At 38.5% G+C, this 106143-nt stretch overlaps 1 protein-coding gene across 1 annotated transcript; it reads right to left on the bottom strand.

Annotated features, from left to right (window-relative positions):
* Positions 1-13808: 13808 nt before the first annotated feature.
* EFEMP1 (EGF containing fibulin extracellular matrix protein 1) lies at positions 13809-68292 on the bottom strand. The gene is made up of 11 exons (XM_070932230.1): positions 68192-68292; positions 56607-56694; positions 55335-55383; positions 53612-53857; positions 30737-30859; positions 27825-27944; positions 20958-21077; positions 19958-20077; positions 18811-18934; positions 18526-18721; positions 13809-16416 (listed from the first exon to the last, which is right to left on the bottom strand). Exons 2-11 carry the CDS (start codon positions 56685-56687, stop codon positions 16258-16260), a joined length of 1338 nt encoding a protein of 445 aa, XP_070788331.1. The 5' UTR covers positions 56688-56694; positions 68192-68292; the 3' UTR covers positions 13809-16257.
* Positions 68293-106143: the final 37851 nt, after the last annotated feature.

The raw sequence follows: 106143 nt of genomic DNA, 5'->3' as shown, positions 1-106143 counted from the left end.
TTATATGATATAAGGTATTTTTTGAAATTGTACCAATTTCAAAGATTCCCCCCCTCCCAAATAGTTTAAGAAACCTAATAAATACCTCTGAGGTCTTTACTCTAGTTTACACACTGTATAAATTTATATCAACTGTTGGAATATATAAAGCTTCCAGAAATATACAAAGATATTTTTTGAAAATTTTAAACTAAAAGTATTTCAACAATTCAGAGATGTCAACTTGCACAAAGTCTTCATATGCAGAATTCTTTTGTTACATAGCTATTGTCTGACTAGGCTTGGCAAATAATTTTTAAAAGTTTTGTTGTGTTTTGTCTTTACAGACAAGATTGAGATTTCCTTTTAGAGCCTGATATATTTAACAAACACAGTAAGGCTGTTCCAGTGGTGAAATCCAAAAATTTCCCCTACCGGTTCTGTGGGCATGGCTTGGTGGGCGTGGCTTGGTGGTCATGTGACCAGGTGGGTGTGGCCAACTTGACGTCACTCACGTCACTCACTGTTAGAGCCAGGAGATGTCATGGATTGAGTAAAATGTGATGAAACTCACTTAACAACGCTCTTGCTTAGCAACCAAAATTTTGGGCTCAATTGTGGTCATAAGTCAAGGACTATATCTGCCTTCCTCTGCATGGCAGCCTTGTCCTAATAAACTCCTTCTCCTTTCTGGCAATTTTCCTCTCTGTTAGAGGGACCAAAATAATCCAGACCATGTAAGGTTTCCTGCTGCAGTAGGGAGTTGGACTAGATGACCTCTGAGATCCCTTCCAGCCCTAGATTGTTGTGCTGTTTCAAAGCGTCTTCTGAAGCCACGTCTAGTGCCAGGGTTTGTGGTGCTTTCTTACTTTTTCTCTCTCCCTCTCCCTCTCTCTCTCTCCCTCCCTCTCTCTCTCCTCCTTCCTTCCTCCCTCCCTTCCTTTCTCCTCTTTCTTCTTTCTTTCTTTCTTTCTTTCTTTCTTTCTTTCTTTCTTTCTTTCTTTCTTTCTTTCTTTCTTTCTTTCTTTCTTTTTTCTTTCTCTCTCTCTCTCTCTCCCTTCCTTCCTTTCTCCTCTTTCTTCTTTCTTTCTTTCTTTCTTTCTTTCTTTCTTTCTTTCTTTCTTTCTTTCTTTCTTTCTTTCTTCTTTCTCTCTCTCTCTCTCTCCCTTCCTTCCTCTTTTTCTTTCTTTCTTTCTTGTCTCTCTCTCTTTCTCCCTCTTTCTTTTTCTTTCTTTTCTTCTCTCTCTTTCTTTCTCTCTCTCTCTCCCTTCCTTCCTCTTTCTTTCTTTCTCTCTCTTTCTCTCTTTCTCTCTTTCTCTCTTTCTCATTTTTTTCTCTCTCTCTCTCTCTCTCTCTCTTCCTTCCTCTTTTTCTTTCTTTCTTTCTTGTCTCTCTCTCTCCCTCTTTCTTTCTTTCTTTTCTTCTCTCTCTTTCTTTCTCTCTCTCTCTCCCTTCCTTCCTTCCTTTCTTTTTCTCTCTTTCTCTTTCTCATTCTTTTTCTCCTCTCTCTTTCTCTCTTTCTCTCTTTCTCTCTCTTTCTCTCTCTTTCTCTCTCTCTCTCACTCACACACACACATACACACACACAAACACACACACACACTCACAGATACAGACACAAACACTTGGTCTGAGCAGTGGCAGCAACGGGAGAAGGAAGAAAGTGCTCCCGGAGGGCCAGTAGCCTGGCCCAGAAGTGGCGCGTCCCCCGTCATGGGCTGGATGCGGGCAGCAGGACCCAAGGTGGAGGGAAAGGCAAGTGGATGGCAGTCGCCAAAGGCCCTGCAGAAGCCAAACACATCAGGCCCAAAAGGTGAGCGAGCCTCGCCATGTCCCTCCGAGGTGGCTCCTTTAAACCTGCCATTATATCCAAGCTTCAGATTCTCAGGAGATATCGTTAATATTATATAAACCTCTCTTCTGCTGAGTGCATGGGCATTTGAAAGCTACTGCATTAATTAGCCACAAAATACAACACCAAGCAAAAACAGGGCAAAGTGATAAACAATACAGAATAAAGACATATACAATAACTGAATGAGGCCTTGTATCCCTTTGAAACTGGAATACGAAGCTAAATTGCTCAAGTAAAAAGAGCAATAATTTACAATGATAAGCTAAACAAACACATGCATCGTCTCTGCCTAACCCTTTTGTTTCATTAGACCAGGAACAGAGATGTGGGAAAGAGGTTTGCTTTTTGGTTCCAATATAAACCAATCCAAACCCGCCACTTGAACTATGTGCCAAAATATAAATGCCATTTGTTAGACCCGCAGAGAGTTCATAAATCTTACCTGCCAGGCAAAAATGTTTGCCCTCCACTCTGCAGGGTGGGACTGAAAGATGATAGGAAACTGTTCTCCTTTTCAAAATTTAACTATTGGGCATGTCAATAGGAACTACTAAAAAGCAAACACAACAGGCCACAAACAAAGGTAGAACACATCAAGCCTGTACTTTTCTTAGGGCAGATTCATACCATGGGTATGGTTTTAAGAGAAGGGAGGGATATAGTTTGAATGACAGATTACCAAAAGAGAAGGCATGAAATTTCTTCTCATGCATGTATAAATCTTACGAACGTCTCCAGAAGATACAGAAAAAGAGGGATGAAAGCAGAGGTGGGTTTCAGCAGGTTCTGACCAGTTCTGGAGAGCCAGTAGCGGAAATTTTGAGTAGTTCGGCGAACCGGTAGTAAACATTCTGACTGGCCCTGCCCCTATCTATTCTCTGCCTCCAGAGTCCCAGCTGATCAGGAGGAAATGGGGATTTTGCAGTAACCTTCCCCTGGATTGGGGAGGGAATAGAGATTTTACAGTATCCTTCCCCTGCCATGCCCACCAAGCCATGTCCACCAAGCCATGTCATGGCCACTAAGCCACCCCCACAGAACCGGTAGTAAAATTTTTTGAATCCCACCACTTGATGAAAGAATGTTATCAAGTTAAACATGATATTGAAATAATGAACAAATAGCTATTTTACTTCTTTCTGTATTAATAGAAAATAGGTTTATCCCACTGAATCAGTACCTAATAGATGGAGTCCAGTCCGTGTGACATGTGGTGAGGAATGCTAGGGTTTGTAAATCTGCAGTGTGGAACTCCAAAACTTTTGTCCATAAATGCCTTAAATTGATTAGTTGAGATTCAAACCATGCTAAAGAACAAAAGTTCCTCAAACATCTTGAAAATCCACCACAGAAATTTCCCTGTACAATTTATATGTAGTATAATAGCTCTGCCTTAATTACCCTTGTAGTTGTAAAGAGTTTAGTAGTTGTAAACTCTGCAGGGAATTACTTTGGTAAGATTTCAAGATTCTATTACCCTATAAGTAATTGAGAAATTCACATGATTGTTGCTTTCTCAGCTTGCCAGCTTCAGAGGGTTTGATAGAAATGTAAAATTATTTAACAGTATCAGGATGCCTGTATTATCCTAAAATCAGCTGTACAGAGTTCTCTGTGTGAGGAAAAGAGCAGCATGGCTAAAAGTTGCCCCTTCGAAAGAGACATTGCTGAAATTCTCAATTGGCATGACTGCTGCCAGGCAGAACCAGCCTTCTACCTTCCCCAAACTGAAGCTTTGTTTATTCCCTGACCCCTCCACATGATGTGAGAGTTATTACTATCTTGGCTTTGCCAGGAAACCCAAAGAAGGAGCTAGCATTTACCAGCTAGCAGAGAGGAATGGATTGACCAGCCACAGGCCCACTTATCTGCATCCATGCCAACTTTCCTTTTAGCCAGTTAGTCTTATTCAGCTCTTTGATGGGCATAACAACATCTACATCTGGCTAGTGTAGCAGTACCTTGGTCACAATCTCTGCCTGGAACCTGGCTGGGGAGCTCAACTTTTGCCAAGGAATTCACCGACCACACTGGTCACTGCACTATCTATGTGCCCTCTCCTCTGGTTATTAGAAACTTGTCTGTGAGATTTTGCTTTGAGCCTCAGAAGGAACTCGGCATCTGGCCTCCACAAAGATATCTGTCTTTGTATTTCCTGATTGGCATTTCCCAGGACCAGATCTTAGCTGTGCTTCCTGTCAACACAGGTTTACAATTTTTTTTTTACAAAGAACGTTAGATCTTTTTTAATAATAGTTTTTGCAGTCTCTTGAAAACACCCTAATCTTTTTCTGCCCAGAATGGTGATATTAACTGGTTCAAAGGAACCAATTCTGTTTGGTGGATGCTGCTAATTATGTCACAATTAAATCTATTAAGGGAGTGAGGGATAGTTTGCTGCTTCCGCTTGGTAGCATTTGTTTGTCGTTTTTACTACTTTTATTATTCCTGAGGGTTTGCAATGAGTGTTACTACTGTTCCCCTTAGCAATTAATTTTGTTGGGTCCACTTCACGCAGCTGCAGTTCCTGTAGCTATTAGATTGGCCATGGTTATTTAGACTGCCCTTGGTGGGAAGGAAAAATTTTGTATCCTTCATTCTGACTTTTCTAGCATGAAGTGCATTGGGGATGACTTGTTTTCCTACCACTTGTCAATTAGGTAACTTGCGAGGTGGCTAAACTGCTAAGTTCCAGTGCTATCCAGAACTACTGAATCTCTAAACTCAGCTTCCTCGTTGCCGATTCCTATTTGGTCACTGCAACAATTATGCTGTCCTTACTGATTGTGGGCAACATTAAGAAAAGAGAAAAGATGCTGCTGGCTAATCAAGAGGAAGATCACTTTTCAGCTGGTTTACCTCTAAGCCCAAAGGGTGGAGAAACCAGAAGCAAAGAGAAATCAATGTTAAGCTGCTCTGTGCCATTAGAAGAGCCCTAAACTGTTAAAAAGAGCCAGCCTTTTTAATGGTTAAGGCATCAGGCTAGAAACCAAGAGACCATGAATTCTAATCCTAGTTTTGGGCACAAAACCAGCTGGATGACTTTGGGCCAGTCACTCTCTTTCAGTCTAGGAAGAAGCCAAGGACAAACACCTCTAAAAACCTTGCCAAGAAAATTGCAGGGACTTGTCCAAGCAGTTGCCAAGAGTCAACACTGACTCAAAGGTAACAATCACAACCACAAACAGCTGTTCATATTATCAAGTCACTGCTCATAGATAACTTTGTTTGGGCTTAGAAGGTAAGCAAAGTGGATTCTGGTTAGGCTTTTGATTGGGTACTTCCAGGGAACACTGGGGTTAGAGTAGAATGCAGAAACACATCTAAAGAAGCAGCAATAAACCACTTCTATCCTGTTGCCAAGAAAACTGTATGGTCTCCATGTAGCTTTTACATATTTAGTCTAATGCAAAAGATACTTTACTTTTAGGCTGTTAAGTATCATATGCATCCATTGATTCCTGGACAGAGTGATCCACAAAGGATCCATTCTGTAAACCTAGAAATTTGTCACTGATCTTGCTGGATTTTTTTCCCAAATGGTTCATAAGCCTTCAAGCTTCAGAAAAATTCTGCTTAGATGAATATGTCTTCAGATTATGCCTGAAATCTTGTTTCTTTTATAATACCTAATAACATCATTCCAAATTAGTCACAGTATTAGCCAAAATCCTTGAGTATTACATGCTACTGAACTAACTTGGCATCTGAACTTGGCTGTTCTGGGTTGGATGGGATCATTATTTGTAAAATGATAAATTAGGAACCTTAAAAAACCCACAAAAGAATGGAAGTATTGATTGACCTAAACTCTCCTTATGTGTATTTTTGTGTTTGCATGCTTGTTTCCAAGGTCACAGAAAATCTTTTTACAATGAAACCTAGTTTTATCACACAAATGGAGAGCCTCTTACAACGAATACCTGTTGCATACGGAAGTGTGTTATCCTATCAGTTCACATAATTTGTATCATGTCATTATGCACATTGTGCAGATAATGTAATTTGCATCAATTCATGTCATTTGTGTAATGATAACATGAAAATATAATTTGTATCAATTTATATCATTTGGGTGATGAAATAATTATAGCAATGGCATAAATCAAAGAAGTTTGGTTTATCTCATGTGAAGTCTGTTGTAGTACAGGCTGCTAAATAGACATTATTGTGTTACAGGCTGATAGATTAAGCCTGTTTATTTTCTAGAAATGTAGTTGATATATGCAAACTATATCCAGACTACATACTCAGATATGCCTAATTCTTTCAAATCAAATGTTCATAAGATTCCCAAAAAAGGGTCTTCTATCAATGTGAGTTGCCTGGTTAGAGATTGGATTTGTTTCTATATCTGTCAGCTAGGCTATATTTGGACAACGGATTACCAGCCTTACAGAAAACTGATGTATCATTCTTCCTGTCCTTTGGGCTAGAAGGAGAAGCTAGGAAAATTCTTGTCAATTTTATTCTAATTCCTAAAGATCTCAAATCAATAAGTATTGCAAGGGAATTCTGGCAGCAATTGGCTATAGAACCTGGAAGTATATGCAAAATGGTGTTGCTTCACTGTATTTATAGTGAACAACCGTGACCATAGGGGCATTTGTCCAGGTTCGCCTGGTGCGCCAGTTGCGCCCCTAACTGGACCGAGATGCCCTACGCACAGTTACTCATGCGCTAGTCACCTCCCGGATTGACTACTGCAATGCTCTCTACTTGGGGCTGCCCTTGAAGACCACTTGGAGGCTTCAGCTGATATAGAATGCGGCCGCGCAGGTTGTGATGGGAGGGTCCCGATACTCCCATGTTACACCTCTCCTGCGCGATTTGCCGGTTGCCGGTTGCCGGTTGCCCTCCAGGTTGCTGGTTGCCGGTTGCCCTCTGGGTGAAATTCAAGGTGCTGGTGATTACCTATAAAGCCCTTCATGGCTTAGGCCCAGGATATCTGTCGGACCATCTGCAACCAGCAACAGCTCCCCATCGCCCGGTGCGTTCTCACAGGGAGGGCCTACTCAGGGTGCCATCAGCTAGACAATGACGGCTGGCGACCCCCAGAAGTAGAGCTTTCCAGTTGGCCCCTGACCTTCGCACTTTCCGCGAATTAAAAACATGGCTGTTCAAACTGCCCAGCCTGGGCCAATGGGGTTTGGATTATTTTAATGTGATAGGGCGGCATACAAATCAAATAAATAAATAATAATAATAATAATAATTTATATGGGTTAACAGGGAATAGCATCTACAGGTGAGCCTCATTTAACAACCACTTATTCAATGACCATTCAAACATATGGTGGCTTTTATAAGTTTGGATGGGTTTTGGAGAACCCCATAAAGTAATTGATTCAGACCTCTGACAACCTGTCTCTCCTTTCCTCATACATTGCTACAGGAGAAAGAAGTGGATGCCGGAGATGCGTATCTCACATCCATTTTGTTGTACTTCCCCATTGCTTTAATCACACTGGAATTTGGCATACAGGCTCAAAATCTTGATCTCTGAGGAGATGTAGCCCTTGATAGAAAAACGTTGTCCTACAGAGCAGTGGCCTTACATGTCCATTCTTACATAGGAATCCATGAAGGAGAAGGGAGCACATATTGAAATGCGTGTCACAACATAATTTCCACCTCTTATGTTCCTGTGTGTAACACTAACACAGTTATGAAAGATTGGTGCAATGTACATTTCATCATTTGGTTGGCTGAAGATGCCGATGCTTTGCATCTAATGTCATAAACAGTGATGGTGTTCTGAACAGGCAATGGAGATTCTTAGCTGATCTCTTGGAAGGTATAGGTCATCTCCCAGCCAATAAGCTGCTATGAGGCCATTCTGTACCTCTTCAAAGTCCAGGGTTGTCTTCTCCAAGACATCTGTGTATTTTCATCAGGCATTCCTTGTTTGTGAACACACAAGGGAGTTTCCTGGTTTACCTCTACAACTGCCTTGCTGACAGAACTATGTGAACATGGTTCAAAAGAAAACTTTATGGATGGTTATAAAAAAAAATCCAGAGGGAAAAACAATAAATAGATCTCTGGCTCTATAACAGACTTTTCTAAATTCCATGAAATGTAGTGCTTGGTTGAAGATTGCACTGGATAATTTAGGGCTTCCCCCTTTTAAGCATTCCAGAGCAAAGACTGAATTCTTCTTTCCCATTAAAGTTTCATGTTTCTATTTTTGAGTTTCATGACTTGGGGAAGAATAAAACAGTCGGGCCTCTCAGTAAAGTCCTCAACATGTTTCTTCATGTTTACCCACTCTGTCCCTTTGCCAGATCTTTATGGTTGTTTGTGGGGTTTTTTTTAGCTCTCAAAACACAAAATAGCCTCATTAAATATTAGGATTAAAAGATAAGGACTCTAAGATATAAAGCTCAGTTCTTGATTGGACAGGAATGAAATGGCTGGTTGCAGTCTTTCATAGGAATCATTTGAAGTCAAAAAATTTTTCTAAAAAACATCCCTATTGAATTTTGGAAGGATTATAGATGCACACATACACATGCACACAGAGTCACAATTATCTGGGGCCAGGAAGTCATGCCCAGATGTTCACTTGACAAGCCTGAACTCTGTTTCACTAATCAAGTTGGTACTGGCTTTGCAATGAATTTGGGAAGTTTCTGCAAGATGCAATTAAAACATGTAAGTATCTGCCTCGGATGTTTTGAATTCCCTAAGCGACTTCTAAAATGGTGTGCATTCAGCTAATACAGGGCCCATGGTGCTGGACAGCATTTCGTTGGCTGTTTAGTAATAATAGTAATATATCCAAATATATTCCAATTAAATACCCTAACCAAGATGCAACAAGCCACTGAAAAAGCAGTTAATATTCAGAAATGTGGAAGACTTGTTCAGTAAGTGCAACACTTATTTCTGAATTTGTTTGCCTTTTACTGATACTTTACTTTCTCCATTAATAAAAGTCAGAATATGTCAGATTAGTCTACCTAGTTGATTTTCATTCAGACACAAATCAAGACCACTTCCCCCTTTCCTATGTCCTTTGTTTTTAACAATATCCCTTAATATATTTGGAAAACATTTAAAGTGTGTCTGTATGTGTGGGTGTGTTTTGTAATTTAGTACAGTAATTCCTTAGGGTTCCCCAGAAGCTCCTAAGTAAATGGCTATGTTTGCACATTTGTTTTCTGGGCTCACATTTATCCATTTTTTCCATTCAATCAGCCCACCGTACGTAACTGTATTTCTTATTCTGACACAGAGTACTTCCACATACTTGCTGGCTTCACCCCCTCCACAATCTCAAAAACATTTTTGCACTGCTATGTGACTAATCTCATTGTTGATATCTTCACAGTACTCAATGGACTTTTTATTTTAACCTGACCTAACCTTATATTTTAAAAGCAAAAATCCCTATACCCTTAAGTGGAAGATTTTCTAAGTAACACAATTGCCTCCTTTGGGTGACAGAATGCAATCCACCAACAATTTGGCAGTGCAAGTAGCCGTCATTTAGCGACTGCTTTGTTTAATCATCATTTGCATTTACAGCAGTGATGAAAAAGCAACTTTACCACCAATCCTCACATTTACAGTCTTTGCAGGTCAGTAAAGGAAAGGAAATCTGAAGGGAGATTATAAACACAGACCCATTTTCATTTAGCAGTTACTTTGTTTAATGACTGAGTTCAGTGGTGAAATCCAAATTTTTTTACTAAAAATAATAGTGGGTGTGGTGTGACTTGGTGGGCGTGGCTTGGTGGGTGTGGCAGACGAAGATTACTGCAAAATCTCCAGTCCCTCCCCACTCAGGGGCCAGCCAAAGGTGGTATTTGTTGGTTCTCTGAACTACTCAAAATTTCTGCTACCGGTTCTCCAGAACCTGTCAGAACCTGTTGGATTTCACCCCTGACTGAGTTGCTGCCCTCAGTTGTGGTTATTAAATAAGGATTATCTATATAGTGCACAGAAAGACCAGCAATGTTGAACTGCTGTTTTACAATATAGATTTACTGCAGTGGCATACCAAGGCAGGGCAGTGGGTGTGCTGTACTCCAGGTACAGACAATAATGAGCTACATTGTCCGAATCCTATCCAGAACATGGTGGTCATGGATGAGAAATTGGATCACTGCTGCCGGCACATCAAACAGCTGCTAGGAGAAATGCAACTGAGATGGAGAAAGGCAGGCTGGCAGTAGTGTGATTGGACCAGCCTGCATTCTGTTACTGTTCCTACAGCTGTTGTTTAGCCCCCCCCCCATCAGCTTCAGGGCCCAAATATGCTAGGAATGCCATTGCCACATGGAAAATATGAATTACCTGCCAATTGTCTTCCAGAAGGAAATTAAAAATGAAACATAATCTGAGAAATGCTGGCATTTCACTAAACAAACTGATAAATCTATTTGCATGGGCAAGGTCCTGGATGTGTGTATGGAGCATGCAACTATTATATTAAGATTCCATTCTTCAAGTGGAATTGGTGACCAATGTACTCTACTATTTTGCTATAGAAGATACCAGGATTGGTGCTGCTGGGACACAAGAGTAGTAAAAAGACTTTGACAAGATCTTTCAATCTAGACTATTGGACAAGGGGTGTTCATAGGCTGTACCCAGAAGTCCTGCATTCAGATGCTTTTTACATGTATTGAGATCACACTTCTCAACGTTCTCAGTATTACTGGTTGAAAATTATGATAGTTGAGAGTAAGGGGACAGAAAGGGCTGGGAAAAGTCCTCTATTGTATCCTGTTCAGCTTGTGTCCACTAGTAATGATTGGGACAAGAGTGATGGTGGGTGGAAATATATTACCCAAATTATTAACTGTGCAATGCTCAGAATACTATTCTGAACTGTGGACAATTTGAACTCGTATTTTATTAAAAGGGTCTGTCTTTTTTAACATATACATAAAGTATATACAAGATAAACAGCTCCATTTAACATCTGTTTTTGCCTAACTATAAAAAGCATTTGACTTTTTACCCTCTCTCCTTTCACTAGCAGCCATAATTTGTTCTGTGGGCCAGATGAAATGAGATTTTCCTCCCCCTCCACAGCAACCAGATGCTGTGTGCTTTAATTTTGTATCAGGCAGGTGTTACCCCACCTGGGAAATGTGGAGATTTGCCATCTAGCAGAGTTTATGGTTTTTGATGGAAATGCGAGGGCGTTAAATGTTATTTGATGAAGAGTTGCCTTTATCCCTAGTGGGCCCCCATACGCATAGCATATGATCAGTGAAGCAGCTGTTCTGTGTTTGAGTTGAAGAGCTATAAAGTTAGAAACGTGGTTGGCCTTTTCAAAACATAAGCAACTGCCTGCTACTATGGTGATGGATTTCAACAGTAAACTCCTGTTTTTAAAGATGTCCAAACATAATAATCCCACTGGACTCATGTTCAGGTGGTCCTGAAGAGTGAATGAACTTGGTTACTATGCCCACAGCAGACTTGTTTACTCAAGAGTTTTATTTTTACTGACACGATCCAGGTTTCTGGGAAGATGCTGTACTTTAGGGACAATTTTATGTTATTTCAAAACAGTTGCAAGCACAGAGCAGATTTCAAGTCAATTGCACATACTCCTTAAATCACTTAAAGGAGTAAGTAGCACAGAGCCACATTTTATCTGCTACTTGAAGATGCATATTCTTTCCATTCCAACCTAGAATATGAGCCACAAGGACATCCTCATGTGAGGAGCCTGTGCTAATCTAAAACCAGCTCTGTAACTGATCCCATGATATTGGTGGAACTGATTTATTTTGCAAATGATCTTCAAACTGCCTTTGAAAGATGGGTTTTGGGTATGGTGGAAGCCCAAAAGGCTCACCCAGATTTTTAAGTGACAACTCCCCCCAAGCAACCATAATGCAAGGGACAAGAATTTTTTGGAGCTGTAATCTAAAAAACCTAGAGGGCACCAAGTTGCATAATCACAAAACAATAAGGGCACTCAAAGTAATTTGTAATCTAAACATGAATATTGCTTAAAGCAATATTAAAACATATTAAAATGTGATTACCATTGTGCAGTTCGGTACTTTCAGAGCCCTGTTGTTTCATATATCGATTGTTATTCCTCCTTTCCTATATGTTGCAGAGATGGAGTAATTTACCGGTAGGATTACAGCTGCAGTTTATCAGAGGAGCAGGTGAGGGATAAGAATAGAGAAGAAATAGAACCAAAGGTAGAAAGACCACTTCCCCCCAGCATTTGTAGAAAGCCTTCACCTTTTGGGCTACAGCACAAATCTGGAATTCTGTAGTTCTGGGTGGGCATCTTCACAAAGTGACTGCCAAAGGGAATTGGGTTTAAAAGCTCCAATTTACCAGAGTGTTGGTTGTCACAATCACTAGCCATACCACCACCGCCCCCCTGCTTTTCTTTGGTGTTGCTTTTTGTCTATGTTCTAGGTGTTATTTCTAAACAAACACTATACTCCCAACATTTTTATTTTCTAAGAAAGTTCAAGGCACCATTTGGGGCTAAGGACCATTCCTGAAATAAAACTGTGGCTGTTTTGGAATGCCACATTGAAAATACCAGAGTTACAACCTAAGGGAACTGAGAATTGCAGCTAAGTCTCATAGAAAATTGGGGAGGTGGGATGTGGACAAGCAAAAATGGGTGTAACCTACTTTTCTAAATTAAAATAAATCTTAATCAAAACACCAAAAGGCATCCAAACATCTGCTGAAATAAAGGCTGCACATCCATTACCAAATGTTCATCCCTTGTGTATCAGTTGCCATATTACACAATCATATACCTTCAATGCTTTCCTCCTCCATCCTTCCATCTCTGCAACTATCTTCAGATCAGTCCCAGGTCCTCTCCCTCATGTCAGGCTGACCCTCAAATGCCCACTTTCTTTGCTGGATGCTATTGGTTTTCTGCAGCTGTCCCCCAGCCTAGTGTTCCTCCTTTCCTTAGCAACCTCCGATTCTCCCCTCAGAAGCGTCTGGTGTTCATTTGGTTTCCATGCTGCCATTCCCTTGCTTCTCCCTTCACTAGGACCTGCTGTTTGGATCCATTGATTTCTTATTCCCCCCTTTTCCCCACTTCAGCCTGCTTTTCTCCCTCATGTTATGTAATTGCATAATAATGATGTACAGACCATCTTTATTTTATTTTTTTTGAGGTTCATTAAAGTGATGGACATCATGCTTCCTATTGCTGAATTAGAGCAACAATCTGAACTGATTCAGAGCATAGGTTAGTGGAAACAATATTTTATTAGAGAGTATTAACGATTCTTTTAATTAAAATGTTTAGGTAGATATACTTCAATAGATAGTTTTCTAACCATGCTCCTTATAACTTTTTTTTCACTTTACATGAGAATATGAATTCTGTTACTAAATTAAAGTTAGACAATAGCCGGCATGAACTTGTGCATCCCTGTAAAATTAATGACATACACCAGCCACTGATCTGGTTTCTTTGAGCTGTCCTTTAGCTTAAAATAACTTGCAAGACAAAATGAATCCACTAAAAGATATGTTCTTTTATTTATTTATTTTTTAGAAAAATGTACATCAAAGAGTTCTTTGTTATGATTTTTAGATAAGAAGCAAGAGAAGTCTTTACATAATACAAAAGAATGCTTTTAACTCGAGGTCCTATTACACTTTTCTTTTGCTAAACACCATACATTTAGAATCACAATTCTGAGTTATAAAACAGATATATCAGTTGACTAAGTTTAATGTCATATTGTAGAAAGCTTTATCAAAAGAAGCTAACTCTTGGACCTCAAATTTAAAAATAGAAAAACCAGAGCCAAACATGATTTAAAAAAAGAAATAATACAAAAACAGCTGTTTTTTAGATTGGAAGATCTTAGTATACAAACATGTATCTACTTCTCCCCATCCTTTTGTTGGAGACTTGAACGGTTGCCCCTGTACAAACAATAATACTTATACAAAATGATTTCTCCAAATGATTTTTTTATTGTTTTGTTTGAGAGGCTTACTAATGTTTGGCAAATACTTCTCCTTATGTCCTATTTTTCTTGGAAAAGTTAAAATATCAACGAGTGGTATGTTTAAGTAGAAAAGATTTGCCTAGTATCTTTTGTTCAGGAAACACCAAGTGCAAACTATTTCCTTTTTATCATACCTATTAATCTTTATGTTTTTTAAAAAAACTCCACTATGAGAACAAATAACTCTCTAAAAAAATTCTTTGTTTTCTTTAATCTTAAGGCACTTTAAAAGAACAACAGCAAGGGATTTATCTAATATACATTACTCAAATGTCCTTAATATGCAGGTTAATATTCAGAGGAGAGTCTATATATTCCACTATAGGGCCCTGAAGGAATACAGTACTTCAAGAATCCCCCTCTAGAAGCACTTTACTTTCCCCTATTGGCATGATTTGCTGCATTTCCCTTATGTTAGGAAAATATGTGATTCTTTCACATATGAAGCAGGAATTTGTCCGTGAAACCCAATATGTATTTTGACTGTCACTGGCAGGGTTCCTTTCCTAGTTTTGCTACATGAGAGAATTGAAAGGTATAGGATCTAGAATCTTGAGCATCGGATGGCTATACTGTATGTGTATATCCATTTATACGTATGTACTACTGACACTGGTAGTTAATTCAGTAGCCATTTAGTAACTACATATAATAGATTTGGAAGAGACATTGGAGGTCTTCTAGTCCAACCCCCTGCTCAAGACCTTATATCATTTCAAATAAATGGTTGTCCAGTCTCTTTTTGAAAGCCTTCAGTGATGGAGCACCTACAATATTGCCTTATCTGAAGGCAAGCTATTCCACCAGTGAATTGTTCTCACTGCTAAGAAATTTCTCCTTAGTTCTAATTCTTGCTTCTCTCCTTGGTTAGTTCCCAACCATTGTTTCTTGTCTTACCTTTTGGTGCTTTGGAAAATAGTTTGACCCCCTTCATCTTTGTAGGAGCCCCTCAAATATTGGAATAGTGCTATCATGTCCCTCCAGTCCTTCTTTTTATTAGACTAGACATACCCAATTTCTCTAACCTTTCTTCGTACATTTTAGCCCGCTAATCATTTTTGTTGCTGTTCTCTGTACTCTTTTTTGTATTGTGGTGACAACTGGATGCAGTATTCCAAATGTGCTCTTACTAAGGCAGTACTAGAACTTCACGTGATCTTGATTCTATCCATTACTGCAATTTAGGATTGCATTGGCTTTTTTGGCTGCCGCTACACCACATTGGCTCATATTTAAGTGGTTGTCCACTAGGAGTCCAAGAGCTCTCTTGCAGTTACTGGCATTAAGCCCAAATTTTCAGCTAGTCTATACCTATACAGTTGGTTTTTCTTACCTAAGTGTAAAACCTTACTTTTATCTATGTTGAATTTCATTTTGTTGGATAGGGCCCAGTATTCAAGTCTGTCAAAATCTTTTTGGATCTTGAGCTTATCTTCTGGGGTCTTGGCTATTCCTGTCAGCCTAGTGTTCTCTGCAAATTTGATGAGTTCCCCTTCAATTTCCTTGTCTAGATCATTTATGAAGATATTGAAGAGTACTGGACCTAAAATCTTGGGGTACCCCACTGTTTACTTGGGGTATCCCAGTGTTTACTTCCCTCCATGTGGATGTAGTTCCTATCAAGGTCCTATTGAGTTTACTGTCAATGTGGCCCTTTTTGGTCTGGGCCACTTCGTGAAGAACACGTGAAACCCTTTTTCTTAACAGCTTTTCATCCACTTAAAGAGAAAAATACAGATGTGGATTGATTTTCCTCTGTTGAAATAAATGGAGCTATTGCAAGCAAAGGATTGGCATACTGGTTTACGATACCCACTATTTCACTGGATAAAAGTGGTACTATAGTAGTATTGGGTTAAATACTTGCACATATGCCCTGAATATCACAACTGAAAACAAGGTCAGTTACCAAGTTACTTTGAAAATGTATGAAAGCTTTTTTTTGAAATTACATAAACTATATTTATTGTCTAACCCCACAACTCAGCTATGATTGCTGAATGTATGAACGAGTATGTATGTTTCAGAAGTAAGATGTTTCTATGAATTTGGAACTTCTGCTTGCTTAGACTCCCACACAGGTATACAGCTTATTCATGTTCTGATTACAACTTCTAGTAATCACAGCGAAGCAGGAGCTGAGTAAGAATGTAATTTGGCTCATTCACTCCATGCATTTTTTTCAGAAAAGAGCTGCTATGCTATAGGATGGCAATGAGTACAAGTTATTGTAAGTATGATAGAGGTGCAGTTTCTCAACAGGTGACAACATCCAGGTTATATTGTGTAATAGCATGATTACAACTACTGATTTCCTTAATAAAGTTTTTTCTTTTAAAAAACACAATGTAAAATCTATAAATAAAATCATAAGTGCTTCATTCAAAAGAAAGCTTCTTTGGTTGCTCTGGGTGCTTGCAAATTACTTAATTTCAGTGACTAAAAAGAATAAGGTCCCACAATAAGTGTTAACCTCAGTACTGAACTTGACCGATAGTTCATGTTGTTGACTGTCAACAGCTCCAGGTCGATGATATGTTCTCGTGGACCTGTTAATGGCTTGACCAACACAAGCATTGCACTTACTGAGCTTGTTTGCTGGAAGAAAGAAGGAAAAAAATGTTCATGTACAGCCAATGCACCCATAAATAATTTCCCAGGATACGTGCTTATGTGAAAATGATTTAGAAAATATATTTCAGACCTCACACAAGTGTGAGTGCAACTTTTTCTCTCCTATTAATTAAAGCAATCACATCCTTTTTCAGGCTTCAGTGTGAAAGAGACCACAGCTTTAGGTCATTTTAATAACTCTAAAATATGGCTTCTTTAATTAATAACAGATGTGTTATGCTTGCATGAGATTGGAAACATTTCTTCCAAATCATTGTCAGAGTATATATACTCCTATGTAGATATTCACACACAGAGATATATCCAGTGTATTGTAATGGTTAAGGTGTTAAACTTAGGACCACCAAGGGCAGGTTCCAATCCTCCTTCAGCCATGGAAGTTCACTGGGAAACTCTGGGTCAGCCCAATATAGATGTGATGGAATGTAGTCTGGATTCCCAGGAGGGAGGGAGAGCATTCCAGAGGAGTAAGAGGCAACTCAGTTCAGATAGTTTATGTGAGAGAAAGAGGGTGAAAACAGCCCCTCCCTATTACCTCCCTGACTATATTCTTGATGTAGCTAGCAGTCTATTTCAGTTTCGCAAGATTTGTCTATATGTCTATATAGTCTCGCCTGGACTACTGCAACGCTCTCTACATGGGGCTCCCCTTGAGGAGCACCCGGAGGCTCCAACTGGTCCAGAATGCGGCCGCACGGATAATTACGGGAGCTGCATGGCGCTCCCGCATAACACCGCTCCTGCGCAAGCTGCACTGGCTCCCAGTGGTCTTCTGGGTGTGCTTCAAGGTGTTGGTTACCACCTTTAAAGCGCTCCATGGCATAGAACCTAGTTATCTCCGAGACTGCCTTCTGCCACTGACAACCTCCATCGACCTGTGCGCTCCCACAGAGAGGGCCTCCTCGGGGTGCCATCAGCCAAGCAATGCAGGCTGGTGACCCCCAGGGGGAGGGCCTTCTCTGTGGGGGCACCCACCCTCTGGAATCAGCTGCCCCCAGAGATAAGGAGAATCCAAGACCTCCGTGCCTTCCGCTGTGCCCTTAAAACTTTCCTTTTCCAACAAGCCAGGCTGGCCTAACAAATCCTTTTAAATGATTTTAAATTTGTATGTTTTTTTAAAAATTTTTGGCCAAATTGAAATATTTCCTTTTAATCTGTTCTTAATGTTTATATTATGTGTTTTTATCTGGCTGTACACCGCCCTGAGTTCCCAGGAAGAAGGGCGGTATATAAATTTGAAGTAAAATAAAAAATAAAAATAAATGTATGGAGCAATAAAGAAATTTGCTTTAAAGAATCACTGTGTGTTTTGATTTCTGAGATCTGACAATAGAGTTATTTTGTGTAAAAAAATCAGAAGAACATAAAACATGAATTATTTTTTCAGTACAGAGGTGAAATACTACCAGTTCGGACTGGTTCGGGCGAACCTCTAGGGATTATGGGCATCAGTTTGCCAAACCCACACCCGGCCGGTCGCCACTCACCTCTTCCAGCCGCTCGATATTCCAGAATTCAATGTTAAATGCAGCAGAGAGAATGCTAACTTTTCTCCCTCCATTCAGAACGGAGCTGCTGCAGCCTGTCCTTTTAAGGTAGTCCCCAGGAGGGAGTGGGATGGTGGGGGGGAGCAGTTGGAATGGAGCCGTTTTTGTGAAAGGCAGGAAAATGGGGGAGGGGATTTTCCTGCCTGTCATCCATTCCTCAATCTCAACACAGACTGAAGGAAGGATGGTAGGCAGGAATATTCTCCTCCCCATTTTCCTGCCATTCGCAACAAGGAGTGGCTGGGAGGGGAGGGGTCGGTGAGGAGCCCCTCGATGTGAGTGATGTAGAGTTGGCCATGCCCACTCAGTCACATGACCTCCCCCAACAAGCCACGTCCACAGAACTGGTAGGGGAAATTTTTTAATTTCACCCCTGCTTCAGTAGTGATCAGAAGACACAATGGGGCAAAAGAGTTCTTCATAACGAAGCTGTTGATTCTAGCCTCTTTAATTTGGCATGTATTATATTTGCAGAGTTCCATCTTCAGCATCAAAGAAACTTCAGAAGAACATACAGAATACTTACTCTAAGAAAGAAGTCTCCATTGTCATTTCCAGATTTAATCCGGAAGGTGTTAATTGTATTGGGGATAATTGTGGTTGCCTGAATTTGGAAGATATCAGATGGCACAGTCCTCTCTGAATGGATGCTCATATATTTGTGAACAATGGAATATGGCAGGTCCCGACAAAGAGGATTAGACACTGGACAAATACAGCGACTGTAAAAGAAAGCACAATGATTGAAAAACATACTCTTTCCATTGCTAACTGGTGTTCAGTTTGGAACTCTGTTGATAGCTTCTCTTACTTTTCAGATGCAAGCACGTAAGGCTCCTGACAAGGATTTCTTGGGTAACAGCGATAGCCACCATGATAATTAGAACACAACTCATCTTCTCGACATTCATTGCGTGTTTCACATTCATTTATATCTATATTAGGAAAAAAAGGAAAAAAGTTCTACAATTCTGCTATTTGCAATCTTTGAGCCTGGAGTTATTCATAAACTTGAATCTGCAAATGTCTATGGAAATTCTCAAACATCCAGGTTACGGTTGTCTCAAAATTGTTTTTCAAAAGGCAACTGGACTTTCTTGTTGGTTTGTGTTTTCTTTTTCTTTTCATTCCCCACCATTTAGTCAGAACTGAAGAAACTTCTTGGATGTGAAGTGAAATGTTTTCAAGGAAAAAAACCAAGAAAGTCCCGTTGCCATTTGAAAAGCATCTTTGAATCTGCAAAGTATCTTAGTAGTTAGAACTTAATTATTTCTTGCAGTCTGCAAACTATCTTCTTAGCCCCTCTTTTGCACATATTGTAGCTTCTGTATGTGGATCATGAAGTACATATAAAAACAAAATAGACCTCAGAGATCTAAGAGTTGCCCCATTCTTCATCTACCATAGTCTATCTCAGAAATGCAAGGCTTCTTATAGTTATTTTTATTTACATCTACATCTATCTCTATCTCTATCATCTATATTTTTATCTACTTTTAAGTGGGATTCCCCAACTAAATAGTCATACCCTACTTGATTTCTCCTTGCTCCTTCCCATCCCAGATTTTTGCAGTCTTAGACAAAAAAACAAATTAGGTTTTCAATATGCTATATGCTGTAGGTGATCAGTGGTCTGTGTTGGTTGCACATTTTTGCCAGGTCTGTTTTAAATCAGGCATCTCTTAGGTGAGTTTTATTTTATACAGGGATGTGAAACTTGCATCATCATGATGGTGTCACATGACATATCACAACTTCCCCCCAACTTTTGCTAAACTGGGGGTGGGGGTGGGCAATGTGTGACACATCTGGCTTGCGGGCCGCGAGTTTGACAGCCCTGATTTTATATTACAGAGGGAACATTTTGTGTTAAGCAAAGATTTTTCAGTTGTATGATTTGATTTTTTTAAAAAAATAGTATTAATATTATAATTACTTTTGCGGATATGTGAATTTACCTTGACAGTTTCTTCCTCTGACCAGCTGATATCCATCTGGACATGCGCAGGAGAATCTTCCTGGCTCATTGACACACTGATATTGGCACAGGAAGTTAGAAGCTCTACATTCATCAACATCTGCAAAACAGAGGCATTTTCTAAGCCAGTTATTGAAGGTTCAGCATCTGCTTTTACACTGAACTTGTTCCTTGCCTATTATCTTCATTACTTGGGCTGCAAAATACAAATGGTTCTTCCTTCCTTCCTGCTTTCTGACAGTTTTTGGAGGGAAATTGCATCTGTCTGCAAGAATGAGGTGCATGAACAGGAATAGAATCACTACTACCAAGCAGAAAGCAAAAAGAGCTTTCAAAGAGCAAGATTTTAGTAAAAGAATCAGCCTTCTAAAATCTTTTTTTAAATTGCGAAAGTTTGCCAAAGAATGTGAGCCTAATATATTAGTCTGGTTGACAAAATATTTTAAGCCATGATATGGATTGTCTATTTTTTGACATACAGTACTGTGGGAGCCCAGTACAATATTTGTGGGAAAATCAAAGTGCAGAAGTGGTCTTTTTACTACTTGCTTCTAACTCATCTTGCTCATGCTATAATTTCTTTGCCATGGAAGAATTATTCTTCCCTAGGAAATAACAAGCAAGATGCGCCAAAATCATATTTCTGAGAATTCTCAACTGGTGATTCCTGGGAATTCTGGAAACTAATTTCAACATGTGTGGAGTTTCCAGATTAGCGTCTATCTTCCATGCCACTGAAATCATAGCATGAACAAATTAGGTTATAAGACTCCAGTGTGCTTACATTTGCGTTTGTGTGTAAGAAATATTACTATTGCCTAAAGAAGGCATTCAAGATTAAAGCTTCTGATTAGGAAGGAGAAGAAATGAACCTGCAAGATGCTTTCTTTGCACATTACTAACAGTGAACACGTTCTACTCAAAAGGTTCCCTCCCATCCCTGTTGTTTGAGAACTTCATCAAGCTGAACCGCTACTCACCATCACAACTGATTCTATCTGGGCTTAACTCAAAGCCTTGATTGCACTGGCATAAGAAAGAACCAACTATATTGTAGCACAGTTGGGCACAGGGGTTGCCGGTCTCACACTCATTTATATCTGAGAAGAAAACAAGACAAATGTGGCATTTTGATCTTTTCTTGAACCATTTTGGAGCATATTCACCATATTTTTTGTTCACTTTGTGAATGCTTGTTCACTTTGAATCAGTTTATATGGACAGGGAATGAAACGCCAGCCTCCCAAGTGCAGATTATTTACCCCTGCTTAGTTTTGCTTCCTCCCCCAAATTAAAATGGCTGAGTATTTTATGCATACAAATAGTGGCTTATATAATTAGAAATAAAGTTGATCCCGGTGCTTTATGGATCTGAATAACTTCTAGCATAGCATTGGGGGGGATTTCCCTGCAGTTTGATAGTTTCATTGAGTAGTGAATTACTGGCAACAGAAAATAACTAGAGCTCATGAGTGTACATCAGTGGCTTTTCACCACATCCCAATTTTCTTTGATTTCTTGGAGATGAAGCACCAAATATGATACCTAAAGCAATGATGGAGGAACACAAAACCCAAACTTGACTGAGCATAGGTACAACCCCATAGTTAGGTCTACCCCGTGATTGGAGGAGAGGCAAAAGCTTTTCATTTTCCTCCTTTATTGTGGTGGTGGGCTGTTGACCAACAGTTTTGTTATGATTTTGAGCTCCTTTCTTAGGAAAAGTGAGCAAACTCCCCGCCCCACCTCTCTTTGCCTAGTCCATCACCAGTTTGCCCAGTATTTAGCTGAAAGAATCACTTATATTTGCTCTATCTTAACTCTTCTTGGGCAGGGTCTATATGAAGTAGACCACACCAGGAAATGAACACCACAGGAAGACTAAAACTACTTTTATTAAGATTGGTTAGCAGATTGAATAACAGAACCTTACAAAGTTCTTGACCTCCTCCTCCTCCTCCTCATATTCAGTTCAGTTCTTATATAACTGAATTAAAGAGCCATGTTTCTGAGCTGCTTCCAAATGTTATGTTGTTGTTTGGACTTGAAAAATGTTTCAGCTCCTTTTGCCTAGGTAATGATACCTTAATATTTTTTGACAGTCTTCTTCCTTACTCTCTACAAAGGCTGAGATATCATCTGTGGCATTAGCTGGGACTCTTTTTGGCCTGTAGGTTCTGATAAAATGGCTAAGACACTATGTAGCATACCCTCTGCCATTCATGACTATATCTGTGCCTAATTGGATCCTATAGGGGACAGGACGGAGCATGATGGTGCTTGTAGCCTGAAGAAAGCTGTGACTTGTCCCTCCTTTTAGGGGCCCTTGCTGGATGCAGGCAATTTGGATAATTAAAAACCAGTTTCCAACATTACCTTTTGGGGAAAAGTTATCGAAACATGGTGGGAACATAGTCTACCACAGGACTCTCCAATCGTGGCAATTTTAAGCGTGGCAGACTACAACTCCCAGAATTTGCTGGCTGGGGAATTCTGGGAGCTGAAGTCCGCCAGGCTTAAAGTTGCCAAGGTTGGAGACCCCTTGGTCTACGAAGTACGATGGTAGAAGAGGATTAGCTAGATGCTTTTTAGTTAGGACTCACCATGGAGTGGAAATGGCACTGGCTATGCTAAGGATCAACCTTTGTTGGAATTTAGATGCAAGTAGTATTCTTGTTCTATTCCTTCTGGATTTTCAGTGGCATTGATATTACTGACAATTGTATCATTTTTGCCACCTGCCAGCATTGGGCACTGGAGCAATGATTTGCAATGGCTCTGTTCTTCTTTAGTGGGTGCTTTCACTTAGTGGTGATAAGAGGAGAAAAGGACAGCCACATAGCTTCTATCTTGTGTGATACTGTATACTGTAGCAGGATTTTGTCATCTCCCTGTTGTTTAATATGTACATGAAGCTACTGTGGGAGGTCATAAGTTGGATTGGTTGTTGGTGTAGTGATTAAGGCAAATGGTAGAAACTAGGATGCCATGAGTTTTAGTCCTGCCTTAAGCACAAATCCCTGAGTGACAATGACCAATCACTTCTGAAATATTGCCAAGAAAACTGCAGGAAACTTGTCTAGACAGCTACCAAGAGTCATCACTGAAAGCACAAAAGCACAAAACCCTCTACTTTGTCTGACCTGGTGATCTGTCCCAGTGTTAGGAGGTTGGTAGGAACTAGATGGGATGAAACAACCAAAGTTGAACCCAAGCAACCCTAATTAGCTTTGGTAGTGTCTCTTGGAGGGGAGGTATTAACATGAGGAAGTAGGTGTGTGACATGGAAGTCCTTCTGGACTTGCAATTACTGCTAGATAGGTGTTTGCTAAACTCTGGCTGGGCACTGGTTATTCCCTTTTCTGAAGTATGAAGACCAATAGTAACTCTCAAGCCGCCATTTTCACAGGTCTAGATCACTGCAATATGAACTTGAAGACCACTAGAAGTTACAATTGATTCAAATGGAAAAGCTTGCTTAATGGGAAATATTGATTGCTCTGCATTGATTGCCAACAGGCTTTTAAGTGCAATTCAAAGTGCTGGTTTTCACCTATAAGGCCTTAGCAAAATACCTTCAAGGTTGCCTTCTCCAACCAGAACCAACTTTTTCAATGCAATCTTAATGGGAAAATGTCTTAACATACTCACATTTTCATGAAGCTAGTTAACAATGCTTTTCACTCATTCATTATGGATCAACCTTCTTAAAATAACAGGTTAGCTTCAAGTGTGGTGCCCTCCAGTAAGTGGTTAAGGATGAGCCTATGAAAGCCTAATGGCATTTTGTATGTAGCTACTGAAGTGCTGCTGAAATGTTGTAGTACTAATATTAACAGAATATCATGTTCATAGAATTTAATAACATTAAGTAGGTAGGTAATTAATCTGAATTTTATGGTGCATTTTAATTGCTTTATTTATTTATTTATTTATTTATTAGATTTCTATACCGCCCTACTCCCGAAGGACTCAGGGCGGTGCACAGCCAAACAATAAAAATACATGCAATACAAAATTTAAAAAATAGAATAAAATCAAATTAAATAATTTTGGCCCTGACAAATTTAAAACCCCAAACTTTTAAAACCAATTTAAAATTGAATATATAAATACTAAAAGATATTTAAAATTTTAAAAATCTTTTATAAAAGAGGGGGAAAATTAGGCCAGGCCGGCCTGGTGAAATAGTAAGGTCTTTAAGGCGCGGCGGAAGGTGCGCAGATCCGGGATCCTCCGTATCTCTGGGGGGAGCTCGTTCCAGATAGTAGGTGCCCCCACAGAGAAGGCTCTCCCCCTGGGGGCCGCTTTAATTGCTAGGATTAGTTTTTTTAATCTTCATTATTTACTATGGCTATTTTATATATACCTACACAACCACAAACATGTTATTGCTTTTATTTTAAATTACATTTTGCATGTTATGCTATGGATTTGTGCATACAACCCCAATAAATAAGTGACACATCAATCCTTGGTATTCATTTGTGGTGGCTTCTTAGTTTTTCTATAGTTAAGTTTTTGTATCCTTCTATCTATTTATCTGCTTCAGTCTAGCTTGCCAAGTTTATGATAAAAACATAACCAAAGCCAAATTGGACAGCCATTTGTCTGAAATGGTATAATGCTTGAGCAGGGGGTTGGACTAAAAGACCTCCAAGGTCCCTTCCAATTCTATTATTCTATTCTACTTCTATATTTGAGCTAAAATAAGGCAGATTTTGAGAATAAGAAGTGCAAATACTATAACTTCTACTTCCAAAAATGTTTTGAAATGAGAATTTGTTGGGATATAGCATTCTAAATATTTTCATGAAAAGTAAAATGGCAGTCTTCTGTTAAATGGGAACCAGGGTATACTGGGTATCATCTTCCTCAATTTCACCCAAATTTCTCTATGAGATATGGCATGACTACAAAATTGGGAACTCAAAAATCCATATAATCCTGTCTCGTTTCATGAGATTTACTAAGATTATTATGAACTCTGAGGGCTAGAAATTGGTCATGATCACTTTTTTTTAATTTTTAAGTTGTGATTTGGTTTTTGTAATTAATTGTCATCTCAATTAAATTAAATAAAAATGTTAATCAAACTAATTAATTTAATTGCTATTTTAAGAGTGTTGACTAAGCTGTAATGTAGTTTTAAGTGTTTAAGACATTTGGATTTTAGCCTAAACATATTATTGGATAGTAAAGAAGAATATACCGGTAATAAAAATTAAGCACCTGCTGTCTGGGTTTTTGCCAAACAACCATATAATTTCAAAACCATAAGAATGCAGTAATAGTTTTGTTTCATAATTGATGTATATTCATTAGATTTGCATGATCCCTGATCTCCATATATTTTAAATTTACATATGTACATTTTAGAAATCAAGCCCACTTTTCACTAACATGAACAATTTTCTGTGTATAATTTTTTTTGTAAATTCCCCAAGCTTGTTATATATAATAAAGTTAATGTCCACATAAAGGTTATAGACAATTTCATAAAGAGAATTAAGAAAATGAAGTCCATGTAATTTCTTCCCCAGGTCTGTTTCATGCTTCTTAATAATAGGTAGATAGTAAAGAAGAACTGCAAGACACAATATTTTGTAATTGAGGGAGGACTATATATTATTTCTGGTATTTCACTGCTATTTTATTGGAGGACATAGAACATCCTTAAATAAAGCTTTTTCAGAATTAAATTTAACTTTTAACAAAGCAAGTATAGATTTCATTATCAGTATAAGATTTCTTCCTGAGATGATGAACCATGCAACAAGTCAGGCATAAGAATTAAATAATTTATTAGTGATAAATGCAGGTTATAAGGAAACATGTATTTATCACATTAAGATATAACTTAACATTACACTTTGTTAAGTGTTGTTACTGAAATTAGTTATACTTGTTTGGAGGGAAGGGGAGTAACCTTTTTATATATGCACTTTTTATTTACTTTTTATTTATTTTTATGTTTTTGTTAGTTTTTTATCTCTGTATTTGAAAACATTAATAATTTTAAGTGTTGGCATTTTCATTAAATATTTTAGTTTTAGTTTGTAGACTAGAAAGTAACTTCTACTTAAATGAATGGAAGATTTTTTTTTCAAAATCTATAAGTTTTAACATTAGTGCTTATAAATATTTAGATGAGCACTATATTTCTATGAAAGTCTTGAGTCATTCCCTACGATTTCAATTCCAATAATTGCATTTATAACAGGTTCGGACTTGAAATCCAAGCATCTGAATGGAACTGGGATGGAAAAAAGTTTTTCTAAAACAACATACCTTATTCAGATATAAAGAAAGCAGACTCCCATGTTACATGTGATTATATCCATTTATTCTTCCATTCAATCATGGCCAACTCTTGAAGATTGCCTGGACAAGTCCCTACAGTTTTCTTGGCAAGGTTTTTCAGAAGTGGTTTGCTATTGCTTCCTTCTAGGGGTTCAAAGAAAGTGACTGGCCCAAGGTCACTCAGCTGGCTTTGTGCCTGAGGCAGGAGTAGAATGCAGAGTCTCCTGATTTTTAGCCTAATGCCTTAACCAACTACATCAAACTGGCTCGATATATCCATTATACTCAATCCAAAATATTCCCAATGTTTGACTCTCATACAATGTGACATGGAACTTCCTAAGCAGTGGTTGGTTTCAACCGGTTCATCCTGGTTTGGATAAACCAGTAGCGGCGGCGGCAGGAGGCTCCGCCCACCCACCCGGACGTCATCATGCTCACAGTTCTGAACCGGTAGCAAAGGTAAGTAAAACCCACTACTGTTCCTAAGTATCTTAAATTTACTCATAAATTACGCCTATACTTATGCCTATACTTATTCTCTAAAGTCACCCATTGATAGGAAAAAGGGCAGTTTAAGACTGAGATGAGCTGAGACAAGTGCTAGAGCAAGATATTGTTGTTGTTAGTTGTGAAGTTGTGTGCAACTCATCGTGATCCCATGAACAACTTTCCTCCAGGCCTTCCTGTTCTCTACCATCCCCAGAGACCATTTGAGCTCACGCCGACTGCTTCAGTGACTCCATCCAGCCACCTCACTCTCTGCAGTCCCCTTCTTCTTTTGCCCTCAATCGTTCCCAGCATTAGACCAAGATACAGGAGGTAATTATACAAGTCTATCTGGGTGTTTTGTGCTGAGCAACCCTCTGCCCTCTGTGTTTGCCTTTTTTGGAAGAGGAAAGCCATCTCCTCATTTCTTTAAATGCCCAACAGACTTTCAACATTTCAAATGTACCCATTGGCACCCCCACCCACCCCGCCCACTTTTGGAAACCTTTGGTTAGCTTTTTCAGAAATAATTTTATGAACTCTGGGAAAATTAATATTACAACACTACTTTGGGTGAAGATATTCGTGTGTGGGGGGGAGATTTTAGCAATTACTTTTATCATTCTATAACTACTCTTCAATTAGTTCCCTAAAAGTTCATAACAAAATCAATAAAAATATCCATAACTGAAAGATATTTGAAACTGAAATAAAAAACGCACCATATACACACCAAGACAGGATCATAGCAATACTTTAAAACAAATATAAATTTAACACTAACGAAAAGGCTAAGTTAAATCTAAATCACTATTATTGATATAGAGTACCTTTTCTTTTTATTATTATTCTGTAAAAGAACAAAAATGAAATCACATACAGGAAGTATTTCGATGATTGCATTTCTTGAAGTGACTGGCCATTTTATATGCCACATAAATAGCTATCTTTATTGGATTCCATGCATTTGGCATTTTAATAACCAAAAAAATATGACAGTAAAAAAAATAATTAAACATGACAATTTCTACAGAAATGTCCCGAAGTGTGCTTACCGGCACATGTGCGGTTGTCAGGTGTTAACTGAAAGCCAGCATTGCAGTGGCAGTGGTAGGAACCAGGACTGTTCACACACCGATGGTGGCAAAAGGAAGGGAACGTGCATTCATCAATGTCTATGTTGCCATTAGAACAGAAATATTTTAAAAATAATTCCAAAAATGAAGTTACAAAAAAAGAATGAACTGCCACATATGATCTTTATATCATAGGAATTGTATACATGGAGCTGATGAGCAGCAATATCTGCAAACACCCTCTTTTGTGCCCCTCACTTTCCTTTTTGATTTTCTTTTATGCATTTTTCATTAAACCAAAATTTAATAGAAAAGTAGCATATTGCAAAGAAAAATATCTATGTGCAACACCATCTTTAATTTTAAGAATACATTGGCAGTGGAAACTAATTTCCATATACAGGTAGTCCTCGACTTACAACAGACTTACAAGTTAGAACAGAGGAGCCGTGCTGGCACAGTAGTTAGAATGCAGTATTACAGGCTAATTCTGCCGACTGCCAGCAGTTCGATTCTCACCGGCTCAAGGTTGACTCAGCCTTCCATCTTTCCGAGGTTGATAAAATGAGGACCCAGATTGTTGGGGGCAATATGATGACCCTGTAAATGGCTTAGAGAGGGCTGTAAAGCACTATGAAATGGTATATAAGTCTAAGTGCTATTGCTATTTAGTGACTGTTCAAAATAACAACAGCATTAAAAAAAAGTTACTTATGACCGTTTGTCACCCTTAAGACCATTCCAGCATCCTCATGGTCCTGTGATCCAAATTCAGATGCTTGGCAACGGACTCATATTTATGGCGTTTGCAGTATCGTGGGGTCATGTGATCACCTCTTGTGGTCTTCTGACAAGCAAAGTCAACGGGGAAGCCTGATTTACTTAACAACCATATTACTAACTTAACAACTGCAGGGATTCACTTAACAATTGTAGCAAGAAAGGTTGTAAAATGCGGCAAAATTCACTTAGCAAATGTCTCACTTAGCAACAGAAATTTTGGGCTCAATTGTGGTCGTAAGTCGAGGACTACCTATACTCCTTAAAAAAAAAAAGCCAAAGACTGATACGCAGAGTGGTATTGCTGGTCAGAGAGGGTAACAAGGAATTTCCTACTAGGAGGCCTTCCTATAGCAGCTCTTTAGGGCTAGGTCTGGGTTCATTCTGTAAATCTCAGTCAAAAGTCACTGTTTGAACTCTGACTGGGTTCTCTTGAAATCCATCAAGTTCAGACATTGAATGGAAAAATCATAGGATTTTAAAACCAAAAATTAAAATTATCCCCCAAAATCAAGGTGGTCAGAGAGATGCAGGGCAAAATATTTGACATACGTGCTTCATAGTGCATGAGACAGCATATAAAGCACCTATTTTTGAATTGGTAACGCGTCTGGGTCTGTCATTTGCAATGTCCGTGTGCTGGTTTAGCAGCTACTCTCTTATGTGCAGGCATAAACACGTAGAGACCACGTGGCTGCTTTAATTATTTGAAAATAGGTGCTTCTACATACTTCTACATGTTGAACTTATTTTTTTCAAATATTTCAATGCACAGTCTTCTTAAAAGCTTTCCATCTTAAACCTTGTAGTAGCTTTTCACAGCTACCTATCCTTCACGTGTGATAACTACAACTTTCATCATCCTCATGAATGCAACCACTCTGCTGGCTGCAGAGGATGAGTAATAACAAACCTGTTATTTCCATACGCGTGTCCATTTATTTATTTATTTCATTGCAAAAACTTATATATGGCCATCTATACTATATATTGAAAGGGATGTGGTGGCTCAGTGGCTAAGATGCTGAGCTTGTCGATTGAAAGGTCAGCAGTTCAAATCCCTAGTGCCACTTAACGGGGTGAGCTCCCGTTACTTCTCCCAGCTTCTGCCAACCTGGCAGCTCGAAAGCACATAAAAAATGCAAGTAGAAAAATAGGGACCACCTTTGGTGGGAAGATAACAGTGTTCCGTGCGCCTTTGGCATTTAGTCATGCCGGCCACATGACCATGGAGATGTCTTTGGAAAGTGCTGGCTCTTTGGCTTTGAAATTGAGATCAGCACCATCCCCTAGGGTCGGGAATGACTAGAACATATGTGCGAGGGGAATCTTTATATATACTTTATAAGTATATAAAGTATATATAAAGATTCCCCTCGCACATATGTTCTAGTCGTTCCCGACCCTAGGGGATGGTGCTGATCTCAATTTCAAATATATATCTATATCTATATCTATATCTATATCTATATCTATATCTATATCTATATCTATATCTATATATATTACTTTATTATGTATGTATGTATGTATATATGTATGTATGTATGTATGTATACCATGTTTCCCTGAAAATAAGACCCTGTCTTATATTTTTTTGAACCCCAAAATAAGCTCTTGGCCTTATTTTCGGGGAGGTCTTATTATTTTGGGGCATGTGGAGGAAACCAGAGGAAATGGCGGGGACCGGCTGCGCATGTGTTTAAATATTTTCAGGAAGGGCTTATTTTCAAGGGGGGCTTATTTTAGTGCATACACTCAAAAGCCCGATTGGGCTTATTATCAGGGGATGTTTTATTTTAGGGAAAACAGGATATATATATATATATGTGTGTGTGTGTGTGTGTGTGTGTGTGTGTGTGTGTGTTTGAGTGTTTATGTGTATATATATATATATAATTATATATTACTATATATTACTATATATTACTAAAACTCCCGTGTCTATAACTTTTCACTTTGTTAACAAATGCCCCTCAAATGGGATAAGTTACAGAATTTTGGGACCTGTTACTCCCAAGGGAATTGTGGCTGCTTCAGTGTTGCTGGGCTGCTGCTGCTTCAGCCTGGCCACAAACCCCACAAAATACATTTTGCAGTGTTGTACTTACCAAAGCACTGGTCTCCTCGTTTTTGATATCCAGTTCGGCACTGGCAGGCGAATGATCCCCTTAAATTGACACAGACCTGATCTGACCTACAGGTGTGGGCACTAGTGGTACATTCATCAATATCTTTTAAAAACAAGGAAAGAAAATGACATGTTATGAACTTTGGAAAGGTCATCACAACTTTTGTATTTTTCTTCAAAATACAAAAATGTTACTACCAAGGTCTGATTCCAACGTTAGTCAAAGAAAATCATAATTGTCATCCTGAATAAATCATTCCTCAGCCTATTTCTGTGTCCATAGCATTGCCAGTTCTATTTTTCATAAAATGATGATGTAGGCAGAGATGTCTACAAAGATTTCTTGGGGTAGTAACTTGCCAACTTACTGTATCTGCCAATAATTGGTGATTCAAAGTAGCTAAGAAGGCCCACATAAAACAATATGGTGTATATAAAATCTACCTGAAATAAAAACTAACTGTCTCAATGAAACAGTCCAAGCAATTTTATTCAGATCATACTAATCAAGGAAAGTAGGATTCTAGATCTCATTTGATAGATGTGGCTGACTGTCTTTGCAGTCATACCTGAACACAGAAACACAATGTTGGCTATGTCTATAATCCAATGTGTTCAGATTTGAGGGAAAGGAGGTATTGGCATATTTGTTTTTATTCTTCTCCAAGGCAGATTGATGTTTGAAGATAGTTATGGAAATGGACAAAATATAACTATTCCCTGAAAGTGCAGGCACAGGTTTTTTGGAATACTGAAGCATTTTGGAGGTTCATCCTCCCTTTGGAGTAGTATCACTTTAATGGATTAAAATGTTTTCCTCTTCTTTTCCTCTTATAGCAGACTGTATCTCTGTAGTGGGTTGTAGGTGATTTCCCAGTTTTATGCCTCCTATAATCTAATACAGTACTATGACATGACTTCCTTCTGACATTCAAAACCAACTGGAAGTTTCTAAGCTGAATAAACAAATTCCTTAAAACTAGTTTACAAATCCCAATTGAACTCTTTGTATTGTTCAGGAACTGGGGACCAGTGGCAAATTCCGGGTGGAGCCATGGAAAAGAAAAAATGGATTCTTTCTCATGCAAAATGAAAAACAATGTTGACCACAAGACTCAAATCACAAACTGAACTGTTTTGACCTTAATCTTTAAACTTGCTCCCCTTCCAGTTCTCACTTCAAATACCCGAATATTTTCCAACATGCTTCCTTTCTAACTGACAGCTCCATATAAATTTTCTTCCGACTTGCCTTGGTCTTTGAACTGATAGCTGTTATCAGTTCTTAAAAGCTGGTGTATTGCTTTAAAAAAAAATACAAAGATGACAGACGGGGGAATGCAGAATTTTTATTAACTTGCAAAATGCCTATCATATCTCAGGTGGGTTGAGTGTGAGATAAACAGTGAGAGAGAAGGGGAGAGAATGTATCTTGCAAGTAAGCACTATATAGTCAGTAAGTTTGCATGTATGAATAGGGTTGGGGGAGATAAAGGCTTGCATTTTGGAAAAAAACCCTGAGTAGTATGTATTAGTGCATCTGCACATGCATGTACAGGTAGTCTTCAACTTATGACCATTTGTTCAGCAACTATTCAAATTTATGGCAGTGTAAATGAAGGGACTCATGGCTGGATTCCAAAGTTACAGCTGTTGCAGTGCCCCCATGTCACATGATCAAAATTCAGGCACTTGGCAGCCCACCTACACTTACGATTGCAGAGACACTCCAACTTCCCCCATCCACCTTTCCCCCCCATCTATCCTGTTTCCCCGAAAATAAGACATCCCCTGATAATAAGCCCAATTGAGCTTTTGAGCGCATGCGCTACAATAAGCCTCCCTCCGAAAATAAGCCCTCCCCGAAAATATTTAAACGCAGAGCTGGAAATCAGGTAACACGGCAAGAGGAGTCCCATCTTTCTCCACGTGCCCCAAAATAATAAGACCACCCTGAAAATAAGGCCAAGCGCTTATTTTGGAGTTCAAAAAAAAAAAAAAAAAAGACAGGGACTTATTTTCAGGGAAACACGGTATGCTCCTTTGATCCCTGGCACTCCATGGCTCCTGCTGCCCTAGCTGATTTTTGCTGTATTTTTGCTCCAAGTACTGACGACTGTACGTGTGGCTGGCCTGTCTCTTCATGAGGCAGTTGCTGACCATATAAGGCTTTTTTTGTTGCAAGTCACACACAGTGGTTCCTTTGCAAGACCTGAGGAAGATGGCCTCACAGGCCATTAGCTGCCCTGTGAAGGGCCAGGTCGGATATGCCTGGTCAGCAGCGTGAGCAAGAAGATAGCAAAGGTTAGCTGGAACAACAAAGCACAGGGTGGTAGGAACCTCGGAGTGCAAGGTTGTGAAGGTGACTGGCTGGGAACTAGGTTGGAATGGCAAGTGCAGTTTTGCACCACACTGCTGGGCTGGGCTGAGCTGGACTTTGTATTGCAAAGGAATTCACGTTGTGCTGTGGCTCAGTGGTTTTCTTGTAGTCCCAGAGCTGCAGTGCATCAAGCAGCTCTGGGATTACAGAGCTGCATGCTGCGTTCCTGGGCTGGGCTTTGCACTGCAAAGGGATTTGCACTGTGCTGTGACTTAGGGGCTTCCTGCAGCTCCAGAGCCATGGTATGCCAAACTTTTGTACTGTGCTGCTGGGCTTGGATGAGGCAGTTGAGGCTTCATGGAGTGGCTGTGCTTCCTGGAGTTTTTTTGGCATATTCTTAGAAATGGTATGCTATTGCCTTCCTCTTAGGACTGACTCAAGGGCACCAGACTGACTTCATGTCTAAAGTGGGACTAGAACTCACAATCTCCTGGTTTCTAGCCTGGTGCCTTAACCACTACACCAAATTGGCTCTTATTCAAGTTTTAGCTTAATTTATTTCCTGCCATTATGCTTGTTTTCAAGCAACATGCATGTTTTCATGAGAAAAGGAGAAAGGTTAGTGAAGAGTCTTCCTCTTTTTATCACCCTCCCCCTTTCTCACACACAAACTCATTTCTGCTTTCATGCCACCCTGTCCTTCTGAATCATCTGTTTTTGCAAATAAAAAAATAAAAATAAAACTTCACACAATGCATTTGTTCCGAAGCATGTGTCCTTTGCCCACCCCCGAGCTTTAGCAGAGAGATCCAAATGGAGAAACACCACAAAAGAGAGAAAAAAGAATTAAAAGGATGGAGAAAAAACATTAGAAAGAGAGAAGATGATGCCTGCCAGCAGTTTATGGCAGGGTAAGGCTTGGCCCTCCTTTCCTCCAACCCCTTTAAAACATTTTATTGAAAGCACTCATTCATAACCATGAATATTTCTATTTTCCATAAATCACATCTCAAAACAATTTCTCAAGGCAGATGACATTAAGTGCATTGCATTGTCATGTGAAACATTTGCTGTACTGTTCAGTCAAAACACTTTCAAAACTTATATATTCAGAAAAAACAATCTGACAGTAAAAAAGGGAAATCAACACCATTTGTAGAAGTACAAATAATATTAACTGTCAGACAGACAGTCATAAGGACGGTGTTTAAATAGCCTTCCTAAATGAGATAAAAGAAACTAACTAAAGCAGTGGTGAAATCTAACAATTTTCCCTACCAGTTCTGTTGGTGTGGCTTGGTGGGGGGGGTCCTGTGACTGATTGGACGTGGCCAACTCGATGCCACTCACAGCCATGCCCACTCAGTCACATGACCATCCCCCACCAAGCCACGCCCACAGAACCCAGTAGAATTTTTTTTTAATTTTCTATTCTGCCTATTTTCCCCTGTCGCGAGATGCCTGCAGCTGCAGCCTCTTTTTTTCGGTGCGCCTGGAGGCGCTTCTGGTGCCGAAAGATGCAGCAGCTGCAGGCTTCTTGTAGTGAAACTTACTAGAGCCTCGCTTCCCTTCTTAAACGTGCTGCCGCTATCGCCGCCCTCTTCCATGCACCAGCCATGTATGTGCACACCCTTGCTTGCTGCCACTGATGAATGAATAAATGGTATGCACATGCATGGATGGCGCATGGAACAGGGCGGTGATGGCGGTGGCGCATTTAAGAAGGGGAGCGCGACACTGGTAAGTTTCGCTACAAGAAGTCTGCAGCCGCTGCATCTTTCGGCACAAGAAGCGCCTCCAGGAGCACTGAAAAAAAAGAGGCTGTGGCTGCAGGCATCTCATGACAAGGGGGGCGAGATGCGGGCTGGCGGGGCCCCCAGTGGTGATGGTTCAGCCTTGGCTTGCCTTCCCTGGCAGCCAGCCGCGGGCGGAAGGTAAGACCCAAAGGGAGAGCAGGCAGCGGGCGGCAGCTCTGGGTCAAGGTCGGAGCCAGGGAATGGTGCATTTCCTGATCCAGTTGAGGCTGGCGGCGAGTGAGCGGCGGCTCTATGACAAGGCCGGAACCAGAGAACCAGGGGGAGCGGGCAGCATGCATTGCTTACCTTTGGTGAGCTGAGCAGACGAGGCGACTGGTGAGGTGAGTAGTTGGGAAATTATATAGGGCGGGGGTGGGTGGGTTGGCTGAGCAGCTGGAAGTGTAGACTGGGTGAGCAGGCGACTGGGCAGGCATGGGTGGGGCCACCAGGGATGATTGCTACCGGTTTGCCGAACCGATGGCAATCATCGCTACCGGTTCAGTTGAACCGGTCCGATTTCACCCCAGGGTCAGGGTTATTAGGAAAGGAGTGCCAAGGGTCTGTGTCTGTGTGTTACAAGCAGTAAACTGTAATGAAAAGAAAGACACTGAGAGGGAGTAAATGAGTACCAGGAGCACCATTAGTGTTTTACAAACTGCAGCAGTTTAAGAGACGCTAATTTCAGACCAGAAAAAGTCTTCACTTTTTTTATTTCAATGAATGACAGGATCTTGACTGTTCCCAAAGCGAAATCCAGATTTTAGGATTTGGGTACAAGTAAGCAAGCTCATCTCTTCTATTGAAAATATGATTTAAAATTATGAATTTTGGTTTTTGCTCATTTTCAATGAAATATCTGATAAAGTCGCAAGGTTCTGCAACTGTTTTATTTGATTTATGGATTAAAAACTAATATGGTATATTTATCTCTTGCCTAATCATCATTCAAATGAAACCATTCATTTCATGTATTATGGGAGTCATTGAGGGAGGTCACATATTACAACATTACAAGTCTTTCTTAAAGAAGATATTATGGCAGTACTGCTGCATAGAAAATCTCAAATGTTCAGAAAGAAAAGAGAAACAAATGATGTGGAATTCTTTGGGAAGAAAGGCTAGATTATTTCCATCACTGTTTTTCTTTCTCCTGTGAGGCAAATGTATTTGAGTTCAGTCAGGTTTTAATTCATAAAAACTAATTTAATTATTCAGTTTTATGGGTGGTATCTATATATTATTAATGTGCATTTAATAGTACTTTTAACAATGTTTTACTTTTCTATCTTATCAAGTAGGTTGTGGTCTACTTTATCAAATGCTTTACTGAAGTCCAAGTAAATTATATGGTCACCCATATAAGTAAATTATAGCATTTTGCTGGTCCACTAATTTTGTCACTTTATCAAAGAATGAATAAGATTTGTCTGGCATGATCTGTTTTTGACAAACACATATTGGCTACCGGTTATGACTTTGTTTGCCTCTAAGTGTTCACAGATTCGTTGCTTGATTATATTTTCTAGAATCTTCCCAGGTATTGATGTCAGACTGATAGGTCTGCAAGTTGCTGGATCCATTTATTAATTGTCTTACTTTATTTTACTCTTATTACTGTTAGCTACTTCAAGTGTAAAGATAAGATATAAATCAACATCCATTGAATCAAGAATTCTTATAATATGATTGTAAGGCACATAAATGTTTATCCACTTGCTTATCTAAGAATTGGCTTCTAATAATTTAACCAAGTGATGTGGCCAAGGTAAAATGGATTCTTTTTAACTGAAGAATCAAAAAAATCCTAGACTAGAATTTTAGTGGCAGCTAAGAAATATTTTTTCCACACAGACTAAATATCTCATAAAAGAATTAACTGGGACTAAAGGTAAAAATGGTAGGAACCAGAATCAATGGTAAGTAGACCAAAACCGGATATAAGAAGCGAAATACCACTAGATCTGGAGAAACAAACAAATAAGATCCTCTCCCCACATCAAATGAAAAGAAATGCATTGCTAATTTCTGTTTGACATTTTTTCAGTACATATTATATACATTTGTTTGGTGATATTCTTCCCCCTCAATTGGTTGCTATGAAGAGAAGCTTCTTCCAGTCGTGGGTTCCACTTACCTTCGCTACTGGTTTGGAACTGGGAGTACGCCTGTGCATGCACTCGCTTCGCTCACGTGCGGCGCTTCTGCACATGCGCATAATATTCTGTGCATATGCAGAGCATCCGTGATGATGTTGGGGCGGGTGGGTGGAGCCTCCCACCGCTGCCACTACTGGTTCGCCCCGGTTTGGGCGAAACCGGGGCGAACAGGTAGAAACCCACAACTGGCTTCTTCCATACAAGGTGCTCATTCCTCTCTTGCATTTAAAAGACCCTAAAGATGAAAAATGGTGGGTGGTCACCCATATATTTTCTCCAGTGGTTTTAACCTTGTTTGCTGGATGCTATGGATTAACGAGAGAGATAAATAAAATTGCTGAAACTCAGGATGGAGAGGAGGGAGTAAAAAATAATGGCTTGAGAAGGGAAAATGGACAAGGAAGAATTCTTCCTAGTGGGAAAATGAACCATCAACTAATTATGCAGAGCTGTAGTCATTTATACGGATCTAAAATAGAAAATATCAGATCTGCTATAATTTTCAGTATGTATTCTGGAACAGAATAAAAATAAATGGCCTCAAAAATCAAACACACAATATCATGAGCTCAGACATGTCCACTCCCCCCACATCTCTAATTCTTCTCTGTCCTTATGCTCTTCTCTTTGTTCTCTTTGTCTTTTTTTCCCCTCTTGCATCTTTTATTACATTTTTATCCTGCCTATCTCAGTGATACAGCAATTCTCCATCTTCCCTTCCTAACTTCTTCTCTTCTCAGGACGTGTCTCCCTTTTATTCTTCCTTCTTTACAACTCTACATTTTCTAATTCTTTCCTTATATCATTGCAAGGTTCTTAATACCTTTATAAAATGTTAACAGCTCAGCTAACGCAAGCCACACTGCTCAGCCCCCTGTAACGTTAGGGTCATTTAGTGCTATTATAGGTTTCACCACCCACTGCAAAAAAACCCTAACGCAATGCAAGATTTTATTATAACAATGCAAGGCTTGAAGTGCATCCACCATGCAAACTTTAGCAAACTTTTTAAAAAATATAATCATGAAGAACAGGTTTCAAAAGAACTCTTGAAATTGCTTGGTTATGTGCTGAGATTTATGAGATAGCCAAAAGGAATATAAAAGGTATGTGGGTATGGGGGGAAGGGAGCCTACTGCCTTTCCCCCCTGCTGAATACAGATCAATTTGCATTTCATTGTCCTCATTCTCATCAGGTTCATTAATTGCCAGTGATTTCTCTACATTTGCCAAAAAATGTACCCAGTGCTTCTTTGAGAAGTTATTTATACGGTTTTGTCCCTTCTGATGCTGACTTTGGCAGAATACTTGTTGTTCTGTGCTAAAATGCTGGGTGAGCTGCTTTGAGGTCCCAAACGACCCTTTCTTGAAGCAAACTGTTCTTTTAAGGCATCCGCTGCAGCTTCCCCTCCTTGCCCGTGACCACTGGATTCCCTCTGAAACCTAAAAACAAACCTGAATGACTTGTGCATTCCAGCCTCACAGATTTCATTGGAAGTGACTCTAAGTCAGGGGGCTTAGGATCTCGCTTTTTCCCTTGATCCTTCCATTCTCCACTTGCATGCCTGGCTTGTTTCCTTCTGACTGTGACTCATTCTTCCCCAAACCCCTGACTCATTCAGCTCATTTGTTTTCTTATGTAACATTCTAATCTCTGCACTTCACTTCCTACAACTAGATAATCACAGCCATGCTTGGCATTTCAGTGTGGTTCCCACCAGTCCTTTACACTTCAGTGAAATTGTTCCTTTAGAACAGCCCCTTTTATGTAACAAGCCACAAGCTGTCTTGATGTCCTTTTCAACTTTTGACAATCTGAGGTCCATGGTTACAGAGCATTGTGTCCTAGCTATCCAAGCATGTGCTAGGAACTTGTTACTCTTGGTTGCTGGTTGCAGGGTTGGAAAAATCCAAGACCTTGTTGCCCAGTTTCTAATGTTTTAACAATGGCATTCAAAGCATGCTTTATTGAATCACAGGTCACCAACATGAATCATGGTACAATCATGCTCTGACAAGATGATTTTCCATCTTGTCCCTATGATTTCCCTTATTTCATCCCCATTCCATGAGTGAGACTTGCTAAAGTCATAATTAGCAAGGAGTATAAAGGAGTATTTCCACTATTCTAACACAGCTTCAAAGTCTTTTTATTAAAGTTGTTGGGTAGGTTTCTATACGATATTGTGAATTCTGGGAATTGTAATCCCAACACATTTGTTGGAAAGCATATTGGGGAAGACTGTTACCATCATTTCAAAAGATAAAATATTGCAAATTATAAAGTGTGGCCTGCATTTAATATAAGAAATGAATCTGATACATTTACCAAAAGTGTTCTAGTCAATATTTTGACATTAGTTATAAAGGTAATTGGATTTTAACAGATTGTACCAACTGTGGAGACCAAATTACTTCTTTAAAAATGTTCCTGTTCCATATCAAGCAAACATGAAACTAATGCAACACATGAACAGCAATAACCCACCCATGGTGACCAATGAATTTTGGAGGATATTCAAAAATATAATTACAGATAAAAAGTGTTTTTCCTTCTCTGGCACATCATTTTTCAAAATTATTATGGAATTGTTCCATGCATTTTCTCCATTACCATTTTTTGCAGTTTAAAAAATGTTTTTGAAACAAAGAAGCAAAAGGAGAGTCAAATAAAATAAAACAACTAAGTTAACCTTTTGATTCATCACCTCAACAATTGTAAAGAAAGAAATCACGAGATAAGGGAAACATAAATCAAGTAAGTATGTATTGGATATGAAGCTGCTTTCTTTCTTGAAAAGGAATAGAAAATCTTATGTCTAGAATTTTTATTTATTTATTTTTATCCTATCTTTATTATTTTTACAAATAACTAAAGGCAGCAAATACATATTCAACACATTTTTTTTTCTTATTTTCCTCACAATAATGCTGAGAGGTGGGTTGGGTTGAAAGAAAATGAATAAAAGTCACAGTCTCCTGCTTTTTGTTTTTAACCATTAGACCAAACTGGCTAATTATCTGCATTTTTAAAATCTTAAACGCTGATTTTTGAAAATATTTCCAGGTTGCAAACCATTGTTGTTTTGCTTATTTCACTTCTAGGAAATCTAGGAAGTAAAGCTTGCACAAATTATGACTTATTTAAGTTATGGATTTTGGCCTATCAGGTACTCGACAATCAAACTGAAGGACAGCAAGATTAAACATTTGCCAAGACCACAAGAGCACTCTTTAATGCCATTTCAAGTTTTCACTGAGTATTCAGGAAAATCAAATGTTCCTCTTTAAGGCTAGAAGAATCACTAAAATGTTCTACCTGGAAGTCTTCAAAACACTGAAAACTGTTTCCTTTTATTCCAACCAGAGAAAAACAACAACAATGAAAGTCTCAGTGTCCTCCATGTAAATTACTAAACATGCCTATAGTTTGGTTTGGTAGATCACAAATTGACATTTTCACATATATTTCTTTTCCCAATATCCTTCCAGGAAAATTCTCTATGAACCCTGTTTTCCATAAACTAGTCATGAAGTAGAAAGAAATGAAAAGTCTACCACCAGACTTTGATCTAACTGTCGACACTAACAGTCTTACCCTTGAGAAATTAGGGAATTCTGAAAAAAACGTTCACCTAATTTTATTGTCTACAAATTTGAAGTAGAGTTTCAAAATGTAATTTATGCCCAACTCTAATCAAAACTTTATGGAGAAGAGCTTGCAGTCTTTCATAATAGACTGCAACAATTATTTTATTGTGTTTGGTAAGGCATCTTGTGAGTGGGTGTGACCCAAGTATTTTAATAGGGAGATCTATGGATCAAAGATACTCTACATTTCCATTAATAGATGGGTACTTCTCAATGAGTAAATGTACACTTTCCTATAAGCAATAATGGTAAGAATTTGATTCTTGCTGACTATGTCTATCTTTTTCTTGGCAACAAGATTTGCCATAAGAAGTGAATAAAAAGGAGAATGTTAATGACATAGTTATTATGTATGCTAGTTACATAATATTATGTATAAACTGCAGTGCTAATTTTCTATCTGCAAGGAGATTTTTTCCTTTATTAACATTAAAAATGTGGTATTCTATCTGTAGATGGTAACATCTTAGATGTTCTACTATCTTATTTGATACACGTATAGCAGGGGTGGGTTCTAATTTTTTTTACTACCGGTTCTGTGGGCGTGGCTTATTTTGTGGGTGTGGCTTGGAGGCCATGTGACTAGGTGGGCGTGGCTAGCTGGGCAGTCATTTCTGGAAGGTCCTCGCACTTACGACCAAGTCCTCGCACTTACAACCCGACTCATTTGTTTGCTTTTAACACTGATCAGCTGTAGGAGGGCCCTTTGAAGCCCCGCGGCAAGAGTTTAAACAGTTTTTTTCCCTCTAGTCATCAGCTGGGACTCAGGAGGCAGCAATAGATTGGGGGTGGGACCAAATAAAAGGTAAGAATAACGTGGAGGGGGTGGGTGGTGGTGGGGGAGAACCGGTTCGGTGACGTCATATCGTCACCGCTACCGGCTCGGCCGAACCGGACTGAACCGGGAGGAACCCACCACTGATGTATAGGTCAGGCCACAATACTGAAAAATAGTTCACCCTAAAATGGGTGGATCCAGGGCAAAAAATAACTTTGATTTAAATGAATTGTGCCACATTTGTTTAATATTCCCATCTTATATTAAATAAATACATCTTGAAAGGCTCAGAGAGCAATATCCAAGGCTTTGGGAAGAGCAGGTTGTGTTCTCCCAATTAGAGCCACAAAGTATTCTGAATTATTACACTTATCAGTTAAGTAAGGACATTCCAATTATATCCCTTTGACATTGCTAGACTGGCCACATTTGAGCAAGAAAAAATTCAGGCAACCAATAGCTAGCAACAAAGAGGTGGATTTTTATTTATCTGTTATTTTCATCCAATGATCCCTGCTAGGTTTCTGCAATGGCAGAATGGCAACCCTACATTTAGCAAAGTCAGTTTTCTTAAAGTTACTTTTCTTCTTGTTCCTCTGATACTCTCAGCCCTTTGAGGTAGAACAGACTAGGAAACTAAAGCTATGAATGCTAATATTATTTTTATTATATGGTTACAGTAACAGAATATCGTAAATCTGAATGGGCCTCTCCTCTCGCCTTTTAACTTAAAGAGAACAAGGGAGATCAAGTCTTATCTCCCTCTGCAATGCAAACATATTTCAGAGTTATCCTTTGATTTCCTTTGTTCCCCAAAGAATCCAGAGAATTGGTGTAGAGAATTTGCCCTTAGAAATCCTTGTTTTCTTATCCCATGAAATAAAATTCTTAGAATTCCCCGAGAAGAGGTAATAAAGCTGTGCTTGTTTAAACTTGTAGCATGAATGTGCCAAAAGTACTAATGTTAAGAGCCATGACTCAGAGGCTGTCTGCATTAGTGACTGGTGATTCATGGTGGGATAGAGAGGAAAGAGGAGAATTTACTACTGAGAGATGTAGCTGTGATTAAAACTTCTTACTGTGTTAGCTGAGTAAACTGTTTTATATAGGAAGCTACCTTTTAGCTCTTACTCTGTCCCTCTAGCCCATATTCCCAAATCTGGCAGCCCTTTTCTAGGGACCTAGGTCTTTCTTTTCATTGCCATCCAAAAGGTCTTTTTTACCTGGAGCTCTAGCATAGGTGCTACCACACTGAACCGATAGTTTGTTCACCCACTCAAGTTAATTTTATCCTCAAGTCCCCAACTTTCCCTCTGAAGAAAATCTGAAGAAATCCCCTGGCCCTTTTGAGGCTTGTGGTTTACAGGCTGCAAATGCAGTTCAAGTTCAAGCTGAGTTCAGTGACAGCTATCAAAAGAGGAAGACTTATCTGAACGAGGATATTGTTTTCCATCTGCAATCATGCTATCTCTTGGCAGCAGGTTCCTTTCTCTACAACTCCCTGAGTAAATAAGTAGATTCCTGATGCTGTTCCAGCTTTAAAATATGCCTTTGAAGGGCTCAGCCAGGAACAAGCCATGGTGATTTTCCCCCATCAAAGATGTCCATGTGATCCTCTAGCACACTTCTAGCACAGAGGTAGGTATGTCCTTGGTTAGATAAGGAATGTAGTCAAGGTTTATTCATGTCACAAGCTGACAATCTGAACAGTGTGCAAAAATAGGGAGCATTTCAGAACACGTCAGGATATTTACTAAATAGGTTTAGCATGAGATGTATTTAAGAAATTTAGAGCTAGCATGAATTTCCTACATTAGTCCTCAATAATAGTCTTTTCCTGTGAGGAGATTTTCTTTATTTATTGTAACTAAATTCAGCCCATATTTATTGTAGGTTTGTTTCTCTCCCAAAAGGACAACACTGATTTTTGGCAGTGGTGGTCTGATGAGATTCTGGGGTTCACAAAAAGGAGATAGGGACCATTGCACTACATTAGCACATCAATTCTTAAAACAATTCTGTAAAATACTTATGCTTTACCAGTCTTCTGCTGTCACAACTGAGAGCTTACCTGCTTATAGCACTGATATGTCTACTTGATTCATTCATCACAGTAATGTTTGCTTTCTTCAGGGGTATTGTGGGGCATTTTTGTTGGAAAAGCTTACATGAAAGTGAACAATAGCCATTATTTAAAGGATAAATATTTTGCATAAGCACAAAAAGTTGAAAAAGACACGATCAATTTATGAACTTTAACTCAAATGAATAAGATTAGAAGGAGACTGGCAAAGATTCCTTAAAGGGAAATAACTCCATTCCTCAAAACATCACCAATCATGCTGGTTGGGATTATTAAATTAAAGTTCGAAGAATTTGGAAGCTATTTATTTTTTTTTTCACCAATCTCTCTAAAGTAAGGCAATGTTATTATATTCTGACTTGGTAAATGTAGAGATAAATGTCAAAAAAAAAAAAGTTTAACTCTTAAGGATTTTTTTAAAAAGTGACTTTGGTAGAGAGTGGTGAATGGTTGGGTTAGATCTTTTTTCTGTTTTCTGTAATAAGTGAACTCCGGATGATCCAGTGAAAACAAATTGGCAGTAATTTAAACACAGGACACATAAGTTCTTCTTTAGGCAACATACAGTTAAATGTGTTTTTCTCCCAAGAGATGTAGAAATGACCACTGCTTTCACTTAAATATTTACTTAGAAGACAATTCTACTAAATTAAATATTTACCACAAACACTCAGTGACATTTCTTGAAAGTAAAAACATGCATAGGATTTGATTGTAACCCTATGGTCATTTACCTAAAAGGTAGCTCCTTTGAATTTAACAGAACTGTCTTTCAGGTAAAGTTTTAAAGAGACTTATTCCTGAATAAAATAAGCATAGTATTGCAGCCTCACAAAAAATCTGCAAAGATTGGCCTGTCAGTGAGTATTTCAGTTAGAATACTTAAATAAATAAAATCACCTCACAGTTGACTTTGTGTCTGATACTACTTCTCCTAAGTGAAACCTACCAAGCAGCTTTGGTTCAAATAACACAAGAGACAAACATATACTTAGTTCTGTAATTTTATTAACTGGGTGCAATGGTAGAGTAAACTGGTTGCCAACAAAAGCAAAGAGAAATTCACCACCATTGTGCAATGCAGCTCCAAAGTCTTATGAAAGGACAGCTTTGATCAGCAGAAAAATAGAGCCACTATAAGTCAATCCTAGAAGAGTCTTTCAAGAATTATTTAAAAAAATAGTTTCATGCCATAATCAAAAAGTTGGAGTTCAATATTTTTGCAACAAAATAATTAATATGGCTACTTGTGGAACTACTGCTGTTATTAAAATCTACACCGAAATGAGCGTGAGGAATAGCTCAATTGTTTTGTTTGTTTTTGTTTTTGTTTTTATTGGATTTATATACCGCCCTACTCCTGAAGGACTCAGGGTGGTGAACAGCCATAGAATAAAACACATAAATACAAAAATTTAAAATAGAATAAAAATGAATTAAATAATTTGGCTGAGACAAATTTAAAATACCCAATAATTTAAAAACAAATTAAAATTTACATTTAAAAGGGGAAAAGATTTAGGCCAGGCCAGCTTGATGAAATAAGAAAGTCTTGAGCACGCGACGGAAGGTGCGCAGATCCGGGATCCTCCGTATCTCTGGGGGGAGCTCGTTCCAGATCGTAGGTGCCCCCTCAGAGAAGGCTCTCCCCCTAGGGGCCACGAGTTGACATTGTTTGGCCGAGGGCACCCGGAGGAGCCCCTCTCTATGGGAGCGTACTGGCTGGTGGGAGACTATTGGTGGTAGCAGGCGGTCCCATAGATAACCAGGTCCTAAGCCATGGAGCGCTCTAAAGGTGATAACCAAAACCTTGAAGCGCACCCGGAAGACCACCGGGAGCCAGTGCAGCTCGCGCAGGAGAGGTGTTACATGGGAACGCCACGTCACTCCCATAGCCACCCGCGCGGCCGCACTCTGAGCCAGTTGGAGCCTCCGAGTCTCCAACTGCCGAGCCTCCTCAAGGGGAGCCCCATGTAGAGAGCGTTACAATAGTCCAAACGGGAGGTGACGAGGGCATGAGTGACTGTGCGTAGGGAGTCCCGATCTAGAAAGGGACGGAACTGGTGGATCAGGCGAACCTGATGAAAAATCCTCCCGGTCACAGCCGTCAAGTGCTCTTCTAAAGACAGCCGTGAATCCAGGAGGACGCCCAAGTTGCGAGCCCCTTCCGTGGGGGCCAATGCTTTCAGCTTTATTGCTTAATATCACAAAGGTAAGACTAGGACCTCTTATCTTTAGTATGCTTCTATTAGTCTTGAATTAGCCCCTTTAGGATAGTGGTTAAGGTACCAGCTAGAAATCAGGAGACTGTGAGTTCTAGTCTTACTTTAGGTATGAAATCAACTGCATGTTCTTACCCATCTATGAAGAAGAAGACAAGGGCAAACCATTTCTGAAAATTTTGCCAAGAAGACTGCTGGGAATAGTCCAAGGAGTGACAAGAGATTAACATTGACTCAAAAGTATACCCACAAACACAAACAGTCTTGAAAGCCAAGTACTTAAAAACTTGCTTTTCCCAATACCATGCAATTTATGGACAATTAGCCAGGGAGTCTAAGTGGATTTATAGAAAAAGCACACCATTCTTTATTATAGTGTCCCAGTTATGGAACTTTATTTCAAGTAGTCTCTACATTAGCTTTTTCCAGAAAACAACTGGACACATATATGAAGACATACCTCACAGCCACCACTGATTTGCTTTTAGGCTTGACTATTGTTTTTCTTGGTATTTTTAATGAACTATTTTTAATTCTTTTATTAATTGTTCTTAAACATTATTTGCTTTATTGTGTCTTATTTTACAATAGTTTTGCTCTGTTTGGCTTGATGTTTCCAGAAATGGAAATGGAAGATATGGAAGAAATGGAAGAAATAAAATGCCAAATTATTTTATTTCAGATAAAAGCTGAGGTAAAGATCATCCCTCCTAGGAACACCGTCCTGCCACAATGAGAATATCTTGGAGTGGGCATCCAAATTTATGCTTGTTGTAATTCATGCATAGAAAATCTAAAAACAGAATGTGCCATCTAGTTTAATCTTTATGAATGTTTTCAAAGAATTTGATAGAATCTGAAAATCTATTTTAGAATTCAAAGATTTAAAATAGATCTTTTAGATTTCAAACGTCAGCAGATTGTGTGAGCTTCATCACAATAATTCACACACTATGTGGATGGATTGCAGCATTCAGGCGAGTCTTTAGTTTTATTTATTTATATTTAAAAGATTGATATAGCTGTCCATATTGTAATAACAATCCTGGGCTGGGCACAAAACAGTAAAACAGCAGGAGCCCTTAGATCAGAGGTCTTCAAACTTGGCAGCTTTAAGACTTGTGGACTTCAACTCCCAGAATTCTCCATAGAGCATAGCTGACTAGAGAATTCTGGGAGTTGAAATCCACAAGTCTTAAAGCTGCCAAGTTTGAAGACCTCTGCCTTAGATCAAAAACAAAGCAAGCATATTATGTAAAGTAAAGTAAGTATGATTTGTTACCCTATCACTTTTTATCCCTTTTTCATATTTCATGTATCCAAAAAAGTGCCCTTCTTACAGAAAGATGGGTAGGCTTGGGGAATCAATAAGCTGTGCCAAAGTACAAAAGCAAAGAAACAAAAAAACTCACAACCCAAATACAGTATCCAGGGCAGTTCAACATAGCCTGATCATAGTAGTGAAAAACCAAATGGAATATTATGGACTGACTACATCTTAATTTCATTATGGTGTCCTTTTAGCACTGCTCAGTTCACTACTTCGTTACAGCTTTTGTTATGAGGAGAAAAGCCTTCCAATTGCTCAAAGATACTGTATGATTGGATCACTGTAATTTATAAAAATAAGTGACTAGCTCAATTTGCTTTCCATGGCATCTTTTTTGTGTTTCAGTATTATGCACATTATCTAATTATACATAACAAAAAATGGAAATAGCCCCCCTAGACTTACAGTAAGAGAATGCTTTTACTATAGTTTGAGAGCAACAACATGACACAAACGAAACACAAAAATGTTAATTAGTATAGAAGCAATTTCATAATTACCATGTGTAGATCAAGCTGCCCAATCACTCTATAATTTGCAAATCCCTTTTGTATTTTTAGTTCACACAAGCCTATACTGGATAAGGTAAAATGTAACTTTCATGGTATAGAAAATATATCTTTCTCAAATATGTACACAATAATTTTTTGTTTATCCATTCTAATTATTAGAACATACTGTACATCAGTTGCAAATGAGCCTTTGAAAGGATTTTAGGATTTTAACATTTGAACTTTGAGAGATATTGACTGCAGCTGGAAATCAAAAAAGATTTCCAACCATTGGTTAAAACATAATTTTATGAGTTGGTTCCATAAGTGTTCATATTTATTCTTTCATTTCTTGTGCAATGATTACAGTGTTTTCTATGTTACTAGTATTTTCCATCGAAGTGTGATCTTTTGCAATTGAATATGTGTGTAGTGGTAATTTTGTTATATGAACAATTACTGACGCTTTCAAGGACTTGTGTAACTTCAACATTTTCTACTATTTTGCTTCTTATGTGAATGGATTTTAACAACTGTTAGCCTATGATTTATATCTTGTCCATGTATTTCATGTTCATCATGCTCTTAACTTTCAGGAAAAACAGCTTTGATATTGATTTATTCTTTCTATACAACCAAATATACTTCAATGCATTTGAGTCACACTATTCACTCCCTTTTATATTTAACCTACGTTCATTTAGTTCCCATTCATTCTTGATGGTTTCTTCTTTTAACCACATGGATTTAAGTACTCTAACTCAGTGGTGAAATCTAAAATTTGTTACTACCGGTTCTGTGGGCGTGGCTTGGTGGTGGTGGTGGGGTAATGTGACTGGGTGGGCATGGCCAATTTTTTTTTTTTTTTTACTTTTAAAACCATTTTTTCTACAACCTCTTCGGGGAAGCGGTTGTAAAAAAATGCTTTCAAAAGGCTCTGACGATCCCAGCCGAGTTACCTGATCGTCAGAGGCTTTTTTTCTTTTAAATGCCTCTGACGATCAGGCAACTCAGCTTGGATCGTCAGAGGCTTTTAAAAGAAAGAATCTGAAGAGGTTGTAGAAAAAATGCTTTCTAAATGAGCCGCACGATCATCAGAGGCTTTTTTTTTTTTACTTTTAAAAGCATTTTTTCGGCCGAAGAGGTGGGCATGGGGGGGGGCAGGGATTTTTGCTACCAGTTCTCTGAACCACTCGCCTCCATCGCTACCGGATCAGGCGATCCAGTCCGAACCAGGAGCATTTCACCCCTGCTCTAACTGAACTGATTTTTTTCTGACATATCCAATTCTCACTTATCTAAAAGAAAGTGATACACAGACATTTTTGCTCCTTTCAACATATATTCACCTAACGTTACTTTTCTACTAACATTTGCCCCTCTTTATTTTTACCATAAATTTCCCTATTTTTATCAACAATCTAAAAGTGTCCCCAAATTCATTTAATAGCCCTGATAGCACAGATGAGCCCATTATAAGCGTTTATTAGTGTTCTTGGCTGCTATTTTTATGTAATTTTTATTGTTTTTAATTCTGCTTCTTTTTGTTATTTTGTTTTAATTGTGAGCTATTCAGAATCATGTATATGAAATGGGTCACCTATAGATTTACTAAATAAATAAATATGTCAAAGATCCCATTTCCTGAGAGTAGCTCACTTCATCTCCCATTATATTTCCCCCTTGTCCCCTTCAATCCTGCCAGCCTTCTTTCTCCCCACGCATTCCTGGAGGCCGTGCGGGTCTGGATGGGGAGAAATAGGCTCAGACTCAACCCTTCCAAGACCGAGTGGCTGTGGCTTCTGGCGCCCTGATATAGTCAGCTGGCGCCATCGCTGACTATTGGGGGTGAATCTCTGCCCTCCACAGAGAGGGCTCGCAATCTGGGCATCCTCCTGGATGCACGGCTGTCTTTAGAAGAGCATATGACGGCCATGGCCAGGGGGGCTTTTTATCAGGTTCGCCTGATCCGCCAGTTGTGACCCTTTCTGGATTGGGACACCTTGCGCACGGTCACTCATGCCCTTGTCACCTCCCGGCTGGACTACTGTAATGCTCTCTACATGGGGCTCCCCATGAAGAGCACTCAAAGGCTCCAACTGGTCCAGAATGCGGCCGCGCGGGTAGTTATGGTCGCGACCCATTACGCCCATGTAACACCTCTCCTGCGCGAGCTGCACTGGCTCCCAGTGGTCTTCCGGGTGCGATTCAAGGTGTTGGTTACCACTTTTAAAGCGCTCCATGGCTTAGGGCCTGGGTACCTCCAAGACCGACTTCTGCCGCCGGTAGCCTCCCACCGGCCAGTTTGCTCCCACAGAGAGGGGCTCCTCAGGGTGCCATCGGCCAAGTTATGTTGGCTGGCGACACCCAGGGGGAGCGCCTTCTCTGTGGGTGCTCCTGCCCTTTGGAACGAACTGCCCCCGGAAATACATAAGATTTCTGATCTCCATGTATTTCGCTGCGCTCTTAAAACCCTACTGTTCTGCCAGGTTGGGCTATCTTTGTGAATGATTTTAAATTGGGCATTTTAATTAGGTTTTAATTCTGAGCCAAAATTATTTATTACTTTTAATTGGTTTTTAAATCGATGTATATATATTATGTTTTTATTGGCTGTACACCGCCCCGAGTCCTTCGGGAGGAAGGCGGTATAGAAATTAAATTATAAATAAATAAATAAAATAAATTCCCTATAGTTGTTATGGCAGCAGATTTGTCTGTACAGCTTGAAATATAAACATCAACAATTTGAACAGAATTTGTTAAAAAATAGGCAGTCAATCCAAGTCCTCAGACGTAATAGATCTAATACATCACCTTAAGCAATCAATCAGAAGTCTTGTAGCTGGATTTTAGCTAACTGAAGCTTTCAAAGAGTGTCAAGACCAGCCCTCATGAAGAGCATTATGTAGTAATAGCACTTAGACTTATATACCGCTTGACAGTGCTTTACAGCCCTCCCTAAGCAGTTTACAGAGTAACATATTGCTGACTCTGGCTCCTCATTTTACCAACCTCGAAAGGATGGAAACTGAGTCAGCCTTGAGCCAGTGAGGATCAAACCCCTGGCAGTCGGCAGAATTAGCTTGCAATACTGCATTGCAACCAATAAAACACCAGGGCTCATAATTATATGACCTCTCACTGGAGGTTATTCAAGTATGGGCGCTATGGCGTAGAGTTGTAGTTGATAAAGCAGATAATGGTGAAGTTTCATGTTCATATTGCAAAGCAATTAAGAAAAACATCCATTAATATGATAATGTCACACATTTCAATTATTTTATTCCTTCTATTCTGATGGTGTTTGATAAGAGGCCTGTCTCCTGATCCCTGCCAACATAAATTCCACAGGATACTTTTTTGAGGAGAGTGTATGGGGGCGGGCATTACTGTTCAATTAATTGAAAATCAATAAAAGTATACAATGCAGATAGGGGCTACACCTCACAAGCTTTGGAAAGGAAGGGAAGGGAAGGGAAGGGAAGGGAAGGGAAGGGAAGGGAAGGGAAGGGAAGGGAATTTGTTTTTTTAATCTTCAGCTAGTTTTTTTTTTTAAAAGAAAATGATTCTGACACTATGAAATATGGAACTACCTTTTATTATAATGAAATATGTAGACTCTTCCAGACCTATCTTCTGACCTTTTCCATGTAAGTGGAACATGAAATGTTGCTTTTTACCAAGTCAGACAATTTATCCATTATCTCTCCAGTTATCTAGCCCAGTGACAAGCAATGCTATAGGCTCAGAAACAATCATTCCCATTTCCTGAACTTTTAAGCAGAGGTTCTATGATTGAATTTGGATCATGTACTCTGACCTCTGATATTAGTAATCCTATTCTGATATTGTGCTTTGGCACTAACCTTTTGTTCATATCTGTGCATTTGGATCCAGGTTAAAACTTGTCATCATTTAAAAAAGATAATCAATGAACAACATTCATTAGTGTATATAGTACATAAATCTATTTTTATCACTTTTCTTTCCAAAATTCCCAGGACGTTAGCAATTTTTCTTTTGGTTGCACAATTAGGAATAAGGGTTGCAACATTGTTGGAAACTCTGGAGGCTGTTTCCCATTTTATTGTTAGTATAAATAGTGCAACATCTGTTCCCTCAGTGTGTGTATCGTTTTGTGAAAGAAAAGACCTGGAGCCAAATTCCATTTTTGATTCATAAACACTTGTTGAAGAAAAGCCAATGGGGATCCAAGCAAACGTCAGCAAACCCATCCAAATCTCAGGCTATTCATTTTCATTCTTTGGCTTCAATTGAGAAAAACAAAACTCAAAACTCAATATCTCTCCATCTAATTATAGTGGGTAGTGGTTATCTAGTGCAATATAAAAAAATCTCTTATACTTTATTGCTGTAGTTTGTTTCCCTCTACCCTTATTTACAGTGCCAGCCTTATTTTCAAATTAATTTACACTTTTCTAAATTAAGCAGAAATTAAATTTTTTAGAGAGATTCTTTACACTAAAATAAATTGCAGTTAACACCCCAATAATTTTCACAAATCTCAAGCTTTTGCCTTTAAATATGATTTAACAGGCCCAAACTGAGTGCATTAACTCATCTTAAAACCAATACAACTACGATCCATAGTTAAATGAGAACATAATATGTGGTAAGGCTGTATGACCTACGAATATACAAAGTAAATATTGACCACCATCCATAGAGGTTGATCTTAATTTGATTGACATTGCTCAGATTCCAGCCAACCAAGTCGTTTGGGATACTGTATACTATAAATTAAGGATCAGTGGAACTAACTGATTCTAATCCCCACCTCATGGCATTATTTCTAAGCTGCTTTCATGGGCCAGTGTCCTTTCCCAAGGTATCAAATATTGGTTCTATTTCTTTATGCTCCAATTCTCCACTTCTGAATTCTTAGCCTTTATTTGTTGCAGAGACTAAGGATTAATTACTCATTACAGTACTAATATTAATCAATTACCATAGTAAGGATCTATTACTATTAATTAACTGATATTCTAAGACAGGAGAATGTGATATACATTATAAATCAATAATTATTTGCTTTTAAAATGTATTGTCTGAATTATGATTTTTCATTTTTAATCTTCATGCTTACCCACACAGAGGTTGCCCAGAAGAAATTTCTATGGATCCGCTGTGAGAAATTCCTAGTGGATTGTGTCTAATACCTTCAGAAAGTCCATCAATACCTTCAACACCTTTTATCCCATCTTCTGGCTATTATGTTGAATTTGGCCTTGCAGTTTCCTTTTGGCTAATTTAACTGACAGCTGCTGATACAGTCTTTCCTTGTGAATTTCTGCAATCCACTTTTAAAGCTATCTGAATCTATGGTCGTCATGGAAACTAATTCCATATTGACTGCAGTGGAAATTAATTCCATATTGACTGTACTATCCAACTACTTCATGGGATAACTCAGCTTTTTAGCAATAGCACTTCACCTTATATACAGCTTTATAGCCTTCTCTAAGCAGTTTACAGAGTCAGCATATTGCTCCCAACAATCTGGAACCTCATTTTACTAACCTTGGAAGGATGAAAGGCTGAGTTAATCCGTCAGGTTTGAACTCCTGGCAGTGAGCAGAGTCAGCTGCAATACTGCATTCTAAGCACTGTATCACCACAGTTCTTTTAGTATCTGAACTACGGCTCTTTTTGTATTTGAAATCTCCCACTTTTCCCATACTACTTTTCTTTTTCTGTAACACAGAGGAAGTACTTTGATCAGTGCCATCTATCTTCTAGATGGCAGACTATTCATCAGTGAGGATGTTAATCTGGGTTCTAGATTTTGGAATCCCTTAGTATATAGTGTCTTGAGCTGCAGTATTAAAATGCAGGGATATGATTCTACCACATGCTGCAATACCAATTATATCATTTTTCTTTGTACCACTTCTGATTAATGTCATCCTACATTCATTTTTACTCCCTAAATTCATTATACACTATGGCTACATTTATTATTACTCCAGTTTTCTTTCACCGAGCTGTGAAACAGTTTCCTTACCTTGGCACACATTATGATCGTTTGCCTCGAACCCAGCTGCACACTGTATCCGAGATGGTACCTGATCTGGAGGCGTCCGACGGATGGGATTACCATTTCTGCTACCAGTGTCTGATACTGTTTCTTCTTGGCCGTTATTGACAATGATCTGGGCTGTTCTGGGCAGACAGAGGTATCCTCCAAAGTGATTAACACATTTCATTCCACCTTTACATGCTTCGTGCACAATTTCACATTCATCAATATCTGTGATTAGTAATGACAAAAAGAAAAGGAGTTATTAATTAGAGTGAGCTCTGTGTTATTTGTTGTGAATAATAATCTGAAGTAAACAGTAGTATTTAGGAAATTATCAACAGTTAGAATAAAAAGTGGACTGATGAATGAACAAGTATAAAAATTAAGCCAGCATCAGATGACAAATTCACATTCCCTATTTAGAGAGATATGTCTATGGTTTTGAACAGGTAGTATAACAAGCTCTACATATAGTGTAATACAGTAGACAGGCAATGCATTCTGATTCTGAGTGCACTCTTAAAATATATATATTTGATTTTGTAAGCAAGTATCTCCCTAACTACAGTATATAGAAAGATGAACACTACTCTGGAAAAGAGGAGTAGATGTATTTAATTATTGCAACATTCCTAATTATATTTTAGAATGAAAGAAGGATGGAGACATGGAATCCTGGAACACATTTTCTAATCAGCTGTCATCAGGAAGGGTCAGATGAGATGCTGCTGCTGTACCAGTTTCCTGCCATATAGTAGCTTCCTTGTCGAAGCAATGGAGTCCAAGAGTGATAGTACTGAGTGACTTTAATTTGCCTGGCATGAGTCAGAGGTGGCTCATGTAACACTTCTAATTTTGCAAGCTCCACTGGCTCCTTATAAGCTTCCAGATTCAGTTCAGGTGCTTGCAACCATCTCTAAAGCTATTTATGGTACAGGCCTGGTTATCTGTAGAACATTTCCCGCCCCTCCCCAGTTTCCATTTGTCTCTGTCCCACTATATCTGGCAAGGTGATATATTTTGGATCCCTTCTATGAGACAAGTCGCCTTGTGGGATCCAAGAAGCAGATCATCTCTATCGAGTGCTTTCCCTTTGGAACAGCATATGCTCTGGGAATAAGATGGTCTTGACCCTGTCAGTCTTTCATAAGACCTTGAAAACCTGGCTTGCACCATATAAGCATGTATTGTAATGATTTGGGATATATTTGAAGTGTGGTCTCGGTTGTGCTGTATGTAATGTGCTTCTGTTTTTGTTTTATTATATTTTCTTCTAATGTTCTTAATCCTCCCTTAGCTATCAGGTTCCTATTCATGAGTTGGGCAGATGTATAAATTATTTAAATAAATCATTCATATCAAAAATGACAGGACTGGTGAACTGTTCAGCCATGTGTATGTATTTTATAAAATTTTACACCTGTATGATGCAAAGAGAACAATCCATGTGGCTCATTCTCACTGGATCAAAAAATTAAAAAAAAAACATATCAGGAGGTGACCCAAAACATAGACATTTGGGACAACTACTGACATTAAAGATATAACTCCAAATTTGCATATATGAAAACTTCTACATTTCTCCCATTGTCTTCTCCATAAAAAGCTACCACTGGGGAAACTATGGAGGAAATGTTACTATACAAGATCTGGCTTCTAAGTACTTCTGACAGATATGAAAATATTAATGCACACCCAAATGTACCTTTGCATCGCTGCATGATGGGGTCCCATTCATAACCATCTGTACATTGCTGCATAGAAAATAAACAAAATCAAGAAAAATAGATTAAATGCAATGGTGTTAAGACACAAAATGATATTGCTACATAAGAGTGGCTCCAGATTTTGAAAGAATTATTTCACAGCAGTTAACAAAACATTATCACTGCAGAATTCTGCATTCAATCCTTTTATACTCCACGAATCTCTATAACATCTAGGCTGCTGCATGATCTTGCTGAAATTTTGTTGATAATACTTACAAGACTCTTTAATTAATGTATTTGAAGAATAAAAGATTATCATTAATGCACCCATAATTATTTCCTAGGTAGTTCAGTATTTTAATCAATTTTATAGTATTTTATTTCTTACTTAAACCTTCCATCTCAATCAGAACTATGTCAGTTTAGTGTCAGCACTTAACCTAGACCAGCCTCCAAGATTTGAATGGCAAAAGGTATTTTTACCTAGAAAAAGCCCAAGGTTTCAATTTCTGCTTTCTCCATTTTAAAGATGTCACAGAGACTGCAATATATTATATTAGAACAGACTTCTCCCACCTGGCATCCTCCTGAAGTGTTGGATGGCAACTTCCCAAATTGCCATATTAGTAGGGAATCTTGTATCATTAAGAAGTATCTCATAATTATCAAATAATAAAATTAATGAGAATTGTAATCCATATACTAAGATGGCAGCAAATTGGGAAAACTGGCTCAGAAGAATAAGCATATTTTCAAGTCCCTGTCAGAACTTCCAGCTAACTTTCCTTGGTCTACCTTGGATGGTTTTGGTGTTATCATTGATTTATATTTCATCCTAGGATGTACACAAAATTTGCTTTGTGGTCTATAAAACAAATGTTTTAAAAGAATATTGCCTTAAAGTAGCTTTCTACATATCTGTGCCATTAACTAAACTAGACTGCAGTCCTTCTTATCCTTTGATACATTGGAGCTGCAGTCCAAATTTCCAGAGGACACAAGGAATCTGCTCTAAAATATATTGGATCTAGGGCACTTAAAGTTGAAGCCAGCATTCTGAATTATATCTGGAACTAATTGGCTACTGAAATAATAACTGTCTAGAAAAATTCAGATTTAGATACAGAGTTATTTGCTAGCAAGGCTTTCCACATCCTCTCCTTGAAAACTGCAGATTCTCTGAAAGAATAGAAAATAATATTTTTGAAAACTCTCTAATATGCTATGTTTTTCTCTTTTCCTCTCTCCCTTTAAAATATCATCTTTACCGTGTATGTGATAGTTTCATCTGCTTCTTGTGAGTGTCCTGTAGCAAGGAGCAGAGCAGCAAGGACTGCAAAGATGACCATGATGAATCTAACAAGAAATAATATCCATTTTTTTAAAAAAATATTTGATATATACTCATACAAACATATATTTGAAGACATCTCTACACTTTCCCTGCTGTGTTTGGCTACAAGTACCCTACTATTCTTCTGCCAACTTAGCAGTTCGAAAGCATGTAAAATATGCAAGCAGAAAAATAGGGACCACTTTGGTGGGAAGGTAACAGCGCTCTGTGCGCCTTCGGCGTTTAGTCATGCCGGCCACATGACCACGGAGACATCTTCGAACAGCGCTGGCTCTTCGGCTTTGAAACGGAGATGAGCACTGCCCCCTAGACCTGGAAACGATTAGCACGCATGTGTGGGGTAACCTTTACCTTTACCCTACTATTCAATAAAACAATTACTTAGGCTGCAGCATTTCAGATTACAGAGAGGAGGATGTCTCAGTATTGAACACTCTTTGTATAAAATGATTCCCCTCTACCTACATAAAAACAAGGTTCAAGGAGAAAGGTTCTAGTTTTCTACATGCAGTTAATTATCAGAACAAAAATCCACTCAATCATGCAATTTCCCCAGACAGGATTTTACCACTAAGAGCTATGTCACAAGAAGAAGAGCATGGCTAAAAGCACCCTTCTGAATTCAGGTTTTGTAAAGAAAAAAAACAACAACCCCACCCTTCAGTTAGCTTATTGGATGTCCAGTCATAGGCAAAAGAACCCCCACCCTGTCTAGTAATTATATTTAAGTACACAATATTCACAATGCTGCTGCAAAATAGCATCCGATTGCTAAACAAATTAAAAGGTGACTGTTCCACTTCATTGTTAACATTACTAAAATACACACACACAGATATAATGTTCAAATGACCTGCTCCATCACTGATGTCCTCCATCAGATATGACATGCTCCATCACCAGACGTTTTTAAGAAGAGATTGGATAGCCATTTGTCTGAAATGATATAAGGTCTCCTACTTGAGCAGGGGGTTGGACTAGAAGACCTCCAAGGTCCCTTCCAACTCTGTTGCTTAAATATTGGGAGATTTTATGAAACTTTCCCCAAGACAGAGGACAGAGCAAAGCAACTTGGATAAATTAAGGGGAAGGGTCCCGAAGTATATAGCCCTAAAGGAAGTTGGCATTAGTATATTTCCAGAACTGGAAATAAAAACATGGGCATTATAATAAAATAAAATGGATTGTGCCCAATATATTATTTAAACCAACATTATTTACGTAACCACAAAGCACTTTTGTGAAATCCAGATGCTTTAAACAGTTTATTTTTTTAAAAAAAATTATGGAAACAAATTAAACACCTGGAATCATTCTAAATGTGGTAGTATAAATGCTGTAATTAAATATCAAATATAAACAAACACAGAATAACAATCCAAAGAACAAAAATGAAATCAATCATTTAATCTTTTGTTGGCTAAAAGCTTTCAGTACTATTAAGAAAACTTTCTGGGTTTTAATATAAGCCACAGTAATTCATTTGGTGACTCTGGGCTAGTCCAAAGTAGCTCACAGGGTTGGGGTTGCAGAAAAATTAGAAAGAGGGACCACCTTAAATACCTAAATGTAAAATAGGGTATAAAATAAAATAATGACAATAAAATAAAATACCTTTGCACTGATCAGATTGGACTTACTTCCCAATAAATATGAGTAGGATTGCAGTGTGGAAGTGCTTAAAAAAGATCTAATCAGAGAGAAAATTGTAACTTCGTGAGGACTAATAGCTTTGAAAACTCAAGATTTGCATTTACTCAAATCCCATCTTTGAATACTGTTTATAGAATTTGTCTTCACTGGCAATTGAAAGTTGAGACTCAAGAATAAGTAAAATGGCTTACATAAGAATAGAGACACAGGAAACACACATTTTAAATCAATGCCACCCAGCTGGCATTGAGGCTTTAGCATGTAACAGAACTAAGCATTCCTTCCTGGCATTGCCGAAGTGCCATGGGACATGCATGGCAGGGCTGGAAAAAAAATCAAGAGATACAATAAAAGGGTTTCAATTGCAAAGGTTGCGGTCACCACCTTAATGTTTTCAAATAAATATGTAATTAATAACACCTTCTATCCCCCATCTCCCCTTTGTCACTTTACATGACACGCTAACTTTGCCCTCTGAGTCAATTTCGGCATGTTGTGCATACTGTACAGAGCTGTTAGGCTGCTTCTGCTCTTTGGAGCTTCTTTTCCACTGACAATCCATCCTTCCAGCTCAGTTAAAAAGCTCACGTGCTTGCCTTGGTGGGCAGATAAAATACTGGCTTTCTTGCCATCAATCTCGTTTTCTCTCATTCCCAGGACATAGCAAGGCTTTATTGGATTTTTAAAAATCATCTTTACCAATATCCAATTTTCTTCTTCCTATCCTAGTGCTTTCCCACAGGTGCAGGGACCATTTCACATAATTCTACCAATATATAGTACAGTACTGACTGCTTTTGCCACAATCAACCGAGTTGTAATTACTTTAAATTACCTTGACTCACAGAAAAGCTGATTAAAATATCAAGAAAGTGATCTGGATATGCACTAACAATAATAGCAGTTTCTACATTTGGTTTTTAACTCTGTACTGACTGTATCATTTTGATATAAAGGTGTGGATTAAAATGATAGGCAGTGATTCCATACTTGATTTTCTGAGAGTAAAAGCCATTGAACCGAGCAAAACTAACCTGACTTCTTAGTAGGAAGGTGCTACTGCACTGTGAATATCCCATGACGAAGAAATATTTATTTGCCCAAGTGTCTACTGTAACTATACATGAAATAACTAGCAGATAAGGGACTGTTAGCATGTAAAGATCTGTTTCTCAATTTGAAGATGTGTGGACTTCAACTCTCAGAATTCTTCAGAGAACCTGCTGGTTGGGAAATTCTGGGAATTGTAGTCCATGGATTTTCAAGTTGCTGAGATTGAGAAACATTGTTGAAAAGATAAAGCAATAAAAACATGCCTTCCCTTCCTTTAGTTTCTAAAAATTGGTTAGCAGGGTGCATAGTAGCAGTGATGGCAGCTACTCTGCATGAGCACAATCCTTCAATGTGTGCAGTGGTTTGAATGAACTATATGAAGTGCACCAAACTGCTTTTCTCTCTGGAAAAAAGAAGAAGGGAGGGAGATTTCAAGCAACACATATAAATAAAATTTCATGAAAAAATATTTTTTTCTGTTCATGAGCTTCAAAGTATTTGACACCATCTGGAATTAAAGCCTGGACTTCTGAATTGCTATGGAATTGGATTAAAAAACATATGATCTCACCATCACATCTCCATACCAACTCTTCAGATGTAACATAGAATTGGAAACAAAACTAAGAGTTTTTAGAAAGAAGGATGTGTAAAACTAAGGGGGGATCCACCCTCTTGCTTTCCCCCCCATTTATATATCATTGATCATTCAGGCAGATGTTGGAACAAGCCTGTTTCTAAATGACTCAAATATTAACTGTTTGCTATATACAGATGTTTTGGTCCTGTTACAGGAACAGGCAACAGCCCAGGATTGGGAAGTGGTGTCATTTCAGGCCTTAGGGATTTACTTTTTGATTTCATGAAACAGTTTCTTCATCCGAAGGTCATTTCTCATTGACTTCAGCCACTTTCTACCATCCAAGTTGAGCCACTGCCAAATAATTGTTTGTAAATAGCAACAGCCCCTCTGGCAAAATTCTGTTGTGTTTCTTATGTATTGACTCCCATATGCAAGCAAAACTGTAGGAAATATTTAAGTGGAGACTTTTAATTGTTGATAAGTGAGACATGAGACTCAGGGAGAAGAAGAGGGTTTTAAAAAATGTATTTCTTTTATGGCTCTTCCGGAGTTGATGGGTAGAAACAGTGTTGGCATCATTCAGGGACATCTTTTTGCAGGGCAGAGTGAAAATAAGATGGAGTTGAAGCCCTCCCTGCACATAAAAAAGGGTTTTAATCTCACAGGCACCATCTTGATATTTTTATCATCTCCCTGAACAGCACTGAACAGCACACAAATGGTTGGCAACCAAAACATTCACAAATGGGGAAAGTCATCTAGTTTAAAAACACTTAAAGAACATTTATTCCCCTTGCTCCAAATTTTAACTGAAGCAAGAAATATCATTTGCAGGAGGGGATCCTATAAAGGAAATTATGCCAAGAGCCAAAGATACCACTACAAATAGGAAGCTGGCATGCTATAATGCAAAGCTTCAACCCCTTACTGCTCTGAGACTTGTTCTTCAATGTTGGAAGGATAAACTTATGACCTTCAATTACTTAATTACTCAATAAACTGAAAAGTTGATACTTACAATTATGAAAGAGTTGCTTACAGATACCGACCATATATGGATGATTATAATGAAAAATATGTAAAACAAAACATACAGGACATGAATGAGATTTGAGAGGGAGTGTGTGTGTGTGTGTGTGTGTGTGTGTGTGTGTGTGTGTAATGGACTAGAGCTACTATATAAGGGCTACAAAAAGTTTTGTTTTGCTGGTGTCTTTCTGTGGTCACTCAGATTGGATGGTGGAGAAAATATCATCAAGGCAATTAATAGTTAGGTAATTCCAGTCATTAAATACACAGCTGGAATAGTGGATTAGATACAAGCAGAACTAAAACAGAAAAATAATGACAATAAATCATATCCTTCTTCATGTTGACAGACTCTACTTACCAAGGAAAATAGGTGGGCTAGAATGTTGCAAGTAGACCAGGCAGTTGGTAAGAAGAAAAAAAAAGCATTGGAAAGTGAAGGAAAGTGAAGAAGATGCACTGAAACTAGTATATCATGAAGAAAACAATAGCAGGCAAAACTAATAGCAATAAGACCTGGCAATAGCTAAGAGCAGGAAAGTTGACGAAAGAAACAGAGGGGCTAATTCTAGCTGCCAAGACAAAACGTTAAGTGCATATAAAGCCAGACTTGAGAAGACAGCACAGATAGCAAATGCCACCTCTCCAATGAAGCTGAAGAAACTGTAGACCACCTAGTTAGCTGCTGCAAGAAGACTGCACAGATTGACCATAAATAATAATGGCATGACAAAGTAGCAACAATGGTGCATCGGAAGATCTGCAAGAAATATCATTTGCAGTCAAGCAAGAACTAGTGGGACCACAACATAGAGAAAGTAACAGAAAATGAAGAAGCTAGAAAGCGCTGGGAATTTAGAATTCCAACAGACAGCACCTGCCATATAACACTCCAGACTTAATATCTGTTGATAAGAAAGACAAAAAAGTTTGGATAGTGATGTTGCAGTACCTGGAGATAGCAGAATAGGAGAGAGAACTGGAGAAAATCATAAAATGCAAAGACCTAGAAATAGAAGTAGAATGACTGTGGCAAAAGAAAACAAAGGTAGTATCAATAATAATAGGTGCCTTGGGTGTATTCCTAAAATATCTGGACCACCACTTGAACGTTATCAACATTGATAAAACCACTCCCAGTCAATTACAAAAGGCAGCTTTATTTGGAATAGTTTACCTCCTGCAATGATACTTTTAACTCCATCAAACATTTGCCTATCCCAGGTCCAAGGGAAGGACTTGATGGGTGGATAAAAATGCCAGATCCAGTCTAAACATCTGGCTGATTGTTAATGAACCATAATAATAATATATACATTTCTTCCCCTGGTCCTGAAGCACATTAATCCAAGGTCTTGATTAAAAGTCTCTACTGAGCCTACTGGAGGCAGACTTAGAGAAAGGGGAAGAATGGATATATTTTGTTTTCTGCTTACAGATTCAATAGGGAGTGGAGGAAACCATCATATAATCTTGACATGGTTAAACATGAACACAAAGAATTTTTCTGACCAGAAAAGAAAGGAGAAACTGCCTAATTGTAGCAAACAATATGCTAATAGAAAAACTGTCATTTTGGCATATTGCCGCTGCTTTAATCAAGAAGGGACTCTTGATTAAGAATCACTGTTTATATGTCTTGCCATATGGCAGGTAAAGCTATCTTCAGGTTCTCCACAGATTGACAGAAAGTCTCCTAGACTTGGGATGGTATATACCTCCCACTACTGGATGTACACAAGACAGCAGGTGCTTCTAAAGAGCAGGAGTTGCCCAACCCTCAGAGGGGTTCTTTATTCTATTCTCTCTTCTCCTTTCTCTTACAATATTTCTTTGTTACATTCTGATTTGTGGGAAGAGAAGGAAATTTATTTTTTTAACTACAGCTGTCCCTCTCTTGTTCAGGTTTCTCCAAACTGCAGTGGATTTGGAAGCTCCTTATGAACTTCCCTCTTAAACTTCTGACCTAGAAAGCTTGCTGGAGGCCAACTAGCTTTTTTTCTTGGTGTAGTCAGAACACCCAATAAGGTACCAGTACTTGAGAATTCTGAAGGAAAACTTTATTTCCCTTATTTTTCATGTTTGATATAACAGCCGATGGCGGGGTGTGTGTGTGGAGAGGAAGCAGTAATGCTCTGAATATCCCTTAAGGCCCCCACCATAGCATCTAAATGGAAGAATTGCAGGGAATTAAAATGGCAGCTACTAGTCCCGGCTACATTTTAATCCCCCTGGCATTGAAGGCATAGAACCAGTTTCAGATGCCTTACACTTGACAATGAGGTTGTGGAGGAATGAAGTTCTTACCTTGGCAATAAGAAATGAAATTCAAACTAATCTCACCCTCAATTTGTTTAGTATAAAACGGGATGCAGAGACACTTTGACAGGCTTTCCAGATGCTATTATTCTATTTTATACAATGAAGAACATTCCTGAAACACTTGTTTTGACTTTGTCTACCTCAAAGAGCTGACAGACACTGACACCTAAGCGCATTGGATAACAAATAAAACCTTGTGCAATGTGTGAAATGGCTTTAATGGACAAGAGAAAACCAGAATCTGGACATTTCCTTAAATTATCAATTGCTGATATAATAAGGCAACAATTCCCTTGTACATTTATTGGGAATACAAACACCTATAATTGCACTCAGCAGAGAGATTAGCTATGTGAGATGGGAATTTGGGGAAAAGGAGTCAGATTGAAGAAGGCTACATTTTTCCCAGTGGTGAAATCCTCCACAGATCGCCACCAGTTCGTTGCCCGCGCATGCGTGGTGCACACCAAATGCGTGCTTCGTGCAGAAAAAGAAGACTAGGTAAGTAAGTAAGTAAGCAAAGGGGGAGGATTGTGTCACGTGATTTAGCTTCGCTAGAAAGCAGGATTTCTAAATCAGAAATACCATTTGGAATGAACCGGTAGCCTTCTTTTACTACCGGTTTGCCTGAACCAGTAGTTTTTATCACTACCAGTTCACCTGAACTGAAGCGAACTGGTAGCATTTCACCCCTGATCTTTCCCTCTTGTCAACTTAGTTGCATTATATGGTAATAACTGTACAATACAATGACATTTACAATTCTATCTAACTTCACTTGAGACCATTGAGGGAAGGCTGAATCCCAGCCAGCTTTATCATTATCTCATTAATAAATGGATCCCAACTATGATATAAACAACTCCCTTTGAAAACTGTTGAGTTAGAAATGATGAATCAAATATTTTGAGTGTCAATCAGGGGTGCTATTCAGCAGTTTCTGACAGGTTCTGGAGAACCGGCAGTGGAAATTTTGAGTAGTTCGGAGAACCAGCAAATACCACCTCTGGCTAGCCCCAGAGTGGGGTGGGAATGGAGATTTTGCAATATCCTTCCCACAGGAGTGAGGAGGGAATGGGGATTTTGTAGTATCCTTCCCTTGGAGTGGGGTGGGAATGGAATGGAAGTATTCTTCCCCTGCCACGCCCACCAAGCCACACCATGCCCGCCAAGCCATGCCCACAGAACTGGTAGTAAAAAAATTTGAATTCCACCACTGGTGTCAATGTCTATTTCACAAATGCAGCCTTTATTGATGAACAGCTACATATTAATAGGAAAAAATGGACAGGAAATTCAGCATCAAATCTCACTACAGTCTGCTACACTCTCTTTTCTTTTATGTACTCTGAGAGCATATGCACCAAGACAAATTCCTTGTGTGTCCAATCACACTTGGTCAATAAAGAATTCTAGTCTAGTCTAGTCTACACTATCAAAAAGCAAGGAAGATCATACTATGTATGTTCATATAGCCCCTAGTTTTTCCCTCCTTGGAGTTCTCCAGATTTGCCTTATTAATCCAGAAATGTACTGCCTGTTCCCGTAATGGTTCCCCCAAAGAAACAAATAAGTTTGGACTTCTAGTAAACTAAGACAAGCACCCCAAATCCTGAAAATCCTTTTCCCCCCCTCTAAAATTCGCTTGTCCTTTCTATAGGATCTTGCTGCCCCATGTAGGGGTAGGAAAAGGAAGGGTGTCCCTTGATATAAAAATGATCTAGCTAATATATCTGCTCTGACTAGCAGCATCTCTACTAGTGCTCCCATGTCTCTTACCTTATTTAAGGAGACAGGAGGCTAAAACAGATAAAGAATGGTTGCTGGAATGAGATGTATCTAGTTTAATGAAGTTGAATGAAAATAAATACTAGGTGATAGACACATGATAGCAGTGTTCTAATATCTAAGGTGCTGCCCCAAGAACAGGGGGTCAACCTATTCTCCAAAGCATCTGAAGGCAGGACAAGCAATGGATGGAAACTAATCAAGGAGAGAAGCAACCTAGAACTAAGGAGAAATTTCCTGACAGTTAGAACAATTAATCGGTGGAACGGCTTGCTTCCAGAAGTTGGGGATGCTCCAACACTGGAGATTTTTAAAAAGAGATTGGACAACCATTTGTTTGAAATAGTATAGGGCAGTGATGGCTAACCTTTTTGCCATTGCGTGCCAAAAGCGGGGGGAGCTTAGGGGGGGGTCACGTGTGTGTGTGCCCACCCCCATAATTCAATGTGCCCGCCCCCCGTGCATACACACACAAATCCCTCCTCCTGCACTCCCTCCCGCTTTTGGCACACGATGGCATAGTGGGCCCAGTAGGCCCGTTTTTCACCCTCCCAAGGCTCCAGAGGCTTTCTTGGAGCCTGGGGAGGATTAAAACAGCCTTCCCCACCCGCCCGAGACCGTCTGGAGGCCAGAAACAGCCCGTTTCCCGACTTCCGGTGGACCCGGAAGGCCTGAAAATCAGCTGGCTGGTGCGCACATGCGTGCTGGAGCTAAGCTAGGGCAATGCTCGCGTGCCACAGATATGGCTCCACGTGTCACCTGTGGCACGCATGCCATAGGTTCGCCATCACGGGTATAGGGTTTCCTTCCTGAGCAGAGGGTTGGACTAGAAGACCTCCAAGGTTCTTTCCAACTCTATTATTCTGTTATTTGTGTGATTTACAAAATATTAGCAAATGAAAACAGTTTTGATGGATCGGAAGGCCCTATACAAGTCTAGCAAAATCAAGTTGCATAAAGTTCAGTTTACTGGCTGTGCTTTTTATTTCAAACTCAATTGAATTGTATAATCTCTCAGAAGTAATTTACTGTATCACATGGGTCACCTCAGGCATCTTCTATTTCTAACATAATGTCTTACTCAGGCCTCTTTGCTGTCCTATACAGGAAAGCCTGTGTAGCTTCTGTTCTTAGATTGCTGCATGGAGAAATCAAACTTCTATCCACTCCCAAAAATCTGGGAGTGGAACAGTTCAAAGACAGCCTTGCAGATAAATTCTCCATGCTTAAAGTATCTATGTAGCCCATTATCTGAACAGAAATCTATACAGGCCAGAGAAACTGACCAGTATTAAATTTTTTGGGGGGGCATATTGGCACTTGAAAGAGATCACTGGGCCTCTTGTCTAATTTTATACTGAAAGAATAAAAGAAAAATCACGGGGGGGGGGGGATGAAAACTAATGTGAGGAGACCCATGTAGGAAACATGCATCTCCCATTCTGATCAGTAGGACCCTTCCAGGATCTTTGGAAGTAATATTTCCCAACAGCTGTTACAGGAGTGTTTTTCCCTTCTATCAGAAATTTCATGAATGAATTGCAAAGAAATTTTGGGCTTCTATCACAGGGCTGAGTTTCCTTCTGATGAGTTTTGCCTATATGAAGTAGCTAAATAGTTAAAGAACCAGGCTAGAAACTGGGAGTCTAAATTTTAATCCCACCTCAGACAAGAAGCCGGTCACCTTAGTCCAGTCTCTCTCCCTTTCAGTTCTAGCAAGGAGGCAATGGCAAACCACTTCTGAAGTCTTGCCAAGAAAACTGAAGGGACTTTCTCAAGCAGTCACCAGGAATGAAGGCTGTCTTAAAAGAACCAAAACCAACCAACCAACCAACCAACCAACCAACCAACCAACCAACCAGTTTTATATCTAAAAAAAGAACTGTCCAACTGCCTCTTCCAAAATCCCTCTTGCTTGCCTATTGGGTGACTAGGAAAACAGCTGGTGATAATTAAGTGTCTTGAGATTTTAATCCTGTTTGTGTTTTATTTTTTTACTTCCCACTTTTTTCCTGTGAAGGAATTCAGGGTAGCAGAAATTGTGTTCCTTAATAGTCTCCTTATCTGACTATTGGCCAGAGCAGACTAGACTGTGTAAGCAGGACAGCCCTAGAAATACGTACAAGCTGGCCATGTATGTTCAAGTTGTGACCTCTTCAGTTAACAGCACCAAGTGATGTGCAAATCTCCTGTCTGCCATCAGAGGAGATACTCCAGCAGCCTGATCTAAGGCAACCTCCTTGACTAAATCTCCCTTTAAGAGGATCTCAAATAACACAAAGCCGGGCAAAACTTCTCCCAAGAACTTGGAGAACTGCTGCCAGGCTCAAAATAGCCAATACTTGGCTCAACTGGACCACTTCTCTCTGGCAGCATAAATGGATGAGCTCAGAATAAGGTGGCAGATGGGTCTTCAACTCCCGAAATATGATTCATGATTTTGCCTATTTTGTAGATATGTGGTGGCCAGAACACCCACGGAACTGACATATAAACGAATCAATCTTCTGCATCCTGACCCATCTTCTGTATCCCAGAAACCTGTTTCTAGGCTGCCCTCCACACTGGGTCAGAAAGGAAGATTTGCTAAATTTCAAAGGGATTCACTTCAGTGGACTTGGTTAGTTTTGCAATCGGTAATTTGGTTAGTTCCCGGTTCGGGGACCATCAGCAGACTTTCACAACGCGATTCAAAAGGCATACTTTCCCCCTCTAAATTTGCATCCTCTGCATTTACTTTTCCTTGGACGGTCCTTAAATTTCTTTTATTCTCCCTGCACGAAGATCAGCAACTCCTCAATACAATTCCTCCGACCCATTCCACGCACAGACACACACACACACACACCCCAAAAATAAAAATAAAAAATAAAAATTCAAAACCGCACGCGGGCAAACCACTCCCGCGACGCGCCACCTCCTGAAAGATCACCCCACGCGTTGGCACGAGCGGGGAGCAGCCCGTGCAACCTGTAAAACATGGCATTGCACCGCACCGCACCGCCTTGCTTTCTTCTCCCACCGCGTTGCCGCAAGGGCCGGCGAGAAAAGGAGAATCCGGAGCGTCTTACCTGCGTCGCTCCAACAACGGGCGTGCGGCGAGGTGGGGAGGGGATTCCCTTCCCGTGCAGGCAGAGCTGCCAAGGGAGGCGGCTGGGGAGAGCGAGCGGCAGCAACTCCCTCCCGAAGAGGCGCAGTTGCAGGTTAACCCCGCGCCTTCGCCCGGCTCCTCGAGTCACGGCGAGGAAAGCGGCCCCCGCTTCCCCTCCCTCGCGGTGTTTTGGACCGACTTTAAAAGTTTCAGCTACCGTCAGCATCCGTTTAACGCCCCCTACCGATCTTCTTCTGAGTTAACTCCTTTCGGTCGAGAATTTGGTAACGGGTTGGAAAAATTTATGTCGCTGGTAGAGGTGAAATGATCTCTCTCTCTCTCTCTCTCTCTCTCTCTCTCTTTTTTTTTTTTTTAAAAAAAATCAAGTTTTATTGGTTTTTCTCCTCTCCCATATTCACCCACATCTTTTTTTTTTTAACAGAGCGTTGGTCCTTTCTTATCTTTTACAATTAATCAAATTCAAATCCATTTTACTCAATTACAATTCTTGCCAAAATCGCCTTCCCCCCTTTTCTTTTCTTTTTTTTATATCATATCTCAATATTTCTATTTGCATAGATAAACACCATCTTCGTTTGCCCCTAGATTCTAACTTTACTGTTTATTCATATTTATTCTCTTATTCTTAAACAATTCATTCTTTATCTTAATATATTTATATTTGTTTGTTCGGGGTTGCCTTTCTTCCACTCCTCCTTTTGATTGTACAGAAGTGAAATGATATCTTGTTGGTCTGAGCTTTGCAAAGGAACCAAATCATATTTTAATATTTGCATGCTTGCTACGTGCAGGGTTGTTGTTTTTTTAAAAAAAGGAAAGGGAACACCATCCCTGATCTTTAATCTCTCTCAATCAGAGTTCACATGAGAAAAGTACAGCTAATCCTCACCATTGAGCCCAAAATGTATATTGCTAAGGGAGAAATTTGTTAATAGCAACAGCAGTAGCACTTAGATTTATATACTGCTTCATAGTGCTTTTACAGCCCTCTCTAAGCGGTTTACAGAGTCAGCATATTGCCCCCAATAATCTGGGTCCTCATTTTACCCACCTCGGAAGGATGGAAGGCTGAGTCAACCTTGAGCCTGATGAGACTCGAACTGCCGCCAGTCGGCAGAGTCACCCTGCAATACTGCATTCTAACGACTGTGGCACACAGCTCTTAAATGAGTTTGGCTCCATTTTATGACTTTTCTTGCCACATTTGTTAAGTGAAACACTACAGTTGTTAAATTAATAAAATGGTTGTTAAATGAATCTGGTTTGCCCATTGACTTTGCTTGTCAGAAGGTTGCAAAAGGTGATCACATGACCCCGGGACACTGCAACCATTATAAATGTGAGTCAGTTGTCAAGCATCCAAATGTAAATCATGTGACCATGAGGATGCTGCAATGGTCGTAAGTGTGAAAAATGGTCATAAGTCACTTTTTTTAGTGCCGTTACAACTTGCTGTTGTTGAGGACTACCTGTATTTTAGTTGTTTACAGAGGAGTTCTATTACCACCATCATCTTCATTACTGTTGATGTAATCCACCTGTAATTAATAGAATATGAGTTTATTTTCCCCTAAAATTCCAGAGTTCGGAGGAAAGCTCAGGTACTTCTCTGCCCAAACATCTGCAAAACAAAGAAAAACAATGGGTGGGCTTGAGCTTTGCAAGAATGAAAAAAATAGTAAAAATAAATTGCAAATGGAATCAGAAAGCGGTGAGAACAAAACTGAATAAGCATGGCTGATCTGAACCTGGAACAGCAGCACATCATTTTATGGCCTGTCCCACTTGCTAAGAGCCATTAATAGGACTATTAGGTTAACTGGATCTTGCAAATTCAGATGCTGATAGTGGTGTTGAAAAATCCAGAGCTCCTTTGCCTTCCTACTGGTTGGCATTTAGGGAGCCAGCATGAGCATCAGGCCAACCTGTTGACTTTGGAAGGCAAGAATGCCCTGTTTCCCACTTTCCTCCCCTTTTGGTTCCCTCCTGAAGTCAAAGGGCGGTGGGATTTTGCTGTCCTTTCTCCATTATCGCTTAGGAGAAGTAATTTTTCCACTGTCCTGGATCATGATTGCTTTTCCTCCCTACCAAACAAGTGTGGTGAAGCAAGAATTGGGGCTGAGGGGTGCATTGGATAGAGCAGTGTTTCTCAACTTGGACAACTTTAAGTTGTGTGGACTTCAATTCCCAGCATGCTGACTGGAGAATTCTGGGAATCGAAGTCCACACAACTTAAAGTTGTCCAGGTTGAGAAACATTGGGATAGAGCAGGGGTGTCAAACTTGGGGCATCACATTGTCGTCACATGATGTATTGTGACTTCTCCCCCTTTGCTAAACTGGAGGTGGGTGTGGCCAGCGCATGATGCATCCAGCCTGTGGGCCGCGAGTTTGACACCCCTGGGAGAGAGTGTAGCTGGGATCTCTTGTGGGAAATGATGATGAGGATGGTGTGTCACGTGCAGTTCTGAGAGCTTGGGAGCAGGAATGTCTGAAGGAGGGACTAGATGGCAGCCACCATCAAGGCTGACATCTTGATTTTTTTTTTCATTCCTTGCCTCTTTTCTGCAGATACTCTTCTTCAGTGATGAGAATGGAGAGCATGTAGAAAGGCCTAAATTAATTTTGTTAAATCCAACAGGATTGTTGTTCTGCTTTTAAATGTGATGATCTGAGGAACATTTCTTTTTAAGTTTACTTATTTTCTAAGACATTTAGAAAAACAGAATTAAAACTCAAAACATGAAACATTCACAAATTGATATGTCATTTTAAAACTGGAAGGCCAACCCATGTAAACTGACTGCAGCCTCAACTTCATTCTTGTGTTCTGCCAAAATCCTGGAGTAAAATATCAGTTTTCCATAGTATCTTTTTGCCCCCTGTATATGGTTAAAAATACCTGTAATGAAACCTTTCTGGAATCCCCAATATTCAAAATGTCAGTTTAGCCTATATAATGACATCATTGTATCATCAGCAATGTAGTTTTCAGAGACAATTAAAAGAAAGGAAAGTACAGCTTTTGAGTCCAAATGTTGTTTGTGCCTGTCTTAAACTTTTGTACAAGAACGGCTTCATTTATGATTTCTGATTACACTGAGTCAATGTACGAAAAATCTTTCCACCTTTGCTCTGCTGTATCATTAACGTTACTGTTGGAAAATCATTGAGTATACTTTAAAATGTAATGTAAAATACAAGCAGAGGTGGAATTCAGCTGGTTCGGACCGGTTCCAGTGAACTGGTAGTGCCGACAATCAGTTGGCTCCGCCCACCCACCCCCACTTTATCCTGTCCTTTATTTCTTGCTTTGTAGCTCATCTCAGTCATGCGGCACAGCTGATTCCCCCCTCCTCGCTGTTCTACTTACCATTCCTGACTTGGAAGGTAAGCAGCTGAGCTTCTAAATGCTCCATTTTCAGCGCTGTGCGCAAGCACCTTAGACGCACACATGTGCAAAGTGCGCATGCACGCACAAAGAGCACACTCACCAAACCGGTTCTTAAACAGGCAGCATTCCACCACTGAATACAATAGAAGTAACATGAAACAAAGGCTATAGCAACTAGATAAGGACAGCAAAAATGGGATGGGTAAAAGGAGACCATTTTAGTGCTTCTATCTTGAGTGGTCCTTAATAAGAGATTTAAACACAAGGTTACATTTCTAGCTTTGAAAATAGTGGACTTTAACTGTGGCAGAATGGATCTCATGTCATCTAGTGTCAGGATGTACAGGTTTTTTTAAGGTGCAGCAGAGCAGAGAGTTCAGTGGGGCACACATGCCTGGAAATACATTCCTATAATGTATTATTGAATAAATATGCATTTGACGGAATCAGTAAAGTAAGAAAAAATAATTATTTTTACACACTGTATTTACTGTGCCACAGATATTCTAGCAGCATTTAATAGTACCTTCTTATGTACTTGGCACTGAATATAAGATGTTCTTAAAACTTAGTTTTACAATGATATATATTGTATATCGGTCTGATGGTGTTAGGCGCTGAAGCTCATAGAAGAGAGATTTTTGCTGTAGAAAAGGAAAGACACTGTGGCCAGAGGTTGGAACCTGGATTCAGGAAACGATGGCTTGAGTTGCAATGGAAAGGAGCTGCCAGTGGACCTGTAGTTTTCTAAGGAATTCTTTCAAAGCTTCTTCTCTTCTACCCACTACAACTAGTATCCTAATTCCATGCCCAAATCAAAATGACCATGGAGACTATTGCTGAGCAACTGGAGGGGAAGGATATACCCACATAGCTTGAAGTATCCAATGATAGCTAGGCAGATGCCAGCTAGACTGCACCATCAATCATCCATCAATGAGATGACATAGTAAGGAATCTTTGTGTTGAAGTTAGAGGGATATGGGATGAGCCTTATATGTATGCTTCATCTGATGTTTCAAGTGCTACCTGTTAATGGAATACTTCAGCTCCTTGCTTACCATTTTATGATTCTTTATCTTCCAATCATATTTGGACTGGACAATTTTTCACTGAAAGACCATGGAGGACTTCGAACTGCACAGGGCTACTGGATCTCACATTCAAAAAAGAAGACAAGTTTGCATATTAATATACTTTTAGGTAATACGTGCATAACATTTTAGTCAACTGGCCATAGCAGCATCAGCCTATCCCTTTAGTTGTGCTTTGGTATGCCTGCTTTCAAAACTTAAACAAGTTTTGTTCTAATTATGTAGCAAATAATACAAACACAGATTCTGTGGCTACTTGAAGTTGGATAGGGAGTTCAAAACAACATAACAATCCTTGACAAGACAGCAAGCAGTAATGTAAATCACTGTATATGATGCACTAAAGTATCTAAAAATAAACTAAAACCATTTTAAAGTTTCTTTTCTATTTCTTCCTACTGTGCGCTTGAATATTTATCATTACAATAACTCTTTAACCGAGTTTGATTTTTCAACCAACCTATGTGGAAGTTTTTGAAGTACAGTAGCAACCATTAGCATGCTGAGAAGAAAAGCAGTAAAAAAGAGAGGGGAAAAAGAGAGGGTAGAAGAAGGAAATCATAATCAGTTTTGGTTGTTTTATTTGCCATTGAGCTTCTTGGAACACTTGGCTTATATTATAGCCTAAATTGGGTGAATAGTTTGTGATTCAGTATATCGTAGAAATCCAACCATTGACTTAGTATAAGATTTATTTGTTATGTCAGTAACCCAATTATGATTGATCTGTTCTTGTTAAGGGATGAGCTGTCTGTCTGGACCCAAAAAGGACAATTTGATTGGTTTTTGATTATAGTGTGTGAATCCAGACAACTATGATTTATTTATAAAACTATAATTTATCACATTGCACAAATCAGGTTAATGAACCCTATTTTGGATTATAAACTTATTGGAGCTGAGACCTTTGTTCTTGTACAGCATAAATAGCCACACAGTAGATAGATACATCATAAGCTTAGCTTGCAACAAAAATTACTCTTGCTGCATGGCTTACTTCCAATATATTCCAGAACAACATAATCCTGGTATATAACTCCACTCCATGGCTGCTTTGAATCTTCTGATTCAAACTGGAATTCAGCTGTAGAACCTGACTGTACTATTCTACTTCTATGGTTGTGGTGGAAGGCAATGCAACAAGTATCTTTGGAAGAAAGTACATTCAATACTATTTTCTGTCTTAATGGTTAGTGATGCTCTGGATGGAAGCAGGAAGCTGGATAATCAGCTTGAATATGATCCCAACTAAAAGTCCCAAAACAATCTGGACTTTTCCTGATGCTGATAATATTATGTGCAGCAAAACCTATGGCAAAATGTATAAATAAGGAGCATATGCAGCCTACATACATGTAGATGCCATCCACTTTTTTGAAAATGTTGCAAAACACAGAAGCCTGTACCTGCTAAAGAAACCAGAGTTGTGTAAATTTTATGCAAATGTTGGTTTTATCCTTTACAGATGAAATTTTGAGGCAGCAAGTAAAGTCCTCCATATGTGTTCATGGTTATATTAATCCATGCATTGTCATTTCTATTCTCAAGTTGCAAACTTGTTCAAATGAGTAACATTTTTTACTTTTGTTTTCAGGTTCTAGTCCTTCATCAGCATCTGTTATCTGTAGTGCTTGGCAGGGCTATGAACCAGTGAGTGATCTGGCAAGAATATTCAGTGTTATAAGCGATTCTCCCAGCTTCTCAAAATCTGGGGCCTCAACTATCCAAGTACATATTTATCAAACTTTGCTCATATATGTAAGAGTGAGATATATGAGCATGTGGGGAGGTCTCACCCTATAAATCTTCTTCTGTGAGAGAATGTCAGGACACAACTCATATATTTGAGATTGGCTTAAGATTTAAAGTTTAACTCAGAATGCTGCTAGCAAGTTGCATTTCTGTTTATTAATGATCTGAGAGAAAATTCTGATGTTTCGTGAAAGGAATTTAATGTACAGATCTCTTCAAGAGCATTAGTCAAGTTCTGCACGGGAGTTAATTATATACAGACACAAAGGGATAATTTCTCATATCCAGAGTAAAATTTGTCATATTGAAATAGATTGAATCAAAAGCTGTGAAAAACATCATGGTGCCTAAGAGGGGCCGTACATTATCTTTTATTGAACAAGCTGCACTGGCAGCATAGCAAGCTTTGGAATTATAAAGATGTCAAGAAGAGTGAAACATGAAATTTGCCAAAACATTCAGTCTATTAAAAATATCATGTATTAGGATGTAAGTCTTTTCAAATGAAAAGATATATTATTATTAATCACTACTTATAAATTGCACAAAAGATCAAGGGCAAAACTTATCCTGAACTCTAAATTTTCTTCAGAGTGTTAAAATGTAATGCACAAATTGTGCATTATATCTAACTAGTATGCAAGCATTCTAGTAGGGCAGTGTCATTCTCAATCACCCTGAAAGAAAGGAAGCAAATATAAATTATAACTTGGCCTTCAAACCTTGTTTAGGGATGCCAACGATTAGAAATAGGTCTGCCCTGTTCCTCTGCCTATTAAGGATCTGATTTATATCCTGAAGTCATCTTAATGGGTGCATATTAAGCTGCTATGTAAGGCCTATGTAAGACCTAGGTATTCTGTCAGGTGACACACACACACACACACACACACACACACACACACACACACACACAGTGAGTTGGTGTAATGGTGACCCATTAAGGATCTGTAATTATATATTTCCCAAAAGGACAAGGCAGTCTCTTTATAGCGCTTATTCGTTTATTATGAACCAGAATTATTGTGAATTTTTTAGTCAATTACAATATACAGATTATTGTGAATAGGTAAAATAGGAAGTCCCAGGCTGATCTGGGTTTGTTCCTGACAGACCTGTATGTTATGTAGAGAAGTTGGTGATAGGAATGCTTTTATATTTCTGCCTCTACTCAGTTGTGAAATATAACTATACCACATTGGCTATATTCGTCCTGATTCATAAAGAGTAGTATCCTTCTGGGCCAGCTGAAGGGGTTAGGGAGTGGGAGGCATAGTTCAGTGTTTCTCTTCCTCCCGCCAAGGCGTGCGCAAGTGAGCACATGCACACACACACACACACACACACACACACACACACACACACACATACACACACCCCTCAAGTTCTAGTAACTGATTAATATGTTTTCAAAATTTGTAGTGGGAAAAGAAAAACACAATCCTTTAAAAATGGTGATTCACTGTTTGAATAATTATACTGTATTCATTATCTACTTCGAGCCTGCTAAAATCCATTCATTTATTGGCCTCCTGACTGAAACAACAAGCGAGTAGTAACAGTAGTATTTCTACTATTAAAATGATCAGAACAAAGAATATGCATCAGGATTCTGAGTATCTGTAACTTTGTGGTCCTGGGTGATCTCTGAGCTTGGTGGTTTTCCTGCAGATGTTTCATTATCAAACTAGGTGACCTCATATTAACAGATTCAGAGAGCATCAAGGACACCACAGTTCAACCCTGAACTACAAATATTCTCTTCTATTGGTATATCTCTAATATTGTTAACAATATACTGCAAATCATTAGTCAACAAAAGGGGATTCTACTTAGAGCAACTGCTCATTAAGCTTGTTCTTTGAAGGGAACAGTTACCAAATAGAATTCAAAAATACACAACAACATAAATGTGAGCAGAATATTTTGTATACAGGATAAAAAAAAATTAAAAACATCTATGTCAACTTTGGATTTAAATGCTACTTGGTGGGATAATTTAGGAATTACTGTAATCTCCACCCATGTCATTTGGTTGGATTTTAATGTTTTTTTTTCTCTCACAGAGATAGAGAAACTTCCCATCACAGCTGTCAGCCCTACTGTGTAGACTAGGCCAAAAAAATAAAATAAAAATCAAATCTATAGGAAGACTAGGAATATATTTTTATTGAAATAGTTTTACCTCCCCTCCTTCTTATGTTCTAGTGAATCAGGGAGGAGCCTGCCTAAGTTAATTCTGAATATTGTTTTGCATCTTAGGACTTAAATAATATTTCAGTCCTATTTGCTTATGCAATGAGTCTTGCTCATTTCTATGAAGGTCATCTCCCCTTTGCTCCACACGGTTGAGATAATCGTCAGAGAAGCTAAAAGAGACCCAGTCTCCAGAACAAATGTCAACAATGTTGTTCTTAACTTGTACTTTATATTCATGATTGGCCCTTTTCAGATCTGATTTGTGGAGAGGTGTTCAGAACCAACAGGTGGACCAAAATGAGCAATCTTCTCACATTGAAATATAACATTTTTCAGTCTGTTCTAACAAGAGACTAAAGGGGAGTGTAAAAGGACAAAATAAAAAAAGAATTGGATTCTTTATTAAATTGGAGGGATTGATTCTCAGAACATTTAGAGTTAATACATTGATCAGTTGTGCTACAGATATAAGAAGTTGCAGTTGGCATGGTTGGAGACTACAGTAATCCCTAAATTATCACCAAGGATCATTTAAACCCAAACTTGTTACAGAAGTAATTGTTGCTCCACGGTTGCCAGCACTGTTGGGTGGCCTGAAGATTCTTGGATATGACTGCAAATGTTGTGCCATTTATATAAGAAAGTCATCACAGTATCTAGATTTGTCAATATAATCAGGATTTCATTTTGGTAGGTACAGGTGAGGTGTATAACATTATTGTTATTATTGATTGATTAAGCATGCGTGTGGTCTTGAACCTGGAAACCTGTAGAAGTTGCAATTGTTGCAAACTCCCTGGAGTTAGTTTTTTTAAAGTAGACAGCAGAAAACTCTACTCCTTTCTTTATTTATTTTTAATTTATATGGACACCCACTTCAGCTTTATGACTCTGGGTGGATAAAAAAAAAGGTAAAAGTAAAAACAACATAAAATAATCTATAACAGGGGTCTGCAACCTTAAACACTCAAAGAGCCATTTGGACCCATTCCCCACAGAAAAGAAAATACTGGGAGCCACAAAACCCTTCCCGTGCCTGACTATTTCTTGAACGGCCACAAAACTATCATAGGTAGTTGAATTAAACGTTCTGTTTTCTTCTGAAACTTTTCTTTTCTTGGATTTATCTATGGTTGGCCCATCGGGGGTTGAAAAGCTCAATAAATTGTGTGCTGGTGGGTGTCGCATATTGGTGGTTGTGATGCATATTTTGAATGACAGGGAGCCGCAGCGGAGGGGTGAAAGAGCCACATGCGGCTTCAGAGCCGCAGGTTGCTGACCTCTGACCTATAACAATAAAAACAATACACACATAATTGGTAACTGAAGTTAAAATAAAACCTCCTCAAGAAACAACAGAGAATTCATCATAACCATTTCATAGGCTATGTCACATATTCAGGTCCCCAAGCACAGTGATATGTCTTTAGGGCCCTGTGAAAGCCCTAAACGTTTTAACTCAGTAACTGAATACCTTGAAATATCTTTTATATTTATGTTGCCTGAAGCTATGCTGGGGCATGTATGTATTGAGTTAAATGCTTTTTTTCCTGCTGAGTTTGTTTAAGCAGAAGGTTTGGTATGCTAAGTGATTTGGGGAAAGATGAATCTGGATCCTTCCCAAACTGGCAAGGCAAAGAGTTGTTGAGTTCAGCAATTTGTCTTAAGTTTCAGGTTCTGGGAATAACAAATATTTCAGGATCCCTCAGAGCAAAGCAAAAGGGAATTTGTTTGGGAGGAGCAGAATTGTTGGTGGGGCTTTATGATGACAAGCTGAGGGGGTGGGGCTGGTTGAAACTGCTCAAAATCTACAAAGAAAATCCTTAGGAGAAAAAAAAATGCACACTTAAATAAGCAACGGAACAAAGAAATAAATTAGAAAATGGAAGATTGAATCAAATTGAAATAGGAGATAAGAACCATCAGTTTTAGAATATCTGACTTGTCTGAAGTCAAATGTATTTCAAATGCTTACCTTAAATTAGGTTTCACTGAAATCAATTCCAAAGGTTCTTTTACAATTTAAAGGTTAATGGAACAATCTTATGCTTATATGTTCATACACAAGGGCCATTCAACTCTACCAGATTGATTTATAGGAAAATGCATTGAAGTATATAGCCTTGATTCAATCTAATTTTTTATGCAAGTGTGAAGGAGTATTTCATTGATTATATTGTAACTTTCCCTTTCCTCTTGTCAAGTCTCCTTAGTGGGTGCTATGATATGGCTGTGCAAATATGCTTCTGTGCACTTGGTCATAAGAGCTGAGTAAACCACAGCCTTTAAAACGAATAGAATAGAATAGAATAGAATAGAATAGAATAGAATAGAATAGAATAGAATAGAATAGAATTTTTTTATTGGCCAAGTGTGATTGGACACACAAGGAATTTGTCTCTGGCGTATAAGCTCTCAGTGTACATACAAGTAACAAATGATAAATCATGATGATACTCATCATAAAATAAATTTATCTTAAATTATAACACAGTGATAGTCATAGAATACTAAATGAGCAATCAACATAAATCATACTAGGATACTAAATAAAACAAATAATATAAATCGTAAGACACAAGCAACAAAGTTATAGTCATAAGAAGATAAGGAAATAGGTAGTAGGAAAAATGAGAAGAATAATAGTAATACAGCCCACTAGGTAGTATGACAGTGTTGTGGGAATTAGTTGTTTAGCATAGTGATGGCATGGGGGAAAACACTGTTCTTGTGTCTTATTGTTCTGGTGTGCAATGCCCTGTAGCGTGCAATGCAGTGGTGAAATGTAAAATTTGTTACTACCGGTTTTGTGGGCGTGGCTTGGTGGTGGTGGGGTAATGTTACTGGGTGGGTGTGGCCAACTTTTTTTTTTTTTACTTTTAAAAGCATTTTCTCTACCTCTTCAGCCAAAGAGGTTGTAAAAAAATGCTTTTTTAAAAAAGTTTTTAAACTCCCCAGCCCTCCTCCCCTGACTTCCCAGAGCAAAATACAGGGTATAGCATTTAACAATCATATACTAACATATGCTAACTATCTATAGACTCCTATCTCCCTCTTGTACTTTTAACTCCTCTTTTACATGACTAAATTTAAATACTTTCTAAAGTCTCTTTATTCATTCATAAAATATTTGAAACTTTTTAATCCCATATTTGTTTTGAATATAGTCAATCCATCTTCTCCATTCCAAAATATATCTTTCATTTGAATGGTCCTTCAAATTCGCTGAAATTTTGGCCATCTCTGCTAAGTTCATTACTTTTAGTGTCCATTCTTCAATAGTAGGCAAATCTTCCTTCTTCCAATACTGCGCCACCAAAAGTCTTGCTGCGGTTATTAAAAAATGCTTTTAAAAGGCTCTGATCCCAGCTGAGCCGCACGATCATCAGAGGCTTGTAGAAAAATGCTTTTAAAGTAAAAAAAACCAGCTTCTGATGATCGCACGGCTCAGCTGGGCATGGGGTGGGGCAGGAATTTTTGCTACCGGTTCTCTGAACCACCTGCTGCCATCGCTATCGGATTGGGCGATCCGGTCCAAACTGGGAGCATTTCACCCCTGGTGCAATGTCTTGAGGATAGAAGTTGAAACAGTTTATGTCCAGGATGTGAGGGATCTGTAGATATTTTCACAGCCATTTTTCTGACTCCTGCAGTATACAGGTCCTCAATGGAAGGCAGGCTGGTAGTAATTGTTTTTTCTGCAGTTCTAACTATCTGTTGAAGTCTGTGTTTATCTTGTTTGGTTGCAGTGCCAAACCAGACAGTTATAAAGATACCCAGCAGGATATATGTATCGAGGAGCAGGAAGAAAATCTACGGTTGATTACTGGATAATATTATGTGACCTCCTGAAGTTCTTACAGAAGTTGGAGGTACATTCGTGATTGGAAAGTGATCACGATCCAGTAACCCTTACTCTTACATTACACCAGAAATTTTTAAGGACCAACTTAATCTACCTACTCAGGTTAGAGAGCCAAAATACTCAGGTAAAAATTAAATGGACCAAGAAAAATACAAATGAAGTTACTAAATGGATGTTAGCTCCAGAAACCATAGAACTACGTACATTGCTCCTAAGCAGCAAGTTTGAATGATCAGGGGTGAAATCCAGCAGGTTCTGGAGAACCGGTAGTGGAAATTTTGAGCAGTTCAGAGAACTGGTTGCGGAAATTTTAAGTAGTTTGGAGAACCAGCAAATACCACCTCTGGCTGGCCCAGAGTGGGGTAGGAATGGGGATTTTGTAGTTTCCTTCCCCTGCCACACCCACCAAGCCGCACCATGCCTACCAAGCCACACCCACAGAACCGGTAGTAAAAAAATGTGGATTTCACCACTGTGAAGGATCATATTTAGAGGGTTTGAAACCTTAATTACAAAATTGAAATCGGTTCTCACTAATGGAACACTGGCTCACTCCAAAAAGCTGGCTCTAAAGAATAGAAAATGGTTTGATAGAGACCGTGTTCAGTTGAAAAGGATATATAACAAGGAGAACAGAAAAAGTAAAAATGCCCTCTCTGAGGATCATACTCACAGTTTTAAAGGTGCAAATGACAGACTCAATTAATAATCTTACTTCCAATGATGGCAGCCAAAATGACTTTGGGAAGCCTAGATGCAGAAATGGAAGGTGGTAGTTTTCTCCAGCAGCTGGTATTATTATATCTAAACAGAAAAATTCTATTTAATTGTAAAGACCAATGGTTGTTGATGGACTTGGTTTCTATAAATATACTTGAGCATTCTTTCCAATACTGAACTTGACTGCTAATTGACAAACTATAGCTTAAAAAAAAAGAGGCAATTAAGAATCAAAAGGTGAACACATTCATATTATTGTAGAAACTGTTATGGAAGAAGTTGTGACTTGCTGTAGTTCTAAACAGCAGCATAATGTGCATATCAGCATTCTGGGGAATACCGGGTCACTGGATACATATAAATGAATCATCAGTAAACTTTGTTTATAAGAAATTGCTCTACCCATTGCGACATATACTAAATCACCAGTTCTTAAACATGTTGGCCTCAAGACTCTTTTACATTCTTAAAAATTACTGAGGACCCTGAGGAGTTTTTGTTATAGCCATCAATATTTACTAAATTAGAAATTAAAACTGAGAAATGTTTAAAATATTTAATAATTCACTCATTTAAAAGTAACAGTAATAAACTCATTACATGTTAACATAAATTGCATAGTTTAATGAAAAAAAAAGATATTTCCCAAAATCAGCAAAATTAGTGAGAAGAATGGCATTGTTTTACATTTTTTGCAAATCTCTTTAATGTCTGACTTAATAGAAGACAGCTGGACCCTCATATCTGTTTCTGCATTCAATCTGTTGCAATCTGTTGTTTTGGTTGAAGTATATAAAGAAAATCTGGCCTCACACAGATAACTAGTTGGAAAAGGGAGGAGTATTTTAACAGTTTTTTCAAATAACTGTACTCTGTTGAATTAAAATCTATTGGTCTATCTTGCACTCTGAATGGATCTTTTACCCATGTATCATTTGGGAATTTCAATTAACGATTTATTGGAAGATAATGAGGTTACAGAGATTATAGAACGTATAACTGAAGATTGCTAATAAGAGTACAGTAGAAGTATTTTAAAAAGTTAATTTTTGACATTGTTTAGTTACTGTTGTGGCCTGCCAGCGGCCTGCGCGGATTGTTGCTGATCCCGATGACGAGGAGACTGGTGTGGTGCTGCGCCAGCAGCCTGTGCAGCCGGCACTCGAGTCAGACAGCGAGGAGGCTGAAGAAGATGTGGTGCCAGAGGCAGGGATTCAGTCAGGGCCTTCAGAACCTCCAGAGGCTCCTTTAAGTGAAGGGGATGAAGAGGAGGAGCCTCTTCTCAATGCACGGGCACGCAGAGCTGCCAAAAGGCAGGAGTGGTTCCTCAGGAGGAGGTCTCCTTGAGAGTAAGGCTTGGGGCTAATTGGCCACTCCCTTAGCCTATTTAAGAAAGTACGCAGCTTGTAACAAGCTGCAGGAAACAACTTTAGTTCGCTAATCATCGCGTTGGGATGTCTCTGCAACCTTGCTTCTGGGCCTTCTGCCAACTCCAGTAATACTCTGACTATCTTATCTGTGGAATTCTGTCAGGCTGTTACGAACGCTTTATTAACAGCCAGCATTTGCTAAAACTGCGTTATTTGAGTAAACTAAGTTTTGTTCAGAGTTTGTGTGTGCTGGGTTCTTTAGGATCCGTAGCTGGGGAAGAACAGTTACTTGAGAATAAGAGTGAAACAGCTCAGTGGCTAAGACACTGAGCTTGTCGATCGAAAGGTTGGCAGTTCAGTGGTTCGAATCCCTAGTGCCACATAACGGGATGAGTTCCCGTTACTTATCCCAGCTTCTGCCAACCTAGCAGTTCGAAAGCATGTAAAAAATGCAAGTAGAAAAATAGGAACCACCTTTGGTGGCAAGGTAACAACATTTCGTGCACCTTTGGCATTTAGTCATGCTGGCCACATGACCATGGAGATGTCTTCGGACAGTGCTGGCTCTTCGGCTTTGAAACAGAGATGAGTGCTGCCTCCTAGAGTTGGGAACGACTAGGACATATGTGCGAGGGAAACCTTTACTTTTACCTTTCTTATTATAAAAATAGATTTGACTTCATGGATCTCATGAAAGGGCCTTGGGGACCTCAAGATCCAAGTACCGATCCTTGAGAACCACTGCTCTAAATGATCATGTCCAAAGATATTGAGAGATGAACATACAAAAGTCCATAATTCCTTAATTTGATTGTATTCTGTTGCTTTGACTAATTATACTGAAGAGAAAAATAAGTTATTAATGTGCCAAGGTCTCCACATCTCTCTACTCCAAAACATGTAGTTCTTCCTTCTTTCTGGCCCAGTTATACATCCTCCTCTACATATCATGAATTTTTTCTGTAAGGTTTTATATTTCTGACACATGAATATAATATTCAATCTTTCTTTGTTCTTGTTGCAATTCACTGGTCATCACTTTCAGAGGGCAGGGAAATATTAAATATGATGTCATACCATAGCTTTATTTTATAAAACTAGATTTGGTATGATAGAAGGAAAAAAAAAGATTAATGGCAGAGTTAGAGTCCCGATGCTTCCAGGAACTCATATATTTTCAATTTAAGCCCATCTTTCAAACTACAAAAACTAGAAATCTGGTATTCTGAGAACTTCAGAATGCTACATTCTGCACTCATTTAAACTTTGTGTCAGGCAAGAATCTATATAACCTTGTACTTACATTTCTTTCAGAAAACCAATTGCAGCGATATCATTTTTCAATCGTTGTGTTTTACTTATATCAACTCTCTCTCTTTTAAAAATTAGATTAAGATAATTGTATGTTGTTTTGTTAATATGATTTATTGGATTAGGGATTTTCTGTCTTCACTGTGAGTTGTATTGTGTTGGGGTGTGTGCACTGAGGGAGCTCAACCAATCTCATTGCACATATGTTGTGCACTGACAATAAAGATTTGAATTTGAATATGTTAATGTCATAAATGTATCTTCTGAAATAATATTCCTCTGAGCATAGGAACCATCCCTCTCTTTTGGGTGGCTCTTTTTATACATATTTTTCCCATTAACTTAGTAGTAAAGTCAATTGGCAGTGATGTATCTTCTTCATTAATTTATTGCTGGCAATCTTTATCTCTTGTTTGTAATTAGTGAATGGGTGGAATTTTCTGGAAAGAGTGAGAAGGAGAGTCTCTTGTGTTATGAAACTGGAACTAATGTGAATAATGCTAAAAGTCAACTTTGTCATCATTAGAAATGAGTAACAATTTCCTTATGTTTTTGCTCCTTCAGAACAACAATAACAACAACAACAAGGAAAATTAAATCCTCTTTTGTTGTGTTTTGAGCTGATTTGGGGAAGATATACTTGTAGGCCAGGGCTGTTTGCTTTAAATTTAGTTGATTAATACTGTTTTAGTGACTTATGAAAGGTATCCCCCACTGTATTAACATGAACAAGTTCTTATATGTAGTCTAGAGAACAGATTATCAGATTTATGACAGAACAGTATTTAGAAATAAGCCTATTGTGTTTAGTGGAGCTTATTGTCTAGTAAGTGCTTTAGTATAAGAGCTTTATTTACTCAGAGGCAAGTTCCACTTATGCCAAATTAGGTCAATAAGTTAGATAATTAATAGCATGAGGGATAACAGGAAAGAATCTTTTCACTCAAGCCCTTTTGTAAACAAAGCTTCATTGTCACAAGTGCAAGATTAGTTTTCCTTTTATTCTATTCTCTTCATAAATCTTGTCCCCATCGCTCTTCAGGGGTCCTTGATGTTTTCTGAGCTTGGTTGTTTCAGTAATAAGTGGAGTTTGCTCTCAGTTTATATTCTTATGGTCTTTCCACTCAGTGTTGGTGGGGGTAGTCTTAGAGGTTCTTTGGTTGGGCTGGGTATTGAAAAGTCTGCAAGAAAACAAACAAACTCAGAGAGCACCAAACACCACTCATTTCAACCTTTCTCGGTACTCTTGTTTTGAGGATTAATGCAAAAACATTTTGTATTTCTTCTGAGAAGAAAGTCAAGTTTTAAATATGTCCAAATATGTCTGACTTCATTAGTATTCTCTGGTATTTTCTTCTTTTAACATGAAAAAAGTCTACAGGATTTTTCTCTACCCAGTTCTCCCAACCTGGATTTTCTCAGATCTTCTGGTGCGGCCTCAACACCATATGAATGATGCTGTTTGGCAACCTAACGAGGAGCACCAAAAATTAGTCCTTTGTTTGGTGAAAATCAAACATGATTGGACATGGGAAACCTTTACCTTTTGAAAAGAGTAAAACAGCAAAGGCATTAAGAAGTGGAGCCCTGATTTAAATTTTGTTCAACTGAGGGCAAATTCAGGAGAGTCTTTTCAAATTTCTACTCGGTTGTGAAATTCTGAAGTAGCCAGCAGTGTTATTCCTGAAATTAACCAATGTATTTGAGATTTTCTATTATATTTCTTTTTATTTTTTAAAAAAATTCTATGTAGAGCACTATGCAATCAAAAACCATTTTCCTTTTGTATTCTTTTATTTATAGTATGTTTTGTTAATTTCTTCCATTCTCCAGTTGCCACCATTAAAGATGGAGTGTTGATGTTAATGTCTATATAATTGCATCGAAATTCTTTTCATGTAATCCACATGTTCATATTGATAACATCCAAGGAAACATATAATCCAAAATTGATGCAAATCTTTTGACAGAGGTCACACACACATCACATTAAGCTATAAATGGTTAAACCATGTTTTATTAAAGAAATCACATTTGGCTGAGTAAATACCATACACTACGGTGGATAGATTCATACTTCACACAAAAATATTTTAACAAAGTGTGAATCCCAGTTAAGTAGGAAACTGACCTGTAACCATTTACCTCATGAAGAAAACATTATGAGTTTTCTTATCCAAAAAACAAAACAAAACAAGACTAACTGATTTTTCCAGGTAAAGTCCTATATTCTATCATCTTTATTGTAGTTAGTATAACCTAGAGAACAAGGGTAGGAGCTGGCAGGAATTGTACCTCACCAGCTATGGACACTCATCGGTTATAATTTTTTAGATTATTGTGAGATATAAAAGAGGGTAAATCTTTTTAAAATGAAAAGTGAGATTTGGACAGAATCGCATGATTTCCCTATTGATTAAAGTCTTCGTTATTTCTACACTATCACAGAATGATGGCAAATATTCAATTCTGCCTCTACAGCATAAAAAGTTCTGTTAGTTAGGGGAAAAGCAACGAATTCAGCTAACCTGGCACAGAAATTTCAGCAGTCAACAATCATATGGCTCTTAAGAGCCCCAAAGCAGGGTTGAGAGACAACTACTTCTTTGTTGTAAAGTGGACAGAGTACCTCTGAAAGTGGACATTTTATATTATTATAAGGGTCTTCAAGCCAAAACCCATTTGGATTTAAAGGCACTCATTGACTTGGAAGGGAGATATTCTGGGTTTTATCTTCAGCCATATGAGAAACATTATGAGAAGTAAATCTCTTGAGAGACACTGTGCTCGGAGTGGTCCATATGAGTCAGCATTTAGCAATGCATTTTTTAGTAGCTCTGGTTTAGGCAACAAACTGCATTTCCCCAAAGGGCTGGATTTCAGAGGTAGAAGACAGAGCTGTACATTTGGTCCAACACTGAGCCACCCAGGACTAAATGGAACACAGTTTCAGCAGAACCAGGGAGGTCTTCGGGTTTTCATGCTAGTTACTCATCAACAACCAGCTCTGATGGGGCATCCCAAGCAAACATTTTCTTGGGTGTAACTTATTTCACACTGTGATTGGAATATGTAGTTGCAGGCAAGCTTTGTCCAATGGGTAATGTGTAAAGAGGCCAACTGTGGTGTAGTATGGCTTCCAGGTTGCCTCTATTCTGTTTTTCTAAATCCCACAAGGGAAATGGCTCTTCTGAGAAAAGAAGCACAAAAATATTACTGAGCAGATTTCCCCGTTGATTATACCTTTCTTTTGACTCACCTGTGAAGGCCTGGTGACATATAAAGCAGGAGTAGCAAATGGAAACGTCATTATCAATGTACCTAAAGCTGATACGGTGATGCTGCTTCTAGCCTTTCATAATACACCTTAACATCTCAATTTTTTTTTTCCTGGGACAGATGAACATTTATTCAAACCAATGCACTGCAGAGTTAATATTACTTTCATGATTTCCAGGGACAAATTCACCATGTATCCCTGATGTGCATAGGACTTTTTTTGTTTTGTTTTTTATTTGCATTGCAGAGAATCTAGGGGACTTTAAAGGGCAAAATAAATGCAATAAACTTTGCAGAACTATTTTCCCCTCAAATATTCCCAAACTCTTAAATAAAGTCTAGTTTTTCATGTTTAAGAAAAGTTTTAAGGAGCAAAATGGCTATTTTAAGTTTTTGCAAGACTTAAGGTACCTGTTTTCATCTTCAAAGCCTCCTCCCAACGTCTAATGGTACCTGTATTTTCTTTAGTTGATGAATGTGTGGTTTCCAGTGTTGTCAGGAGTAATCCCTACATTTTAAGAAAAATAGCCAGTTCTTTCTTTTTATCTCTCTGATCATCCACTTAAATAACACATATCACATTTGATATATCAAGACAGGCTATTCTCATGGGTGAAGCAATGTTTCTTTTGATATTTTCAGGAATACGTTGTCAAGCTGGGCCACCTATTGCAGATTGTTCAGATATGTGGTGTATTCCCAGCCACCAGACCCAACTTTCCTCCTTACTAGATGTCTAATATATAGCTTGTCAACATTCACCTGACAATTTGGTCAATATGATGACTCTTGAGCCTTATATAATTCAACCATTGTGAAGCATAAGTTTATCTTGGTGCTGTTGATAGTCCATTGACAAATACTTCCTGTACACGATTGTTGTACAGACTTGAACTTGTGTTGGGGTTTCTCCTAATGCCTCTTTGAATGATTTCAGATATGGTGGGAAGGTTCTCTGTGAAAGAAGCCACAGAGTCAAAGAAATTAACACCTGATAGGGATTTTTCAGACTCTATAGAGGTAGACAAGGTATTTTGTCTGCACTTCCACCACTGTATGTCCTTTCCAATTCTATATTTGATCTCTCTCTCTCTCTCCAAGAAATAAAGCACTCAATCAGTGGTTGTAAGCAGAAACTTTTTTGGTGGACTGAAGATTGACAGTAGAAGTGGATGATCAAGGCCACCCATAAAATTAAATAAAACAGATACCCTTTTTTTAGAAGCCTGGCTCAAAAAAATATTTATGATTATTTTATATAATGTCAGGCATCTGGACACCATCAAACATTCATATTACTAATATTCTAAGGTTCCTAATACCTTCATCTCTTGATTTTTCTAATTGCTTCTGGTTATTGATCATTTCTTTTCATCAGTATCCTTTTTACTAATTAAATAAACAACATGATTCAAGAGTAAGTTTTTCTATTCCTTTGCTTTACTGAAACCTCAAAAAAAAAAACATATAAAAAATTGGGAAGCCAGCAAGAATGATAATATATTCAGGCAGTCTAAGATAACGAATTAATAATACAAGATCACAGACAAGCTTAATAATAACCCAATGCGCAACAACACATTCTTCTATAAATGCTGCAGTTTGTCAGTGTTTTTCTTACAATGGGACAAAAACATGTGGAAATATTTAGATGCTTATCATTTTCTGGTAGTGAAGACAATACTATTAGGTCCCTGGATAGACTGATTTTGAAGCTGGCTACATAAACTTAAAAACAAGCATATACAAATTGATCAATATGAGCATTTCACTGAAGCTTGTTTAGATGCTGAAGGCAATGCATTAAGAACTGATGGTGCATGATTATTATCCAATCAGTTCCTGATGCAGTATCTGCGACATCAAAAATTCAGCAGCTCAGTGCAGGTATATGTATTATTTTTAATTAACTGTACTGCACATTTTTGTTTTCTGATTATTGATTGTGTAAAGAATGGTGAATGATTGCTTTCCATTTTGAAATGTTTACCACCAACTATTTGTGAGATGTATTTATGTGTATGCTCTGCATTCATTTCCCCCACCCCCTGTTGAAAAATGAAAAGAACTCTTTATCGTTCTTGAGGCATACACTTAAGTGAGTGAAAATCTCCTTCTGAAATTCTTCATATTAACTGTAAGTAGAAAATTGGGGTAGGGGGGATTTTTCAATAGATGAGAAGGGGAGAAAATCACATAAAAATCCTTCTCAAAGATTTCAGCTCAGTTAATACCAAATGAACTAAACTGTAACTGTTAATTTATACATATGGAATGGTGCCTTGAGAAAATTGTAATTGCTTATGCAATGTTGCTCTGAGAAGATTGCATATGTGATAGTGCTATGAGAAAGCTGTAACTGCTTCCTTTAGCACCATGACAGCCCTAATACATGACATTGAAATATTATCCAAACTTCCTGTAGGCAACAAAACTTAAGAAGGACATTTTGCCTTTATCTCCAAAGGTGTAACTATTGGTAGAGGAAATTATTACAATATTTCAGGACTAGAATTACATTTCTGTATAATTTCTCAGTAAAATTGCTATTCATTTTGCTATTGCTATTTTAATTGCACTGTACCTCAGTGTTATTTTGTATTCTAGATAGTCTTACAATGTATTAGTATACATCAACATTCGATATACAATTAATGCATTAATGTATAAATGGTTTTGGAACAGCACCAGTACTGAAATAAGTTGTTAAATTCATGAGAAAATAGTCTCAATTTCACTGGATGTTTTTGTTCTTACAAAATGGGGGTGTTGGTAAAAAGACAGCTGGGGTTGTAGCTCTTTGGTAGAATATTACATGCTTATTGAGGAAGGTACAGAAATTACATAGTTTAACATGCCAGAAATGCTGTGTTGGAATGACATTCCTGCTTAGGATACTGAAACATATAGTGACAATAGCCGTCCCACCATTATCTTCATTGCCTTTCAATGAAAAGAAGGACTAGGAGTCACAGGATAGCAGTGTTCCAATATCTAAGGGGCTGCCACAAAGAAGAGGGAATCAACCTATTCTCCAGAAGGCAAGACAAGAAACAATGGATGGAAACTAATCAAGGAGAGAACCAACCTAAAACTAAGGAGAAATTTCCTGACAGTTAGAATAATTAATCTGTGGAAAGACTTGCCTCCAGAAGTTTTGGGTGCTCCAACACTGGATGTTTTTAAGAAGAGATTGGACAACTATTTGTCTGAAATGTACAGGGTTTCCTGCTTGAGCATGGGGTTGGGCTAGAAGACCTCCAAGTTTCCTTCAAACGCTGTTATTCTGCCTCCTTCTCTTTATGCCCCAGATATATTTTGAGGTTCTTAAGAGGTCAGTGATAAAGATGAAACAAGGTAGTGAGTTTTGCAAGAATTTACTAGGAAAATTTTATTGTTTTGAGTTCTCATGAGAACTCTTGAACTTTTTTTGGGAAAAGAAAGGGATGCATACATATCTCTAATACTCATTACTTTCCCAGTCTATTGCCTGCAAAAATGCATGCCAAAACATAAGATCATCCCATCCCTAAAACAATGCAGTAACTTAATTTTGTTGTTGGAACAATCTCCCTGGCTAAAGATTTGAATGTGTGTATGTGGGTGGAATAAATGAACTGGGGCATATTAGTCAGCAAATGTTCAGCTTCTTTCAAATGTAGTTACCGTAAGACAGGAAATGATGTCCGTATCTGCAGGGTGTGTTTGCAAATTCTAGGAATGCTTGAAGTGTGACAGAAAGGGAGATGGAAAGAAAGAGAGTGTGTGAGAGGTTTAGATCAAAGAAAAAATGATTATGGTTTACAGCAAGGTACTATTGGCAAAGGGAAGCAAAACAAATTAAGAGTTTTCTGTACCTCTTTGCAGCCATCTAGTGTTTGTCTGGATTTTTGTAGTCCAGACATGTTAGCTCTGTTTGAGAGCAAAAATGATCATATTTATTGCAAGAAGTAAAACTTAATTTGCAAGGTTTTGAATTAATATGGGGGGGAAAGGGGGGATATTTCTGGAACGAGTGTGGGATGTGATTATGTTCATGCACTATATTTAATCTGGTTATAGAAGAAACTTATTTTTCTACGACAAACAAACAAGCTAGATTTGAGCAACACATTAATCCAAAGAAAACTTTAGAAGATTACTAATAACCAAGTTTATGTGAATTCAGCTGCTAATTCTTTGCCTGATCTAATAAAAAATGTGGTGAACAACACCTACATATGCACCACCAAAAATAATGAGACTTTTTAAAAAGATTACAGACCTATCCAATTGCCAAGCCTCCACAAAACCTTCTACAGGAAACATAATGCTTTTGTAATATCTTTACCTTTAAAAAAATTCTTCTGATAAGTACAGTACAACAGTAATTGGCATGCTGGCTTGCTTTGGGTTTACTTCAGAAATCTAGAGATTCAGGATATTGCTGCACCCGCTGGCCAATACCTGGAAATCTTTTGAAGGAATAGGGGTAGAAATTCCTCTCATGAAAGACAGACCACTCCAAAAGACTTTTTGGTAGAAGAAAGCAACATTGTACATTTCAACAAGAAAAAGAGCTTTAACTTTGGCTGAAAGACAGCTGAAGAAATACAGTAATACAGTATTCTGCTGGTAAAATAAAATAGATACATAATATGAAAAGATCTAGCATTTCTTTCATGCCATTTTCAGTTATTTGAAAAAAATAGTTCCCTGGGTTTAAGCAGATAATTTTCAGACCTCAACTGCAGCAATTACAGTGGGTACGCCTCAGAGGTGGGTTTCAGCAGGTTCTGACCAGTTCTGGAGAACCGGTAGTGGAAATTTTGAGTAGTTCGGAGAACCGGCAAATACCACCTCTGGCTGGCCCCAGAGTGGGGTGGGAATGGAGATTTTGCAATATCCTTCTCCCAGGAGTGGGGAGGGAATGGAGAATTGGAATATTGTTCCAAATGAACAATATCCTTCCGCTGCCATGCCCACCGAGCCACACCCACCAAGCCATGCCACGCCCACCAAGACACACCCACAGAACCGGTAGTAAAAAATTTTGAAACCCACCACTGGTACACCTGTATTATAAATTTTAAGACAGTGAAGTGACTACTCCACTTAAAAATTCAGCTGAACTATTTGAATGTTCATAAGTCTTCATGGCTAATGCTTAAGTGTCCTGAATATCAGACCTTATCAAATTGTGGTAGATGAGGTCTGTTAAGGGAATAAAAATAGTGGAACATCTATGGATATTTGTTTTCTGACAAAGAGATCAAGGTTATTTCAGCCAGGCCAATATCTAATAGCACAATTAGCCAGTCGTGGGTGAATCTGAAAACACTATTGACTTTGAATAGCATTTGGATGAGAGACACTAGGAATTGTTCAGAGTTTTAGAATAGAAATACAAAAAATACAATAGCAAAGAAGAAGGTAGGGTATATCCAAAATATCATAGAAGAAGGCAATATCATAAAAGAAGGAAGAGCGGCTTCCAGTTTGCTGCTGGCCGCCGCCAGATGCTCCTTTGGGATCGTCAGCTTCCACTGCCTGTCAGAGCCGCCTTCACAACGGAATGGCGGCTCGAAAAAACTCCGTTTCCATGAGGAAACGGAGATAGAGCCGGCAGGGGTGGGTAGAACTCTCTGCAGAGTCCCAAAAGTTTTTCTTTTACTTTTGGGACGGAGCGGAAGAGATGCCCCATATCCCCAGCTGCTGCTCTGGGCTTTGGGAGACCTCTGCTAATGCAGAGCCAGGCGTCAAAAGCAAGCCTGCGAATTTAACAGATTATTCAAAGAAAATGTGAGCTGGACCTGTAATACTGAATCGCAAGTATTTTACTTATCTTTTAAAAATTACTTAAGAGAAAAGAGGAAAAGAAAGGGTAAAAAAAAAACCTTTTAAAATGGCGTCTGCCGCGGCTGGAGAAGAGGCTGAAAGGGAAAGTCCTTCCGTTTTCCACTATTACAATGTAAAATACCACTAGCTACATTTGCAGACAAAACTTCGCTCCTGTGTTTTTTTTTTCTCTTTTTCCCCTGGAGACTTGACATTGTTGTTGATTGGAAAGAAGTCTTTTTTTCTGTTTTTTTTTCTTTTAACAAAGCCTGCCTGGGCGGAAACATGGCATTGAGACTTATAAAGTCAGATAAACAAGTAGGGGGGGGATTCCCCCATTAACAACTTAAAGGAACAAGTTTTAACTCTTCAGTCTCAGAAACCTGATTTTAATATAATAGAATTTCTCTTAGAGGAGATTGAAAGAAGGGATGAGATTGTGAATCAGCATCTTGAAAAATTTAAGCAGGAAATTAAAGAATTGGTGAAATCTAAGTTTGATTTTTTGGAGCGAAAAATTTTAAAAGTGGCTAATGGTTTTTCAGAATTTATGATACAGCTGGATACAAATACTAATTTACTAGAGTCTAAAATGGAAGAAATTCAAGATAAATTGGACAATAGAATTCAAAAAATTGAAAATGATTTGATAAACACTCAGGATAATAGCTCAGAAGAAAAACCTAAAATGGATGCTGTTCAAAAGTCTGGTAATGTAGAAAATCTGCAACAGAGGATTGAAAAAGAGGTTCTAATGGTACAATATAATTTCACAGAATATGCGATAAGATTGAGAGGCTTGCAGGAAAATAACGGAGATGATTTAAGGAGAATATCTTCTGAAATTCTAGCTGGGATTTTAAAGGTTCAACTTGACGAAGTGTTTTGTAGGATTGACAGAGTTTACAGAATAAACTCCTGGATTGCCAAGCAAAGGCAACTGCCTAGAGATGTGGTGATTTATTTCACAGATAAAGAAATTAGGAATAATAATGTGCAAAATTCCTTCAATTCTAATTTGCAATTGTATGGAAGAAAGATTTGGATTTACAAGGAACTCCCACCTAAGATATTAATGGAAAGGAAGAAATTTGGTTTTCTGGTGACTGAGTTAAAAAAGAGAAATATCCCATTTAGGTGGGATGCCCCAGTTGGTATTATATTGAGATATCAAGGAGAAAGATACCAGCTAAATACTGTTGAAAGAGCGGAAGAATTTTATCAAAATAGGTTGAAAATGAATTTAACATCTTCAGGTATAATACAGGATAAGCAGAAGGAGCTGGAAATAAAGGGAAAATATCGAATTACAGAGACTGTACCAGATAAATTGCCTTTGGATTTATCGGATATCCCAGCTGGATTATCTACAAATTTGAGAAAAGTGGCATCTGACTTTAATGTGATGACTTATCAAGGCAAGGACAAGCATGGAAACCAATTAGGGGATATACAAGGGATAAAAAAGAAACATGAGACACAAAAACAAAACCAACAAGACCAATCTACAAAGCAGAATGAAAACCGACTAGGTGATACACAATCTGTAGAAAGGAAACCAGGATGGAAATCAAACCCACAAAAAGAAAAGAAAAAAAGAAATAGGTTGCATAAAAATAGAAATTTCTAAATCAAGCAACAGTGAAGCTAGTGACTTTAAAATATGAATGATTATGTGAAAACATAGAAGAGGCGACGTATTGGTCAATATCATCCTGAGGATAGTGGCAGATCTCTGCATTGCCGTAATCTTGGGACGTGAAAAGAGCCTTAAACTGATGGATTTGAATTATCCACTTTGGAATTTCTTTTTGTGTTGATAAATATATTATAATTATCTTGAATCAGGCAAGAGAATTATGCTGGGGCACGCAGAAGATCGGGTTGTTACCCACTACGATGATGGGAATCAATAATCCTGATGAAACCCACAATTATTACTATATGGAATATAATTATAATGTCACTCGGGTGGTTGTTTTTACTTTTATACATATAAGAAGATAATTACTACTGATGGGGGCAGATATGATTGAAGATTTTGAATAAACTGTTGCATTAGCAAGCTATGTTACCCTATTATGGATGTTGGTTCTAACAATCCAGTGGAAAGACTTCAAAGAAGATATTATATGGACGATAAATTTAAAGTCATTGTCTTTTCTTTTTTTATTTAGATATAATGGAATATATATACATATATTTTTAAGTAGTGTGGGCAGTGAATCAAAGATATTAAGAATTGTTGTGTATGGTAATTTTGCAGGACAGTGGGTGAATAAGTTAGTTAGCAGACTGATTAGTTTAAGAAAAGGGATTTTAAGTGATATACTTAGGGGAGTGGAGGAAATGGATAGAGTGGAATAAATGTTAAACTAGATTTTATGGGGAAGGCCGCTTTGAAATGTTATAGTAATATATATAGAAGATTAAATGTTAAAGTAGGACTTATCGTATAGTCTTAAAGTGGAAGGTGGTTTTGAATTGTTGTAATAATATATAGATATAAGTTTGGGAGAGGAGAAAAAAGGGCAGATTATTGCCAAATTGGGAGTTATAATACTATTATGCTAAATTAGAAGTTATTCTACAATGTTATAGTATAATGTCTTTTTTTTTTTCTCTCTTTTCTGAAATGTATGGATAAAGGGGGATGTTATAATATTAATAATATTTTTAGTACGTAAAGGTCAGTATTTAGAGGAGGGAGTAAGTAATCTGTTATGAATTAGGTTTTTTGTTACGAAGAAGTCACAGGGGGGGAGGGTGGGGAGGGGGGTTAGGGAGGGGGAGGGGGAGGGGAAAAAAAGGAGGGAAAATTTGTATTTGAAAACTTTTTCAATAAAAAAAAAAAAAGAAGGAAGAGCAGCCTAGAACTCTGATAAACAAATAAATAGCTTCCATATTATCCATGTAATCAGGAGCTGAGGGATTCTGTTTTAGATTTACTCACAGGTCAACAAAGCTCAGGTAAGGTCTAGACTCTAGTTCAATGGACAGATTCTGATTCAAAGGACCAATTCTGAAATACTTTTAGAAGGCAGAGTAAAAGTTGCTTTTTTGGTGTGACTTTAAAAGGAATATCAAGAACAATTTTAATCCAGTTGAAATAACACAAACCCTTATAATGCAATTCAGTGCATTACCATGTAAAAATAAGTTCAGTGATGAATGCTGTCTTGTTACTCTTTAAGAAAACAGGTTTATTATTCTAATTGGGTTCTAATTGGGTATTTATTTTAGATTTGTTATTTAGTGACAAATTCTTTAAAAAGTTCATCTGGATAGCAGCAGCTAGCTATCATTGACTGATATGGCATTGGCCCTAATTTGTCACTAACAGGGGGATCATCTGGGAAATCCAGGGTGGTGGATTAGACCAGGAAATGGAATAAAATTTCCTGTAAGCAAGAAATTGCAATTCACTTCCCTATCTTGTCAAGAAAATGTCATCATTGTGACCATGTAAGTAGATATCAAAATTTAATTTGAAATTTATTATTATTTTTTTTAAAAAACCTGCTATTCATATCAGGGATGCTGATATGAATAACTCTGCTAATCATATCAGGGATGATTGACATAGATCCTAAGGCATTAAATGATACATGCTGAGGCATTTAAATGATTGATTGTAAATTACTGCTGAGCAATACATTCAACGTTGAAGATCTGGCAGTTTCCCCAGGCATTTGGGTCAGATGGGTAGATGAACCCTGTTACTATGAAAGGTGAGTGGGGTCAGTTGTTTATCCTTGGGCGCTGGAGGTGTTTGTTTGGTGAATTTGTCTGTTGTAATCTTATAAATTGTCCAGAATCATTTACATGAAAAAACACACACAGGTAGACCTTGACTTATGCCCAGTTGATAGAATAACAGAATTGAAAGGGACCTTGGAAGGTCTTCCAGTCCAACCCCCTGCTCAAGCAGGAAACCCTATATCATTTCAGACAAATAGCTTTCCAATCTGTTTTTTAAAATGTCCAATGTTGGAGCACAACTTCTGGAAGCAAGTTGTTCCATTGATTAATTGTTCTGTCAGGAAATCTCCTTAGTTCTAGGTTGGTTCTGTCCTTGATTAGTTTCCATCTATTGCTTCTTGTCCTGCCTTCTGGTGTTTTGGGGAATAACTTGACTCCCTCTTCTTTGCGGCAAACCCTGAGATATCGGAACACTCCTAGTCCTTCTTTTCATTAAACTAGACATACCCAATTCCTGCAACCCTACTTTATATGTTTTAGCCTCTAGTCCTCATCTTTGTTATTCTTCTCTGCACACTTTCTAGATTCTCAATTTCTTCTTCTTTTTTTATATTGTGGTGACCAAAACTGGATGCAGTATTCCAAGTGTGGTCTTACCAAGGCATTATAAAGTGATACTAAGAGTTCTCCTGATCTTGATTCTATCCCTCTATTAATGCAGCCTAGGATTACAGCTCATATTTAAGTGATTGTCCACTACAAGATCCCTCTTGCAGTTACTACTATTGGGTACTACTATTGATGTTACAATGGATTTCAAAAAAAGTACTTATAACCTGTCCTCGAAATTAAGATTGTAGCACATCCCTTCATAGTCATATAAATGTGTTTCAGGCACTTGCGATTGGTCACATTTATGAACAGTTGCAATGTCCCAGAGTCAAGTCGCTGTGATTTGTGATGTTTTCTGCCATTTTCCAGGATAAAATGACAAAAAACAACCTCCGAATATGCTGGATTTGCTGAATGACTGCAATAACCTATGATTGCAATTCTGGGCTTCATTATGGTTGTATGTTGAGGACTTTCTGTAATAAAAATGATTGTTTGAAACATTGTTAGATAAAACGTGGATAGTTGGCTACAAATATAAACATCCAAAGCCTATCTCTGGATTTTTCAAAACACACTGTTATTTTCCTTGCCTATGACATAGAACAGGGGTATCAAACTTGATTTCATTGAAGGCTGCATCAGGGTTGTGTTTGACCTCAGGAGGCCAAAGTGGGTGTGGCCAGGGTGGGCATGGCCAGCTTAATGTCACTTGTGTCGGGGTGTCTGTGGTGGCCCGAGTCCTCTGCCAGCGAAAATGGGCTCCTGAGCTCCGTTTTTGGTTGCGATGGCCTCCTGCAACCCTGTGCCAGTGAAAACAGAGTTCAGGAGGGCTACCTGCCTCTGCTGTTTTTGATGGCAGAGGCACTGCGGGCCAGTCCTTCATGTTTCCAGAGTGGCCCCGCTGGCCAGATCTAACTCCCTGCGGGCCTTGAGTTTGACACCCCTGACATAGAATAATAATGATAATCTCCCAAGAATCCAACAATCTTCCTTCCTTCCTTCCTTCCTTCCTTCCTTCCTTCCTTCCTTCCTTCCTTCCTTCCTTCCTTTCTTCCTTCCTTCCTCTCTTTTTTTCTCCTTGAAAACATCCCCAAACAATTTCACAGTTTTTTCTGTAAAAATCTGCTTTTTAACTGGAAACTGTATGGCTCAAGCCTGGAATACTGTTATCAATTTATCCCTCTATCCTTTGAAGAATATATTAAAGCATTACATTTTCATCATGATCTAGACTTAGGGGCTACTTTGAGGTGATTATTCCTTTTGGGAATAATGTATGTTGTTGCACTATTAGCTTGGATTGGAACCTCTTCCCTAGTACAATATAGCAACTGCCTAGTAGACAAGAAAATTTACATGATATTTAGTAATTTAATAAATTTAGCAGTTAAAGCTTCTGTGCAAAACTATTAAAAAGTCTACTCATTTCATTGGGGATTATATAAGGGGATTTAATAAACTTTCTATAACAAGATATAGAATTTCCTTCAGGGCCTGTGTTTGAAATGGAATGACGTGAGATATAAAATGAGTATTTGAAATGGGAATTTGTTGAAGAATCTGTATGTCTTAAAAGATTGCTAATATGAGGTCATTTCTTTCTGTCTTTCTTCCCTGGCATCTGTGCATGAAGCACATGGACTGATTTCCTGATACAATTTAAGTAGCCAAGTGGTAGGTTTTGCCTTTTTCTGTAAACCCACCTCCATTTCATTGTGAAACCCATTTCACCCATCCTTCTTCAGCTTAAATTCCCTCTTTCAAGGAATACTCACACACATTCATAAAACACATGAGTCTCCAATGGAACTGGCTTTCACAAACATATACAAAACATATATAACCTATGTGTTGTATAACATAACATATACACCTCATGTCAGCCAGCCAGAAATTTATAAGATGGCTGGATGCACTAATCATAAATCAAAATATTTTACTTCATGGTTTGTTGAACAAGTCATAGTAGCTGAGTTCATGCCTGATGCTAGATTACCGTGGATGGATTCACATAACTTGCTAAACTGAAAGCAGATAAACTACTTTATGGCTTAGTATTGTGTGAGAACCCGGTCATGCTCTGTCCTCCGTGGAATGGATCTCTCTGTTCTCTGAGGGATTCTTTGGACAACAGAAACTGCTGAGTATGTACCAGCTGAGTTGACTAAATACATTTCCAATATGCTGTAAGAATGGAATGAATTATTATCTGTGGTAGCTGCCATGTTTATACAGAATGCTTTATAATGTGCAACAGTCAGTAAGGTCAGCGGTTAAAGTGTGCATTTATGAGAAGCTGTTTTCATGCAAGGGACTCTCTTTGGCACTGTGATTTTGGCAGGTGCGTTGATCCATAAAAGCACGGAAATTGCTGTGTTTAGCATAATCCCAGATACCACTGTGAGAGGATTTATTAACTGCTCACAGTTGCCAGCTGAGATTAAACCAATTCACAGCCATCTATGGAAGACCTAGGATTGGATTTATATTGCTTGAGGGCTAGTGCTATATGCCTTTCCTTTTTCCCCCAAATGCATATAATATGATATCCTGAAGGAGCTCTGGATGACAGCAGGCCAAATCAGTGTGATGATATCATTACGTTTTGATCTTTTTTTTCCTTCAAGGAGTTCTAGGACAACTGATAACATCTTGACCTTCAAATTCATATGCAACAACCTTATATACAGGTTATGCTTGGAAAAAAAGACTTGTCTAATGTAAACCACTGAGCTTTGGGGTGATGGAGACTCTATAATATTTGCACAAAATAAACTATTTTGGTAGAAGAGAGAATATAAAAGTATTCATGCTGAAAACACATGTTCCCTATAACTTTATAATAGTTTTGTTTATGATATTAAATTTGCCAATGAAGTGCTCAATATTAAATTCACAGCTTTCAATTCACTTTTATATCCCTCCTTCTAGATGTTACCAGTATATGTACTGTTGGGAAACACCCAGGCAGACAGGGAGGAGGACTCAAGTGGGGAATTAGCCTTAAATCATTGTGCAGCTGCAAGAGATACAGGACTGACACCTCCCTCCCCCCAGGTTCCATGGAACCTTATCTATCTCTTCTCAAAGTAAGGCAAGCAGTCTGGTGAGATTCCTATATTACAGGTAGAATACAATAAAATAGTTATCTTGAACTCCACATGTGTGGATATGGTTGCTTGCTTCTATTTACTTATTTGTCAAATTTAGCTACCGCCCATCTCACTCTCAGAGTGACTCTGGATAATGTACAGTTAGAAAAATGAAAACAGAAAAACCACATACAAAGCATGCCCATCAGTAAAAGGAGCCAGGTAGAAACAAAACTAAATTAATTTTTGCATATGAAGTTGCATGTAATTCAATTGAAAGTAATAGAAAAAGCAAAGCTCATTGCAAATGCATTTACATTTTCATGAAAGTTCTTTTGCCCAGCACGTTAATGATGGCTTGATAAAAACCCAGAAAGAATTTTGATTCAACTCTATATCAAATCAAAGTTTTGCAGTGTTTTATCACTGCATCTATGTTTTGGGGGTGGAAGGAATTGAAACAAATTATGAAACTTAAAATATTTTTTAAAAATGGGGCAATGGATGATTATTAATGGCACCAATTCAGTTTTAAAAACAAGATAAGAGGCTTATTTATACATTAAAACCAGTGGTGGGTTTGGACCAGTTCTATAGAACCCGTAATAAAACCAGAGGGAGGCTCCGCCCACCAACCCCAACATTATCAGAATGCTTCTGCACATGTGCAGAAGAGCGTGCACGTGTGCGAGTGAAGCGAGCGTGTGCGCATGGCCCGGTTGTGAACCGGTAGTAAAGGTAAGTAGAACCCACCCCTGATTAAAACATTAGATATAAAGTGGGCAACCTGTACAAGATCACACATGTACTTGTTCCATCTCTGATCTTCCTTGACTGAGAAGATCTGGAGGGGAAATGTGTTCAGAAAATGTATTTATAAACCTATTAAGAGTAGTAGGATGCAAAGACATTAAACTTTAATAAAGTAGGATGAGTTCATGCAATAGACTTCTACACCGTGAAAATGGACAGAATAGGGAAGGGACCATAGAAACTAGAAAAACTGGACACAAGTGAACACAAAAGCCCCCTTTGCATACTTACCCATTTATGTTCTTAAATATTTGAACAAACTAAGGGTGATTCAGAATTCCAAAATATGGCAAGAAAGGCACATGAAGATTTTGGAAGGATCTCTGGTCTATCTTTAAGGAGGACTTTAAATGATATGCTTTTGTTTTATTTTTGAAGATATCCCATGACATACTTTAGGATCTCCCCACTTTCCCTCTGGTTCCACTTTAGATTAAATACAATTTAACATTTAGTCATAAAACTGTAATTAACCAGTAACACTGCTCATTGGAACAAATTAGCTAATTATTACTTGAACCGGATTTAACTTTCAGGCATCATGAATCTTTTTAAAAACCACAGTTTAGTCAGATTTGAATGATAAAGGAAAACTTGGTTAGTCTAAAACAGAAGCTAAAGCTTCTAAATCGTTCAGTGGAACTCTGTCAATCCATCAAGGACAGGAGAAGCCAATGTTCACAGATGGTTATTTTCATTAAACTAAACAATGCTTGAAGATGCTATATGTGAACACATCTACTATCTTGGATCTTTTAGATCTTTAAACCTCACACTGAGAGGTGAAAGCATTCTTGCTGGGCTCAGAACAGCCAATTTTAGTATTCAGAACATCTGATATCAATAAGAAGAGCATTTCATGAAAAAGAAGAAAAGAAATTGTGAAGATGGAAAGCAGAGGTTCTTGTGAATGTCAAACATCTCCCTTTGCAGTGCTGAAACTTAACTTCCAGCAATACTTGGCATATATGGAGCAGTAAAGCTGCTAAAAGAATAACTTGTTCCTCTCTAATGGCATATTTAGTTCATCTTGGGTAATAAGGAATGCAATGAAATGCAACGTTGAGCAAAATATTGAACTAGAGATATTGGAAAAGGTTTACATGAATGGAAAAGGGACAATAGCTGTAGTTCCTGTTACATTTCACTGTAATTAATCCCAAATTGATATTATCTTGTGTAAGATGGGTGGGCAGGCTAAAGTCCAAGGAACAAAAGGAACACAGCAAAGATGGGATAAAAGCTGAACAAAGACAATTTGGGATTGGTTCAGAAAAGTAAAATCTCTATCCCCACTTCCAAATGATTGCAGTACAAAAGTGTATAACTTTTACTAGTGCCTTAGTTCTGCTCTCTGTTCTGGCAGCTCGAACACCATTTTAATAGCAGAATCCATTCAAACACCTGCAGTCTTATGTTTTTGTTTGGAAAGTCATAGAGAAACTAAACATGCTATATGGTATGTTGATTAAAAGTCAGTATGTATTTATTTAGTCTCGGGTATCATATTAGCAGAATACAATAGGCTGTGGGTGTGGCTAATTAGAGAGAGCATATTTTCTGTTAACAGGGATTTACTTAGTTCATAGCAGCTCCTATTGGGATCTAAAGGGGAAATTAAATTGGGCTATTATTTGGTTGGCAACTGAGGGATGAAGAACTTCATCTCACCCTAAACGCAAATATCAGATCAGGCAAAATTTCAGCCTCTTTTTTTATGAATCAAACACATATTTTAAAAAGTAAATTGTTGACATACAGAGAAAACTAGATCAGTCCACATTGGCATGTGATCTCTTTGTACAGCTATGAAGCTCCAACACCCATCCTTGAAATCCTTCTTTTTTTAGTGCTCAGCTATCATTTTAATTTCCCCCAATGGTTCTGATATAGTACAGTTACAGGGCTTTCTGGGAAAGAAACACCCATCTCTTCACTTCAGAAGTTGCGAGTGCTCAATTCCTAGAAGCTTTTAAGTAGAGACAGGACAGCCACTTGTCTGGAATGTTATAGGACCTCATACTTGTGTAGGGGGTTGGACTAGAAGACCTCAAAGGTTCCTTCCAACTCTGTTATTCTCTTATTCATATCCATTAGAATAGAGTTACAGTAGATTAGCCATCACGGAGGCTTTGCCAATGGTCCTCTTGAATTGAACTAACCCAGGGCCTAGTTAGGATTGATGGTGCTTTTGGTGCAGGCTACAATATAAAACAATCATCCACTCCCAAAGATCTACTCATTCCATAAGAGGCTGTTGGCTGCTATAAATTGTAATCATTAAGCTGATGGTGAAGTCACCCATTTCCTGATTTCTAAAACATCTAGGATGTTTGTTCTTGCCTCAGTTTACCCTTAGCCTTTTTTTAGTGCATAGGCAGGCATATTTCCAAACAAAGCCCTGGGCTGCAACTGTTTACATTTCAAATTATTTGTTTCAAAAATTAATGTCTGTGAGTCTACATATGACCAGAGGTATTGCAGGAACTTCAGACTATGTTTGAGGATAATATATTGCTTTATATCCTGGTCACTTTCTATTTGTTTCAATTAAAGCAATTTTTGAAACAAAAATAAAAATCTGGCAAGTGCCAAGGACATTGTCCATGGAAAGACTGCTGCCCAGTTATGTGTCCAGGAGTTACTGGATACTCCTCACACATAAAATTGAATAGAACATTTAGCCCTCCCTCCCAATAGTAGAATATAGTAAAACTTAGACTTTGTCCAGCGTTTGATGAAAAACAATAATGAGTCCCCATAAAGGCCTGATATTTCTGCATAGGTCTTGTATTAACACTTTACTAGAGTTCCCCACTTGCCTTCAAGCAGTTAAATGATATGGCCTCCAGAAGACCCTTTGCTGAGGGCTTTGTCAAATTAAAGTCAGTGCTGGCTCGATAGAATCATCAAGCTGGAAGGGGACATTTAGATGAGCAAATCCAACCCTGCTCTGTGCAAATTACAGCACCCTCAACAGATGTTCATCCAGCTTCCATTTGATTATATCCAGCGAAAGGGAGTTCACTTCCACAGATGTGTAAATGGCATGGTAACATGCAACTCTGTATCTTTTTATTGTATTATTAGATTTTGAGATTTGATAACGGCTTTCAAAATGTCTTCTTGAATCCTACCGTTAGTAATCTCTGGCAGAAAATATGTGTTGCTTGAAGGCTACAAGAGTTTAATGGAAGGAGTTTAAATGCTGGACAAGCCACAGCTGTGCTCCAGCTCCAGAGCTGGCGTGAACAAATATCTCCAGCTGTTCCCCTGAACTTCAACCTGGGGGGGCAAGGAACATAAAAATAGGATTATTTTTTTGGTTCCACATCCTTAGCTTTACTACATCAATATGCTGCACATTGCCAAAGACAGTTATGCCTTTTTAGCAACCCTGAGTAATATGAGGGATTTTTATTTACAGCTTAGTGCCAAATGTTTGTAATTCATTTGGATATTTCAGTTTTATGTGACAAAACCAACAGAACTGAATCCTCCTATTTAAGTCTTCAAGCCAATTTGGGATGATGTTTTTTCTTTTTCTTTTTTAGGACTTAACAGCCCTAGAGAATGAAGGCAACTACAGTAACGAAGTCAGCAAAACAAAACAGAGAAATAAAGAAGGAATAAATTTGCTTTATCTGTTATATCAAAACATGGTTTCCTTGATCCTGATTTGTTCAAGGCAAAATAGCAGGATTCACATAAGATGATCAGTCAAAGCTAACCAAACCACATTGGCTTTTGTTCCTTATTTAGTACAACCATTTTTGTTCATAACTGGAAGAAATGTTTGTGTGAATTTAATGCCCACATTAACAGAAGTAAATTATACATTATAGAGAAATTGCTGCAGGAAGCTGGTTATTCACATATCTACAAATTGCTTGCTGAAGTATGGATGGCCCCATTTTTTATCCTTTTCCTAATCGATAAAGATATGCTTATTTTGGCACAAGATAGATCAGAAATGCAGCCCAAAATTAACATGGTAATACTGAGGGTTCAACATTCAACACTAGAATGATTCCCTCCCCCCCACACTAATCAAAGATTGTATCAGCAGGGCTGGGCAGGAGTTCAGATTTGATCACTAGAAATTTAGCAGGTGCAGAGGCACAAAGGTAGCACCTGCTGCAACCTCATAAAGCATCTGTGCTTTTTTCCAGCATTGTGGAGCAGGCAGCTGGGCACAGTGGGTGATCCTGGAACCACAGCTGTGTCAAGGTGTTACAGGCAATAGTTACATTTACACTCCTGCAGGGATATTTGCAGGGATGTAATGCATACAGGTAGTCCTCAATTTACAACCATTTGTTTAGTGACTGTTTGAAATTACAATGGCACTGTAAAAGTGACTTACAACCAGTCCTCGCACTTATGACTGCTGCAGCATTCCCACAGTCATGCGATTGAAATTTGGCTGCTTGGCAACTGGCATGTATTTACGATGGTTGCAGCATCCTGGGGTCCCCATTTGCAACTTTCCCAGACAGCTTCTGATAAGCAAAGTCAATGAGGGAAGCTGGATTCACTCAATGATTGCATGATTCACTTAGCAACTGCAAATGAGGTCATAACATTGGGCATGACTCACTTAACAACCCCCTTGATTAGTATTGGAAATTGGGGTCCCAACTGTGGTTGTAAGTCAAGGACTACCTGTATCAAAATGGGCAGAGCTTTGACCTTTGTAGCTACCACTTTGGCTTTTTAAAAAACATACTTTGCGATACTCCTGTGCACTTGCATGCTAGAAACATCCTTTGAAAATCAAATAAAAAAATCCTGTCCAGCCCTTGTATCCAAAATCATTAGTGCTGCCATATTTTTTTTGGACAAATTTACTTTACCTGTTGGCAGATCATTCTATGAAGGCACCATAC

This window comes from Pituophis catenifer, unplaced genomic scaffold, assembly GCF_029215685.1.
Source record: "Pituophis catenifer annectens isolate HBS135680 unplaced genomic scaffold, rPitCat1.0.hap2 SCAF_1, whole genome shotgun sequence".
NCBI classification, from domain to species: Eukaryota; Metazoa; Chordata; class Lepidosauria; order Squamata; family Colubridae; genus Pituophis; species Pituophis catenifer.
Note: the sequence above shows the minus strand (reverse complement) of the source record. Positions and strands in the feature narration are given on the sequence as shown.

Coding starts and splice junctions, on each gene's coding strand:
- EFEMP1 (XM_070932230.1), bottom strand. CDS start 56,687: ATGGTCATCTTTGCAGTCCTTGCTGCTCTGCTCCTTGCTACAGGACAC. Junction 53,858..55,334: donor CATCATGCAGCGATGCAAAG/GTACATTTGGGT, acceptor TACTAATCACAG/ATATTGATGAATGTGAAATT. Junction 21,078..27,824: donor TGACAACCGCACATGTGCCG/GTAAGCACACTT, acceptor TTTTCTTCTCAG/ATATAAATGAGTGTGAGACC.